The 144179-nt window shown below is 43.2% G+C and overlaps 5 protein-coding genes and 1 long non-coding RNA gene across 7 annotated transcripts in view; 1 reads left to right on the top strand and 5 right to left on the bottom strand.

The window, feature by feature from the left end:
* Window positions 1–23612: 23612 nt before the first annotated feature.
* On the bottom strand, window positions 23613–26620 carry LOC306940660. Its single transcript, XR_013792028.1, has 3 exons — window positions 26529–26620; window positions 23837–23919; window positions 23613–23719 (listed from the first exon to the last, which is right to left on the bottom strand). It is a non-coding gene; the product is annotated as an uncharacterized lncRNA (long non-coding RNA).
* Window positions 26621–33739: 7119 nt separating this feature from the next.
* On the bottom strand, window positions 33740–85041 carry LOC306940651 (monofunctional C1-tetrahydrofolate synthase, mitochondrial-like; the record flags this gene model as incomplete). The annotated part of the gene is made up of 9 exons (XM_079525757.1): window positions 33740–33820; window positions 46614–46673; window positions 50461–50485; window positions 66742–66918; window positions 68372–68454; window positions 69990–70086; window positions 70954–71000; window positions 82988–83038; window positions 85033–85041. 9 exons carry the CDS (start codon window positions 85039–85041, stop codon window positions 33740–33742), a joined length of 630 nt encoding a protein of 209 aa, XP_079381883.1.
* A 5130-nt stretch (window positions 85042–90171) lies between these two features.
* Window positions 90172–101545, bottom strand: kif25 (kinesin family member 25). The gene is made up of 15 exons (XM_079526237.1): window positions 101405–101545; window positions 101009–101074; window positions 100619–100741; window positions 100345–100486; window positions 98922–99025; window positions 98351–98439; window positions 96955–96994; window positions 96780–96847; window positions 96619–96693; window positions 95780–95905; window positions 94988–95164; window positions 94496–94650; window positions 93394–93642; window positions 92624–92779; window positions 90172–90765 (listed from the first exon to the last, which is right to left on the bottom strand). Exons 1-15 carry the CDS (start codon window positions 101471–101473, stop codon window positions 90614–90616), a joined length of 1791 nt encoding a protein of 596 aa, XP_079382363.1. The 5' UTR covers window positions 101474–101545; the 3' UTR covers window positions 90172–90613.
* On the top strand, window positions 101531–104171 carry ccdc167 (coiled-coil domain containing 167). Its single transcript, XM_079526238.1, has 4 exons — window positions 101531–102009; window positions 102897–102991; window positions 103145–103197; window positions 104033–104171. Exons 1-4 carry the CDS (start codon window positions 101959–101961, stop codon window positions 104152–104154), a joined length of 321 nt encoding a protein of 106 aa, XP_079382364.1. The 5' UTR covers window positions 101531–101958; the 3' UTR covers window positions 104155–104171.
* An 8009-nt stretch (window positions 104172–112180) lies between these two features.
* gpr6 (G protein-coupled receptor 6) lies at window positions 112181–113194 on the bottom strand (the record flags this gene model as incomplete). Its single annotated transcript, XM_079527043.1, has 1 exon — window positions 112181–113194. The coding sequence occupies one exon, from the start codon at window positions 113192–113194 to the stop codon at window positions 112181–112183; it is 1014 nt and encodes a 337-aa protein (XP_079383169.1).
* Window positions 113195–121099: 7905 nt separating this feature from the next.
* The window catches only part of fig4a (FIG4 phosphoinositide 5-phosphatase a), a 69447-nt gene continuing 46367 nt past the window's right edge, over window positions 121100–144179 (bottom strand). The window contains exons 21-24 of one of the 2 annotated variants that reach the window (XM_079526112.1): window positions 136146–136234; window positions 133098–133172; window positions 121969–122182; window positions 121100–121862 (exon numbers count right to left, since the gene is read on the bottom strand). In XM_079526112.1, coding sequence (XP_079382238.1) covers window positions 122002–122182; window positions 133098–133172; window positions 136146–136234 — 345 coding nt within the window. In that variant the 3' untranslated portion in view covers window positions 121100–121862; window positions 121969–122001. Of the gene's footprint in view, window positions 122183–133097; window positions 133173–136145; window positions 136235–144179 lie in introns of both variants that reach the window. The other variant, XM_079526111.1, reaches the window with a different exon arrangement.

Genomic DNA, 144179 nt, shown 5'->3' with positions numbered 1-144179 from the left:
ACTTAATTTATAGTCAATTTACTATTGGACTGGTTCGCAATGAACTCTTCTCATCACTCTTATAACCAAGCTCCTGTAATATTATGCAATATGCACTCCACTCACCAGAGTTTAATGTTATTTCCAGGCCCCACAGAGCTTCCATGTTAACATTCAAGTCCATGTAACTTGAATGACGCACAGCAAGAAGACTGCCTAATGCACTTAAGAGTTAATATAATATGGGTCTGCTTTGAAGAAACCCCTGTTCAGTGAGTTGAGGCTCATTCAACATGTTCAATGAGTTGAGGATGTGTACTGAGCCCTCTGATGTACTCCCGAATGAAACAGCTTTCAGTATTGCACACATTGTGCTACTCAGTTGTGATCAATGTAAATCTATAACAGCAGTATTCCAATGAGGGAGTGAAGAACTAACCTGTCATCCTACACCTCAGATTAGATTCCTGAACAGACTGCAAGATTCACTCTCCATCACGCATGCACAGAAGTATGGCTCAGTCTTGTGTCATTATGGTAACACCTCTGAGTCCCCCTATATCACATATTACCCTGGTGACATCTTCCCCATGTCCATGGCACCTTTGACACAGTCTCAATAAAGAAAAATAATGCAAGGGGAGAGTGATTGCTTATACAAAGCTGGAATCATGCTGTTTCAGTGTCTATGCAACTCAATCTCCAATTCTTTATGGGCTGGGCCCATTGCCTTTCACCACCATACCACATTATTAGTCAAAGAGAAAAATAACATATGACTTCAACATGCGACTCCAATAACAATGCAAAATCTGCCCATTTTGTGATGTAATTTACATGCATCTGGCCAACATCTGGCCAACAGACACTGTGACAGCAAACCTCATAGATAATGTATGGATTGAGTGAGGGGCGTGTACTTAAGGCAGGTCCCACAGCGCACAACATGTAAGAACTGCCTGCCTGTAAGAACTGCTGATGACATCTAAAATGATGATGAGGTGGAAGAGGGGGGGCAGCAGGGGAGATAGGGAGCAAGGGCATTCTCATTACAGTGAAAGCTGCTGTGGTCTCTGCTCAACAGCATCATCAGAGGAAGAGGAAATCACTTAAGGGTTTGTAAAAGGAACAAAGGAAGGCACACACACACACACACACGCACGCACGCACACACACGGTTAGAACGAAAGTGGGGGAAGCCTGCATGTTTGTGAGGCAGATTGGACACTAGACTAAACAGGGTACCACTTTGATAAAACTTTGAACGTTCCAATCATAAAATGTAACAAAATCAGAAGTGCAAATTCGACAGGCTTTTTTATTGGCTCTGTCAAGTCTATGGTTGTATTATTTGATATCGGCAGTGTATAAAACGTTGAGAAAATAGAGAGATTCAGGAGAGTGCAAAATATTCCACCAGACCATCTCTGACATGATATTGATGACTTCATATTGATATTGACGTCAGTGTGGAACTCCATATTTGCGCAAGATATATCAGTGGTTCCGAGGGAAGCTGGGTCTGAGATTATGAATTCATATTATGTAAAGAATATTCATCCTATTCAGCCCAGCGTTTGCAAGATTAGCTGGAGGCACACCTATTTTTTTCCCTCTTTTATCCCTTAGGTAGTGACCACAAAAGGTTTATTTTTACTCTTTCAGTTTCAGTTAATATGTATCTCTAATTATCCTCCTCTATATTTGTGTCTCACCAATAAAGTCTTTAAAGGCTGATTCTGGATCAGCATAATGGAGTTCATCCATAGGACAGGATAGGCTATGGGATAGGATAGGAGATGCCAGTTTAGTTTTGAACTTGACCATAGATATTCAAAATAGCGAGCTACTTTTTTCAGATATCTACCTATCTAACAGTTTACCTGAGGGATAGCTTGCATGTAGCTCGACAAACAAGCTACATATAAATAACTGGCTAGTCCATATCTAAACTTTGTGGGACATTTGTGCTGGACTTCAAGCAGATACTGGGTTAGAATACTTTTAAGAGGAAACGGATAGTGAACACTGGTATGTTTGAGACTGAGACAGAGGGAAGTTGAAGAATGTGGGCCTATATACCTGGCCCTGGGGCTCATGTCTGGTATGGATATCAGTGTCCTGCAACATAAATGGCTCATGTACAGCAGGGGCTGTCTGTCTGACATCTCGTAGATCTGTCAAATGTCTCATGCATGAAACATTAATTAATTGGCTGTAATTTGTTTTTAATACAGAGTACATCAAATGAGGTAGGCCTATACTGTATGTTAGGTGATGAGTTATTGGATTGAATCCCTTCATACGGTATAGAGGGTATGCGCGTGACATCATCATCAAACCAGGAAGTTATGCAGGAACGCCTACTGAGTGGCAAAAACTACTTTCTGGCCTTGACAGCCCATACATCCACACAGAAAAGTCATATATGATTGCATTAAACAACATTTTTTTAACACAAGATGTTAAACTCACTTTGCCTGTTGCTTTGCCACTCGATTTGCCACTCGATGTGCCATTCACTTTAAGCGTGCACATACTCTCTATTGTAATGTCCCCTTTTACAACTAGACATTTTCTATTGATAGAGAAGGTAAACAAAGTTCATAAGTTATTCTTACTAGTACTACAGTACAATGTTCAACCTGCAAAGATATATAGCTAGAAGGGGACCTGTCCTTGGTACTGAAATTAGTCATGCCATTATGAGTGTTAACAGATAGGGATTTAAAGGAGCTGAAGCTATTGCAGGTCAGAGGCACTGCATAAACAACTACAAGGTAGGGGATTTTCCAGTGCATTGCATAGCAATGACAAAGTCTCCCAAATACCATATCAACAAATCTGTCATCAAAACAAAAGGTTCACTGTTCGCTGTCTCACACACACACACACACACACACACACACACACACACACACACACACACACACACACACACACACACACACACACACACACACACACACACACACACACACACACACACACACACACACACACAAATACATAACTATGCAATTAGTGCCTCACTGTATGAATGAGTGCATTCCTGTGGCACTGACAGTAAGCAGCACAAACTGTAGTTAAAGAGAGAGTGCCGGCCTGGTTAACACAGAATAACAGACCTAGCAGGTGTGGAATGGCAGCTATGACATGGTACACAACACAGTACACACATGTGCACACTTGTACGCCAGTTCCATGTAGCAACCATTAATGACAGATGTTGACAACTTGGGCTGCTGCCAGGGGGCCAACCCCTGGGCCTGCTTCCTCAACAGCGATCCCTCCGCAGAGAGAGAGAGAGAGAGAGAACAGAAAAACAGATACAGAGAAAGTTAGGGTTGAGCATTTGGATGTGTGCATCTGCTGTGGGGCTCACGATTTATATATAATATAATGTAGAGTGAATATAATTACTAATCCTTTTTGTAAACGGTATATAAAGGATAAATCGTGCATTCATATTATAGTGCCTTTCTTCAAAGTTCTTTACATTGTGCATTAGATCCCCAAACATTCACACACCGTGTGAAGCACGAACCTGTTAGGGATTCAGTGTCTTGCTCAAGGACACTTTGACACGCAGGAGCCGGGTTTCGAATCGACTTCAACTTTTAAGATTTACAAAAAGGCCGTCCCGATGGGACCCCTCTTCACAAAAAGAGGGGTTTGACGTGTGAGAGGCTTTAAATCGTTTAAGATTATATGTTCTGTAAGAAATTTGTGGCATTGAACATATACCTTTTTATTTTAATTAAATACTTTGTTCAGTTTGTTGAGACCAGATGACACTGACCAATCACAATGATTGAGTTGCTCCAAGTCTATGAATGGATTAACATCCCTATTAATTCTTTTGAGCATAACAAAATCTGGGCATGACTTGTTTCAGCATGCAAAACATTGGCTTCGATGTCCCAACATGCTTCTACCCTGACACGGTAAGCCCCCCTCCAGGGAGATGAATGCTTTGCTGTGGATAGACTTGTTATTTTGGTGTCTCCTTGGAGACCGCTGAGACAACAGGAAGTGGAGCATGTGTGTCTAAACAACAGATGGACTGAGCCTCCAGTCACCTGCAGGGTGTGAAGAACACTGATGAACACCAAATTGTGGAGTAAGCAGTACATAAGGTTTAATACATTTAAGGAACTGAGTTTTAAACATAACAATGTAATATCGTGAGCACGTTTTCTGAACAAATATTCCCCAAGTTACCATTGTCATTATAATGCAGTTTTGATCACATGGATGGATAGGGATTACATTATTCTCATCATCATCTAATCTGAATTTAGGAAAACACATTTAGAAGTGGCCAAGCTTTTATTGTGATAGAAAAGTCTGCATTGAGTTTGGCCTCCTTCAGTAGGACCCTTTGCATCTCCATTTCCTCCTCAGATATCTGGATATGACAGCCCAGAGACAACACTTTCACCTTTTCTTTGGCCTTTTTTCTCCTCCAGTAGTTTCACAAGGTAAAGCACCAGCGAGCTGGCCAGATGTATAGAGAATCGGGATGACTGGAAGTGACGATGGAGGGCTCGTCCGAGGACGATCTAGAGAAAGAGTATAGTTTCACAATAAATGTCTCATATTGCCGCATGGTAGTATTCCGATTTTGCCCTCATAGCAGTTTACATGTCTGGACTCAAATCAGACAAACCTTATTTGAGCAATGTAAACGGATGCAGTGTGTGTAGCTGTAAAAAAAAACATACAGGCCTGGGCCATGGCTCAATGGTCCAGGCACCTTGGCTGGTAATCCAGTCTGGCAGTGTGCCGCGGGTTCGACTCCCGATCCCGACGGCCTTTACTGCATGTCTTCCCCCCATCTCTCTCCCCATTTCCTGTCAGCCTACTGTCTGTCCCTCCATAAAAAATATAAAATAAAGGCGAAAGCCAAAAAAACAACATAAAAAAAACATAAATATAGTAGATGCAGTCACTGCGACACATAATGGGCCTTTTTTGCAGATGGTGATGTCATGAAATCCCATGGTCATAATCAAAAGGGCCTTCAAAATGACAAATGTAAGATTATTTCACCATGCTGTAATTAAGAACAGCAGAGAAGGCTAATAAACACAAGAAGTGTTTTTCTTTGGGCAGTGCAGCAGTTTAAACATTCAACAGGGTGCAGAGGCTTAGTAACAGGATACCAGAGGTTACATAAGCCCCAGTAATGGACATTTGTGCGTACAACAACAGTGTGGCTCATAAATACATGAGCTGTATCACTTTTCATTTCAAATGTTGTTAAGACCTGTAGAAAAATGTAGAAAAAATGTTTAACAACAGACGCACAACAAACACAAGCATACTGAGAAATCATGAATGTTATTTTTTCTAGTTTTCTCAGAGTTAATGTTCCGCTAATCAGACTTTCATCACATTATTAGCTCCAAGATAAGATAGCCTGATGACAGTTTTGTACAGAAACTAAACTTTAATAGCAAGTGAAGGCCTCCGGCCAGTCACTTGGTGGCGGGCTGGGGGTCTCCGGGGCTTTTGTCTCCACGGGGTGCGAGCGAAGGCTGGATGCAGGCCGGGCCTGTGACAAATAATGCCATATATCTGCTGTATATTGTGAATCCATGTCTCCTGCTCTTTTCCTGCCTTGCCTTGCACTTAACTTGAAAAATGCTGTATTTTATGTCAAGCTGTTTTTCTGTTTACCTTTGTGTTTGTGTGTTTTTGTTTGTTTTGTTTTCTTGGATTCATATTTTTGTTTGATTTCTGTTCATTCATTCATTATGATTTTTATTTTATTTTAATAAAGTGAAGAGGACAGTGTGCGGGAGAGTCCTTTCTTCTACATTAGACAGTCGATTGTATTATCCGAAGCATCTGTAGTTGTAGAAAAGTAAAAATAGAAGAAATCTGATTTAATTTAGCTCTCAGGACTCTAGAGAGTAGGCCTACATGGGCGCACATAATATAATCACATTTTATGGGACATTCAGATCGATAGATATAGCAAATGATGACTGTGTGCTGTGGGCCAATAGCCTATATGCAGATAAATAAATCATGGATAATGTACCGGATGCAACTACTCATTGAGCTTCCAAAGAGAGCAGATTATAATAGACTGCCGAAGTCCTGACGTCACTCGCTCATACCCTGGTTTGTGGAAGTAATTTCTCTATTGAGAATAACATTGGGTCATCTTAAAATCGTGTCATATACGCATTATGGGCCAAAAATAAACAGACTTTCTCTGTGATATTGTCTGGAGGTGGCTCTGTATTGTTTACGATATAGTCAGTCGCTCATATTTGATACAGTCTGTTTCTAGCGAAAATGACCTAAAGTGGCCACTTAAAATGCCCCTGTTGAGCAGCCTAAAAGGGCCATTAACACTGAGCACTGTGTATAACTGCAGCCAGCCAGCGGTATTGTTGAGCAGCCTGCACCGCTCAGTTCACACAGGTGTGATTGTTCTTATTGCTTGGCCCCGTCTTATCGCTGCTTGCAGCTATATTTTTGAGGGGCACTAGCCCCTCCTATATTCAGCTATAGTGTAGATTTTCGTCTTACACAAACATTAAATTCCCATTGACAATGAATGGAGAATTTACGCCATATGTGGACGAGCAAATCAGAATCTACGTCATATGTGGACGAGCAAATCAGAATCTACGTCATATGTGGACGAGCAAATCGGCTATTTTTGTTCTACATAAAGATTACATTCCCATTGACAATGAATGGATGATGTACGATGATAGATCGCCCCTCACTTCACACAGGTGTGATTTTTTTGTTGTTGCTTGAATCTGTCTTGTTAGTACAATTATGAGTGCACCTCTCCCTTGCTTCTCATGCAATGATATATTTTCTGAATATTATTTAAAATAAAGAATATCAGTATATCAATCATCAGTTGATTCCTCACACAGTATTGACTTGATATAACAATAAAGATATATTTTACACAGCAATTGTGGGAAAATAAATGATTCTGAATCTTCAAACTGGTTTCTTGACACTCAAACCGAAATTGTCGAAAATCTCCGGCAGCTTTTTGAGCGACTCAACGAGCACGGGCTGATCGTGAATCCGGCTAAATGCCACTTCGGCCTGCCGGCTATAGATTTCCTCGGCCACCACGTTTCCCCCCAGGGGGCTGTGCCGTTGCCCACCAAGGTGGAGGCCATTGCTGTTTTTCCCCGCCCCCTCACGGTCAAGCCCTTGCAGGAGTACCTGGGCATGGTGAACTTCTATAACCGGTTCATACCACACGCGGCCCACCTCATGCATCCTTTGTACGAGGCGTTGAAGGGGAAGAAGGACAATGAGGATGTGGGCTGGTCCCCGGAGCGGGTCCAGGCGTTTGAGGACACTAAGGCGGCCCTCGCCAAAGCTGCCATGCTAGCACACCCGTCCCCTGCTGCTCCTATAGCCCTGACCACCGACGCTTCCGATTACGCAGTAGGAGCGGTTTGTGAGCAGTGGGTGGCCGGTGCCTGGCAGCCCCTCGCTTTTTTCAGCAAGAAGCTCCGGGACGCAGAGAGGAAGTACAGCACGTTTGATAGGGAGCTGCTGGCCCTTTTCCTCGCTGTACGGCATTTCAGATTCCTGCTGGAGGGAAGAGAGTTCACCGCGTTTGTGGACCATAAGCCCCTGACCTTTGCCATGGCCAAGACTACGGAGCCGTGGTCAGGGCGGCAGCAGCGCCAACTCTCTGCCATCTCAGAGTTCACAACGGACATTCAGCATGTGGCCGGTAAGGACAACCTGGTGGCGGACTGCCTCTCTCGGGGGCACATCAGTCCTGTGCACCTTGGCATCGATTATGTGGCACTGGCCGCTGACCAGCTCACAGACGTGGAGCTCCAGGCGTTCAGAACGGCCGTGACAGGACTGCGGCTGGAGGATGTGGCGTTTCATGACAGTGGCGCTACGCTCCTCTGTGACGTCTCCACAGGCCAGCCCCGCCCCATGGTCCCAACTGGCTGGCGCCGCCGCATTTTCAACGCCATTCACTCCCTTTCACACCCAGGGGTGAGGGCGTCGGTTAAGCTGGTGGGGGCCAAGTTCGTCTGGCCGGGCCTCAGGAAGGAAGTAAAGGGGTGGGCAGCGTCCTGTGTGGCATGCCAGCGATCCAAGGTACACCGTCACACTAAGGCCCCCCTGGAGCCGTTTCTTATTCCAGAGAGGCGGTTTGACCACGTCAACGTGGACCTGGTGGGCCCACTTGCCCCGTCCCAAGGTTTCACATACCTTCTCACTATGGTGGACAGGACCACCAGGTGGCCGGAGGCGGTTCCCCTGAAGGCTAGCACGTCTGCGGAGGTTGCCCGTGCGTTCATCTCCGGCTGGGTGACACGTTTCGGCATGCCATTGGATTTGACTTCGGACAGGGGGGCCCAGTTCACTTCGGAGCTGTGGAGCGCCGTGGCCGAGAGCCTGGGAGTGAAACTCCATCGCACCACGGCGTACAATCCTAAGGCCAACGGGATGTGTGAGCGGTTTCACCGTTCCATGAAGGCGTCTCTCCGGGCCACGCTCACAGACAGCAACTGGATTGACCAGCTGCCATGGGTCATGTTGGGCCTGCGTTCGGCCCCCAAAGAAGACCTGCAGTCCTCGTCAGCCGAGCTGGTTTTTGGGCAGCCGCTGAGGGTCCCTGGGGAATTCCTCGCTGAGCCTTCTGCCCCTTGGTCCGCTGCAGCTCATCGTTCTGCCGGTCGGGACGCTGCAAGAACTTTTGCCCCGTTTCCCGCACATCACTGCCTTCCCCGCTCCTACATCCCGAAGGACCTGATGGCGGCCCGCTATGTGTTCATCCGTCACGATGCCCACCGTTCTCCACTGCAGGCTCCCTACGATGGGCCCTTCCGAGTCCTCGAAGCGGGGGCCAAGTACTTTGTGGTAGACATGGGGGGTAATAAAGAGCAGATTTCAGTGGATCGTCTTAAACCTGCTCATGTGGTCCGAGACGAGCCGGTGGAGCTGGCGCAGCCCCCACGCCGGGGTCGTCCACCCAAGTCTGCCTCTGTCCCGTCCCCCCCATCCGTGGCTACCCCTGTTGTTCCACCGACGAAGCCTCGTCGTCGACGTGGACGACCTCCTGCCCCTGCCCCTACCCCTGCCCCTTCCACATTCCCTGGGACTGTGAAATACAGCCGGTATGGCCGCATGGTCAGACCTCCTGAAAGACACTAGAGACACTGTGTTGGGGGGTTGTATAATGATGTTTTGCACTGCAGGTCAATTCTGAAGGTTCGGGGGGGGCCTGTGTGGTGAACACTAAATGGGGTCTCTCACCTCAGATTGAGCACTGGCTGGGTGGTAACGGGAGGATGTAGGAAGTGATAAAGGGAAGTGATGTACCTGTGTATTGTTGTTGTTTGTTTGTTGGAAGTAAAGTTCAGACTCACATTCTCCGTCTGCTCGTCTCATTCCTCAACTTCCACACTATAGACATTCTATAGATAACATTTTTGGCCAAATACAACGAGACTGAGCGTTGGAGGTGCGTCAGCTTGGTCAGGAGGTAACAGGGGGTACAGGGCCAAAAATGTTTGGGGGCCGCTGCTATAGAATTTATAGCAGCAGTCCCCAAACCTTTTTGGCCATGTACCTGTACCGTGTAGGCAAAGCAAAGCAAAGTTACTATATTTACCCAGGGTAACTGGACTAAGCATCAGATACTTGTTTACAGCCAGGCCCTGCTCATAGAACATTTTATGGTAGTGGTTCAATGCCTTGCTCAAGGGCACTTCAGCGGTGGTAATTTTAACGTGCCGGGGATACGAACTGGCGACCTTCCGGTATCAAGACCGCTCCGCAAACCGTTCGGCCACCGCTGCCGCAGGCGTGTACCCAATGATCTATATGATATCATTATCTACAAATTAGAAGTGAAAAAAAAAACCTTTAAATGAATTGTAAATTAAAACAAACCCCCCAAATTAAAACCCCACAGAGGGAAATGTTTTGATTGTACAAACTACGGTTACACAGTTACAGCTCAAAATGTGAAGTGGGCTGTTATAGCACCAGTTATAGCACCATAATGAGGCAAATGTCTTCCTTTGCATCCTGGGAGTGTTTCATGGCGATTGGTGTGCTGGTGCCGACTGGGGAGAAAACGTTATCTTGGTGGATATGGAGCTGGTGGAGATAAACATTCTAAAGTGACTCACTGGATAACATCAATTTATAAAAGACTAAAGCAAATTAAATAAAAAAATAGTTAGAGGCACACTTTCACTGCTAACCCAGTAAAAGCAAGTGTAAAAGACTGGGCTCTAACAATATAAAACATGTACGGCCGCATTCAATTAACATTTGAATGTAATTACTAATTTCAGGCCAGGGAAAGTACAGGTAATAAGGACTTTTCACTAAAGAGGCAAGTTTAGACCGAATTCCTACTATTGTACTACTGATCTTCACAGTTGTAGCACTGCCACATACGTTTTAAGGAATTACTTTATTATGTAATTTAAAAGAGTATGATTTAAAGTAGCCCTGAAGCCATCCTTAATGTGTAAGCTGTCCTATTTTGTATGTGATGTAACGGTTCCGTTTTTGTTTATGTTTGGGGGGGTTAAACGTTTACGTTAATGGATTGATTGATTGATGGATTGATGGATGGATTGATTGATTGATTGATTGATGGATGGGTCTGGTTATCTGACGTGGATAAAGGAGCCAGCTGGATCCAGACAAATCACCAGGGAGTACACAGAAGTCCTGGTCACGTTTTATCAATTATATCTCGTTTAAAGCTATAGGCAAATAAATTCTTCTTACGGATTTCATCAAAAGCCGATGAGACTGTTTATTTATTTTTTGGTACCAGCGAGGATTACCATTTGGAGTGACAAAACAACAAAAAAAAGTGTGATTTTCTTGTTGTATGACTTTTCTTGTTGTAGTAGATTAAGATTTTGCTTGGATTGTTGTTCGATTGACTTTTTCCTTTTTGTTTTGTGAGCATTTGGTAGATTTGGTACGGACAAAATATTTTGATTGTACAACCTACATGTAAGGTTCAAGAGTTATTGGCCAAAACGTAAAGTGGGCTAGTAGCATATAAGCTACAACCAGGCCAGACTTCCTTTGCATACTGGCAGCATAGCCTACTGTACAAAGGATTTGGCACTCACCGGTCCACCGGTTTGCCAGATAAGCTCCAGACAGCCAAACAGGAGCTAAACCAATTAAAGCAATTGGGGTGTTTGTTTGAGAGACTAATGCCGTTCATTAGCAATGAATTGAAGCAGTAGGCCTATTCTCTCTGTCTCCATGGTTTCTGTGTGTGTGTGTGTGTGTGTGTGTGTGTGTGTACGCGCGCGTGCGTGCGTGCATGTCTGTGCGTGCATGTCTATGAGTGTGTGTGGGAGACAGAGAGGCACTAATGTACTGGCAATCGCACATTAACCTGAGAATCTTCAGTCATGTGCCAAATATGTACGTATTTAGTATGGTCATGTATACTTTGCTGCTAAAGCTGGACACGGACACACACACACACACACACACACACACACACACACACGGACACACACACACACACACACACACACACACACACACACACACACACACACACACACACACACACACACACACACACACACACACACACACACACACACACACACACACACAGTATCTCAGAGACACACTCAGCAGAAGACTGCTGTCAATACTTGACTGACTTGTACCCAGCAAATGTTGATGTACTGTATAAGACAAAATCAAATTAAATGTATGTAATCTTTTACCCAACACCATTCATAATCAGCACACTAACTATGGGGTTATTACATTTGTTCCACTAGCTGCTAAATGCTTCTGCTTATTTCACTTAACATGTGATCAAATTAGCTTTATTAAAAGCTAAACGTCAATCAATCACAGGATGTCTCTTTAAGCAAGGTATTACAATTATGCTTGTTTTACAAGCTTAAATAATCAATATTACCTTCAGGTTTTAACTCTTTGTCCATCTTTCACTCAAGCCACTACAAGTCACAGCAAATCACAAGGCAGGATTTGAGATAATGATGTGGAATTATAATCAGATAATAAGTCATATGCAGGTAATATACGGTGGAGCCACATATTAAGACCTTCACCACAACACAGCTGCTCACAGGCATGGGCAAACAGCAGGCCCTGAAATGGAAGCTACCAGACTTGGTATCAAACCAAAGACAATTACACAGAATAAGATCAGCCCCCAGTATGTTAAATGACTATAATCTAGTCTCATTTAACTCTGTGGCAGACAGTTACCATTATAGAATTCACAATGATCAATGTGTTGACAGGCTCCACTTTAGCAGTGATGACTTACTGTATTCAAAGGCTCCTCTGTTCTAAAACCTCTTCCAAAACAAAAGGCATCATCGCAGTCAGATTTTAACCTGGCGGGGGCCACGGTTGAAAGGTTGCCTTTGCAGTGAGGCAATATTGCTTGCCACAACTGACAGACAAGATATAATGAAAATGAACTGATTCATTCAAGGAATAAATGTGCAATGGTGGCAAATCCCTGAAAAGATCACTATGTAGTGGTTCCATCTAAGTACAATATTTTGTTTGTTGTTTACATGTATTATGTTGCGGTTTTATACATTTATATAATATAATGGGGGCGGCGGTGGCTCAGGGGTAGAGTGGCTGGATGGTAACCGCAAGGTTGCCAGTTCGATCCCGGGCTCCCCCAGAGTTAGCATCGAAGTGTCCTTGAGAAAGACACTAAACCCCTAATTGCTCCTGATGTGCTGGTTGGTGCCTTGCATGGTTTCCGCTGCCATCAGTGTATGAATGTGTGTGTGAATGGGTGAATGTAATGCACAATCTATGTAAAGCGCCTTGGATAAAGGCGCTATATAAATGCACCATTTACCATTTTATAATAATATTCCTAGAGGGCCAAACTAATCTAGCAGGAAAATGATGTCATCCACATTTGTGTACTGAAAGCATTTGCGCACGCACGCACGCACACGCACGCACGCACGCACGCACGCACGCACTCGCGTGTACGCACTCGCGTGTACGCATGTGCATGCAGCATGTGAGAACCCCATTAAGTTGTTGATAACCATTTTACGGGGTGAGGCATGAGGGAATATCCTGTAGAGTAAATAAAAATCAACTGACTACAAAAATGTGATTCTGAGGAGGAGCAGGGGAATTATCTGCTAATGAGATTTGGGAGATGAAAAGGGGAGAGCATGTGAAAGAAGAATCACGTGAATGGTCAATATGAGACCTTAGATAGGCACGCCCCAGGTGGACTACTTTCCTTGGGCCCAGTTGACACTGCGAAGCCAATGGGAAAACATTCACCTCTGCTTTAACCTTAACCTTAGTGACTTAACCACACATTTATTTGAAAATAGTAAGATCTAAAATCTGACAAATGTTCTATTTACAATGGTGCCTTTAAGTATATGCCCAATGCCAATGTTAAAGCGGTACAAAAACTAAACTATTGCAGCAACAATGACACTATGAATAAGGGTCCTTTTGTATTAAAACAAATTATACTAAACCTCTGACTAAACCAGCTGCTATAGATTAAGGGAATGCAATGTGTTGTGGGACTGATGAAAGAACTGACTCATAAAGCGTTTTTCCTCTCTCTCACAGCCTAGCCAGATTGTCTCATCCGAGTTGAAAACTGAATAATCAAGTTCACTAAAGAGAGAGATTCTTTGCATTCCTCCCTCCCTCTGACCCAAGGCCAGTTTTATAGACCTGTTAGTGGAAATGAGCATTCGAGAGACAGAAGGAAGTGACCACCCAATTTCCTGTCTGAGGAACAGGTCAGCTAATAAAAGAAGGGACTAAATTAGGGAGCGTAGCTTACGAGGAAAAGCTAACAAACTAGATGCTGACTTCACTGGGTAATGTGGTTGCTGGTTGGCGTGATGCTAATGGTGATCGTGCTAAATAAGAGAGAGCACTGTCGGCAGGTATAGTGTATTAGGCTATTAGCCATGGATGACTCGGGCAATGGGTCAAATGGTGTATCACATTATCCTTGGCCTTGCAGGGAATCTCTAATGCAGTGGTTTTGTGCCCATATTGCACACCAATGGGCAAGACAAAATCTCAAAGCAATCCTGTATTCATAGTGAAAATAGTCTACAAGCTCACAACATGTCGTATCATGTGAACTTGTAGATCTGCTATTTATTTAAATTTGTAATATTTTAATGTTTGATTGAATATCGTGAGCACAGTGTATTTACTAATTACTATGAAAACCTGCAAAACCTGTCACTCCGTCAGTCACGCCTCCATATGGCCGTCAGTCCATGACACCTCGTGACACGCTCGTGACACGCCACGCCACCATATATGGCCATCAGTCTCTCACGCCTCCATATACATTATGGCCGTCTCCATATATGAAGATCGCGACTCTGACCTCATCAAACCCTGGATAGCCATACATGAGGACTGGATCATCACCTAGATCTACATATACGGAGCCGGCCAGCAACTCTACATTTGACATCAAACCCTTAGATCTCTATATGGAGCTGACCTGTCATATGCCATATGTTGATCCATCCCCACCCGTCCTTCCTCTTCGATGTCTCCCTTTTGACTGATACCTGTCCATTCAAACTCTAGACGGGCCCAAAGTTATTAGCGAAGCCGCGCCGACAGGTCTGAAAATTAAAGCCCGGATCTACCTGGGCCGTCATCAAACCTTGTGCACTCAAGACACTGCCCCCGCTGCCACCCTTAGATCTCCATATATGGAGCTGACCTGTTCTGACATTCCATATGTTGATCTGACCTCATCAAACCCTGTACACTCAAGACACGCTCCATATATGGCCAGACCTCATCAAACCCTGTACACTCAAGACACTGCCCCCGCTGCCACCCTTAGATCTCCATATATGGAGCTGACCCTATTTTGACATTTCATATGTTGATCTGACCTCATCAAACCCTGTACACTCAAGACACGCTCCACAAATGGCAAGTACAGAATTCATTCCATATGTTGATCTGACCCCCATGCCAAAGCGCCAGCGCTCGCCCAGCAGTCTGCCGTCACCCAGGTGGATGCATGCCTTCAGGGAGTCTTACTGGTATAGTTATAGAACAAACCATCAACAAAACTAAGGAGCTGATCATGGACTACAGGAGGCAGAGACCAGTAAACCCTGTGGACGACCCAGTGCACTGGAGGTGAGCTTAATCCCTCCCCCTAGAGGGAATATACAAGAAGGGTTGTGTAGTCAAAGTTGAGTGAATGCACCAGGACACTCACTACCACAGTCCTGCACGATCAGTCAAAGTATTTTAAAAACCATACCACCAGATAACAGTTTCCTCCTGGCTAGTGGCTACCATCAGACTGTTGAACAAGCACGGAGCCTCGCTTTTTGCCAGGCTGTTCTGATGACACAGGATTTACTTTTTGTATGTATATAAGACTGCAGGTGTGCTCCGCTACACTGGCACTGGCACGGTCATTTATCGTCGGAACTGTTTAACTGTCTATATCTGCTATTTACTGTTACTATATCTGCTGCTATTGTAACTGCCTCATTCAATTACCATTTAATTTAATCATGCCACCTTATGTCATATATTCTTTCTCTATTCATATTAGGAATATTTGACATATCTGACTTGTTATCCTTGTTTTCTTTCCATCTTGTTTTTCCTGTGCTGAAAACGGCTAATGAAAATCTGTGATGTGACAATAAACTTGAAATTGTAGTAAGTATACACTGCCATCATATTAATGTGTGGTTATCACATAATCCCAAAACACACATGGACTTGTGTCACAGCACACCAGTGTGGCTTGGCATCACCATTTTGGGAATGGGATGCAAAAACATCAATGCTATCCATCTTCTCTCAGGAATAGCACTAGCAGTACTGTTCTCTGAATGTTTCTCATGAATACTCATAGGGTGAGAAACCTCACCCCCCCCCCCCCCCCCCCCACACACCCCCCATGACATCAGCAAAATGGCCACCTTGTGAATTATGGTCAATATGCTAGACAGTTTAAATTAAACACTGCCTGGGGCCAAGGGGCCTAAACCTAAACCTGGCTTATACAACCAAGTACATGAGTGTCACTGGTAAAATGTCAGTGCAGACAAGCTGAGAATAAATAGATGTGTTGTAGTCCAACGTTCCGCCCCTTTTCAGCCTAAGAACAGTAAGAACACACAACACTCCATGGCTAAAGTCTCTGCTCTGCCAAGAAATTCCCGCCATTATTGCAAAACACAATGCACCATTGTCTGGGAAAACTCTGCAACAGCCTGAAAGAGACAACGCAACCCATTCTGATCATCAATGATCCTCGATCTGTACTGTATGATGAGAGTGTCTGGATCAACAAAGAAAATCTCTCCGGGGGGGATCCACATAGATTACCATTTGGCTAATCTTAATCAATCCAAAAAAGCTGTCACTATGCTAATTTTACAACGCAAATCAGCAGGGTTCATCCACCAGGGAGCATGAAGGTGCGCACACACACGTGGCAATCCAGCCAGTGGCTTTCCAAGGTATCTTGTAAGAGAAAGTGTGCGCCAGACAGAGGGACGGGCCGACTCAAATAGTGGAGCTACAAACTAGAAATACTCTCAGATGCGAATGTTAGACCCATGGCACACGTAGGCTACTATGTATAGGCATGAGGCTCAACTTCAACCTTGTGCTGTTCCCTTGCCTTGAATGAACGCTGACCGACCGTTGAACCATTAGTATGATCAATATTGGATTATAGTTGTGACAAACGCTTGTGATTACAACACATCTGCTCTGGTGAGCACAGGTGCAATCAATCTAACTTTGTTTTATTGAGATAGGGTTACAGCTGGTCAATACATTCTTCACTCCAGATTGATGGATGATATTCTATCACCGTAGTATAGCAGGTGTTTAACTCACTGGCAGTTAGTGTGACTTGTGGAATAGAATTCTATTCTAATTAATAAATAAAGTAAGATTAGCCTACTGGGTTAGTTTACTTATCTTACTGCTCCCCCACAGGGATCAATACAAGTCTGTCTGCCTGTCTGTCTATTTAGTTTGAGCATCAGTGTTCTGCCCTGTCTGATTATTAGCCTATCAAGAATATAATTCGAACACCCTCCAACAATATGATCGGTGGTTGTTGTTTTAGGTTGTTATGTTGATGAGATTTAATTGGAAAATATCTACAGTTATTTAAATATTTCAACAAAATATTCAAGATATGTCAAGAAATTATATAAGTTACAGTGTCTAAGTGTATTGTTATAAGGGGGTCAGTTTCTTCAGTGAAAATGGTTAGGCATTATGACAGACAGAATGTTCTCATCCCCCAACAAATCTAAGTTTGGGTCAAGGGATAATGGTGAAGAATCTGTGAATAACCACACACATAGGGTGGAGTTGGGAAATTGACAACTGTCTGACTGACAGGTCTAGGACCGGCATGGATCAGGACTGAACTCTAACCTACGTGAGAGCGGGTATGCTTCCATTCTACAACTTTCACCGTGACACTAACCTTGACACAAACGGATATCAAGGATACAGACACATTGGGAGTGGCCGGCCACAGCATCAAAAACGGAACTTCCACCAGAGTCACACATCAAGGTTACCTTTCTTCAGCTATAACTGGAGTACCTCAGTTAATGTACAACTTGTGGTCTTGTGGAATAGCTTGCCAGGAGGAGAGTTTCTATAAATCTGATCTATTCAGGGATTTATGGTTGGATAGAGGCAGCCTTTACGGGATGTGAATTCTACAGAGACCTATTGTTCTGAATGTGAACCCTCCCTCACATATCTGTAGAATGTCATAGGCCCCTTCCTGATTCCCTACACTCCCCACTTCAATCTGCTACTACTCCTCCTTTCATACACGCATTTCCCACTGCCTCAGGATGTGTGCTGGTACAATCTATCGTGACCTCACCGTAATGTGATAGTCGAGTTTTAACAAATAGCATGTTGACATTGTCAAAGAAATTGTCTAAACAATATGTTTGGACTTTAACCAAGTGATAAAAATGACTACAATCATCTAGATTCAAATTGTGATTGATTGATTGATTGATTGATTGACAGTTTGCAGAATGGGTACATTTCACATGAAAGCACAATTCAATACAAAGACTCTTACTGTGGACGACACACTGATATTACACTTGTTTACAACAGGTTTCAATTCATCAGAACATTTAGAGACGTACAAATATACACTACTTCTATATAAAAAAAACAGGAAATCATGTAAGGAGGTAAAAAGGGAAAAGAAACATATACGGTAAGGGGGAAAGGGGGTGGGGGGGGTTCAGATTTTACGAGTTCCAGTTTCGAATTGCAGCCATCCGTAGGTGCCCTTTGAGAGCGGTTTTGAAGGAGTCAAGGGGATGTCTTAATGACTGTTGGTAGGGCGTTCCACATTGTGGTGGCATAGGAGCAAAATCAATTTGTCGCTTATTTGTGCCGAATCTGGGTTGCACATGGTTTGTTGAACTCCCTCTGGTGTTGTGGGTGTGAACTTCGTTGACATTAAGGAAGTATTTAGACAGGTACATGGGTATCTTGGTGGTGTAGCGAATCTTGTGGACCAGGGTTGATGACTGTACTCTGTCATCAACCCTGAGCCATTCCAGCCAGTCAAAATGCGCAGGGGTTTGCTGGGTTCGGGGAGTGAGGCCAAGTAGTAGCCTGACCAGTTTGTTTTGGGAAGTCTGGAGCCTTGTTTTAAGGGCCTTTTAGGTGCTGTGGTACCAAGAGGTGTAATACCTCTAAATTCGATACGTAATGTATCAACACGTATGGAACACAGCATCAGGTTCAACTGAGATTCATCAGATCAAGCCGATAATTGTTCCGTCCACATGATTAATACACAACAGTCCAATATGTTTAAAAATCCTATCTACAGACAATACGGGCAGACAAAGAACTGAGCACCACCAAGAAATTCCCTTGGGTCAGGAGTCACAGTTCAGGGGTCGTCAATGTGCCAGTGGTTTTGTAGATCAAAGTCAGAGGTGGGAGATTGGAGAGACGCCACATTGAGCCACCCGCCACCCCTGCCCAGCATGCCCACATTGCCCAGGGTGTGACACCTCGGCTTTAGCCTATCAAAGTACACTCCTCGGGGCATGCTGGTGAAACGGCAGGGGCCCAGCACACTCAGGAAGTAGCTTCCTTCCTGCCCAGCCCACTTTTACCCAAGCGGCTCCATGTAGTCCACTAAAGCTCTGCCTAACCCAATGGCAGGGTTATTTGGATCCCCATTAGTGGCTGCTGCCAACAGTAGCTCGAACTCAGAATATCGGTTTTATTGTTGAATTATTATTGCTGAGTTGCAAAGACAAGACACAATACAACGATAACAACTACTATAAGAAATCATATTTTACACCAAAAAGAAGATTTATTTTCTTACTTTAGGTTTGAATTAAACTAATAAGTGTTACTTGTTTCAAAGGCAGCAGTCAGAAAACACAGCAGGTCGCAAGTATAGTAGTACATTATATTTGTATTGTATCGTCTTATAGATCTTGTTAAGTGCAGTATTACGGATGAATTGAGTATAATGGACCAAAATGGAAACAAACCCCTGGGGCATTTTGTGTTATGCCTTTAGCATAACATTTGACTGTACTACCTGTACTGTTAATAAGCATGTTAATAAAGTAATCAATCAATCAATCAATCAGCCATCAATCAATCGAAGCCTTCATTCATATCTATAGCCTACTCTGCAGCCAATCCTTACTTACTCAAGGTCATTCGTCAGTAAATTTACCCTGCAGACAGAGAGACCCCCCACCCACACACACACACACAGTTAACAGAAATTCCAGGCATTTCTGGCGCCGGGGATACGATTAGAGGGACAGCATCTCTGGAGCCACAGCTGGACAGGGTCAAAACAGAGCAGAGCACAGCACAGGAGAGGTTGTTTAAATGAACACCACACTCAACCCATGTGTCTATGCACATACTGTATGTACAGTACTAGAATTTCGCGGGCCTTTGGCCCGCTCATCCCAGAGTTGCGTTGCCCCGCGTTGCGATACAGAAGTCCACAGATACAGAAGTCCACAGTGACACACGTTTTATGCAGCTGTTTTGTGTTGCAGCGCGTGCGTGCGCGCGCGCGTGTAGTGTTGTTGTTCTTATCCATATATGCGCCTGGGTTCGTCCCGTTTGTTCCAGGCCAGGTGTCGACGCAGTCGTTTGCGCAATTTTCGTGTTTGCATTATTTTAACTGTGTAGGCATACCATATTCTGAATTACCAAAAAGAGGACACATGCACGCGTGCATGTGGATGTGCACATGCGCGTGCATGTGCATGTGTCGTGCGTGGGCGGTTCTGTTAAATTCAGATGTCAAAATAATCGATAGCCTAACAATAAATTGATCAAATATGCTCTATATTAGTTATGTATTTATTTAAAGCAGTGGCTCTCAAAGGTGTGATCCAGGGACCCTCATGGTTCCTTGAGGGGGTTCCAAATGGACCCATTATAGGTCTGTAAGTCTGAGAGTGTACAAATGGAACCAAGTGGACCCTACAGGTCTGTAACTCTGAGAGTGTACAAATGGAACCAAATGGACTGTTTTATAACTTTTAACTGTGATACTGTACAAATGGAATCAAATGGGACTCTTATGGGTCCATTTGGTTTTACTCTCAGAGTTATGGGGGTCCTTGAAATTAAAAAGGTTGAGAACCTGTATGCAATGGCTTATGTCTTGTAAAAAGAGAGACCAGCCTATTCTCCAAACCATCATATCTTATGCTTTGCTAGGTTGTACAAAATAATATTGGGTCAATATAATTTGCAGGACTCACCGCGCGCACAGCTGCCTTGTCTGTGTTGACATGACATGGGCTTGCAGGACAGAACTTTTATTTGTGACAGACACATAGTTCCTTTGCAGACAATACAATCTGCTTGTCATTGGTCAGTCACAAAGCTAAGAAAACAATGTGAGAAAAAAATGTAAGGACTGGAAAGCTGTGTCTTTCTCTATCTCTCTCCCTTTCTCTCTGTCTCCCTCCCTCGCTGGGGTGAAGACGTGTGTGCTCTCTCTCTCTCTCGCTCTCTTCTCTCTCCTCCCTCTCTGGGGTGTGTGGGGGGGGGGGGATTAGTTGCGCTGCCTTCGACAGTGCTATACTTCTCCAGCAGCGGTGCAGAACCGAGAGAGTGACACATTCTTTTGGATGTAAACTGCGCAACTTTTAGCTTTAAAGATCGGATTGTGTAGTCGCACCGGTGCTACAAAGTGAATGTTACAACTCGCACGGTGATATTTTAAGGCGCAAATGCGAGTACCTAGTCGCACTGTCGAGCCCTGTGTAGTGTAGTGCCATTTTCGCTGCATCGCGAGGCGATCCGAAATCCCCCCCCGCGCACGCACGCACGCACGCACACACACACACTGTACGTAGCTGTTTGTTGTTGCAGCGCGCGCGGCGCGTGTGCGTGTAGTGTTGGTGTTGTTGTTCGTATCCATATATGCGCCTCGGTTTGTCCCGCTTGTACCACGCCAGGTGTCGACGCGGTCGTGTTTGCATTATTGTAACTGTCCAAGTTAGAATCAGTGTGTGCGGTGTGTAGTTCTTCTTCTTCTACGTTGTTTTGGTATGTGTGTGTGTGGGTCACGTGGTGGGCTTTGAGCAAATGGGAGAGGGAATGTAGTGTTGCCAGGTCCGCGTATTGTAAGCGAGTGGTAGTGTGTGTAAGTAGCGTGTTGAATGGCATTTTTCCTGTGCTTGTTTTCATAGACGTGGCAACAAATTAGGCGGGGGTGTCGGTGCTTGTGGCGTGTTTGTGTTTATTATTGATATTGATATTGTTTGTGAGTGTGGACGGGAGCCGGCTTTAGTGGCAGTGCAATGACAATTTTTACGCGGGTGGTGTTGAGTGTTGAGTGTGGGCGTGCGGCGCGACATGAGGAGATAGCCGTGGATCGACGCGGAGGGTAAGTCTGTGACGTCTTAGTGTGTTGTTGCAGTGTGTGTTGCTCCTGCTTCGGCTGCGGCACCCAGCGTGTCAGTGACATAGTAGCTGGTGACTTTGGGTATTGGGTTGCGTACATGTTTTCAATTGTATAATAGATGCACACACAAGTAAAAATAAGAAAAAGGCCGCACACTCGTAGCCACGATGCTGTATATTAATTGACAAGAATCCAACGTTTCGACCTAGGAGGTCTTCTTCAGGGAATGACACACACACACACACACACACACACACACACACACACACACACACACACACACACACACACACACACACACACACACACACACACACACACACACACACACACACACACACACACACACCACACACACACACACACACACGTTTTGAATTCATAGATAACGATATGCAATGTTGTCAGAAGGCACTGAAACATGAAGCCGGTATGACACACTTTATTAGGGTGTCATATGGGCATAGCGGTCAGATCTGTGGCGGTATCTCTGTATCTGTCAGTCCATTTTTTGTGCCCATATATGGAGCTCACTTATTTGTTATATGATGCCATGACGATGACACATTGAGGTTAGGCAGCACACTCCTCATTTTGGCAGCATTTGAAAGTCATGGTGCCATGAGTGTGTCGACAGAAGTCCGCCTGCCCACCCGTTCGCCGGCCCGTCCTCCCTTAATGGATAGATAACAGCACAGAAGACGTAATGCTTGTACTACTCATGTACTTGTGTAATGTTGTTAGAAGGTACTCAAACATGAATGGCATGGCACCCTTGATTTGGGTGTCACGCTAGGCATGACACTAGGCATGTATCGATATTGATATAAGATGTATCAAGCTTTTTTCACAATTTTTATTTAACTACATTGCAAAAGTAGCATTTTTTTTCACGTAAAATTACTTCTATGCAACAACTGTAAACATGCTTTCTTGTTTACAACCTAGCTCGAGTTAACATGTAAGAAAAAGCTTTCTTTGATGGCATCTTAGGATAGATGTAGACCTATTTGACAGTGCAGAAACATAATTGCCTTCGTTGATGTATTAATGAGCATCAACGACCATGACCTGGGCACAGTCACAGACACACACAGCTCCCCTCTGCAGTGCTCGTCTAGTCTACTCCACTGCTGAAAGTGACTCATCTCTCTCCAAAAGCACTTGAATATGATGGAATATGATTAAAGCTCACATTTCATATCACACACACCATAATTCACTAGCCCCCCTAACCCCCCCCCCTCATTTTTTTAATCTTCATTTTATTTTTTTGAGTGGTGTAAACCACTCCTACAACTGGCTTTGTTAGTTTACGTGTCTGTCCGTCTGTTCGTACCAAAAAATGAGCATGGTTGATGCTGATTGGTTGATGCTGATTTCATTACGTCAGACATTACGTCAGACCACAGCTGATCAGTCTATATAAGACCTTACACCACTCAGTTCACACGGGTGTGATTTATTATTAAATTGATTCATATCGTCTCATCGATTTAAATCAATATACAATATATCGTTAAATGCCTACATGACACCCTAATCACACTGCTTAGGAACTGTTGTTAACCACTCACCATAGTCCATGCCCACTAGTGAGTAGATGAAGCCGGTCCCGATGTTAGCACGAACATCCCTGATGGGCAGGGTGAATCCGGTAGGCACCCCCTTCTTGTCCGGCATGTGGGCAGCCACGGACAGGTGTGTCTTGGCCATGCAGATAGGCAGTTGGCCATAGCCCTGTGTGTTGTAGCACAACAGAAAACTTGTTTGTGAAGGAAAGAGAAAGAGAGAGAATGAATGTGAAAAACAAATGCTAATCAGCATGACTCATCCGTGCAGTGGCAGTGATCTCACCTATTGGTTGTAATCATCTATCTTGGCCTCTGTGGACAGCTCAATGTCATCAGCATCGTCCTGATCTTCTCCAATATGGGTATCTGGGAAAGGCATAGTCTATCAGATACAGCTTTATTCTTTATTAATTTGAATCCCCATTAGCTGCCACCAAAGTGCCAGCTACTCTTCCTGGGGTCCATTGTGAAAATTGTTTATGGGGATTATTGCACACCTAAAAAGGGACTGTTGATGTGATATACATTTTTTGTTGATGGTTATCATATTCTACAGAAACAAAGTACATATTGACATTGACAAAGTCCTGTTCCTCTCTGTGCCCTACAGGGGACTTAAAGTATATCTTATCTTACTTTAGCCCCCAAGTAGTATATTATCTTTATTGGTGTTCCTACGATCCCCCGTGATACATTTCATGGCAATCTGGCATAATCAGTCTCATATCATATTTTCTATAGTCATTTTTCTTGTCATAAATACAGTGAACAAGGACAATGTCACAGCCAACAAGGGTAATGTCTAAAACCATTAATAAAATGCTGCAGTTTCCACATTTGTAGATTTTATCCCAGTAGTGACTTAACTGGGGTAAACCTTTCAACACAATTTCAGGGGCATTTCCGAGAGACAGAAAACTACCCAGTACCCAGATTTAGGGCTGCTGGCTGCACATGGAATTAGCCCTACAACAGATAGTTACGGATAGGAACCTAGCCGCAAGCAACTTAGATGCTATCTGACATCTGCAGTTGCAATACCAACCCTTCACCACAGCCCATTCATTGAAACCGAAAAGTATCTGATTGTATTAAACAACTTTACACTCACCAACATTGCAGCGATGGGGACTCCGACATCGCATTAGTCCGACTATGTGGCTTCGCGTGCGGTTAGGGTTAGTGGTGGAAAGTAACTATAAGTACATTTACTTAAGTACTGTACTTAAGTACAATTTTGAGGTATTTGTACTTTACTTGAGTATACTCTTAGTTAGTAATGCGCGAGTCGGACAAACGGAATAATGAGCCGTCCATATGTTGCTGCAATGTTGGTTAGTTTATCAGATAGTACTTTTCGGTTTCAATTAATGGGCTGTCAAGGGTTGGTATTGCAACTCTATGCCAGATATTATTGTAGCATTTAAGTTGCTTGCTGCTAATAGAAACCATGATAGCATCCCTTTATTACAGATTGTTAACACACATTTTTCAAAACAATAGTGGCTTTATCAAAACCGCACACACAATGACAAAACTGAAAATCTCACACACAAAATGCTAAACCCTGACACTCCTTTTGCAAGATGACTCTTTGCCATCAAATCTCTTAACTGTTCCCAAAATGGAACTTGTGTTTTCATTTGTTACACACAGCCATGTTTTCGAATGACACACACATACACATACCTTTCATTGAGTACACACAACTAAGCATTTGCTGCACACTACCAAGCATACTGAAGTGCAAAATTGAAAAGACAATCATATAAATAGAACACACCATATGAATGACAATGACTCTGGAGAATGATCCATTTTCCCATTTAGGCCTACTTTTTTCAAACATGAAACAGCACACAAATATGCAGTCAAAAAAAAGTAATATTTATTTTCTTTTTTATAGATGACTGTAACCCTGCTTTCACAAAACAAGATTTAGACATCATGCCTCCGGTTCCTATCTGGCCAGAGGGCCTCATCCACAGTAGCCTGGTTAATAAACCAGACCGAATCAGCCGTTGGCAAAAAAAAGTTGCCTACCAGCGGATTACGGTCTGGCGAGGCTCATTAGCACGCCTCTTTCCTACAACCGAGAACAGGTCGGACCAATCGGGACACGGTATGCAATATGGGCGGGCTTTGGTACAGTGACGTTCAATGCTTGAGACCTTTGACTGACAGTAGCTCTGACCAATTGCGTCAAAGAGAAAATGTGCCCCGGGAAATGAAATCCAAGTGGAGCCAGCCCAGACTGATATACCGCGACAGTGTTGTGTGATATTAGTCTGGTTTATTAGCCAGGCTACATCCACAGCACAGGCGATGTTCTCCCTGTCCAAGAAGCGTTGGTAGAAACGCCTTGAGTGGCGCATGAAGCCCTAACAGGCCTCAACACTCACGTCGCCACAAGCCTCCTCCATGGCCTGGAGCAATGTGACCCGCTCTGTGGGTTCCGTTCATATACCTTCCACCTCCAAGCTGAAAAGAACTCCTCAATAGGATTCAGGAAAGGAGAATAAGGTGGAAGGTATAGAAAGGAAAAATGTGGGTGGTCCATCGCATGGATGCACTTGGGACGTATCCTCAGCGATGTATCCCAAGGTCATCAGGGTTTCGGGTCTCGCAACATCATACCCCTCACTCAGGTGACCCAGCCGGGGCGATCAAGTCCCGACTTACGTCCCAGTAGCTACCCTCGAGGCGAGCTACCCTCCTTGTAGGAGATTTACACCTCTTCAAAATGGCCAAATGGAATCATGTCATTACATTAAAAGGTTTCTCTCACTTAAATCTGACAAGACAAATGTGTTAAGGGACTGTGAATCATAAACAAACAGATGTAAAACACATACCAGCTTTTAATTCATTAGTATATCTGACTTAGGCTGGTGGAAAACAAAATCTAGTCAAATGGCTTCAACTTCAACTTAAGCATCAGTCAAGCAAAAGATTTAATAGAGTTTACTACTCACTGAGACATTCACTTTTAAGGACTCTCCTCCAGGCTAAAAACAGCGTGCAGGATCAGTTAATCAAAGTCACAACATCCCAAACTCACTAACTCAAACCAGCTGATGTTTTTTTCCCCCCCACACCCTCAGAATTGGGTCCTCCTGAATATTTAGGTATCCCCAGAGTTGCCAGCCCCAATACTCCCTATGCCATTTAACAGAAGACTCGACAGAAACCACTGCTATGATGTTAGTCAGCTATGATGTCAGAATTGTGACATTAGACATGTCCATATTTGGAGCATATGCAGACACTGAACTTTGAAGATATTTTTTCCAGTGTAATTTACCCGCACCCATCTGAGATTAGGTTTGTTTTCCTGACCTGAAGCCCTGCGGGAGCACTTCACTATAATAAAAGGCACATTGGCACAAGTATTACAACGTGTAAAAAAATCAATAACACCTATTAACACACCAGAGTTTGTCAAAATAAAGGTGCTGAAGTGCCAAGCAGATGGGCAGATTTTACTCTGAAAAGCCCTGCCTTCCATTACCCCCCAATGTATGAATGAATGAACCATTGTAAAGCGCTTTGAGCACTTGGAAAAGCGCTATAAAAATGCAATTCATTCATTACATTACATCACAACCGGGAGGTATAACCTTCCATTACTAGCTCGCGCTGTCAAGTCTCATCACTCTTTAGAAGCGTTTACATTCCAAACGAGATGCTTGGGTAAGTCAGAAATGAGGACAGAACATTGCCGTTCTGATCAAAACCATGGACAGCGATGTAGATTCAGCGATAATAGACAGTTTTGTCAGCCCGTAAACAAGGAAGTGAATGATGTACGCATGTGCAAAACATGTCCAGGAGCTGTGTGAAAACTAAAAGCTGTCAAAAAATGGATTACAGCGATCTCGTTTTATATCATTAAAAAGGACCTAAAGACGCCTATACACGTCCTTAGCACCCCACCTTTTGTCCTTAGCACAAAAGGTGTTAAAAGGCTTTGATGGTTGCCTTGGTTACTCATTATGTTTGAGTACATGCCAGGTTGTTATGGTTACCAGTGTTGAAAGTCTCAGAGGAAGTCTCCCATCATGGGTTCCATATTTGGACATGGCTGACATGTAACTCTATATTTGGGTATGGATGACTCATCATATGACGGGCGTAAACCAGCCAAATAGTATAACGTGTTGCATTCTCAGTCAAACACTCAAACATTTCTTTCTATAACTATGGATATACTGTGTCCTAAATGGGAATAATTCCAAGTTAACATGGATAAAGTTATGTCTGAAAGGGGAGTTTCATAAAAGCTTTTCACTAAAGAACGATTGCGTTTTTGAAAAAGCATTTCAGAAACCATAATCCAAATGCATTTGTTTCCCTCACATGTTGGCTGACTGGTTTAAGACACTCAAAACATCGCCTTGGTGGTGGTAATCCAATAGAATTACAGTACTCGTAGTATAATGATCCAGTGTGCGGATACAGACTCTACTTTTCTATTTTTGTTCAAGCATCCAATGTAGTTTAAACTTAAAGGATTGGGAGATATAAGCAACTATCTCAAATAACTCTACATTTACAATTTGTTTTGTTTGTCTGCTAATGTTAAATTTGAATGATTTACTAATGGAAATAGTGGAGCTACCAAAACAGTTAAATAGCATCTGCTTTTATTTTCTAAATCTTCTAAATTCAGCACAGCTCACGCATGCATGAAGGCAGCGTGCAAGAACGTTTAGAATTTTGCCCAATCAGACCCCTGACACAGATTGAGTTTGACACCCCTGGACTGGCCCCTTCCTACAATTCTTAACCCCACATGAGCAGGAGCGTGGTCTGTGATTCCCCAGAAGATCCATTCTGGTCATTCCAAAGTCCAGAATGAACACAAATGACGACCGCCCCTAGACTTTGGAATGACCTACCAGGGGAGATCAGGCTAGCAAGTTCAGTGTTCTCTTAGGCCAGAGTTTCTCTAGATTAACAGTCTGCAGCCACTGACAGCATTTATTTGGACAGGGCGTTTAATACGTAAAATGGTGTCAGACATGTTTGGATGTATGGATCGTCAAGGCCAAAAAGTAATCTTTTGCCACTCAGTAGCGTTCCCGCATAACTTCCGGGTATGATGATGATGATGATGATGTCACGCGGATACCCTCTAGGGATAAATTCAATCATTCATAATTGCTTCATCCAAATCCAAATTAAACAATGTGAGGAGCAGTGGACGTTGGTCAAATGCTTTTGAATAACCTTATTAGGAAAGAACTAAGCAGAATTTAGATGAAATCGGCTAAAACTAGTGTTTAGTGTTTCATTAGTGTTTAGTGTTTCATTAGTGTTTAGTGTTTCATTAGTGTTTAGTGTTTCATTAGTGTTTAGTGTTGCATTAGTGTTTCATTAGTGTTTAGTGTTTCATTAGTGTTTAGTGTTTCATTAGTGTTTCATTAGTGTTTAGTGTTTAGTGTTTCATTAGTGTTTCATTAGTGTTTAGTGTTTCATTAGTGTTTAGTGTTTCATTAGTGTTGCATTAGTGTTTCATTAGTGTTTCATTTGTGTTTAGTGTTTCATTAGTGTTTCATTAGTGTTTAGTGTTTCATTAGTGTTTCATTAGTGTTTAGTGTTTCATTAGTGTTTCATTAGTGTTTCATTAGTTTTTAGTGTTTCATTAGTGTTTAGTGTTTTATTAGTGTTTCATTAGTGTTTAGTGTTTCATTAGTGTTTAGTGTTTCATTAGTGTTTAGTGTTTCATTAGTGTTTCATTAGTGTTTAGTGTTTCATTAGTGTTTAGTGTTTCATTAGTGTTTCATTTAAGCAATATTACACGAGAGGGTGTGGGTTAACGTGATTATTGCCACGACAGGGATGCGGTGAGGAACGAGACGAAGTCGAGTTCCGCAAGCATCACTGAAGTGGCAATAATCACGTTAACCCACACCCTCGAGTGTAATATTGCAATTATACAACAGTTGCCCTTAAAACTAAGAAAATCGCTGAAAGAATATATTTCTTTAATGACAGATGTAGTCACTACGACCACAAATGTCCCAAGAAACTAGCTAGCCTAGCCACCGAGTTTGCTAGCGCTCTGGGAGAACAGAGCAGCTGAATTCTTTGTTTTGATTAGGTGGTGAATGGTGCTGGTTTAACCCACGGCTAGAACCAATCAGATTGCTTCCTCGAAACGACCTGTGGTATAATAGTGTTTCATTAGTGTTTCATTAGTGTTTCATTAGTGTTTCATTCGTGTTCAGTGTTTCATTAGTGTTTAGTGTTTCATTAGTGTTTAGTGTTTCATTAGTGTTTCATTAGTGTTTAGTGTTTCATTATGTTTAGTGTTTCATTAGTGTTTCATTAGTGTTACAAATACAGGGTATAAACAATAACCCACTCCGTCCAACTCTGTTCTGTTGGCAGAGGTAAACTACAGTATTCTACATGAGCCAAAGATGTCAGGAACTTTGAAGATATTTTTTCCAGTTTAATCTACCCACACCCATCTGAGATTAGGTTTGTTTTCCTGACCTGAATGCACCCAAACTGCAGGCCCACGGGCCACGGGTCACAAGACAACACAGAGATCACTACTGTGGTTCTACAACCGCTCACTGTAGGCAATTCTATTACCAGTAATGTGCAAAAACGCAACAATGCACTGGTCTTTTCTACTCGAGTCAAGGAGTTGTATGTAGGTGTAACATAGAGCTTATGTTTCTAAACACCCTTAATTTAACCACCTTATATACTTAGTTAACCAGAGTCCGCCAGGGGTCTATAGAAGACCCCCACCCCTTTCTCCCACTACACCAAATCTGCTATAGAAGTGCTTTTTCCGACTTTTGCCAAATGTTTGCCCCCGAATTGAAGGCTACGGTTCATGACATGTGGTTAACTTTGTTCCATTTCCCTCAACTAACCAGAGCCATCCCAGCATGCTGCTCATTTAAATCAAATTCTCCCATTATACTGTAATGGTCTAACAAATATTCTGTCTGGGAAGATTAGATACAACATATCACCATCATTGTGGAAGTCCCCTTATGGAGGTCATCAGGTAATGTAGGTAGAATAGCTGAGTCATAGTAACGGATGCTGGCCACTGATTCTCTTCATCAAGGGAGATGAGACCCTCTAGTCCACTGTTTCCCAAACACTGGGTCGGGACCCATTTGTGGGCCGCGGACACATTTTTATATTTTTTGTTTCCTATATTTTGTTTTTAATTATTATTATTTCAAAAAAAGAAAAACGGTTTTTCATTAACTTAAAAAATAAATAAATTAATGTTTTCAGTAATTTCATAAAGAAATCAAAAAACAATCTAAGAAACAATCTACATCTACAGCTTGTAGGAACCATTCAAGTGTATAATTCATGTGACTATCTTTTTAAAGGTCTAAACACGCCTCAAAAGGTTCTATGTTAGATCTTAAATCACTATGTAATATCCAATCAACCGTTTTGGAAGAGCACAGATAACGTTGATCTCCCGCTATGAACTTGCCACTTGAGGTGACACAAGCTTAATGGCTTGGCCTCTTGACCACAACATTCTGACAGCACTCTGTATATTGCAGTGTGTGTTAATATCTGTCAACAGGTCCCGTACAATTAGCATCACAGGCCAGTGCTATTTGAAACTAATCATAAACCAAGAGGTTTACTATAGACAAACAAGCAAGCAGCTTAATCTGGCTATGACATACAGCAGCTAGCTTTGACAAACAGGCATGTTGTGCACATAATCTTCAAGCTTCAGATAAGCAGGGCAGTGATATACCATTATAATATGTATATTACTAACCGTTTCCGATGAGCAGCTTTGCATGGCTGCCTCTGCCATGAATTTGTGAACAAAATTAAATTACATATGGTTATATATGGTTATTGATTGATTGATTGATTGATTGATTGATTGATTGATGTAAACAGCACAGAGTACAGTCAAACACTTACTTAACACTTAGTCTAAAAGGATATCACCGAAAAATTGTTTCCATTCAGGTCAAGGGTATTAAATTCATAATCATGACAAGAAAAATAACAACAAAATTCAAATTTGGGGAAAAAAGGAACAGGTTCATAAAGAGGTGGGGGTGGTTACTTGACTAAGGGAGGAGCGATCATTTCTTCTCCCTTTGGCAGGCTGAAAGCTGGATTTTCAGGCCTGTTTTAAAGGATGCCAGTGATTTGCATTTTTTGAGGGAAGGAGTCAGGGAATTCCACACTAGAAGGATCTACCCATGTTTGTTTTTAAAGTTGGTGGTACCAGGTCGTTGTTCTTGCTCCCTCTAGTATTGTGGCTGTGGGTGTCGCTCACTATTTTGAGCTAGTTAGTCAGGTATGCGGGTACTTTTGAGGGCATAGAGGGCAAAGCTGCATTTACAATTTTAAATGTCAATCCCAATTGCTTCACTCTGTCTTCTACCCGGATCCAAACTACGGTAGACTATCAAAATGGGTTGCAAAAAGATGGGTCATGGGCCCCAGGTCGAGAAGTAGTCAAATTAGTTTGTTTTGGGAAGTTTGGAGCTTAGTTTTAATAGTGACATTGAGATGTTGGAGAACCAAGAGGTGTAAGCATAGACAGTCAACGGAGGGCTGAATTAGGGCTCCAACTAGAGTCCTGGGAGCACTTTTGTTAACAAAAGATCACCAATTTGTTGGTGATCAAAAAACCTGTCACCTGTCAAGCTGACAGGTGAAAGCCATGCTTTCACCTGTCAGCTTGTTGTCAAGAATACGGCCCAAATATGTAATCTATTTTTTGCTGGAGATTACTATGTCATTAACTTTCACCTTTATACAATAACAGTATAAATTCGTATAATATACCTGTATAGTATATTAATAATAATATAATATACTAATAGAACAACTGTATTGAGCATCTTTTTGTCAAATGACACATACATGCGATGAGGCCATAGCACAACCCATAGTGACTGGGTGGTCTGCCCACCCATTAGCCAATTTTAGTCCCATTACATATTTAACCACATCCTACTCCATATATCTTGATCACTGGGGCCAGAAATAGCCACATGCCTCACCATAATGCATTATGAAATGACTGTGCTCTCACCTCTAGAGGAACTGGAAGTTAGTGTGTATGCTGCTGGTCTCCTTCACAGCTTGCGCCAGCTTCACTGAATCGCGTCCACCCATGCAGGCCAGCGCCCAGTGGTGGCATGGCACAGTATTAGAAGCCCAAGACTTTTGGCTATCTGACACACAAGGTCAATCTCTGCCTGGGTGTCTGTCCTGTGGAGTCAACACGGCAACTGTTATATTCGGAGGTGGCAGGTTGATAAGCCAGTTGACATGAAGCTGCTATTTGGATTAGCGCAGTGTTTCTCAAACTATGGGTTGGGACCAATTTTTGGGGACATGAGTAAAAAACATTTGTATTTCCTACAACAATTCTTTTCATTATTATATTACAAAGGAGTTTTGAAATATAAAATGTATATAATTATATATAAAATGTCTTTATAATATTTTTAACCCTTTTCCCCCGATTTTAGTTATGCCAATAAATTCCTCCCCACACACATTTCTGGGTTGTCACTGCTGTAGTACCCTACTACATCAGTGTCAACACCCTACTGGCTCACCTGCTTGAGTGAGGTTTACGATTGAAAGAAATCGATTCTCATTCAAAAAATCGATTCTCATTAAAAAAAATGTTCCCAATCAGTTTTATCTCAATTATTTCTGTCATATTGTTCTGGACTTTAACAACCAAGTCTAGCCCTGTAAAAATTATATAATACCAGAGAGGGTCATGTAAAAAGTCTTGGCTTTGATGGTATCTTACATTAGGTGTAATTCTAACACAATTCTAACACATTCTAACACAACATCATTGCCTTGATACAAGTAATACGGTGTGTCAACGAGGGTCAAGTGACTGGAGTCACTTGAATATGACTGAACTGAAGACATGATGTTTACTGAGATTATGGTAAGCTTACATTTCATATCACAAACACCAAATAGTGAAAACACGTGTAACTGTAAAACAGTTGAAAATCGATTTTTGGTAATTATGAATCTATTTTGAATCGTTTATAATGAGAATCAAATTAAAACAAAATTGACACTCCGGCCCCAGCCTGTAGGAATGCGTGCAATGACAAATATTCCATTCCCCGCCTGGCTTCCCTCCCCAATCTCTCTGCAAGTTATTACTAATTTTGGCATCTTACTTGAACACGTTGAGGAACACCAAACAGATGCGCTTCTTCAGTTTGCTATGGGATCCACCGGCCACGAGGTTCAGGTTCTGGATGAGAGAAACACACAGTAGAAACATGCAAGTCACCACAGATGGAAGTTCAATAGTGCACGACTACTACTGTATTTAATATGAAACTCAGACGGTATGAATCATCTCATCACCATGCAGCTTCCCAAGAAGGATATTACCCATAATAATGTTGCATGTTGGACTCAGTATGTGTTTGTGTGAGTGTGCAGCTAGACAGAGAGAGAATCAGAAGTAGTCCAAGAAGGTTGCAATTGGGTTAAAGTCAGGTGTTTTTTTTTAGAGCATCTAAGTGCCTGTGTTCCCATCTTCTATGATAGATGCAACCCAGAGCAAATAAAGAAATAATCATTTGAAAGATGCAGAGTCTGACATTAATAATACCACCAAAGTCTGGGGAGTTTGCATGTTTTCCCTATGTCCTCTAGGGTAGGTGCCTCCTCCTGGCCAGCCGTGGCACCTGATGGAGGGGAAGAGAACTGGTTGGAATAACGTGTTCCTTCCACACACTACGTCCAATCGAGGAAACTCCCCCCCGTCAGGTATAAAGAAGCGGCTTGGACTCCTCATGCATAGAAGGGAGCATGAGGTCAGTCTGTTGCTCACCCCAGGTTGGCAGAGGGAGTGTATAGCACCCAGGATTAGATTAGATAAGATAATTGACACTTGGTGAAAAAAATGGGTTGCAAAAATTGTGTTATAAAACATTTAAAGGAAAAATAAATAAATAAATAACACCACCACCACACTGACCACAGACAATCTCCATCATGGCTCAACCGTACTGTATCTACTCAAGCCCCTGATTATGAAGTCTAGGAAGTAAAAAATATCATGCCTTTGAAATACAGCAGCTAGTTTGTATAGGTACACTGGTAGCTATCCTACTATAAATGCGCCACGTCTCTGCGTGCGTGTGTGTGTGCATGTACGGTTGTAATGCACGTAACTCGAGAACCGTTTGACCCACCAACTTCACATTCGACACACACGTTCCACACCCCCACAGGGAGTGCAGTGCCAGGTATCGAGTCGGTCGGACCCACGGTTCTCCAGAACCATCACAAAAGGCTCTGGTCAGGCTCTGCCAGTGGGCCTAATGAGGCCAACTCCTTTCACCGGGGCCAGGCTCTGCCAGTGGGCCTAATGAGGCCAACTCCTTTCACCTGTGCAATTTCCAGCCTCTGCCTCAGCCAATTGAGGCTCAACCAATCAGGCTCTGCCAGTGGGCCCAATTGATTGCCAAGTACACTTTTCAGTTTGCAGTCTTCACACACAGATCTCCATGTGGGACACCGGCTGACAGTTAAAACGTGTGCTATGGCAACGTATATCATATCATTAGGTTCCCAAGTTGCATCGTTCCCAAGTAGGCCGGTGGCCGACTGCGACGGGCACATACAGGTCTAGTCCTACTATAAATGCGCCACGTCTCTGCGTGCGTGTGTGTGTGTGTGCGTGAACGGTTGTAATGCACGTAACTCGAGAACCGTTTGACCCACCGACTTCACATTCGACACACACGTTCCACACCCCCACAGGGAGTGCAGTGCCAGGTATCGAGTCGGTCGGACCCACGGTTCTCCAGAACCACCACAAAAGGCTCTGGTCAGGCTCTGCCAGTGGGCCTAATGAGGCCAACTCCTTTCACCTGTGCAATTTCCAGGCTCTGCCTCACCCAATTGGGGCTCAACCAATCAGGCTCTGCCAGTGGGCCCAATTGATTGCCAAGTACACTTTTCAGTTTGCAGTCTTCACACAGATCTCCATGTGGGACACCGGCTGACAGTTAAAACGGGTGCTATGGCAACGTATATCATAGCCTATTCCCAAGTAGGCCGGAACGTCTATGTCCATATTTTAAGGATATAATATAATATACTAATAGAATAACTGTATTGTACTAGAATACATACTTTTTGTCAAATAACACAGACATGTGATGAGGCCTAACACATTAAAAACGTAAAAGTAAACCCATATTGTTTTGTGTGTGTGTGTGTGTGTGTGTGTGTGTGTGTGTGTGTGTGTGTGTGTGTGTATGTGTGTGTGTGTGTGTGTGTGTGTGTGTGTGTGTGTGTGTACTACAAATCACAGAGGCATTAAAGCCACGGAGGGTCCATCTGTGTCTGTATTTGCTGGCTCTGTTCCTGCCAGCCTCTCTGGTTCTTGTTACAGACCTTACAATTAACTTAGCCTGATTCATTATTTGCTCAGCTGAACCTGCCTGAGAGACCAGTGATTCAAGCCAGATATGAACGTGCGCCCAGACGCATGCAACACACACACACACACACACACACACACACACACACACACACACACACACACACACACACACACACACACACACACACACACACACACACACACACACACACACACACACACACACACACACACACACACACACACACACACACACACACACACTGGAGTCCCACCTCCGGTCGTTTAGGGCCTACACAACCGGAAACCACATGCAAGGATTCTGTTTGGCCTGTTAATCAAATAATTGCTCTTAACCACGTTAGTGGGCGTTGTATTTATGTACATGAATATATATATATATATATGAGGCTATCAGAGGAAAATGTGAACACAGCTGGGAGCCTGAGGCAGTGCAGACTGCAAAGTACCGACAGAAACTGTCTTAACACAACGCCTACCCAGATGCATTAAATGTGTGGAATGCAAGCAGAAATCAAAGCTTACTGGTCGATGTCCCTGGTTAAAACTGACAGTAATATCGCTACACTATTTATTATCTGCTACTACTATACTATTGTTATAAGCTATTGTTATCTGTAAATATGCCATCATGCAATCATGACATAACATTATATTATATTATTTCATTATTTTTTATTGCAGTCTTCACACACAGATCTCCATGTGGGACACCGGCTGACAGTTAAAACGTGTGCTATGGCAACGTATATCATATCATTAGGTTCCCAAGTTGCATCGTTCCCAAGTAGGCCGGTGGCCGACTGCGACGGGCACATACAGGTCTAGTCCTACTATAAATGCGCCACGTCTCTGCGTGCGTGTGTGTGTGTGTGCGTGAACGGTTGTAATGCACGTAACATTCGACACACACGTTCCACACCCCCACAGGGAGTGCAGTGCCAGGTATCGAGTCGGTCGGACCCACGGTTCTCCAGAACCACCACAAAAGGCTCTGGTCAGGCTGTTAATCAAATAATTGCTCTTAACCACGTTAGTGGGCGTTGTATTTATGTACATGAATATATATATATATATATGAGGCTATCAGAGGAAAATGTGAACACAGCTGGGAGCCTGAGGCAGTGCAGACTGCAAAGTACCGACAGAAACTGTCTTAACACAACGCCTACCCAGATGCATTAAATGTGTGGAATGCAAGCAGAAATCAAAGCTTACTGGTCGAGGTCCCTGGTTAAAACTGACAGTAATATCGCTACACTATTTATTATCTGCTACTACTATACTATTGTTATAAGCTATTGTTATCTGTACATATGCCATCATGCAATCATGACATAACATTATATTATATTATTTCATTATTTTTTATTTACATTTCTTTGCACTCAATGTATTGAACATAGTATTTTCAAAATCTGTTCTATTATTGGAAATTATGCTATAAGGCTGTGATGTTTTTCAAGGTTCACAATGGTTATTGCATATGTTTTGTTTTTGTTTTGTCCAGGTATGTAGGTATGCAATTTGTTTTGTCTCCTCTGTATATATGTAACGATTGTGACATGTATGTATTTTTGGAACCCTCTCGAAAACAAGATGGTACAGTACATCTCAAACTAAGGGTTTATCCTAATAAAGAAACGTGTCTATGGAGAGCTCTTTTAGTGACTCAAAAGCTATCCAGACCTGAGCTGTTGTTCACATCTATAAAATGTATGGCACCAACAGCTTAGTGCCAAAAGAGGTTCTTTAATTCTGCTTCCCATCCTCAAGCACCCATTGGAACCAAAAGGGTGCTGTATTGCCACCTATGGGTTCAGCCATGTATGGCTGTAATTACCATAGTCCACACCATACAAGACACTCCAACAAACATGACTTTATATTTGTGGGTGCATGTGACATGAAATAATTTTATGGCCGGTGACTTGCATGAGCAAATTAGTATAGCTGCATTATGACTTGTAAGTCATCTTTCAGTCTACTCTAAATCAATTAAGTCTAGCTCATTATCATAATGAGCCAGACCCCTACTAGATCTCCCATGCCATAACTCCACTGACCATGAGAGCAGTAGGGGGGGGGGGGGGGGCATATCAAATATGAGTGACTGACTGTCGTAAACGATACAGAGACACCTCCCCGACAATATCGCAGAGACGATATGTTTATTTTTGGACCACAATTCTTATATGAGAGGATTTTAAGATGACCCAATGTTTTTCTCCATAGAGAAATTACTTCCGCAAACCAGGGGATGAGCGAGTGAAGTCAGGACTTTGGTTCTCTATTGGCTCCAGATTTGCCTTGAAATATGCGACAAATCCACGAAAAAAACCGCAGAAAATCCGTCAGACATTGATCGTGTCTGCATGAGTCATTAGTGATAATTAATACCACTTTCACCAAGAGGAATTACAAACCAATTCTTCTAGGTATTAGAATTCCAGGAGATATGGGCCACTCAAGATATAGATCATAAACATTTACTTGAGAGAGGAATGCACACAACTCTTTGCTTACAGATTGGACTGCACCACTGGCGAGAACTATCAAATATTCGTCTTGTCCTTGGATGCCCTCTTTCAGCTAGGGCCGAAAATGTTTCGAACCCCATATTATACCATATTGTACAATGGACGAGTGTACAACATATAGTGAAAATAGCTGATCTACAAGCTTGAGCTGGTAGAGCTGCTATCACTATCATTATTTTTCAGACAGAAAGAGTACAATATGTAGCCTATATGTGTGGTTGGTTGTGAGAGCAAGCAGTTGCTATAGCATACACCATACAGTACAATACACACACTCACACAGCCAAGTGGGCATTAACTTACACTATAGGTCCACCACCATGCATCTTCAGTGCTGAAGGCCGGCACTTGAATAACTTCTCCATTCCGATGTCTGCCCCAAGCCGGCTTCAATTACTGTGGCAGATGAACAGCAAGGGGTTCTTACTCAACATAGGGAAATGGTCAAATATACAGTTTGATCGACTGACTGTCGATCAATGGTATTTTCCACAGCTGAAGGTAATAACATTAACCATTTAGACCTGTTACTCTTTTACCTTTCAATCTGAGACAGCATCTCTTCACATTAGTTTTTTTTTTTGGTATATATATATTTTATCCACTTTTTTTTTTTGTAACCCATTTTTCACCCCTGTGTCAATTATCTAATGTGATCCTGGGCTCTACACACCCTCCAGCAACTTGGGGGGGCAGCGGACTGACCTCATGCTTCCTTCTATGCATGAGGATTCCAAGCTGCTTCTTTTCACCTGACAGGGGGGAGTTTCCCTGGTTGGACGTAGCGCGTAGAAGGAACACGTTATTCCAACCAGTTCCTTTCCCCTCCATCAGGCTCCCCGGCTGGCCAGGGGGAGGCAGTTTAGAGACCAGGATTACTGCATGTTTTTTGTGAGGGTACCTACCCTGGGGGTATAGGTACATTCTTGGTATGTACAGTACATTAGTTGTTGCAAGTACATTTATTCAGGTCTAAATATGTTAATTGTGGGCCTGTGAAGTAAAGTTAACTTCATGAAAAAAAGAGGTCCAAGACACTCTGCTCCAGTCAAGTGAAAAAAGCCTTTATTATAACGGCATGGCAAAGATCATTAAAATACAGACCAACGCGTCTCGGCTATACAAGCCTTCGTCAGGGTCCCATAAAGTTAACTTCATGCTGGCAGAAATCATAGCTATACACATAGATACCTCATTGACTGCTGCTGTTCATTGGAGCCATGCATCAATGTGCCGCCAGGTTGTTAGAGTTAGCTGCGCTTCCTAATGCATATCCACAATTAGGAAGATCATACCAATACCTTTTACTGTTTAAAGCAAAACAGGGATGCTAGGGTTAATGTAGTTAAGAAAACGTGTTTTATTAGTTTAAATTCTCAAGCATTTCACGCAACTCACAGAAGGACTTAGCATACCATACCTATCCAAACATTCCTGTAATGTGTGGGAACCCTGGACAGAGAGATGGAAATGAGAGGCTGAGCCAACTAAGTATAATAGTCTGTCAACTAATCTTGTAAGTAGTTGATGTACAATGTATATGCCTTACTACTATCAACTCTTATTTTACGTACTGCATCATCAAGACCTCGTTTGAACTTGATGGTCATCAAAAGCAGTATTACATTTGCCCACATTCGCACAAACGCACGCACGCACGCACGCACGCACGCACGCACGCACGCACGCACGCACGCACGCACGCACGCACGCACGCATAATATCATGCATGTGTACAGATCTCATCAAGTCAGACATCTGCAGAAAGTCAAAATGCTTACATCATTAACACTGTGCCTCCCTATTTCTCCTCTGGACCAAAGTAAACTTTCAACAGAGCCAAGGGGTGCCTGATATGGTCAGCATTATATCTGGAGTGGACCTATTGGCTAGGCTCCAAGCATACTCTAATCGAGAGCTCTGTATAGGACCCTCTAAGAACTATGAACTGCTCTGCTGTGTCCCACTAGGAGCACCAGAAGAGCCTGCTCCAGGCACTGAGCCCAACCTGCACAATCGCTCCCCAGCATGCTCAAGTGTTTCTGGGATTCCTGATCCTGACTGACCTTCCGTAGCAGCCCAGAGGAAGTTACCGTTTCCACTAGGCAAAGGTGGCATTCTTGTCATAGGAGTCTGTGTGTGTGTGTGCGTGCGTGTGTGTGTGTGTGCGTGCGTGCGTGCGTGCGTGCGTCACAGTAAGTCATCTTTCAGTGTACTCTAAATCAATTAAGTCTAGCTCATTATCATAATGAGCCAGACCCCTACTAGATCTCCCATGCCATAACTCCACTGACTATGAGAGCAGTAGGGGGGGGGGGGCATATCAAATATGAGTGACTGACACCGATACAGAGACACCTCCCCGACAATATCGCAGAGACGATATGTTTATTTTTGGACCACAATTCTTATATGAGACGATTTTAAGATGACCCAATGTTTTTCTCCATAGATAAATTACTTCCGCAAACCAGGGGATGAGCGAGTGAAGTCAGGAATTTGGTTCTATATGGGCTCCAGATTTGCCTTGAAATATGCGACAAATCCACGAAAAAAACGTCAGACATTGATCATGTCTGCATGAGTCATTAGTGATAATTAATGCCACTTTCACCAAGAGGAATTACAAACCAATACTTCTAGGTATTAGAATTCCAGGATATGGGCCACTCAAGATATAGATCATAAACATTTACTTGAGAGAGGAATGCACACAACTCTTTGCTTACAGATTGGACTGCACCATTGGCGAGAACTATCAAATAGTCGTCTTGTCCTTGGATGCCCTCTTTCAACTAGGGCCGAAAATGTTTCGAACCCCATATTATACCATATTGTACAATGGACGCGTGTACAACATATAGTGAAAATAGCTGATCTACAAGCTTGAGCTGGTAGAGCTGCTATCACTATCATTATTTTTCAGACAGAAAGAGTACAATATGTAGCCTATATGTGTGGTTGGTTGTGAGAGCAAGCAGTTGCTATAGCATACACCATACACACACTCAAACAGCCAAGTGGGCATTAACTTACACTATAGGTCCACCACCATGCATCTTCAGTGCTGAAGGCCGGCACTTGAATAACTTCTCCATTCCGATGTCTGCCCCAAGCCGGCTTCAATTACTGTGGCAGACGAACAGCAAGGGGTTCTTACTCAACATAGGGACACCTTCTTGTGTCATATTGCTTAACTGTCAAACTTGGTTATAGGAGGATTGCTCTTCTCGCTCTTCTCGCTCTTCTTTCTCTATTTCTATTTCTCTATTTCTCAGATTATCAGAAAAAGGGAATGGTCCTCTGAAGGGGAATTTTCTCTGTATTGTATTGTTACTGAGTAGTCAAATAAATAACTAAAAAAGTCAGGTCTCGACAAGGCTGGGTTGCCAGGGCTCGCAAACTTTGTAAGCCTGTTGTAGACAATCGGAATGTAATCTAAAAAATATGGCTGATAAAATTGGATGAATATGTTGATATCTTTAAACCACTCAGTTTGTATATAGGCAATATTGAGTTTGACCACAAGAGACTAGCCTCCTCTGTTTGGTAAAGTGGAGTAACTCATTACTGGCTATAGTGAATGTGGATGAGATGTCTAAGTACTAACTATGCTGTAACTGTTTTGTGGGAAAAGGAGTGAATTTCCCTGAAGAAACACATTGCTGTGTTAGCAAAATCGCATCACTGTCATGCAGAAACTAGCAACCGTTACTTTTCAGGAAATTAAAAATCACACTTGTGATGAGCTGAGATAGAATGAGAGCTAGAATAAGGGGGAGGATAATGGCGAGAAGGATGGCCAATTACAGGACATAAGGAATTTCCTGGAAGAAAATATATAGTTAGAAAAGTGTAACTATACTTCTGGTATATGACTGATACGGTTGACGTTCTGCAGAGAAGAACTGTGGTTATGGGGGCCTTAGCTACACTATCTCAGCATGTTGACTTTTGTTGACATGAGTAACAAATCAATCCTATGGTATGCACCCAAGAATTTAGACAGACATGGGGTTTGCCACAGAAAGCAGACTGGAGTATGATGGGGCAATATGGACAATTACAAATATCACAATATTTTTAAGCAAATGGAAATGTTCTTGTAAATTAAAAAAGCAAATAGCATATAGGCCTATTTGTTTTTGTACATTTTTAAAACTATGAAATTGGGTTTAAGTGATTACAACCAGGAAAACCAACATTAATGGAATATCATGGAATTATAAGAACCAGAATCCCAGACGATATCTAGTCTCATATAGCAATATCAATATACAGTATTGCCAGCAAATAGAAACTAGGGCGTACATACAACTGTACTGCCAAGTGACACCAAGAGTGGCGTGAATCCAGAGGATGTTGTAAGGAAACAAGCGTGTGAGGTTCTAGGTCTGCATGGTGACCTCAAACTGTCCAGAGCCAAAGGGACAGGAGGTATGAGGAGGCATGCGCCGTTGTGAATAGTTTGGTTGGTTTTTGGAGGGAACACAGAGCTCTGTCATGCGGGGTTACTAGCAGTCAGACTACTAGAAGTAAATGGTAAATGGTGCATTTATATAGCGCCTTTAGACAAGGCGCTTTACAGTATCGATAAATGGTAAATGGTGCATTTATATAGCGCCTTTATCCAAGGCGCTTTACATAGATTGTGCATTACATTCACCCATTCACACACACATTCATACACCGATTGCGGCGGAAGCCATGCAAGGTACCAACCAGCACATCGGGAGCAATTTGGGGTTCAGTGTCTTGCCCAAGGACACTTCGACATGTAGACAGGAGGAGCCGGGATTCGAACCGCCGACCCATGGATCATTGGACGACCTGCTCTACCTCCTGAGCCACAGTCGATGTCATTACGGGAGGCAAGATATCATTGGGATTTTGGATATAGTAATAAGATGAAAAAATCAACGCTGGCTGATATTCATTTTGTTCACTCCTCTGGTGTGATTAAGACTTTAGTGTCCATTCCTCTATGCAGTCAAATGTGTTTCTGAGCTGTGAGGCGAAGGTTGTGTGCTGTGGGAAATGGTAGCCTACAGTAAACCTGTACTGTACAGTCCAAGGGCACTCTGAGCCTCCTCCAGCCCAGCCTGTTGAGGATAGAGGAATCCCTTACATCTGGCATGTGGAATGCATTTCTAATGCATGGTTGGGACGAGCCCCACAGTCCACACCTCCTCCAAAAGAACAGTGGTGGAGTACCAAAAGTAGAAAGTACTCCCATTTCACCAGTTTTTCAAATGTATATGTGATATCTTTTGATATATTTTGATCTACAGATCGGCTATTTTCAAATGGCAGAAATGTATATACAGTGGGGCTGAAGTAGTTACTGTATGCTTTGTAATAATACTCAAAATCGAGTAACTAGTAACTAAGTTTTCAAATAAATGTAGTGGAGTAAAAGTACAATATTTGGATCCGAGATGTAGTGTGAGTATTGGAAATTGCAAATACTCCAGTAAAGTAAAAGTACCTCAAAATGTTACTTAAGTACAGTTACTTTACACCACTGCTGGCATGTGGAATGCATTTCTAATGCATGGTTAGTCCCACCCCTCCTCCAAAAGCAGCATTGTCCAACAAACTGAGATTCTAAAGTGTTCATATTTTTATGGCGCAAATGTGGTGCTGTGAATATAAACGTTGGATGCTCATGGATGCAGAGTTCATCAGGAGTGCCTATGGACCCAGGAGATCAGCACCAAGGGAGACCGCAGGACAAGCTGCTGCTGAACAATATATTAACAGAAGGAACTATGGAATTGTTATCTTGATCGTCAAAAGCACCTACTATTTTAGCACAGGCTCCATCAATCAGGCAGAGAACGCATAGGATTATACACTACTAAAGGGGACGAGATACTTCATCCTAGGCCGTACGACAGAGCATAAATTTGAGCATTAAACGCACGGTTCTGAATTACCCTTACTGACAATGATTATAAAGACTCAAAGACTGATGTTTTATTTCAATTAGCAGTGATCCAGTATGACCAGTGATCCAGTAAAATAAACAAAAAGGTGTGTGACGTGCGTGCGCGCGAGTGTGTGAAAGAGAGAGAGTACTGGTGGGCGGTGGGGGGGGGGGGGGGGAGTTACTGTAAGGCACCCCAGCTGCATAGCGGAGTTGGGGGGCGAGTTCCTGACATAGCTGAGAGTCGGGTAACAAACATAGACAGGTGAAGGAGGGACCAGAACAGATGGAAGGAGAGATGAGAGGGGGAATTTCAAAGGTGGGAGGGAGGATGTGCACACACACCCACCCACACACACACACACACACACACACACACACACACACACACACCCCCGTCCAGTGTTGTGAAACTAAACACTATTTCTCAGTGCATGTTGCCAACATGTTTCCCCAGCTCTACAATAGAAATTGTTGTGTTTATGTGGTGTCTCTCCACAAATAAGTTAACTGTTCCTTTTAACACGTCATTTTCTTAGAATGCTTGTATCCAAAGGCACGCACGCACGCACGCACGCACGCACGCACGCACGCACGCACGCACGCACGCACGCACGCACGCACGCACGCACGCACGCACGCACGCACGCACGCACGCACGCACGCACGCACGCACGCACGCACGCACGCACGCACGCACGCACGCACGCACGCACGCACGCACGCACGCACGCACGCACGCACGCACGCACGCACGCACGCACGCACGCACGCACGCACGCACGCACGCACGCACACACACACACACACACACACACACACACACACACACACACACACACACACACACACACACACACACACACACACACACACACACACACACACACACACACACACACACACACACACACACACACACACACATTCAATTAGGTCAGACTTCGGTGCAAAATTGGAGATTTATATGGACTACAAACACACCTGAAAAGGCCATAATAAAGAACGTCCACACTTTCAAGAAAACCTCCAAACACATACATACCAAAAATTCTTCTGCAGTCAAAGTGAATGAAGAGAGAGCAGACGGCAGAAGGATAGATAGACAGATAAAGATGGATGGAGGACAATCGTATGCATTGACATTGATGGGATTAGCTTGTTTTACTCTAAAGCATTCCAGAGGCTCTTAAGATTATCAATCTGTTTCCTTCCTCTCACTGTCACTTTTTAGCGCAATCTTTCCTCCTGTTCCTAGAAGGTTCCGCATGACCACAAGAGGCTAATCTGCAGGTTTGACATCCCCAGGACCTGGGCAGAGGACAGCCAGGACCAGTGCTAAGGTGAATGTAGGCCAAAGGTTCTGGGAGTAGGGAAGTGGGCCAAAGTTCATTGCTGGAGTAAGTTGTAAGGCATGGTCTAAACTATGACTGTTAAGGAAACTTGGGCAATAAACTCTACAGGTCTAGTAGTGTGTGTGCGTGCATGCATGCGTGCGTGCGTGTGTGCGTGCACGTCCAACTGGGACTCCCAAACTCTACAGTTGCCAGCTACATCCTTTCCAAAGCATCTTGTGTGCATGTGCTGAGCAAAATCCTGAGTGTCAATACTTTATCTCAGAGTTTAAAATTGGGACTAATATGCTGTGTGTAGGATTTTACTGTGTGTTCTGGCCTGTGCTCAGTGAAGAAGTGGTGCAATTATTTTGAAGTAGAAGTTCAAGTACAAGTACAAGTACAAGTACAAGTAAAAGGCCTAAACTATCATTTTTTCTTGAAACGCAGTATTGGTATGGAAATATACTTAAAAGTACCAACGGAAAACTATTAAAGCTCACAATGCATATATTTCTTTTTGCCAATCTACAAGCTAAAAGTATAAAATATGCCTTAAGTGGATTTTTGTAACGACAATCTAAATCTACAAAGTAACTAGTAACTAAGGGTTTCAAATAAGTATAGTGGAATCAAAAAGTGGAGCATGAATATAAAGTCTTGAAAAAGGGACATATCCAGAAGTAAAGTAAAAGTACCTCAACATTAGACTGAAGTACAGAACTGAATGTACTTCCACCACTACCCCCTACAAGCATGAACAGTGGGCCTCTTTACCGACAAAGCCGTCCTGTCCGGTCCAGCTTCAAAGCCAGCACCGAAGAGTTGCCATGGGCGATGTTGGCGAAGGGCCCGGCATGGACAAACACCGGCGTACCCTGCAACAATTAGAAGGGCACACAAACATACACGAGGGTTTTGAAACCAACACTTCATCCCACAGCTACCCACTCAACCAAGGATAAACATGGCCTAAGCAGCCTCTTTCATACAAACTCACATTCTGCACTTTCAACATCTTCAGCCAAAATAAATATTCCGCAAGTGGATGCACTTTTGGCTGGCGATGTATTTGTCTAAACAGTTGGTACAAGTTAAGGGGTACTTGAGTGGCATGCCAGTTTGACTGGTCGCCAAGCATCCATGCCCCTGCTGATTTGGATTACCATCCGAATGGCTGGACACACTACAAGATTTCTTCAAGTTCCAGTTCTCTTCTTCTTGTTATACACTAGAATTTCGCGGGCCTTCGGCCCGCTCATCCTAACGCGATGCGTCGCAAATGGGAAGAAGGCAATGGCAACCCATGATGTTTTCATTTATGCATTTGCTTGGAAAGCGCAAAGTTGCCAAGCTGGCTGAGTGGCCCTGTTTGGTTTTGTGTATGTGCGTATGAAAGCGAGCATGGCAAGGCGCAGGAACAGTATACTGTACTGTACTGTACTGTAAGTGTTTGTACTGTACTGTAGTCATGTGTACTGTACTGTACTGTTCTCTGTACTGTTGTATTAGTGTTTTTTTATTATTATTATTATTACATGGATTAATATTCTGATGTACTGTACTGTACTGTTCTCTGTACTGTTGATATTATAGTTAGTAGTGTTGTGTTATTATTTATTATTATTATTATTATTATTATTACATGGATTAATATTCTGATGTGAGCTTTCTTTCTGTACTGTACTGTACTCATGTGTACTGTAGTGTTCGCTGTATTGTTGATATTATTGTTGTTATTAGTGTAGTGTTGTTATTTATTATTATTATTATGATTGAAAGAGAGCATGGCAAGGCGCAGGAACAGTATACTGTACTGTACTGTACTCATGTGTACTGTACTGTTCTCTGTACTGTTATTAGTGTTGTGTGCTTATTTATTGTTATTATTATTATTACATGGATTAATATTCTGATGTACTGTACTGTTGTCTGTACTGTTGATATTATAGTTATTAGTGTTGTGTTATTATGTTTTATTATTATGATTATTATTACATGGATTAATATTCTGATGTGAGCTTTCTTTCTGTACTGTACTCATGTGTACTGTACTGTGCTGTACTGTTGTTATGATTAGTGTAGTGTTCTAATTGTGTATTATTATTATTATTATTAGCGTTTTGTGGCGTGTGTGTGTGTGTGTGTGTGTGCCATTTCAGCTGCATCGCGAGGCGATCCAAAATCCCCCCCCCCCGCGCACGCACGCACGCACACACCACACACACACACGTGTCTGCAGTGACACTGCGTTGTACACAGCTGTTCTATTTCAGCCTTACTGACTGCCAGAGTCAGTGCTTAACACTGGACGCCAATCATCCAGTGTTAAGCAGTCATCCAGGATTCATAGAACCATAGTTACATACGTGACTTACGTGTTGTGTTGCAGCGCGTTGTTGCTGCGTGTAGTGTTGTTGTTGTTATCCATATATATGCGCGTCGGTTCGTCCCGATTGTACCACGCCAGGTGTCGACGCGGTCGTGTTTGCATGAGTGTAACTGTGTATGTAATCGCGGCGCTCTCCATCCAAGTTAGAATCAGTGTAGAGCCTGTGTTGTTGTTCTTCGTCTTCTTCTACTTTTGGTTTCCGGCAGGCTGTACACTGTGTGTGTGTGTGTGTGTGTGTGTGTGTGCGCGCGCACGCACGTGTGTGCGTGTGTGTGTGTGCGTGTGTGTGTGCGTGTGTGTGTGTGTACCGTGTAACTTCCGGTATTGTTTCCGGAAGTGTGAAAGGTAACACGAAACACACGTGGGTCACGTGGTGGGGTTTTGAGCCATTGGGAAGGGCTGATGTAGTGTTGCCAGGTCCACGTATTGTAAGCGAGTGGTAGTGTGTGAAAGTATAGGCTGTAGGCTGTAGGAAGTCAGGGTTTGCGGCCTTGTTTACATAGACGTGGCAACAATGTTTGACAATGTTGGCGGCGCAGCCAATGAAAAGAGTGGAATCACGGGATGCAGTGTTGCCAGGTCCGCGAATTGTAAGCGAGTTGTAAGTAGCGTGTTGAATGGCATTTTTTCTGGGCTTGTTTTCATAGACGTGGCAACAAATTAGGCGGGGGTGTCGGTGCTTGTGGCGTGTTTGTGTTTATTATTTATATTGATATTGTTTGCGAGTGTGGACGGGAGCCGGCTTTAGTGGCAGTGCAATGACAATTTTTACGCGCGTGATGTGGAGTGTGGCCGTGCTGCGCGACATGAGGAGATAGCCATGGATCGACGCGGAGGGTAAGTCTGTGACGTGTTAGTGTGTTTAGTGGGTTGTTGCAGTGTGTGTTGCAGTGTGTCAGTGACGTAGTAGCTGGTGCCTTTTGTTCCTGTCCTGGGAACAGCGTTTTGGGCACACCTTTTCAATTGTATAATAGATGGGCACAGATTGACATTTTTTTTCTTCTCTTTTTTTCCCTGACATTTACAACACTAGAGTGGTGCCCGTTGGGCACTGGCCTACTTGGAACGATGCAAGTTGGAAATGCATGCCCCACCAAGTTATTATGTCTGCGTCCCTTTTATGCCCATTATATGGAGTTCTGTTATGTCAGAACAGGCCAGCTCCATATATGGAGATATAGGGGTGATCGGATCCAGAGTTCGGGCAGAGGCTTTTGTGCTGGTTCTGGACAATGCGTGTGGAATGCGTGTGACGAATTTGAAGTCGGTCGGGCGAACGGTTTTCGAGTTACGTGGATTACAGACGTACACACGTACGTGCGTATACGTACACACAGAGACTTGCATATATAGATAGATTGAAGTCATACTATGTAACTTTTTCAAGAGAGAGAGAGAGAGCTTGGTTGAATGCTTGATTCTGATTGGTCAATCACTGAATTCAGCTGTGTTATTTCTTGATAATGACCGATCATAATAACAGACTGCTATATAATCAAAGGCTCAGAGCACCTGGCTGTGCTACTTTGCTTTTATGCTGTATCCAACATACAGCCATGTAAACAAACACACAATGTAATTTAAAACTAACTGTTGCTCTCAAGAATGTTTTTGAAAACGTTTGAAGCGAGAAATAAATAACATAAATAACATAATAGCTATATTACCGTATACTGTATGCATGACATACATCATACATGATATATATTGGGAGTGAATTGAACTGAGAACACATTACTCTTTAAAACCAGGGGATAAAATGCATTTTCGGTTGTGTCACCATGTTTTTCTTTTGCTTCTACAGGGGGTAAATGGTAATAAATAAATGAAACATTTAAGGAATGTGGGTAAAAAGTTTGGATAAGGCCTATCTGGAGGAACTGGCTTTCTCAGAGTACTCAGAAAGATTTGACAGTGTTAGTACTGGACGTCAACCTTGTTCAAAGACAGTGGAAATGTGTGTCTAGCTGCCCAAGCAAGCCAAGACGTTTAGACAGATACGACCAGGAGAAAGGGCAGCTCTCAGGATGAGTGTTTAATTAAGAGGAACATTACGTTAGGATGAACCGATGATAATTGTATAAAACCTAGGATTGCTGAATTTACCCATTGGTAAACTGTGCATGTAAATAAATTGAGCCTGGGAGGAAGTAGGGAAGGAATGGGAAGTCCTTGCATTATTTTCTTAAGCAATTGTGTAAAACAAGGATGAGGTGTACAAACATAGCCTCCTATGACTAGTAAATCAGCTCTTTAACGAGGCAGTGACAAACGTTGCCCATTGTCTTTCTCTTTTCCCTGTTGAAACCACAGAACAGGGACAGTTATGAGAGAAAAGGGGGAATGGGAATAAGGGAGAGCTAAAGGTTGAGAGAAAGAGAGAAAGAGAATAGCAACATGAGGAAACCATATGAAAAACATCCTTTGGATATCCAATAAATACCGTTGCCTTTTTGTCTGTCCCGATGAAATGTGAGCTTGCGTCAAATAATAGGTGAATTTCCATGTGCCGTTTGACCTCTGAACTTTTCATTAATCACTCTTTCCAAAGCGCTACATGAATCGACTCAGGCTGATGGAAAGGCACATAAAAATGTAATAATACCATTTGGAGGAAATCAAAAGAGGAAAAGAGCATTAGGATGAACTGAGGGTGGCAAAGGTTTATAATAAAAAAAAAGGTGAGAATAATGTCATCCCTTCACTTACTACTTCACTCTCACTGAGCCTGTCATCTCTAAACAAAATCTGCTAAAAACACAACATTTTATCTCACATGTTGATTGATTAAACTTTTCATTCACAGTATGTAGAATGGGTACATTTCAAACGAAAGCACAAGTCAATACAAAAACTGCTATGAGGATAAAACCATAAAAAGCACTAGACTTGTTTACATCAGGGTCCTCCATTTTCAATTCATCAGAAAACTTCTATGAAAAAAAGGAAATCAAATCAAATCAAAGTAAAAAAAAAGGTGGGGGGACGAGGGACGACGTGTACAGTATTGAAAAATAGGGGAGGTGTGGGGGGGGGCTGGACTTTAACTTTTTTACAGGGGCCAGTTTCAAATTGCAGCTGCCCGTAAGTGCTCTTTGGGAGCGGTTTTGAAGGAGTCTAGGGATTCACATTTCTTAATGGCCGTTGGTAGGGTGTTCCACATTTTAATGGCATAGTAGCTAAATTAATTTAACCCCTCTGGTGTTATGAGTGTGGACTTCGTTGACATTAAGGAAGTATTTAGACAGGTACATGGGTCTCTTTAGTGGTGTAGCGGATCTTGTGGACCAGGCCCATTGCAAGTTGCTGTACTCTGTCGTCAACCTAAGCCATTCCAGCCTATCAAAATGGGCAGGGGTGAGGTGGGTTCTGGGAGTGAGGCCAAGTAGTAGCCTGATCAGTTTGTTTTGGGATGTCTGGAGCCTTGTTTTAAGGGCATTTGAGGTACTGTACATGGTACCATGAGGTGCATGCATAGTCAAATAAACCTTGTATGAGGGCTCCTGTGTGTGGTCTTCAAGGTATTGTTGTTGACCATGAGGAGATCCTGTACAGGAATCTTGTTCTTTGGTTCACTTTTTTTATTACATTTGTGGCCATTTTATCACAGGAAAGATTTGACTCCAGGATGGAATCTATGGTAGGTTAATCCCAATGTCCCAGTGGTAGTACATACATCAATCAAGCAATGTATCAGACATTGTATAGTGCTTGGAATTAACAGTTGTGATTTTCTATGTAATTTGAATCAACAGATTTTAAACCAACATTTTGAGTGAATCTGTGAACTGTTTATTTATTATTAACAAATCACACCCGTGTGAAGTGACTAAGTGAGGGGCGCTCTTATCATTATACATCATCATACATCATCTCATGAACAACTGAATTTATGTGATTGGTTAGCCGATTTGCTCGTCTATGACGTACATTTTCTCTTCATTGTCAATGGCATTTAATGTTTGTGTTGCCACACATTTACGTCATATTTGGCGTACATTTCTCCTTTCATTGTCAATGGCAAATATGCCAGGCAACTGCAGATTAACCGAACCCCAGTCTCCATGGTGGTGGGCAGGAACTGTACCCTGCACCACTCAGATAGCCCAACACTTGACAAAATATGAAGTTTAACAATGCTACTGTATGCGCAAGTCAGTAGATTTGAATAACGTCAATATGTTATATAGGCCTAGAGTTTTGGGGAGTTTGATGTACACTTGGTTCCTAACCGCAATTCCAACTGCCCTTCCTGGCCTGCAGAACTGCGGAATGTATGACATCTACTGTGTGTGTGTGTGTGTGTGTGTGTGTGTGTGTGTGTGTGTGTGTGTGTGTGTGTGTGTGTGTGTGTGTGTGTGTGTGTGTGTGTGCACAGTCACACACGCATATGTAGACACTCACACGCACGCACACACACAAGGGGGTGTAGCGCATCACTCAACAGTTATTGACACATTCGTGGAAACAACACTGGTCTGTCATTGACTCATTGTTACTGCCAAGTTGAAGACATCACTCATACAGTGAGTACATTCATGTCAGCGTGCTTCCCTCGGGCTATGATAAAACACACTGGTTTCCAAACAGTTTCAGTCTTTGTCTGATCACAAATACAGTACATTAGAGCAGTGGATTTCAACCAGTGGTCCTTGAGGGGGTTCCAAGTGGTCCCCACTCCCCAGCTAAATGATAGTTAGTACCCAAATGGACCCTTATCAGCGTAAAATGAAACCAAATGGACCTGTACGGTCCATTTGGTTTCATTTTACGCTCTCAAGAGTTAAAGTATTGTTAATTTAACAATAAACACCCAAATTACTAAATTTACAAGATACCTAATGGTACCAACATTAATATTAACACAGCATGGAATTGTGGACAAAATCTTATCTGACGATGAGGGGTGAAAATGGGTTACAAAATCGTGGGATAAAAATTATAGAAAAAAAACAAAAAAACAGAAAACTTTTGAAAGATTTTAGAAGCCATTAGTATCGGCCTCAGGTCTAATTTTGGGTTAAGGCCGCATCATTTCCAAAAAGTTGAAATGTGGTGTTAGATTTCGGTCCCTGTTTTGGGTAGAACTGAAAACAAGTTTCTATACTACAAGCCACATAATCCGTTGTCAATCCTATTTCTATTTAGTTGATATTTATTTAGTTGATATGGACATCACAATCACATTGCTCATTGCAAAAGTACAATTTGTAGATATGCAGTTGCTTACAGTGTTAGCACAAGGATGTCCACAGGAGGAGGCACACTTGTCCACAGGAGACCTTTCTAAAAAATACGGTAATATAACACTTTAGTTTACAAGACCCAATCGAGTACAGAAATGGAATATACTAATAATATTTTACAACAAAATTACAATACCCACATAATCACTCAGGTAACCAGTCCGACACTATACATGTGGGCACAGTTGATTTGATTTCAACCATAGAACACATAAATCTTAAAAAAAAGAAAGAAAGAGCACCTTGATGTTGACCATTGGGCACTCATTCACTTTCCCGCAAAACGCGCATCGTGGCGTTTTGACCTTTCTAGCGATGAAAAAAGCGCATCGTGGCGTTTTGACCTTTCTAGCGATGAAAAAAGCGCATCGTGGCGTTTTGACCTTTCTAGCGATTTTTGACCTTTCTAGCGTTTTGACCTTTGACCTTTTGACCTTTCTAGCGATTTTTGACCTTTCTAGCGTTTTGACCTTTCTAGCGATGAAAAAAGCGCATCGTGGCGTTTTGACCTTTCTAGCGATTTTTGACCTTTCTAGCGTTTTGACCTTTGACCTTTCTAGCGATTTTTGACCTTTCTAGCGTTTTGACCTTTCTAGCGATGAAAAAAGCGCATCGTGGCGTTTTGACCTTTCTAGCGATGAAAAAAGCGCATCGTGGCGTTTTGACCTTTCTAGCGATTTTTGACCTTTCTAGCGATTTTTGACCTTTCTAGTGTTTTGACCTTTGACCTTTCTAGCGATTTGACCTTTCTAGCGTTTTGACCTTTCTAGCGATGAAAAAAGCGCATCGTGGCGTTTTGACCTTTCTAGCAAATTTTTGACCTTTCTAGCGTTTTGACCTTTGACCTTTTGACCTTTCTAGCGATTTTTTACCTTTCTAGCGTTTTGACCTTTCTAGCGATGAAAAAAGCGCATCGTGGCGTTTTGACCTTTCTAGCGATGAAAAAAGCGCATCGTGGCGTTTTGACCTTTCTAGCGATGAAAAAAGCGCATCGTGGTGTTTTGACCTTTCTAGCGATTTTTGACCTTTCTAGCGATTTTTGACCTTTCTAGCGTTTTGACCTTTGACCTTTTGACCTTTCTAGCGATTTTTGACCTTTCTAGCGTTTTGACCTTTCTAGTGATGAAAAAAGCGCATCGTGGCGTTTTGACCTTTCTAGCGATTTTTGACCTTTCTAGCGATGAAAAAAGCGCATTGTGGCGTTTTGACCTTTCTAGCGATTTTTGACCTTTCTAGCGTTTTGACCTTTGACCTTTTGACCTTTCTAGCGATTTTTGACCTTTCTGACCTTTCTAGCGATGAAAAAAGCGCATCGTGGCGTTTTGACCTTTCTAGCGATGAAAAAAGCGCATCGTGGCGTTTTGACCTTTCTAGCGATGAAAAAAGCGCATCGTGGCGTTTTGACCTTTCTAGCGATTTTTGACCTTTCTAGCGATTTTTGACCTTTCTGACCTTTCTAGCGATGAAAAAAGCGCATCGTGGCGTTATGACCTTTCTAGAGATGAAAAAAGCGCATCGTGGCGTTTTGACCTTTCTAGCGATGAAAAAAGCGCATCGTGGCGTTTTGACCTTTCTAGCGATTTTTGACCTTTCTAGCGTTTTGACCTTTGACCTTTTGACCTTTCTAGCGATTTTTTACCTTTCTAGCGTTTTGACCTTTCTAGCGATGAAAAAAGCGCATCGTGGCGTTTTGACCTTTCTAGCGATTTTTGACCTTTCTAGCGTTTTGACCTTTGACCTTTTGACCTGTCTAGCGATTTTTGACCTTTCTAGCGTTTTGACCTTTGACCTTTTGACCTTTTGATCTTTTGACCTTTCTAGCGAATTTTGACCTTTCTAGCGTTTTGACCTTTCTAGCGATGAAAAAAGCGCATCGTGGCGTTTTGACCTTTCTAGCGATTTTTGACCTTTCTAGCGTTTTGACCTTTTGACCTTTCTAGCGATTTTTGACCTTTCTAGCGTTTTGACCTTTCTAGCGATGAAAAAAGCGCATCGTGGCGTTTTGACCTTTCTAGCGATTTTTGACCTTTCTAGCGTTTTGACCTTTGACCTTTTGACCTTCTTAGCGATTTTTGACCTTTCTAGTATTTTGACCTTTCTAGCGATGAAAAAAGCGCATCGTGGCGTTATGACCTTTCTAGCGATGAAAAAAGCGCATCGTGGCGTTTTGACCTTTCTAGCGATGAAAAAAGCGCATCGTGGCGGTTTGACCTTTCTAGCGATTTTTGACCTTTCTAGCGTTTTGACCTTTGACCTTTTGACCTTTCTAGCGATTTTTGACCTTTGTAGCGTTTTGACCTTTCTAGCGATGAAAAAAGCGCATCGTGGCGTTTTGACCTTTCTAGCGATGAAAAAAGCGCATCGTGGCGTTTTTACCTTTCTAGCGTTGAAAAAAGCGCATCGTGGCGTTTTGACCTTTCTAGCGATTTTTGACCTTTCTAGTGTTTTGACCTTTGACCTTTCTAGCGATTTGACCTTTCTAGCGTTTTGACCTTTCTAGCGATGAAAAAAGCGCATCGTGGCGTTTTGACCTTTCTAGCGATTTTTGACCTTTCTAGCGTTTTGACCTTTGACCTTTTGACCTTTCTAGCGGTTTGACCTTTGACCTTTTGACCTTTCTAGCGATTTTTGACCTTTCTAGCGTTTTGACCTTTCTAGCGATGAAAAAAGCGCATCGTGGCGTTTTGACCTTTCTAGCGATTTTTGACCTTTCTAGCGTTTTGACCTTTTGACCTTTCTAGCGATTTTTGACCTTTCTAGCGTTTTGACCTTTCTAGCGATGAAAAAAGCGCATCGTGGCGTTTTGACCTTTCTAGCGATTTTTGACCTTTCTAGCGTTTTGACCTTTGACCTTTTGACCTTTCTAGCGATTTTTTGACCTTTCTAGCATTTTGACCTTTCTAGCGATGAAAAAAGCGCATCGTGGCGTTTTGACCTTTCTATCGATTTTTGACCTTTCTAGCGTTTTCACCTTTGACCTTTTGACCTTTTGACCTTTCTAGCGATTTTTGACCTTTCTAGTGTTTTGACCTTTCTAGCGATGAAAAAAGCGCATCGTCGCGTTTTGGTATTTCTAGCGATGAAAAACGCGCAACATCGCGTTTTGGCATTTCCAGGCATGAAAAACGCGCATCATGGCGTTTTGGCATTTCCAGGCATAAAAAACACGCATCATGGCGTTTTGGCATTTCCAGGCATGAAAAACGCGCATCATGGCATTTTGGCATTTCCAGGCATGAAAAACGCGCATCATCGCGTTTTGGCATTTCCAGGCATGAAAAACACGCATCATCGCGTTTTGGCATTTCCAGGCATGAAAAACGCGTATCATCGCGTTTTGGCATTTCCAGGCATCCATGTGGTCATTGTGCCCAGTGTGGTAATACTCACAAGATCTCCTTTTTTAATCATCCTCATACTGGCAAGAAGTTCAAGATCAACAGTATTATTACTTGTGTGTCAACCCATGTGGTGTATATGATCAAATGTCCCTGTGGTTTAGCGTACATAGGCAAAACTACTAGACAGTTAAAACAGAGAATGAGTGAACATAAGAGTTCGATCAGAAGAAATGACCGTGAATACCCTGTTGCAGTGCATTTCAATGATCTTAAACATGACATCTCCACTTTTCGCTTTGTTGGTATAGAACAAGTCAAACTTCCAAGAAGAGGTGGTAACCACGATACCCTGTTAAAACAAAGTGAGGCCTACTGGATCCACACTCTACAAACCTTACACCCTAAAGGGCTTAATGATGAAGTCCTATTAAATGTTATGCTATAAAAGCTGTTGATCTGAACTTCTTGACCAGTCGGTATTATAGGCACTTCAGTTGCTATGTTTTTAATTATTTTATTCTTTTCCACTCTTACAGAGTAGGATCTTATATGTGACATTCAATTGCTTATCTAACTATGTCTTCCTTGTATGTTATCTGGCATGACATTTATGTATAAATTCTCTTTCCCTGTATTATTGTTTTCTGCTATTGACAATGATATATGAGGAATGTGCACAGTAACACTGCTCCTTAAGTCACATGACAAGGTTTTTCACAGCTGTTAACTGTTGAGATAATTACATGCATTTTGATTGGTTGTTTAGACTGTCTGAAATGTATTTAGTGACAATGTCAGCCCATTCTTGAATTAAGCCTGAGGAAGGTTGCAAGACCGAAACGTTGCTTTGCTTTAATAAAAATCTCTGAAACCAGTAAGTGGCAGTGTGCGGGTGTCCCTCCTTCAACTTTGTATATGCCTCGTCATCATCGCACCTGCTCCAAACCTACCGGGTGTGCGGAAGTCATCTCTCTATATGCATTTCCAGGCATGAAAAACGTGCATCATCGCGTTTTGGCATTTCCAGGCATGAAAAACGCGCATCATCGCGTTTTGGCATTTCCAGGCATGAAAAACGCGCATCATCGCGTTTTGGCCTTTCCAGGCATGAAAAACGTGCATCATCGCGTTTTGGCATTTCCAGGCATGAAAAACGCGCATCATCGCGTTTTGGCATTATTTGGCCCCAAAAATGTATACTTTGACATCAATTTTATTATTATAGCTCTAACAGAAGCAAAGATATGGGCTATGCTGTATTGCTGTAAATGGTGGCGGCCATTTTGAAAAACGTGTATATTTCAGAAATGAAAGGTGATGCAGCTTGTCTCTTTGGATAAATCCTTTCCTATGACCCTAAGGTACTTCCATGCCAAAGAGGAAACTAAATGAAAGTTTTAGTGGGTGAGGGGGGTAAAGTTACCCTGTTAAAACGTATTCTTTCTAATGAAATTTGCATATTTTACCCCTGTTGTCATGGTAAAGAGAAAACTATTGGGTTTTGTATTCTTGAAATCTATTTAATTGGATTCCTTGACCCTAAAAATGTATACTTTGACACCAATATTATTATTATAGCTCTAACCAAAGCAAAGATATGGTGTCTGGTGTAATAGTGGTTCATTGTCGGCGGCCATTTTGAAAAACGTGTATATTTCAGTAATGAAGGGTGATGCAGCTCGTCTCTTTGGATAAATCTTTTCCTATGACCCTAAGGTACTTCCATGCTAAAGGGAAAACTAAATGAAGGTTTTAGCAGGTGAGGGGGTGTAAAGTTACCTTGTTAAAATGCATTTTTTTGAATGAAATTAGCATATTTTACCCCTGTTGTCATGGTAACGAGAAAATGATTGGGTTTTTTGCCTTGAAATCTATATATTTGGATTACTTGGCCCCAAAAATGTATACTTTGACATCAATTTTATTATTATATAGCTTTAACAGAAGCAAAGATATGGACTATGCTTTATTGCTGTAAATGGTGGCGGCCATTTTGAAAAACGTGTATATTTCAGAAATGAAAGGTGATGCAGCTTGTCTCTTTGGATAAATATTTTCCTATGACCCTAAGGTACTTCCATGCCAAAAAGGTTCTCTGCATCATGACTTGAAGTTAACGGTGAAAATGTCTGCCTTAAATCTTCCACTACAAACCAACAAGCTGCATCTCCAACAATGCAGCTACGGCCATGCAGCCCCATAGGCAGGATGCACCGTACTGTACGTGATCCCTTCTGTGGAACTCCATGTTGTCAGGACGTTTCAAAAACACACAGAGTCAATGCAGCCTGCTCCACAGACACGTACACATGGAGCGAGATCAAGTGCTATCCATTTTCCTCCTATACTGTATCTGCTGCAGACCCTGGCTGTCCCATCTGAAACACCACACACACACACACACACACACACACACACACACACACACACACACACACACACACACACACACACACACACACACACACACACACACACACACACACACACACACACACACACACACACAGTAATACACACACAAGCAACAAGGGCACAGGGGGTCTAGCTTGATGGAAAATTCTCATGGATCGCCGAGGCCTGGTCTGTCCCGATACGAGTCCTCCATGCAGCCAGAATCACAGGAAACCCACACAGGAAGGGTTTCACGAAACACAACCACAATGCTTCCTCCCCAAACCTAGAAAAGTAACCAAATCCCTGCTGCCTGCACCCGCTCCACACCCCTCCAAACAAACACACAGACTACTCTAGGGTATTGGTTTCAGTCCTGCGCTCAATGGGCATGTAATCAGGTCCATTCGAAAAATGCCTGAAATGCCCTTTTACTTACAACAAAAACAGCTGTCCTTAAATGTGCATGACTGTATAATTGCTGACATCACGCACACACACAGTGGCACATGTACTGTATGTCCGCCTACCTTTATTTGTCTGGGTTTCTCTCTCAGTATGGTAGAAGTGTGGACTGTGGACTTTAGCGTTAAAGATAAACAGACACCTTGGCTTGGACTGCGCAGAGAACCTCACTCCCTGCACTGACTAAACTCTCAAGGACAGAATGACCAGATAATACACAGTAATGACGCATTGTTACTGATACACAACAGTTTTGTTCACAGAAATGGCCAAAGAGCACATATTTCCTCTGCTCACAGTTAAAGCCCCTGAGTAGGTTCTCGCTCCAGCAGGGAGACGCAGACCAGGACCAGATGTGCAGCCCTTTATCAGTTTAATCAATCCGTCAAATGTAAGTTCTACCCGTCCCCCTCCACCTTAGGGTTAGGCGTTTTCTACTTGCACAGGGCCAATCAGAGGGTCACATATGTGCATATGTGTGTGCGTATGTATGTATGTATGTATGTGTGTGTGTGTGTGTGTGTGTGTGTGCGTGTGCGTGCGTGCGTCTATCGTTTCTAAAATGTTTCTTGGACAAAATGAAAAACAGATGTTCAGAATGGCGGGTATGGGCCATTACTCTAAAAAACTAAAGCCATTGCTTAAGTTGATTCAATGTTTGGAGCAAAGAGTGGATGGCCCCTGGCTGACAGGTTCACCCATTCCCAGTATACTGCTTCAATTCTATTAAGATAAAGAGCCATGGGAGAAAAAGGTCCATCTCATTTTAAAATGCTCTCTGTGTATTCTGCTAGTGGTCAAACTACATGTTCATCAGAACATACTGTATCAAAAGATCTTCATCAGAACAAATACAAAATAAATGCTATAAGTATATTTCTATTCCTTTTTAGATGGATTGGCAAAATTGTCTTGGAAAGCTTTATGGCTAATTTATTCAATATGGCTAATCTCTTCAAGTGTCGCTCAACAAACTTTAAGCTAAAAATACATAAACCTTTCCTAAAAGATTTTTTTTGCAACAATGTATAAATGAGCCCTTAGCCACTGCGCAAAACTTACCAGCAGCAACTAAATTGAATTTGCCAGCAGCAACAAACACAAAGTCCCTCCACTCAGCTCACTGAGCTCAGTTTGCGTCATTGGATTTTGTAAAGAGCTAAATGCTTATGATGGAATTAGATTAGTAGTACAGTACACATCAGAATAATGTCACATAAGTGCTTATCCACCAATGTTAAGTATGCGGCACAAAACCTGGAATTGAGTTTTGATTCTGATGTGCTGCTGATGATGCTGAAGTAAGTTCAAACGTGTTACTGTGAGCTGAGTAAAATACTGTAGTCAGACTCAGAACTAGGTTTCTGAGTCTGCAAACTAGGTCATTTGCAGACCTTGAAAAGGTAATTCATGCTTTTTTTCATGTGGGCTTGATGGCATCTTTTATCAACACTGTCAGAGCTCCACTCACACCCTGAGAGAGAGAGAGAGAGAGAGAGAGAGAGAGAGAGAGAGAGAGAGAGAGAGAGAGTGTGAGATACAAGATCTGTGCTAATAATCAACTGTAACTTGTAGGACTACAAGTCCTTTGAGGCAAAAGGGCAGGGGGCCACGCCCCAAAAGCCCCCCCTCTGCACGTGCCTGACAACTACTGAATTGACCTTCAATCTGAACCCATTTGCGCCCCCTCCCTATTGTTTTAACTGTCCCTCCCTCAAATGTGTCAGTTGTTGCGCAGGCAGGCACACACGCACGCACCCCTCCCCCATCTGGGAAACCCTGAGGGGTGGTGATGTTTTCCCATGCTGGCTAATCAGTAAAGCTAATGTAACAGTATAGGGGGATCCTCCTCTACGATTCTGAAACAACACAAACCATGGCCATGTGTGGGAAACCAGAGCCAGCTGGGTCTGTGGTTGGGCCCGAAGAGCACCTGGGTAGCCATTACTGTGGAGGTTAAAAAGAAGCCTCATTACAGGATCATGCTCGCGGAATCTGCTGAGAGGCATGGTGAAACACAGATTAATAGTGATGCGCGGGCCAGGTTAGTTTTTTTACATATCCAGCAAGTCCAGTCCATTCAATTGCTTTCGAGAAAGAGAGAGAGGGGAGGGGGGGCTGGGCCATTTCCCAACAATTTACAGGCTACTGACAGGAGATGGAGGCGAGACCTCAAAGCAATAAAATAAACAAATACATATGTAAGCTAAATTTCATATACTGGGCGGGTGAGAGACAGAGAGAGAGAGAAAGAAAGGCAGCGCACCACGCGCATTGCGTTTACAATCAGTTGAACTTGAGGATACAGGTTCGGTTTTAGGATAGACAATTGATATAGGGAGTATGCGCATGCTTAAAGTGAATGGCACATCGAGTGGCAAATCGAGTGGCAAAGCAACAGGCAAAGTGAGTTTAACATTGTTTAATGTTGTTTAATGCAATCAGATAAGACTTTTCTGTGTGGATGTATGGGCTGTCAAGGCCAGAAAGTAGTTTTTGCCACTCGGTAGGCGTTCCTGCATAACTTCCTGGTTTGATGATGATGTCACACGCATACCCTCTATTGACCCGCCGCGCCCGGCCCACGGTAATTGCGGCAAAAAACCCCTGTGGGTCAACCCGCGGGTTGACCCACATGTTTTATAGTTTTTTTAATATTTAACTTTAATTTCATATACTTACTTACTCATAATAGAAGTTTTTTTTTATATCAAAAGGCTAGACATAATAAGCATAGGCTTCAGTCTATACTGTACCTTTTTTTTCCAGATTATGAAATGTCTCCCCCCCTCCCTCCCCCCCCCCAAAAAAGGTGTAAAAGCCCCTAAAGACTTTGCTCCTTACACTCACATGACCTAAGTGGTATGAACCAACTGAATGCTCGTAAAACCCCAAGATTGCCCATTCAAATTAAGATACCTTTTTTTGTGATGAAATTTAGTTTAATTAATTTCCAAAACTAAATCTGAGTGGAACTGTGCAAAAGGAAAGGCCATGTAGTGAGGAGCACAGTCACTCCGGTGCCTTATAGAGGGTATGCGCGTGACATCATCGTACCTGGAAGTTATGCGCCCACTGAGTGGTAAAAAAACTACTTTTTGGCCTTGACAGCCCATTCATCCAAACAGAAAAGTCCTGTCTGATTGCATTATAAGGTGGGCATAATAAGCTTCGGCTTCAGCCCAAACCATTTCAGTCAAACAGTAACTTTGTAACTTTCATTTTGAATGTTCAACTGTATTGTTTAAAAATTACTGAGATAAATAAACTAACTAACTAACTAACATTAAACAATGTTAAACTCACCAACAGTGCAGCTGTACGAAAAGCTTGAATTATCCTCGTTCTATCTGCAAAGTTTTTGTTTCATAAAAATCCACCATAGAAACGTTATAGCTACTTTCTGTCAAGAAATGCCCTGCATTTGATTATTTTTCTAAGTGTCAGAGTTTGGAAGTGCTTGTTTTCAATAACACAACATTTTGCTGCCTCCTGCATTATGTGACATTTAGAAATAGGTGGTACGCAGGATGGTTGAGTGATTTCCAACGAGCGCTTCCAAACTCCAACACTCCATGCTGCTCAATGTTTTGCCACTCAGTCTAGATGAGGGGGGCGTGTCCTGATGGGAAAATCATGCATGTGCATACTCTCTATTCTGTACATCCTAACCCACCGATTTAACAACCAAGTTACCAAGTGGTCTGTATACACTTTCTTATTGTCTATGAAAGCCTAAAGAAATCGCTGTACTTATACTGTAAAAGGGGTATATAAGGTGTATAAGGATAGCATATACATAAATGAATAAAGTATTCTTTGGCATTATACAGGGGCTTTTCTTTCTCTTTTTTTGTTGTACTTTCTGGGAACGCCATCTTCCACTTCTTTCATGGAAGACTAATAAAATGTACCATCACAAGCATTAGGTAAGGGTGCTGTAAGAATGCAAAGCTCCAATCCTGCATATCTCCGTAACATACATTAAATACACATTCGCACACATTATCATCACAAGTGGGGATCTATATGGAATTACCTTTCCATGCATGCATAGTACAAGCATGCAAAATAAATTAGTTTGACAAATGCTTTGTAAAAAAAAAGTTATTAGTATGACACATGTCGGACTCATTCATATCCCTTTTCTGTAAACTATGATAGGACAGATGACGAGAGAGAGAAAACTTTGAGGAAGATTGAGTATGTGTGTGTGTGTGTGTGTGTGTGTGTGTGTGTGTGTGTGTGTGTGTGTGTGTGTGTGTGTGTGTGTGTGTGTGTGTGTGTGTGTGCACATGCAGTCGCACATTCGTATGAATGTGTGCAAGTCTTTTTTATTAGAGACTTGTTGCTTTTGGCACAAGCCAACATAAGCCAGTTGGGTACACACAGAAACACTGGTACACAGATACAGAATACAGAATACACAGCCACTAAACCCAAAACAGTTGGACGGATGCAAGCAGGCCAAGACCAACTCCAACTCCCCTCCAAGACAGTGAATCTTAAACATTCTGACATACACACATATACAGTACACAGTACAGTATATATACATATACAGTACACACCCATATGGAAAAAAGGAAGAAATGGTGCTCTCTGTTCAAAATGACGTGCCTCATGGACATGGCCTAGTTGTGTAAGAATGAGAAACAATAGAGGGAAGAGTCTGCTTCTCCCTCTTTTTTTGTTGTGAGTGCTGGCGTGGTTTTACTATGCTTGCGGGAACCTTTGTCCCCACAGAGATATTAAAGTATGTGTGTGTGTGTGTGTGTGTGTGTGTGTGTGTGTGTGTGTGTGTGTGTGTGTGTGTGTGTGTGTGTGTGTGTGTGCGTGCGTGCGTGCGTGCGTGGGGGGGGGGGTTGGGGGCTGGGGGGGTGGTACACTGAGGAGTATGGGAAGCCATTTCTAATGACACATACTACATGACAGCCAATAGGAATCATGACATATTTATTCCCACTCCCAGTGATCAGTCCCTGAGGGACTATGGTGTATCTGGCTCTAGGAGGAGGAGGTGCAAAGGATAACTGCAACAGAGTGGAAGAATGGACAAAAGGATGGAGCTAAATGTAAGCATATGGTTGGCTAGCTCAACGGCTGGGCTGCTTTAGGTGTGTGTGTGTGTGTGTGTGTGTGTGTGTGTGTGTGTGGTAGGGGTGGTGGTGTAGTTTTCCTCCTTCTTTAAACATTTGCTTTCACTTAGGCCCACTCGTTTCCCAGTGAGGTGAAGTGTTTATTTGCAGGATTTCATTTAGCTGTCATTACTACTGACATGGGCGAAATACCACCAGGCTTAATTGTGTGTGTGTGTGTGTGTGTGTGTGTGTGTGTGTGTGTGTGTGTGTGTGTGTGTGTGTGTGTGTGTGTGTGTGTGTGTGTGTGTGTGTATAGAGAGAGAGCGAGAGAGAGCAAACATGTGCTTTCTATGTATGCATAAAACAATAATCATTTTAAGGCCCCCTCATCACTGTGCGCGCCCAAGAGGTTTGCACCAATATTGATAACATTTCACATGGCTAAAGGTTTTGTTTCAAGTCAAATAGGTTGTAAATTCCTCAGTTTCGACCATTACAGCTGGCTGGGAATAATTAGGTGGTGGAGATATGTACTGATTTTCCACCATGAAAAGTACTACATAGTTATGCCCACAATGTGAAATATTTGCAGTGGCCAATTGAATGCGATAAATTCTGAATGGTGGATGCTTTGAATCAAGCATATTTAGTTTTAGAGGATACAGTATGTGGAGGAATTATGTTTGGAAAGACCCAGTTGTTTCTGACTTGGAGCCAACATACCTCTCTCATCTGTTCTTTCTCAGTGCTCGCCTGCCCCACTGTGATCAACAACTGAAGAGAGGAAGATAAACCAACCCAATCAGTTTTAGATTTTCCTGCCTGACATTTTGTGATTTTTAAACTAGAAGCTAGTTTGCTTGAATGAGGCCCAAAAAGAAACCGTAAGCTTCTAGTACCTCTGGACACAATGGAGGATTGGACAGCTTTACGGCATGGAGTATGACAGACTGTAAAAGATCCATTTAGACACGTATTGTAAAAACAGATCAAACTGCACATGTATGGGCTTGTAAATGACCGCACGCATGCAAACACTTAGAGCATAGAGCCAATAAACTGACAAGCGTGATCTTTGTCTCTTATTGTGAGTAGGTGTTGACGTACTCAAAGTCCTTATGCTAGAGGGGATTTACTACTGTACCTCTCCTCACTTGTCGGTTGCGCCTCTCCATTTTAAGAAGTGAGGGATTGGTTAAACTGTGGTTATTCTGCGGTTAGTGATCTGCGGAGACCTCCGAAAACCACAGGAGTCAAACACTGTCTCAATGTTGGTTCAACGTAACGGATGGAAAGATGAGGGTGAAAAAAAAACCTAGGTTGTTTCATGCTTAAAGGAAAACAGACATTCTGAGAATCTACACACTCACAGCTCACATAACAGACACCCACCACCACACATGAATGGACATTCGAACACACACATGCACAAAGTTAGGTGCATGTGTGTTTTAGGTGGTAAAATGTGTTTTTAATCTCTGAGGTTCCTCTCTTAAATGTGCCCTGCAGAGACATTGGGGTAAATACCTCATCAGTCATAGCCACACGCTGGCTGGTCCGTCTCACCGACAGCCTAAAAACAACATAGCTTCCACTGCGGTTAGCCCTCCCCTCCACCCCCAAAGACCCTTGCGCCACACCTACATTCATCAACCCCAGGGCTACAACTCTTTTACGTCAGACATCATTGACTATGAGTGGAGGGGTTAACATGGAGTAGAAGCACGATTCCCCATTGAGAACTCTCAGAATGTGTTAATGGTAGCTATCATTTTTTAAGTAATCAAATCCATTTAATTTCATTCATAAAAAAAAAAAGATATGAATCTGCTTTTCTTTTGGCACAGATCAAAACCATCAGGAACTCTTACAAAGAACTTTAGAACCATGTTCCGAACTGACTTTGTGGACTCGCAGGATGTTTTGGTAAGGTGTCAACGTTTTATTTCACAGTAACAAAGCAATGAAACTAGAAATGAAATGGAATTGTTATTATTTCAGCCAGCCCCAATGTTGTTGATGGCAACCAGGAATGAGAGAGAGAGAGAGAGAGAGAGAGAGAGAGAGAGAGAATTCCAGTGATTCCACTCCTACCTCCTCTCTGCCAGGTGACCTTGGAGGGGTCAAGGTTGTGGCGGACGAAGGAGCTGACCTCCTGGGGCGTGAGAGAGCTGGGATCTGTTTTATTGATGCCCATGCAGCCACTGAAAACAGAGAGAGAGGGAGAGAGGGACAGATAATGTACAATACATGTTCTGAAACATGGGTGGTTTGGGTTGTTCTATAGGTTTGTCTCGTGTTGATCCTACAGGAGAATAGGAGATTGTAGAATGTATATGTATACATCATAAAAACACTATACAGCTTGAATCTCTTTTGCCCTTGAGTGAATCGTAAAGCCTGAGATGTAGGGCCCAATTTTTATCAGTGTATCACCCCTTATCCCTCGACTTCTTTGCCTTTTTTACTATTTTGAAAAACATTTTAAAATTGTTTAACTAGCCGATCTACATCGACACGTTGTGAGCTTGTAGATCAGGTATTTGAACTATTCAAAAATGTTTATCAAAAAAGTAAAAGAAAATTAAAAGGAAAAGAAGTTTAGGGATAAGGTGTTATAAAGGCACTGATGAAAATAGCACCCATAAGCTCTTAAAGGAGCTTTCAGTGATTTGAGTGATTTGGAAAACCACCCAGTCCGCCCCGGTAACAAAATGTGCACATGCACGCTCTACAGTGGGGGGAAGTGCAACAGGCCAACAGCATGTGCATCAAGGCCCGCCCCCACTCGATCATGATTGGAGGAAGGCCCCTCTCATCCTGATTGGATGAAGGCTTTGCCACCCGCCACCAAAACTGAAACTAGGGTTTTTTGACCCCAGGGGCTCACTGGGGACAGGGAGGAACTCCTTATATGGTCAGCACACTATAGTAGGGAGGATTATCCAGAAAAATAAGTGATATTTAGATTAGGTCAAATCACTGAATATACCTTTAACTGTCGTGCACCAAAATAGCAGATTTACAAACACAACGCATTGTATTGTGTGGGGCACAACTAAGAATATCACAGGCTTAATGTTTTTTTGTGGTATTTTCCTTGCTGCGGCAGACAACCACTGATGACTGAACATAGAGCAAACACTGAGGAGGATGCAGGAAGAAAAGGCAGCTGACCAGCCATGCTTGATAAACTCCCTGCTAAGTTCAATTTCCGTGAGAGCTCTGTTTAGACACAAATTACTCTTCCTTATCTTTCACTCCATCCAGACCAATAAATATTTTATAGTATACGCCTCTGAACTCCTCAACTCAGCAACGAGACTGAATGTTAGTGTGTGTGGGTGCTGCTTTATTATGAAAGACCTCAGCCTTACCTCCGAACTCTAATACCATTTGCTGGATTTTATTTGTTATGACTTAACATCAGGCATTTTGGTATCAACACTCAATACATTGGCTTGCTGACCATCACATAAACAGATATGAAGTCTGACGAATAAACATGCAAGTGTTCGTAGTTAGGGAGAGGGATATGAGACGCGTTTACTGATGTCCCCTAGTGGACGATTTGAACGAAGAAAGAAGCAACCAAACCTATATGCCTGCGTGAGATAATGGTTGTTGACATTTATTGGGACACGGAGGATGACTTACATGTAGCCTGGCGATCTGTAGGGGAGACTGGGAGAGAATCGCCTGACACCATTCACAGAGGGAACCAGCCTGTTGTATAAGGCCTAGTAGGGGAACAAAAAAAGAACAATTCAGATTTCATAATAGTCTTACATTGTCTATTGCAGCGGTCCCCTTTTTTGGCTGTGCACCCCCTGTTACCTCCTGACCTAACTGACGTACCCCCCCCCCCCCCCCCCCCCCCCCCCAGCGCTCAGTCTCGTATTTGGATGAAAATTATAATTGTTGTCTCCACCAGGCCGAAGGCATGGGGAGAGAGTATGTTTTGCACTCCGTCCGTGTGTGTGTGCGTGTGTCCGTCCGTCCGTCCGTCCGTCCTTCCGTCCGTCCGTTACCAGCTAATCTCCGGCACCGTTAACCCGGTCGATGCCAAACTTTGCACACACACTCCCTGGATGCCAACGATGAACCTCTGCCCCATATTTTCCAGAACGGCCTGTTATAGCGCCACCATGAGGCAGCTTTTCACATTTTTTACCTAAAACTGCACCGATCTGCGTGAAACGTTGCATGCACACTCCCTAGAGGCCAAGGACAAACCTTTGACCTGCATTTTCCGCATCTGCCTTTTATAGCGCCACCAGGAGGCCGACTTTTGTAAAACACATTTTTTGATATTACTCCTCCAGATTCTGTCCAAAAATCTCACAAATCGTTACACAGTATCTCTATGGTCATGTGCTCAAGTCGGATCTGTCCGATATTTCATATTCCATCCTAATTGGCTATTTCATTGGCTTTCACAGTTTGCAAGATTGCCCCGTTTGGAACAAAAGCCTCAAATCATGAACGCAGCATGCAATTTACGTGAAACATTTACATTTTCTTACTAGGCTGAGGAACATATCCCACCCTTTTCACATTGGCCTGTTATAGCGCCACCAACAGGTTGATTTTTGCAAAACACATTTTTGGAACAAAATGCCTCAAATCATCCAATTGCCATCAAAGGCGTATGAAGAAATGGCACCCTTTTCACATTGGCCTATTATAGCGCCACCAGGAGGCCACAACCTGACCTGCCCTGGTGGAGACCTGTGCCCCGAGGGGCACTTTTTCTAGTTTTAATATGATTATGACAAATAATCACAGACATTGCACCGAGAGACATGCAGCTGCTGTATACTCCCACAGCTGCACTATACTCTCCTTACAACAGTGTTTTACCAGATTTTGCCGTTTGTGTACAACACAAACCTTGTGTACAACACCATAAAACCGCCATTACCCTTTTCAGTTCACGCACCCCCTAGAGGGCGTTCGCGCACCACAAGGGGTGCACACAACAGTTTGGGAACCCCTGGTCTAATATAAGACTGAAATTGTGACCTTACATTATACTCATTGTGACATTAAAAATCACTCTTGTAAAGTGAGCGCAGGGGGGGGGGGGGGGGGGGATTAGTAATGAAGGACCTTATTGATTTAATTCCTTCACTAACCCTTGAACATGCAATGACCTCACAATGAGACAAAGTGAGCATTTTCTTCACATTTTAAAGCAGGCCCAGATATTTTCATGTATTCAGTGTAGTGTCAAAATGAGTGAACAAAGTGCTGACACCGCTGTGATTGTCACCTTGTCTGATTGGGTTGCCTTGTGGTTGTGGAGCATTCTGGCATCAATGGCAGCTGCTGTCAAGTTATTGGCTGCTGCGATGGCGTGAATGGTTGAACTGGAGGGGGGTGGGCCGTGTGTGTACACACACAGAGAGAGAGCAAGGGGATAAGACACGGAAGAATAATCAAAGCGTGGAATAACTACAGTACTTAAATTAAATTAGTAAATTGTAATTGAGTGTAATTAAAGTTCTGTGGTTTTGTGTGGACAGACTAAAACCGCAAAGCTTGCTCTTGCATAGCCCCGGTCCCTACAACCTAAGGCAGAGTGTATAGCCGGAAGTGTCGGACCGGAACATCCGTCAGATTTATTTCCCCCAGATACCATATTTTTCGACCAATCACAACACTTCCGCCAATGCACTCTACAGCGCAGGTCTTGCCCAGCGTGGGTCTTGCATATCAACTCTGGCCTCAAATAATAAAATACATCTAGTATGGATTTGTCTTTGTCTTGTAGGACTGTGACAATATTATGACATACTCCATTTATTTACCAAGAGAAAAAGAAAAACAGTCCCCCTTTTTAGTTTAAAAGGCCATGAAAACACCACAGGAGTGCATTTGGGAGGTGGAGTAAGGAAAAGAGTGAAATGAAGAGCAGGTGTTTTGGCTTGAGACAGGGTGGCTAGCCTTATCACAACCACTTTGAAACTGCTCTCCATCCCTCCTCCCCTCACTTCATGGACACTGGCTTTAGTCATGATTGTTATGCTACAAGTGTGTGTGTGTGTGTGTGTGTGTGTGTGTGTGTGTGTGTGCGCCCGCGTGCATGCGTGTGTGCGTGCATGTGTGTGTGTGTTGGCATAATGAGTATTGATGTGTGCGTGCACGTCTGCATGCATCTCTGCATGTTTCCAAAGCCTTTGAAGCCAGTGCATGTCCAGCTGAGAGATCGGTGAGGGTCTGTCTCAGTGTCTTACCTCCTCCATAGGGATGACCTGGGCATATCCCCCTCCTGCGGCTCCCCCTAGGTACAGAGACAAGAGGCAGCGCCGTCAGACAGAGACAATGGGACGGGGGGGACGGGGTACACAGAGCAATGCTGAGCTGTGGACTTTGAGTGAACCACTCCACCCTGTTACAAACCGTAGTGAGCTGTGAAATTCTAGCCTCAAACTGACAAACCCAGGTCTGGGCCAGGTTATTTGATACATTCCAGATTGCTGACTCTGTCCCTTGTCCTTGGCCCTTTTCCATCCTCCACCCAAACGTTTAATAGGAAAACAAAACAAAATGTAGAGTTTTGCAGAAAACACTACAGATTCAAGTACACAGTGGTTCCTGACATAGTTCAGTCAGATAACAATTTATTATAGAATGAGAATACAAGTGTGCATATATTAAATATTTTAACTTGACATTTTTCTCCCTGCTCGGCACAATTATACAATCATCATTAACCATTAAAAGCAGGGAGATAGATATACAGTACAATAACAACCCCCCATGGGGAACAGGAATAGCAAAGCTCACTGGTGGTGCTGGGGTGGCGGTGCGAGGAAACATGCATAATAACACCAGAAATGCATATGCAGAGGAAGGAATGCAGGAAGAATCCAGTCTTAGGCGAGCTTAAATACCCCGACCAATTGGTCAGCTGATTGCCACGACAGTGAATGAGTGAATGACATGTGGGTCTTGCATAACACTGAATGAGCCCCTCGAGTATATCTGACTGAACTCTGCAAGCTACGTATCATTTAACTTTGTTTTCAAATATGAAGCTTCGTATGATCCCGTCTTCATCAGGGCAAAGTAGTTTGCTAAATGATTTGTGCCACCAAGGTACCCTGTAACTGGTTGAGCAGGCCTTGTGCCAATTACATCATTGCATAGGTGAACAAAACTTTTACAAACTCCAAACAAAACGTTTTTTTTTGTTTTTTTTTCCTCGCATGCATTACATCTGCCGAAAAAGGAAGTGTCTTTACTGTAACAATTGCATTTAATGTATTTATGCAAACTAAGCCAGGGGCTCGATAATCATTATGCATCTTGGACACCTCCTTATGTCAAATGGACTTGACAATATTTGCCTTGGGCACTTGATTATGCCTATCAAGAGCCATTATCTTTAAATAAATAAATCAGGGATAGCGCCCAGCTAGAGGGATGCTTCGAGGTAGCAGAAAGAATATCCTAAATATATAAGGGAAATAAACAGGGAGAAATGGGGGGACAAACAAGGGACACCAAAAGGAGAAGAATGCTTTGATTGGCAAGAGACACTTTTAGTAAGAATCTTTTCTCCCTTTACGCCCTCTTTCTCCCTCCCACCTTTCTTTCTGGTAGTCATGTCCCCTTGGTAGCAGGGCTCAAAGGCATGCCTGCTGCTGGCTATAATTGAAGGGGGCCTCTCACCTCCACTGGGAATCAAGTTGGTTCCTTAGAGAACGCTGTCTGCGTTAGGGTGTACTTGTGCGTGCGTGCGTGCGTGCGTGCGTGTGTGTGATTGAGTGCCTGTCTGTGTGTGTGTAAGAAAGTGAGTGGAAGACAGAAGGAAAGAGGAAGGTACGTTAGTGTTACATACAGTACATGAAAGTGCGTGCAAAGTAATTCAAAACCAAGTTTAGGCTACACATGGCGTATAGATAGAAAACAGAAAAGGTAAAGTGAGACTGTTTCCAATACTGTCCTGCCTCTCTGTATCGTTGGCAGGCAGACGCAGTGGAGTAATAGCTGTTGCAACGGCACGCATGCTTGCTCACTCACGCACTCGCACGAGACAGTCGCGACACGCGTGCATGCGAAAGGAGTCAGTTGTGCTTTGCCTGCTCCATCAACAATTCACACATCTTTCAAAGAGGGGCCCCCCACCCTTGCTGTCACCCCCACCACCACACTCTCGCTGCTTTTATAAGATGGAGAGAACATTCTACACAAAACAGAATCAATACTATAATCTCAAATGCTTTGTCTTTTGAAGCTCACTGGCCCCACGCCATTGTATTTGTAACTACTGGTCCAGGAACATTACTTTTGAAATGACAAAGAGTTAAGAATTGACTATTGCAATCACTCATAGATGATATAATTAAGACAATTTCACAAAATCATTACAAAACACCAGTACCACAGAACAATAATGTGAAATTAAATGCTACGATCAGGGCTATGTTGTATTCTATTTTTGAGTGGTGCAACCACTCCAAGGAACAGCAATGTCCGTGTTAACCTATGTGACTTGTGTTAAAGGAGAATTCCATGCTAGAAGGCTTTCTTACCTTTCTTTGTAGTCTTTACGTCCCCACCAAAGAGGTCCAGGTGTTTTTTTGTGCAAAAACTCCTTATTGGCTATTTCCCCTACCATAAGCCCATTTTTTTTGAGCGATGGAAATAAGCGAATTAGCACAACACCCCATAGCCCCATTCAATTAATTTAGGGCTTATGGTAGGGGAAATAGCCAATAAGGAGCTTTTGCACAAAATAACACCTGGACCTCTTTGGTGGGGACGTAACAACTACAAAGAAAGGTAAGAAAGCCTTTTAGTATGGAATTCTCCTTTAACCTATGTGACTATGTGACTATGAGTACCAGTAGGGGCAAAAGTGGCACTGTTGTGCCAGAAACAGACAGAGAGAGATAGTGCTGCACTGTTGCCTGCTAATGAGAGAGAGAGAGAGGGGGGGGGGGGGGGGGGGGTGATGGTCCTATATTCGGCAGAGAAATACAGTAGGATACACTGTTAATCAAAGGTCGCATGCACGCATCCGCCTCGTTGATGGCAGACTGCTGGGCGAGCGCTGGCGCTTTAGCATGGGGGGTCAGATCAATCCCATATTTTTTTTATTGTTGTATTGTATTGTATTACTCGACGACACTGAAAATGAGTTTGATTACTCAGTGTAATTTTGAGAATAAACAAAACTTGAATGAATATAAGGAGCATGTCTTGAGTGTACAGGGTTTGATGAGGTCAGATCAACATATGGAATGTCAGAACAGGTCAGCTCCATACAGTATATGGAAATCTAAGGGTGGTAGCGGGGACATTCTCTTGAGTGTACAGGGTTTGATGAGGGCCCAGGTAGGGCCGGGCCTGGAATGTCAGGTTCTGACATATATCCATATATGGAGATGAATTGCTGCTCTGAGGGCAGCTTTTGAATGCTGCTCTCAGGGCAGCTTAAATGCTATACAACCATGTCAATTTGCTGTAACATTTGATAGCTACAGTAGCTAACATTAGCTAAATGAAATTAACACCTTGCTAAGTTTGCTAAGTTTAGTTAGCTAGCAAACCTTAGCTTAATGAAAGTAGCCCTTGCTAAATTTAGTTCTAGCAGGGGTTAACATATTGATGTTTAAAAGTTTATGAGACCTTATGAGAGCAGTACCTGCAGGAATTGGTGCAAATTCAGCAGGAGCAGAGAGCAGGTTTGAAAGCTGGAGCGGAGTGATGCAATATATGGTTGCCACTCCAAAATTCCATTGAACCCGCCTCCCACTCTTAGCCCCGCCCCCTCTCACTATTAACCCTGCATCCCGCTTGCTGATTGAACGGGCGTGAGGGCCAATGAAATTCAATGCTGCCCTCAGAACGCATTCCAAGGCATATAAGTCACATCTGCGAAAAAAACATGGCCCATCACCATCACACATTATAATAGGACAATATCAGTCACCGGAACATGGTTAAAATTGAGTTTTTAAATGGGTTTACCGCCGGTATATAGGAAGGGCGTGTCTGATCAAATGAATATCTGAACTAAATATTGTATCAAGCTACTAAAAGACTGTGTAGGGTGCACACAAAACACACAGAGTAGACATTAAAAAAAAATCACACCCATGTGAAGTGGGGGCGCTCTTATCATCATACATCACATTCTGTGCTCAACCAATCAAATCATCACAAATATCATTCCGGCCAATCAATTTTGTCATCTTCACTTTTCTTTTTTCCTAAATGTTTTATCCCACAATTTTGTAACCCATTTTTTCACCCAGTGTCAATTATCTCCTGGGCGCTACACTTCCTCTGCCAACCTGGGGGGGGGCAGCGGACTGACCTCATGCTTCTTTCTATGCATGAGGAGTCCAAGCTGCTTCTTTTCACCTGACAGGGGAGAGTTTCCCCGGCCGGACGTAGCGCGTGGAAGGAACACACCAGTTAATTTCCCCTCTATCAGGCGCCCCGGCTGGCCAAGGGGAGGTAGTTTAGAGACCAGGATTACGGCATGTTTTTGTGAGGGTACCTACCCTAGGGGACACGGGGAGAACATGCAAACTCCACACAGAAAGGCCCTTTCGCCAACCCCGCCTCGGGTATGGGCACTGATGACGCGGAGGAGGGAACACGCCCCCAGCGCCCACAGCGTCCCCAGCGGGAATCGAACCCAGGACCTTCTAGCTGTGAGGCGACAGCACTACCGACTGTGCCACCGTCCGTGACCCCATCTTCACTTTTCTGTCCTCACTTTTACCTTCAATGTTTGCGTTTACACAAATCCGGAATGCTGGGTAGGCTTATACTGTAGGAGGGGCTAGTGTCCCTCAAAAAGTGCCCCTCAGCCTCGGGGCACAGGTCTCCACCATGATTGGGGCAATTTTTCTAAAATTACAAGAGGCATTTCTTCCTCAGCCTAGTGGGAATATGTGTGCACAGTTGCACCGCAATCTGAAGCTGCGTTCATGATTTGTGGCATTTTGTACAAAATGGGCCACTCCTGAAAACTCTGGAAGCCATTCTTAGCCAATCAGGATGGAATATGATAAATCAAACAGACCCGTCTTGTGTACCAATTAGTGTGACATTTTGATCAAATCTAAAGGAGTAATACAAAACAAATCACAGTTGTGACATTCCGGCCAATCACTTTTGGCGTCCTCACTTTATATCCTCGCATTCCGTGCTCACTGCTCAGTCAATCAAATCATCGCTATGGGGTACACACAAACACACAAAGCTGGGCATAGGAGGGGCTAGCGCCCCTCAAAAAAGCGAACTACCCCTTTAAATGACTCTTTCTGGTACTCTTACTCGTTAGTCAAAATATTGTTAGTAACAGTTGTGTTGCATTCAGTTATGTGAGTCATGTGCTTCTTGCTGATTATATGGCATACAGTGAGTACTGAGTCTGACATGTGAGAACAAGCTGCTACATGTCAAAATTCCTTTTTGTTTCTTTGTATACAAATCTCTCAGTGTAAAAAGCACATTGCTCACAGTGGGGCTACCCACAAACATAAAGGACCTGGTGAACCACGGTCCTCGTGGCCTTGGTCCTACAAGATGCCTCCAGCTCCTCAGGTAGCAGGCCCAGCTCCTCAGCCAGCTGGTGCACTGACTAGCTAGGGACCACCTGGGCTCTGGAAGTATCTATGTCACTTCAGGAACGAAGACAAAACAACATGACCGTTCAAATGGGATGTAGTAATATGGATGTACTGTACGTATACATTGTAATATGTCACGAAAGAAGAAGAAGAAATGGCGGCATACATCATGTTTAGTAATACTAAACATGTTCCATGACACTGACGCTGTATGATGATTATCATTTTTATGTATGCCTTTTTCTTTTTTACAGGAACAGGGCTAGTGTCCCAATGGCATGTAGGAAAGGGGGTTATTGAAGCATACAGAACTCATCACTGCCACCCAGGTGGAAGAGCGCATCACTGCTTGCCTGGCTGACATCTCACAGTGGATGTCCTCCAACCACCTCAAGCTGAACCCAGACAAGACTGAGCTTCTCTTCTTCCCAGCTAAGTCCTGCCCGATGCGGGAGCTAACTATTTCCGTAGACAACGCCCTGGTAACGTCTGTCCCAACAGCCAGGAACCTTGGTGTTGTCCTGGACAGTCAGCTCTCGTTCAAAACTCACATCACAGCTGTCACTCGATCCTGTAGGTTCACACTCTATAACATACGACGAATTAGACCGTTCCTCACCCAGGAATCATCCCAGCTCCTAATCCAGACAACAGTCCTGTCAAAACTTGACTATTGCAACTCTCTCCTTACTGGCCTACCGGCATGTGCACTGAAGCCTCTCCAACTGATCCAAAATGCCGCAGCTCGCTTGGTCTTCAACCAGCCAAAATTCTCACATGTCTCCCCCCTGCTCCGCTCCCTGCACTGGCTCCCGGTCGCTGCCCGCACAGAATACAAAACTCTGATGTTGGCATTTAAAGCAACCAAAGGTATGGCTCCCCCATATCTTGCCAGCATGATTGAACCCTACAAACCCTCCCGCGCACTCAGATCAGCCAACGCAGGGAAGCTGGAAGTACCCTCACTAAAAACGCCGGGACAACGCTCCACACGTCCCAAACTCTTCTCCCTTCTGGCCCCAAAACTGTGGAATGCACTTCCCGTTGCAATCAGAACTGCAGCATCACTCCCGATCTTCCGCCGTAGTCTGAAAACCCACCTTTTCAGACTCCATCATGGCCCATAGCACTTACCCTACCCCCTTAGACAGCACTTCTTAGACTTATATAGCATTTGAAACAGACTTATAGCATGTCATGTAGACAGCACAATAAGTGCATTGTATGTAGTCATAGCACTTCATAGTATATATGTACAGCATAGTATAGCACATATGTGTAGTTTATATGTATAGTGTCATTATATAGATATGTTCTAGTTATAGTTTATATGTATAGTGTCATTATATAGATATGTTCTAGTCACGGTCTTAGCTTACGCATGTTTCGCGATAAATGCATTTTGTTACATATGTGATGTATTCCCATGCTTTTTGTTCTTGCCTATTGTAAGTCGCTCTGGATTAAGAGCGTCTGCTAAATGCCTAAATTGTAAATTGTAAATTGTATGATAGTCTATTGGCCTTCCTTGACCAACAGCCAAAAACAAACACTGGTACTTATTTTGAAGGCAATTTATGGGACTTTACCATTATATGTGACCCTTGGCCGATCAAAGTCACATAGGACCATTACCATTAGCTGAAACACTTCTTGAGAAACACAACAATAATGATTTAAAATGTTAAGGTGCTGTCTCGGGTAACATTTAGTTTCCCCATCTATACTGTACTCTAATTACCAGTATGACATAGCAATGTTTTATAATTACCAGTATGACATGGAAATGTATTATGGATATGCAAGAATATTGTGAGGTATGTGTGCAAATAGTTCTAATTGACACCTGTGTTCTTACACTGGCAGGTGTTTTCTTGTTTGTTTGTTCGTTTGTGTAGGGCTACACAGGGAATTTGGACATCAGCTAGAAGTGGTATCGTCATCCAGTTCAATGACTCCATGTGGTGATTTGAAGATTGGGCATTCATCGATGATGCGTTCAACAGTCTGTGGTTTTCAGCATTCACAGAGATCAGTGGCAGACACACCAATCATAAATTATGCAGATAGAGTTCGGTCTTAGCTAGCCTACTCCAGAGTGAAGTCTGTTGAGGTTGACCCAGCCAGGCATTCTGTGGTAAGTCTCACCCAGGAGGATTGGTTGAAGGGGAGTTGATGAACTTCCTCAATGTGGATGTTGAATTGTACCATTGATTATTCCAGCAGCCAATGACCCATCCAGGGTGTGGAGGGCTCGTGGTAAGGAGTCCCCTAGCCTCGGTGGAGAAGTGTCTGCGTTTGAGTCTTGTTGGCTCATCTGCACTCTTGCAGGCCAGCTTCAAGGTCAGGATTGTTTTCTTGTGGTAAATGGTAAATGGTGCATTTATATAGCGCCTTTATCCAAGGCGCTTTACATAGATTGTGCATTACATTCACCCATTCATACACCGATTGCGGCGGAAGCCATGCAAGGACCAACCAGCACATCGGGAGCAATTTGGGGTTCAGTGTCTTGCCCAAGGACACTTCGACATGTAGACAGGAGGAGCCGGGATTCGAACCGCCGACCCATGGATCATTGGACGACCTGCTCTACCTCCTGAGCCACAGTCGCCACAGTTGTGCATCTGATTATCTGATTATCATGCTACATTATTATATGTCTCTTTGTCATGTCCTACCATTTAGGCATGATGATCTAAACCGAAACATTGCATTAAATTATAGTGCAAAAAAAGTGACTTATTTAAGTTCAACAAGTAGTCAGCCAAGTTGACAAGAAGGTAAGAAAACAGGTACCAGGCCAAGAGACACACCTGCATTCTGTATGCTGCAGAGAGGTGGGCTGTGCCAGAGTTGGAGAACATCTCAACAGCAGGTTCATCTAGGACAGGATACGGACTGTTAATGTGACACATTCAACCCATCCATTCATTAAAACAGGGGTTCTCAACGTTTTTGGCTCAGGAAATGCTTTGGCCATGTCTAGCACATGGCTTTTGAAGATTACATCATATGGCCGCCAAGTCCTATGGGACTTTTAATGTTTGTTTAGAATTAGAGCACTTATGATGTAAATCGTTAGCCAGCCAAGTCTATTTGTTTGTTTAGGGCACTAAATGACTGCGTAAGACACCATATGTGGCCGATATAAATACACTGGGTGCCCCTCACTTCACTTTTTTGAGGGGCGCTAGCCCCTCCTATGCCCAGCTTTGTGTCTGCGGAATGTAATGCATGATGTATGATGATAACAGCACCCCCTCATTTCACACGATTGTGATTTTTTATTCTAACTGTATTTGTATTGAAGGCTATGAATCTTTCATGTCATGTTTATGAATTGAATACATAGGACCTGAATGGAAACAAGACCGCAAGGATCTGTTTTGGTGCCATCCTTTTAGACCAAGCGTTTGATTGTACTCTGTGCCGTTTACATTTCTGTCTAATACAATCAATCAACCCTTGTGCTCTTGATCCAAGGGCTGTCCTTTCTCATTTCAGTCTTTAGTGTTAGATCCTGTGTAGTTTGTTCAGTCCATCTAAAGAAAGAGAAGGACTGCCACCATGTGGTCAGTATATAAAACTGCATGCAATATGCAACACAAACACCTGTTTCCACAGATGAGACTGGTACCATTCCTTCCTCTTCTCTGTATCAGTCATTGTATTGCCAGCCCTTGGGGTCCTTCACTGCCAATGAGCAACACGATCTTCCCCCTCCAGAGATCTGTGAAAATAAATTAATTTACTTATTTCGTGGCTTGAACACAGGATATGACTGGGCTGGGCTGGCTGCTGCAGGCTGGGATAATACTTTAATGTTTTGAACAATGCATTTTACCCCCACGATCATAATATTTCAGCTGAAGGAGATCAACATAATTTGCATGCCACAATTGCCACATAGTATAGTCTGCAGGGGTTTATGGAGTACTCTGAATCTCTTATAGTCTCTTATAATGATATAAAAGTTTGGAACTCAAGACTGGTGTGCAGACTTCCTATCTTCTCATCTCCACGGGCACTTTGACCTCTGAAAACCGACCGTTGACCCCCAAACTCAGCGTGTCTCTCCAGCAGCTCAATGACTGACAGCACTGGCATAAGGTGGCACAAAGACATGTGGTGCGTTCACACGGGCAAATGTAAAAGATGCAGTCTACCATTCATTGTCAATGGAAGCCAGCGACATGACGTTGCAAAGTAGCTGCATGTAGCTGCTCCAACTCAACTCATGGTGCGTTCACACGGGCAGACACAAAGACGCGTTGTGAGTTGAATTTGAGCAGCTACGTGTATCATCGTGTCTTTGAGACCCACTGGTGTAACAGAGTGTTTCCAGTGAGCCAACATGCACAAAATCAGTAGCCTGAGTTCCAGCCGGATTCACTGTGTTCCGTGGATTAGTACCGAAGTGACAAAAACAAATCCACGGAACGCAGCAAATCAGGCTGGAAGCCAGGCTACAATATCAGCAGCACCCGGACTCCGTTTGACCAGAATGGAACAGAGCCTTCATTAATATCATTGACACTCGGTGACACCTGTGAAGGAAGTAGGGAAGAGGCCCCAAGTTCTTTCCAAAATGGCGTGTGTGCATAGAGCCCATTCCCATTCAACTCTATGGCAAAATAAATTACTATGACGTCATGTGGACCACTACATCATCATCATCATGATAAAAGCCAAGAAAAAAAGGCACCGCGCACTTCACACAAGTGTGATTTTTGAGGCGCGATAGCCCCTCCCATGTCCAGTTTGTGGTGTGTGTAACCCGAATTTTGTCCTAACACAAACATTAAATGCCATTGACAATGAATGGACAATTTTGGGTGTTTGTGTAAACACAAACATTGCGTAACACAAACATTGATGACGAAGGTGAGGACGCAAATTGTGATTGGCCGGAATGAGAAGATGATGTATGATGATGTACGATGATAAGAGCGCCCCTCACTTCACACGGGTGTGATTTTTTTTTAAACATAGAAAAAACGTATTAAACTCTGATATTTGCACATACAGTAGTTTATGTGTATTGCATATATGCTAACATGTATTGTAGTGATATGGGTGATAGGGTGTTTGGTGACACACTGACACAATCTGGCCTAGATGTACCGTAGATGTGTTGAGGAACTTTTAACACAATCAGTCCACTTTGTTCAACTCATACTGATTATGCAGGGTCCTTCACCAATTTCTTCACTCACATGTCTTTGGAGAGGACATTTGCTAAATGTACTCACTGTTTTAATTAATTATGTGCAGGGCGATACTGATTTGGGCCAAATTTGACACAGCATGCAAGTAAATGCATTTACCTCTGCCAGGCGGGCAGCAGAAGTGCACACCACAGAACTGTTTGTTGGATGTCTGCTTTGGGGAAAAAGGAGCCATCCTGTGTAGGTCCAAAGTTCAAACTAAAGGGGATCATTCTTAAACATAATGAATGGCTTCTTCTTGATGGGCATTCACATAAGTCATTCTGTCAAGTAAGAGACTGAAAGTGCTTCTGATGAAACACTCCTTCGGGTCCATCTTTAAACAAGTCACCAATCCACACTCTCTGCTCTCAGCTTTGAGTGCATTGAGCACGCGTTGGTGCGTTTTATACCATGCACCCTTGAGTCCTCATTCAACACCTCTTTTCTCTCACTCACTCACTCACTCACACACACACACACACACACACACACACACACACACACACACACACACACACACACACACACACACACACACACACACACACACACACACACACACACACACACACACACACACACACACACACACACACACACACACACACACACACACACACACACACACACACACACACACACACACACACACACAAAAGGTCTGGCGAGGCCACGGTTGTCATAAATCAACCTCACAGAGTCATCTGAGGAATGCCATACCTACATAAGCCCATGAGCTAGGAGATCCCTACTACACTTACAAACATGGGATCAGGGGTTCCCCCTCGAGCTGGGTAAAGGTTTTCCCTTCCCTCTGCTACAGGGTTACATAATGTTTACGCACAGCACAGTAGAGGTTGGAACTAGTGGTTAGAAATACGAAAAGAATACATAAAAACAGATCAATTCTTCACTGGGGGAATATCGTAAAATAATGGCTGATTCATAGAAATGACCATTTGGTGAAGATAGAGACCGATAAGCCTGCAATTCTTCTATCCTGAGCATGTGAAAAAATGACAGTGTGGAGGTGAGGGGACTGTGGATTAATTTTAAAGGGATATTTCACTTTTTTTATGGTCTACTCAGGCTCACCTTTGTGAACACCCCGGACAGTTTTTAAGTTGCTTGATCAGTTACAAACCCAATGTAACTTCAACCTCCATTTTAACCATGGCTCATACTGCCCTCCTAATACGTGAGCCGTGAGGTGCCCATGTTATTTTTATTAATACTTTTTATAATTTCGCTCCCTAAAGCGCAGGCTGCTATTTTTCCAATTTCTTAAAAAATAGGTTGAAGTTATAATGGGTTTGTATAGGAAGGGCGTGGGGCAGATAAAGTGAATATCAAATAGTGAATCAAGAAACTTAAAAACTGTCCAGGGTGTTCACATAAACCTGAGTAGACTATAAAATTACCAAAAGTTTCTTTAAGCTTAATAGAGGAAAATAGTTTACCTTTCCTGCCATTTTCTTGTTGATCTTCAGCCAGCCATCATCTTCACCTGCCTTTAGGGAAAAACATTTAATCACACGCACGCACACAGGCCCAGGGCGAAAGAGGTGACAGTGTGCGAGGCAGGGGGGCCAATACAGTGTTATAGACTTGAGTCAATCAGTACAAATCAAGCAAGATATGATTATGAACATTCATTCCCTGGCGAGATCTTAGAAAAAATGACAGATTCTCATTTATTCAATCAGTACAAAGCTATACTCTCAGTATTGAGCAAGATATTATTCCCTGATGAGCATAGAAAAAAAATATCATATATACCTCAAAATAGTAGTATTTGGACATTATCATTTCAAATGTTATATTGATCTTGCCCTGTTCTCCCCTGCAAAAGTAGCATGTAATTGCTGAGGTTTCATCTATTACCCCAAATCTAATAGCGAAGTAAACTGCTGTAAACACGTTCTTTGATCTGATCATTTCATTAAAAGCAGCCCGTCAGTAACCAGTAAGGTTAACCATAATTGTTTTGCCCTGAGAACACAGTAACACACAGGGGACAGGAACTATGGTGGCCAACTCACCGTATGTTATGTATGGACATCCATTGTAGATTAGATCATTACATGTCTTACACAAATAAGCGTAAATCTTTTATGTACATGAGATTTTCCAACAGCATCTGCATAACATTAAATACCTTGTATCGGTATATTAACATCTCACCTAGGCAAAGGAATGGACATTCCATTGATAAGAGGGGGGGGAGCCTCCCCCTGGCCAGCCGGGGGGCCTGATGGAGGGGAAAGGAACTGGTTGGAATAACGTGTTCCTTCCACGCGCTACGTCCAACGAGGGAAACTCCCTGGTTGTGTCCCAGGTGTAAAAGGATCAACACTCAGGCATGAAGGAAGCATGAGTTCAAGTCCGTTGCTCTCCCCATGTCCCCCATACATGGGGACTAGGTTGGCGGAGGGTGTGTAGAACCCAGGATCACATTAGATAATTGACACAGGGGTGAAACATGGGTTACAAAATCGTGGGATAAAAAAATATTAAAAAAAATAAAGAGGGGGGAGGGGAGGGGTAACAACAACAAGTCAAGAAAAAAACAACAGTACAAATCAAGAACAATGACTGTCGATGTTTACAGCTGCCAAGAATCAATAGAACATTTGATTTTAATTTGAGGCAGTCAACACAGAGGACCAGTGTTGGCACCTGTTCTGGTTGTGGATGACGCCTTTCTCTATTTCCTTCTGTTCTTGTCAAGGCGGAGGGCCAGCCAGGAGCCCAGCGTGCCACCATAGAGGGAATCCACAACACAACATGTCGGCATTTACACAGCATTTAGAGCAGCAGGACACCATAAGCACCATAAGCTTTAGGCCTAGTTCTCAACGTCCAGGCAGCCAGGCAGGGTCCCCCACAGATCGTGGGACAACAAAAACGATTTCTCAGAAAATAGCAACAAAAACGATTTCTCAGAAAATAGCAACAAAAACGATTTCTCAGAAAATAGCAACAAAAACGATTTCTCAGAAAATAGCAACAAAAACGACCAGGTCAGTTCTGCAGAGTTGCACCAGAAAAGACGTGGTGATGTGGTGCACAAAACTAAGACTTTTAAAATAATGCATTAAGTAACTTAATTTTAAACTTGAACTGCAGTTCCAGTTATGGGTCTCTGTCAATCGCAGCTGTCTCGCTTATATTAGACTCTCTACTATACGCATCGCTCTGATTGTTACAAAATGTCATAATATTACGGATAATTTATCAGTATCTAACTTTCATTTTTAAATAGTTCTTACTTGCATGCTGGTGACGCTGGTAGCCTACTGGTTTGCTGTACCAGTGTTGGTGTTCTTGATGGTGTTCTTGGTCCGGGTGGATGCCGGTGCAGTGTTTGAACTAGTAACTAATTAGCTAGTCTCTCGAGACTGTTGAAGAGGGTGCAGTTTTCCCTTTGTATTGCAGATGGGTTCCCAGATTGGCAATTAGCAAACATGGCATGCTATTGCTAACATACTACTTCAGTGCCTACTTGCACCATGCTAGCTGAGCCACCAGTTAAGAGCAGTTCAGATCATAGAGACAGACAGACTATAAAAGATTCAGAGACAAATGCAGACGGTAACCATGAGGACTGGGGTGGGCACTGTTTTGGCAGGACAACTGGGAACTAATGGAGGGCATTATGTGGGTGCCTGCCTGGATCACAGATAGTTTACCGTTTTGCATGTTCACTCAAAATGTTCCTGCTACAAACACTGATATTTGTAGCATTTTCACACCCCTTATGGTGTAAGTGAATTTGCTCTTGGCTCTGCATTGTTTAGAGAGGCTCCTCAATGGGCGACCCAAATTTGGGCTATTTTCTTAACTTTATTTTTAAAACCCAGAAAAATATTCCAGACAAATTTAATAATAGGAGGATTGGTCCTTTGTGCAAACTTTGGAAGCTAGTCAATAATGGGTTGTAACGAGAGTCCTCAACAGATTTGAAAATGAAGGCCCTGCCCGAAGAATTACCATAATTTTAGGCCTGAAAACCTGAAAAAAGGGGGCACGGTGGCACAGTTTGTAGTGCTGTCTCACAGCTAGAAGGTCCTGGGAGTTTGATTTCCTCTGGGTGACGCTGTGGTGCGTGTTCTCTCCTCCGCGTCATCAGTGCCCATACCTCGAGGAGGGGTTAGCAAAAGGGCCTTTCTGACTGTGTGGAGTTTGCATATTCTCCTCGTGTCCCCTAGGGTAGGTACCCTCACAAAAAACATGCAGTAATCCTGGTCTCTAAACTACCTCCCCCTGGTCAGCCGGGGCGCCTGATGGCTCCCGCTTCGAATGGGATCAGTGTATTGAAACGGGGAAAATCAGGTGCAATCAGGCCTTTCAATAGACTGAGTAGACGTCTACCCGTCTACTCAGGTGCTCAGTAGGTTGATTCCTTCCTATTGTGTAGGTTGATCTGTGCAGTTTAATGCATCGCATGCAGCTACTGGAGCTCAGTAGGTGATCATTCCTTTCAATGCAGCCGTGGTGTCTACCGCGTCGAACATCGAACATGCACTGCTCCCGTGCTTGCGGTTATGTTTAGGTTAGGATTAGAGATAGGGATAGTAATTTCGGAACAAGGAACCTTCTGACTAACGACACGGCACCGCTCCAGTAGCTGCATGCGATGCATTAAACTGCACAGATCAACCTACACAATAGGAAGGAATCAACCTACTGAGCACCTGAGTAGACGGGTAGACGTCTACTCAGTCTATTGAAAGGCCTGATTGCACCTGATTTTCTCCGTTTCAATACACTGATCCCATTAACGTGTTCCTTCCACGCGCTACGTCTGGCCGGGGAAACTCTCCCCTGTCAGGTGACAATGACTGTCGATGTTTACAGCTGCCAAGAATCAATAGAACATTTGATTTTAATTTGAGGCAGTCAACACAGAGGACCAGTGTTGGCACCTGTTCTGGTTGTGGATGACGCCTTTCTCTATTTCCTTCTGTTCTTGTCAAGGCGGAGGGCCAGCCAGGAGCCCAGCGTGCCACCATAGAGGGAATCCACAACACAACATGTCGGCATTTACACAGCATTTAGAGCAGCAGGACACCATAAGCACCATAAGCTTTAGGCCTAGTTCTCAACGTCCAGGCAGCCAGGCAGGGTCCCCCACAGATCGTGGGACAACAAAAACGATTTCTCAGAAAATAGCAACAAAAACGATTTCTCAGAAAATAGCAACAAAAACGATTTCTCAGAAAATAGCAACAAAAACGATTTCTCAGAAAATAGCAACAAAAACGACCAGGTCAGTTCTGCAGAGTTGCACCAGAAAAGACGTGGTGATGTGGTGCACAAAACTAAGACTTTTAAAATAATGCATTAAGTAACTTAATTTTAAACTTGAACTGCAGTTCCAGTTATGGGTCTCTGTCAATCGCAGCTGTCTCGCTTATATTAGACTCTCTACTATACGCATCGCTCTGATTGTTACAAAATGTCATAATATTACGGATAATTTATCAGTATCTAACTTTCATTTTTAAATAGTTCTTACTTGCATGCTGGTGACGCTGGTAGCCTACTGGTTTGCTGTACCAGTGTTGGTGTTCTTGATGGTGTTCTTGGTCCGGGTGGATGCCGGTGCAGTGTTTGAACTAGTAACTAATTAGCTAGTCTCTCGAGACTGTTGAAGAGGGTGCAGTTTTCCCTTTGTATTGCAGATGGGTTCCCAGATTGGCAATTAGCAAACATGGCATGCTATTGCTAACATACTACTTCAGTGCCTACTTGCACCATGCTAGCTGAGCCACCAGTTAAGAGCAGTTCAGATCATAGAGACAGACAGACTATAAAAGATTCAGAGACAAATGCAGACGGTAACCATGAGGACTGGGGTGGGCACTGTTTTGGCAGGACAACTGGGAACTAATGGAGGGCATTATGTGGGTGCCTGCCTGGATCACAGATAGTTTACCGTTTTGCATGTTCACTCAAAATGTTCCTGCTACAAACACTGATATTTGTAGCATTTTCACACCCCTTATGGTGTAAGTGAATTTGCTCTTGGCTCTGCATTGTTTAGAGAGGCTCCTCAATGGGCGACCCAAATTTGGGCTATTTTCTTAACTTTATTTTTAAAACCCAGAAAAATATTCCAGACAAATTTAATAATAGGAGGATTGGTCCTTTGTGCAAACTTTGGAAGCTAGTCAATAATGGGTTGTAACGAGAGTCCTCAACAGATTTGAAAATGAAGGCCCTGCCCGAAGAATTACCATAATTTTAGGCCTGAAAACCTGAAAAAAGGGGGCACGGTGGCACAGTTTGTAGTGCTGTCTCACAGCTAGAAGGTCCTGGGAGTTTGATTTCCTCTGGGTGACGCTGTGGTGCGTGTTCTCTCCTCCGCGTCATCAGTGCCCATACCTCGAGGAGGGGTTAGCAAAAGGGCCTTTCTGACTGTGTGGAGTTTGCATATTCTCCTCGTGTCCCCTAGGGTAGGTACCCTCACAAAAAACATGCAGTAATCCTGGTCTCTAAACTACCTCCCCCTGGTCAGCCGGGGCGCCTGATGGCTCCCGCTTCGAATGGGATCAGTGTATTGAAACGGGGAAAATCAGGTGCAATCAGGCCTTTCAATAGACTGAGTAGACGTCTACCCGTCTACTCAGGTGCTCAGTAGGTTGATTCCTTCCTATTGTGTAGGTTGATCTGTGCAGTTTAATGCATCGCATGCAGCTACTGGAGCTCAGTAGGTGATCATTCCTTTCAATGCAGCCGTGGTGTCTACCGCGTCGAACATCGAACATGCACTGCTCCCGTGCTTGCGGTTATGTTTAGGTTAGGATTAGAGATAGGGATAGTAATTTCGGAACAAGGAACCTTCTGACTAACGACACGGCACCGCTCCAGTAGCTGCATGCGATGCATTAAACTGCACAGATCAACCTACACAATAGGAAGGAATCAACCTACTGAGCACCTGAGTAGACGGGTAGACGTCTACTCAGTCTATTGAAAGGCCTGATTGCACCTGATTTTCTCCGTTTCAATACACTGATCCCATTAACGTGTTCCTTCCACGCGCTACGTCTGGCCGGGGAAACTCTCCCCTGTCAGGTAAAAAGAAGGTGTCTTAGGGCAAGACACTGAATCCTACATTGCCTCCAATGAGTCGGTCGGTGCTAGCTTGCCACCACTGGTGTGGGAAGTGAGGACGCTGGCATCGACTGTTCGCCGCTTCACCTCCGAATGTATGAATGGACCATTGTATTAAAGCGCTTTGAGTAAGCACTCTATGCATAGAAAAGCTCTTCTTGCATTTCCCGTCAGTGTGTCAGGCACCAGTGTGTGTGTCGGGCACCATAATGGTGCCCAGATCTCGCGACATCATGTGAGTGTGACATCATCAGGGATGGAGATGTGGAGACCCTGATGTCATAGTAAATGCGACCTGCTGTCACAGTTAAGCCCATATATGGAGATCCCTGATGTCATCAATATTGGCCAGCAACTCTAGATCCGACCTCAAACCCATAGATCTCCATATATGGATATGTGTCAGAAGTTGTTCTGACATTCCATATGTTGATCCTTCCGATGTCTCCCTTTTGACTTATACCTGTCCATTCAAACTCTAGATGGGCCTGCCCCAAAGTTATTAGTACAGCCGCGCCCGGCAGCTGGCGAAAACTAGAGGCCCAAAAAAAAGGCCCGGCCCTACCTGGGCCCTCATCAAACGTCCCCACTACCACCCTTAAATCTCCATATACTGTATGGAGCTGACCCGTTCTGACATTCCATGTTGATCTGACCTCATCAAAACCTGTACACTCAAGACATGTATATATGGCCAGTACAGAATTAATTCCATGTGTACTGACCCCCCCCATGTCAAAGCGCCAGCGCTCGCCCAGCAGTCTGCCGTCAACGGGGCGGATGCGTGCACACGACCTCACCCGCTTCTCGCCCTCAGGCGTCTTACTGGTTATTATTATTAAGCAAGATCTCTGTTGTCATCTACACTTCTTCTTCTAGCCAATCTGCAGTCAGGCGATGTCAATCAGGCGATTGGACGCTGCCTTTAAATATCACTGCCTCTGTCACTTGTCATTCTCTTTTCAGCTTGAAACAAGCAACCCAGCTCCATCCCCTACTCCACCTTGTTCATCTAGTGTTGAGAAGGAAGGAGGTTCATCTGCACTGCCGCCACCAGCGTTTAGACTCCAATGGGGGGGGGGGGGGGGAAAGATAATCTTATACATTAAATATAAATGGAGTCCAATCACCAAAATGTTATCTTTTATGCAATAAAACTATTCATTTGTAACAACTTGATCTCTCCTTTTATTACGTTCATAATGTCCACAGAGACACGCATCCAACGAGCTTAGAGTTAGAACTGCCCAGATTGGACCTTCTGTTCCAGAGAGAATGGCCAAAATGGCCACTTTCAACGATTCTAGATGTTTGAGTTTTGTCAATTTTCATGAGCTAGGAAGCTCGGACAGCAACAAACAAGACATAGAAGAGCTGCAAGATTAGGCATAGCATATGGGCAACAAGTACTGATAAAATCTCAAATGTAATTTATATGGAATCAAAAAGCCTTCACATACTGTAGGCTATAAATACCACAATACAACTTGTGGTGAGATCGATACAAGAATTCAACAGAAATAATAGTAAGGTCATGCAATTTAGTAATTTATTTATATTGTAAATAAATGTTGGATTAAAATGTATTTATTGTAAATTTTACAATAAATGAATACATTTGTATTCATTGTATTCATTCATTCTGCATAGCAACGTGCCGTTTAATTTCCAAATCAATTTCCATTCAAAACCATTCAGCACTATATGTTATATAATTATATTATATATTTTGCTCAAGTTAATTATATAAGAATAACTCTAAATTCCATAAAGATATTACATTTAGAAAAATGTACACATTTATCATGGAATTATGTGTTAACTATGTAAAAAAAAAGAGAAAGAGAGAGAAACAGGCGTGGTTATTGGTTAACCATTATGCCCTTTTTAACTTAACACTTGAAGTGTCCTACTCCTGTATATCTGTCTTTGGGTCTCCCTCTGCGCATATATCTCCACCTCAATCACTTCACTTTGAGGGCGTTGTTCTTCCTTTGAGGTATGTTCTTCTGGACCTGGCGAGCCCGTGTGCCAAAGCCCAGAGACTGCACAGACTCAGTAATGAAATGCTGGGTTGGAGATACGCACAGCATCACCAGCAGCTTGGCATCCCCACCTGGTGGAAAAGATGAAGAAGGACTCAGGCTGCGTACACACCTAAAGAACAAATGTTCGGTCCGTGTGCGATGCCTGATTGCTATTTGATTGCTGCTCCAATTCATTTTCAATGGGAGTCACGTCGTTTGATCGGACAAACCTGTCCGATGTGGGGGCGGAGGGCACAACAAACACATCGGACACCTTGTAGTCAAAACAGCCAACGAACAGGGTGGGACTTCAGATCGGACAGAAGGGTGGTTTTTAACCGCCAACTAATAGGAGAGAACTTCCGTTCTTGACAGCACTGGGTGGGGTTTAGGCTGTAGTCTTCTGAGTTACGTGACACAGACTATTATATCGCTTGTTTGTATGTCTTCTTTTGGCTACGGCCGTGCGTAACTTGGAGAGTCCAAGCATGCGCCACCGCCACCACGCAAAGTTATGACGCGCGCACATGTGGGGGGAGAGACCCGATATATTTTATAGCTCTATGGGAGAGACGCAGACAAAGAAATATTTAAAATCATCCTGTCTCGCTCTAGCGCACGGCCACACGCATAAAGAGCCAATGGAGCAAATGTTAAATAAGCTACACAGGTGGTCCTAAATGATTAATTGATTACATCACTATAGCAAAAGACGTGATATAGGTCAACTGCAGCGGAGCTGTTCTGACTTGAAGCTTAACTGACCAGCACGGCTTCAAGTTTAAACCATAAGATGACATGGAAATGCCCGTCGATTTGATGCGCAGAAATAACATAGGCCTATATCGAATCAGGTTAAGGTGCACACATGGAAGAAAAGTCCTTTTTATCGGGATTCGGGGATACTTTGTTGTAGGCTATACGTCTCCGGTGAATTGTATGCACCAGCAGCAAGCACATTATTGTTCAAACACCTGCTCCTCTGTTCATCTGTTGTCTTATTTGGCTAATAAAATAATTTTTAAGAATTAATGCAATTGAAGTTGTTGCTGCAATCATGATTCATGTTGCTGTTCTCTTCTCTCTGTGTGACTGAAGGTTGCGCCCAAAAATTGTAGACAGTGATTTCCCGCACCCCCTCATGTTATTTTTCCCTCCGTCGTAAAATTACCTTTTCTTTTTTTCACTATTTGGTTCGCTTAACATGTCCACGTGTCATTTGTTTACATATTTGGTACGCTTTACAAAGTCCAGTGTGAACACCAAATGGACCAAAATCAAAAAATGCAAATATTTGGTCCTTGGTCCTTGATCCGGACCTTCTAAGTGAACTTTGAGTGTGAAAAACGGCCTCGACAAACTACCGCTAGCTGCTGCTGCAGTCAAGAAAACTACACTGAACATATGTGCATCTATTTCCGCGTATCGTAGCACCGCCCACATCGCGCAAAGCATTGTGGGACATGGAGGCATCAAATCATAAAAATGTAATCAGTGGTCGGTCGGACAGATCAATGTGTCCGACAGGTGTGTACGAAGCCTCAGCAGTATGTTGACAGACTATATGACTGCAATTAATTGTATGGGTTTATTCTCTGTGTACTCTCGTGTGTGCGAGCAGCCGTGCACACGCGTGTATGCATGCGTGTACTTGTATTACTATACTTGTGAGGGCCAAATGTCCCCACACGTATAGCAGAATTTGTGAAATGGACATTGTGAGGAGCATTTTTCTTGTCCTCACAAGAAAAATGGTTGTTTTATGGTTAGACATTTAAACTATGTTCAGGGGTTGGGTTTGGAGTTTTCCTTATTTTATACTTAGTTGTGCGCCGATGTCACACACTCAAAAGAAAACTGATCTACAAACTATTGTTGATGCAAGTATAGTAATTCAAACGTGTGTGTGTGTGTGTGTGTGTGTGTGTGTGTGTGTGTCTGTCTCACCGATGGCGTCCTGCAGTAGGTGTGTGAGCTTGCTGTTCCTGTAAGGAACGTGTGGTCTCTGCTCTGCCAGGGCTCCCAACACATCAGACAGAGCAGACAGACTGCGGTTTATACACGAGGACTCCCACAGAGCAGCCCCAGTAACTCCCGACATACCTGGTTCACACACAGTACATACATTACTTACATTACTTGTATGCTGCAATCACACAGTATGCATTAATAGACTGCTTAAAGTAATCACACACTGTGCACATTAATAATAGACTACAAAGTACTGTAACAAGAGGCAAGACAAGATAATCTGTATGTTATTAATAGGGTTGTCACGATCCGATCACGTGATCGGAAATCGGGGCCGATCACGTAATTTCCAAATGATCGGAATCGGATCGGGAGCAAAAAAAACAAAACGTGATCGGGACATCCCTAGTATCAATATTATATCCATATCATGATATTGTACTATTGTGATATGGCATAAGTGTTATAAAAATCACACTTGTATGATGATAAGAGCGCCCCTCACTTCACACATCACATTTGGTGCCCAGCCAATCAAATCATCGCTATGTGGTACACACAAACACAAAGCTGGGCATAGGAGGAGCTAGCGCCCCTCAAATATATAAACAGCGGATGGGGGAAGAAAAATCGGTATATACTCAAAATCAATTGATCGGAATCGGATCGGGAGCAAAAAACGTGATCATCCCTAGTTATTAATACATCTTAAACATGCTGTGCCAGTTACCGCCAGGGCATCTTACCCACACACTCGCTGCCTGCCAGGTCCACTAGCTGTAGCTTGGTCTTGAATGGAGCCTGCGAGATGCTGGGCCTGGGCGAGGGGCAGGGGGACGGGCTTGGGGAGAGGCCGGGTGAGGAGGCGGCGGAGCTGGGGGAGAGGTCGCCAGATTGTTGGCGGGCGGCGGGGTTGGCACGGCGACAGCGGGGGCTCCAGATCGATCCCTGAGGGGAGCGCTGCATGTTCTTCTTGGCACTCTGTAGCCTGCGAGCTGAACGGAGTGGTGGTGACATGATGTGTGAGAGGGATTGTGGGGTGTCGTATTGTATCGTACTAGTACAGCTCCACTCTGTAGCCTGCGAGCTGAACGGAGTGGTGGCAGTAACAATAGCGTTTTCTCTCAGTCAGTTGATTCTTCATATCCATATGAGTGAAACGGCCGGGATGACATGTTTATTTTGCAAACACAGTAATTATATGAGGCGATCTAAAATCCCCCTATGGGGATTACAATGCAAATAAAACGTACATGATCCCGTGGATTTGCACCCTCTACCGATTTTGACGTCAGACTTCGGTACTCTATTGCTCAGTGGGATGATTATCCATGAGCAGAGATTAAAATAGGGTGCATTTTGCATCCCAAAACGCAGTTTATAGTTAAGGGACGCAATAAAACAACAACCCCTGCATCCATGGGATGCACTACTGTACTGTTTTTTTATTCTAGTTTATTTTTGCTAGCTTTAGTTATAATGTGGTTATATTCATGTAGAAAACGGAAGCGGAAATGGTTATTATAACCATATAAAATGAAATTAGAGTTAAATGCTGCAATTTGTAAAAATGGCAAAATATGACTCCTAACGTTGTTGAAGTGGGACTCATAAAATGTCCCTGGGACTCATCTAAAAGACCATCCCTGCATCCCGGGACTCATTACATTGAAAACCTGTTTACATCACTGCATGAGTGTGATTATGAACATTTGTTACGTAGCATCTTTGTGTAATCCAGCACATTTTAACATCATAGTTTGTCAACGTCACTTCTGGGGACAAATGTAACCCAGAGTGTACAAATGAAACCAAATTAACTGTATAATGAATACATGTGTGTCTCACCCAAGACCAGTGCGTTGGGGCTCTTGGAGGAGATGGTGAGAGTCACTATGAGGTGAGAGCGTGAGGAGTGGGCGTGGACCAGTGTGGGACAGCGAACTCTGAGCCTTAGAACACTGCCGATCACCTGCATCACCTCGGACGAGCTGACCACACACCTGAGAGGGGACAACATGCGTTTGTCTCCATTTACAGTACATACAATAATATGTGCACACATGTATTTGTATACCGGCAATTTCTTTGTATTAGTTGTCAAATGACAACGTTCATTTTATTTAACTACCACAAAAATCCTCTAAATTATTTAAAAATGGCCAAACATCACAATGCTCTAATACAATACTCTAATTTCAAGGGGCCAGGACCCTGCCGCCCCCCCCCCCCCCCCCCCACACATACATACATATTTTTCCAACATTTACATACTTTTTCAGACCTAGAAAAATATGAAATGAAATACATTCCATACTTTCGTAGGAACCCAGTACTCACGCGTGTGTGAGTGAGGTGACCTCGCTGGTGCCAGAGGACGTGGTGATGACGTCCCTGCGGTGGCCCATGCCACTGCCCTCCTCATCACGGGCCAGAAGGTCAAACACCTCGTTGTTGTATACCTCCACCACCGACACCGCTACTGTATGGCTGTCTGCTGGCTTCTCTGAGATCAGCCTGATGCACGAGCGCACACACACTTAGTTTCTTTATTTTAGTTCACATTTAAAATTACATTAAAGGGGCCCAACATTTTTCCAGTTGCTTCTAATCACATTATTTAATCTCCGTCATCAGCCCTTATCAACAGCATGCAATGCAGCCAGTATGGACATTTAATTTACTAACTGCAACCCTAACTCTAACCTCAGTCTTAATAATAAGATAGTTTCACAATGTTAATTGTTGTAATTTCATTTCCTAGTCGCTTGCTCGCGGTAGGCAGTATGTGGGAATGTCCTTGCGTGCATTGCATGGTCCAGATAAGAACATACTGGTGATTATCGGTTGATAACATTCAAAGGGGGTGATTAACATGCTCCAAACAAGGTTACAAAATGTAAACAACACACATGAACACATTTCACGGTCAACTCAACATTATGTCATACACTTCCATCTGCCACATTACATGAAGATGCAAAGCTACAGTACATGCAACGTTTGTAGCTGCTACAACAGCTACAAATAAGTTGAGCTGGCTTCAACATACAAAGCTACATAGCAACAGATATGCGGTGCCTTTGTATACTTTGTATCTGCCAGTGTGAGCACAGCATCACAGAGTCTCACCTGAAGAGCTCGGCTGCAGCCTTGGGGATGATGCCGTCCCGGGGGGCCTCTGTCCGCTGGGAGCCCAGCATGGTGTGGGTCTTACCACTGCCTGTCTGCCCGTACGCCATGATACACACATTATACCTGAAGAACACACACAAATTGTACCTGAAGAACACACACAAATACACACATTATACCTGAAGAACACACACAAATACACACATTGTACCTGAAGAACACACACAAATTGTACCTGAAGAACACACACACATTGTACCTGAAGAACACACACACATTGTACCTGAAGAACACACACACACACACACACACACACACACACACACACACACACACACACACACACACACACACACACACACACACACACACACACACACACACACACACACACACACACACACACACACACACACACACACACACAGCTCAGGGGTAGAGTGGCTGGATGGTAACCGCAAGGTTGCCAGTTCGAACCCGGGCTCCTCCAGAGTTAGTGTCGAGGTGTCCTTGAACAAGACTCTGAAGCCCTAATTGCTCCTGATGTGCTGGTTGGTGCCTTGCATGGTTTCTGCCGCCATCGGTGTATGAATTTGCGTGTGAATGTAATGCACAGATCAAAGCGCCTTGGATAAAGACGCTATATAAATGCACCATTTAAGTAAGGCACTATTTGATTCCATTTGTAAAAGTTAAATTAACATATCATCAATTGTACTAAATAAAACAATGCTTAAAATAAATGTTGGCTTACACAGCCAACACAATTTCCATTGATAAAGACAAGCGTGACAGTTTGTGGTTGGTGAATCAACAGTGATTCCACACTGACTCACCCATCCAGTAGAGACGTGAGGAGAGGTTTGACATCCTCGAACACAGCATTCTGGGAATCCTCAGGTCCATGCACCCTGTCAAACACAATCCACGTTGGGATTAATGACAATTAAAATTGTGTTAAAATGAAAATGAATTACACGTCAGCCTTTCTTTTTACCTCTCATACTCAAATATCTTGTTTAACACCGGGTTTCCCATCTTCATACAATTCACCAGCACAACATCCTACAATAAATAAATAATAAAAAGAAAGTGTGAGAAAATTTTGTGACGAAGAAATCACAGTAAAAACAAAAGTCCTAGAGTAGTTTAATTGTAAGAAAAGTGCTTACATCGCTGATAGCATGGACCACTTCCTCTGATGAGATAGGCCTGCAAAAGAAAATAATGTTAGTTACTGCGAGAGTGAGGTCTAGCCAACACCAACTCGGGATTCCTGGATCACTGCCCTCCACAATTTCCTATCTAACATCAGGTTCTTGAACTCTGTAGTGTTGTTAGCTAAGCTGTCATGCTGCAGTACGTCTACATACTGTAGGTGGTACGCTTCTTTCCCCTCCTGGCTTTTCCCTGGGTTTGCTCCCATAGAGTAAATGTATTGCTTCAACTTCTGTGTGCCTGACGCAGTGCCCTGCCAGCCTTATCCTTCTCTCTCTGACTTTGTCTGTGAGCCGTGGTAGGTCCCCATAGAGGTCCACATTTCTGATGCGGTCTGTCCATGTGACACCTAGTGCCATTCGTAGCATTCTTGTGTAGACTCCATCCAGTGATGGATTGATACCATAGTTGTTGATCTCCATAGTTGTTCTTCATCGATAATAAATTGTGGACAAAAGCCTGATGAAACTGTTCCATAGTGCCTACATACATTCCGTTATTTCTTTCTCCTGTATCTGTTGGTACGGTAACCTCGTTATCAAAGATAGAAATTCCCTTGGGAGAATTGTGAAAACTGCTTCTAAAATGACTGGCATCCAATTGGAGAGCCTTGATTTCTTCTATAATAGACAGCTGCTCAAAAAAGCCTTGTCCATCCGCTCAAATAGTACAGTGCCCACCCACTCAGTTCGGATGCTGCTGCCATCTGGCCTTCGCTTGTGTGTCCCTAGGACAACAAAAAACAGGTACAAATACTCCTTTGTCCCTGCCTCGATCCAAGCACTTTATGATGATGTCACTTTATGATGATGTCACTTTATGATGCTTCACTTTGTTGGCTACTCTTTTATTCTCTTTTGCACAGATGTGCCCATGCTATGTTGTCCTATGCTATGTTGTCACATGTCTGTTGCTGTGTTGTACTGTTTTTGAGTCCTACAACTGGCTTTGTTGAGTGGTGTAAACCACTCCTACAACTGGCTTTGTTGAGTGGTGTAAACCACTCCTACAACTGGCTTTGTTAGTCTGTGCAGAAAAAATGAGCATGGTTGCTATGTTCACCCTGTTCACCCGGGTGTGATTTCATTACGTCAGACATGATTTCATTACGTCAGACAGGCTATATAAGACCTTACACCACTCAGTTTACACGGGTGTGATTTTTACATTTCAAACCTCTACGATCTGCTGTAAACCAAATTGCCCCCCGGGGACATTAATAAAGAATTAAACTTCTTTAAAAAAAGAATCGACAAGCTCACATCTGAAAGCTTGTTCATGGCACCACACACAGCGAATTTAAATCAAGCCTAAAATTGTCAAAAGCATAGACATTGGAGTTAAATGTACCCTGCTGATGTTGATGTGGAGGCCTGCATGTGGTCAAAAGGTAGCACTGGACGCACCCTACAGTGGACTCTGATGTTACCCCTCAACTCCTGGAGAAAGACAAGGAGAAGGACTGACATGAGAGACGAGCAGAAACGGCTGAGATACGTGTCAGCTCATTGTTTTTATATCTATTTGGAGGAGAAGGTGCTTTTTGTACCCATGATTTACTTTCGGTGTTGGTAATATGACAGACTGAAGTGACCAATGTTGGCTGTGAATAAGTTCATGTGTTCCCTATATTCTGTACATTTAGGGCTTGTTTGGACTCAAGCACTGAGACACATGACGTTTCGAGTGTGTGGGATATCAGAAGCAACTGAAAATATTTGTGCCCTTGAAAATGTATTTTTATAAATGTGGACTCAAAATGAGTGAGTGAGAAGAACAGGTCGACTATCAACCCACCAGATATTGCCGAGCTGGGCACTTACAGTACAGGTGAAATTGATCAAGCTGAAGAAACATAATGCCCCCCTTTTTGTATCTACAGAAATCCCATGTTGAGGTGGTAAAGTTAATCAGTTCTCACCACCAGTTGGTTGTGAAGCTCTCTCCTCCTCTGCCTCTCTTCCTTGCACTTCTCCTTCTCCACCTCCAGAGATTGCTCTAGGGCTTCCACACGAGCCTGCAAACCTGGGAATTGACAGATAGGAACACCACTCAGTTCGAGAAATTTATTTTAATTCACTGTACTTGTCTTTCACACTCCAGTCCATACTGTATATCCAATCAAGGTGCTCGATCATCAGTGGTCTTGGTTCATAAGTGGCTTTGGGACATGTTTAAAACTCATTACTATGAGCATGCCAGTGCAGGCCATCAAGGTATATGTAAGGTGGGTCTGTTCATCTCCAGAAAACCTTGAATCGAAACCAAGACTTGAATCCCACAATAATCCAACTTGATTATCTTAACCGGCCACATGTGTCGGACTATTGTTAGGTTCGGACTAACGTCCCCCCCTCACCTCCCAAAACACATGCATCATTAGACACAGACATGCTGAACCATTCAACATGTTTAGGAATAAATACAGGATAACTAAAGCTGATGATCATCATACATAGAATAGCAACAGGATAAGGAGAGCTGAGACGACCATTATTATTAAGTACTACAATACAAATTAACTAGGGTACAAGGTAAACAAATGAACTGAGAATGAAAGGCGTTTCATATTGTTAATCCATTTACCAATTGTTATTCTGAAATGCACTCACTCCTCTTATCCTCTTACTCTGGAGCTGATTGATTTTTATTGATGCCAGTGCTAAATATGCAACCACTGAAATAATCAAAACACTACCATGATAGACAACTTAAACTTATTTGAACTTTTCTGAATTATTTTGACATAGACACACAGCTTACGGACCAGGGGGACTTTCTCATGCGCCCCTTACAGTAAACAAATGAGAAGATTAGAACCCGCCAAGCACAACACACTGGGACTGTAACGGAGGTGGAGTGAGAGAGAGAGGATTATCACCACAGCAACCCTAATGAGCTATATGGCCAGCCAGAGCGTGGTGTAAGCCACTTCAGAATGGAAAGTGAGAGAGTAATATAATAGAATACATAACAATAATGTGTCCAGAGGGGGAAACGTTAAGAGGCAAAAGGAAATAAATAGGCCTGGATTTCCAGGCCCGTCCCGTTTTCACTACACTAAATATCTTTACTGAAAACAGCTGATCTTAGCCCCAGAATAGGGTCTGCTAGGGTTCAAGCGGAAGAATAGAGAATACAGTATGAATAGAATGCTAGAAGAGGAAATACAAGACAATAAATGAAGGACCCACGTCACCCACCACTAGATCTGCCGTCAGTGTCAGCTTTCAAACTCAGTCAATACAAAAGAGACTTCTAAATTGACTAATTACTAAATCACTGATGCAAACTACAACTTCCTGGTTGAACTCATGTTTGAGTTCATCCAGTCGTGTGCTTACTCTGCATGCCGTGTCCATTTTGATTCTGTAAGGAGGAGTTAGCTTGATCCACCTTCTGCTGTAGTTGCTTGCTCTGCTCTTCCAGGTCAGTGGAAAAGCCCACATACACAGCAAAAACCTCACTCAGGTCCTGTTTCAAGGCCTGGAATACCACAGAAATACACACACATTTTGTATTACATCTCCAAAACGTTATCTTGTGTGTATTGTATCCATCGACCAGGTCAAGTTGTTGGCGGTCACACACACACACACACACACACACTTTTTGTACCTGGACTTCAGACAGGAGTTTTACCAGGGCTGACTGGGTGACTTTCTGTGTGTTACTCTGGAGCTGAGGGTGTTTCTGGGCCTTGGCCACCTCCTCTTGGCTCCTCCGCAGTCTCCCCAGACACTGGAGACAAGACACATTCAATATGCTATGCTCATAGCCCTGGTTAACTATTATCCCTAGGTGATGGTTATAGCCTAGGCAACTAAGGGCCCAAATAACACAGATACAATATGGTGACAAATTTGACCTATAGTTCCTATGAGGTGATAAATAGGTGAAATGTGGACACGTGACGTCTGCTGGACCCTGTGCCAGGCAGTCTGACAGGTGTATTAAACTCTTCACCAGGTCTATGACAGATTATTACAGAATAAAAAAACATCTTACCTCAGCATGTCTTAAATGAAGAATGGCATTCTCAGTCTCCAGTTCAAGTATGCGCTCCTCTTTACTCTAGATAGAACATAATGTAGCGAGTAGTGAGTCTAATATTGTATGCACTGTAAGGCAGTCACTCTTATAACAGTGTGTAGCCCGTCTCCGGACCCCCCGGGTTGAGCTCCTTTGGACCCTAGGGTCCAAAGGAGCTCAACCCGGGGGGTCCGGAGACGGGCTAAACAGTGTGCTGTGCAAGTCGACTAGGACACATGAGATGTGACTATAAACATAGGCCTACATGTTGGTCAGGGTACTAAAGGACCATAGAGGTAACGACACGCATGTGGCCTGCCACTTCAAACAATTATAGGCCTATTAACAGTACAAATCAAAACAGTCTCTTACCCGAAGTTTGTGCTCCAACAGGTGCATTTGATGGGCGAATATTTGGTCGCGGTTAATAAAGAGTGGCATTTGTAAAAGAGATGGAAACAATCCCAGACGACATCAATGGTAGGCCTGTGTCCTGTCCCTTTCCTTCCTACTGATCAACCTGTCTGTGTTTCCTATAATCCGATTAAGGAGAGTCAAGTAGTCAACAACTTGTAAAGCTTTCCTCATCAACTGGGCGCAGTGGGCGCACCGTGCTCTGTCCCAGAGGAAGCTGAACAGCTGGCAGCCTACACTTTGATTCTCAAAAAATAAATGTCCATGAAATAGGCCTATTCAAAATCTAGTGTATTTTGGAAATCCAGTAGGATCACCGTTGGCATGATTCTCTTGATGCTCTCAGTTTAGTTGCATTGTCAGTAATATTCCTTACCAATGGAGGGCAGCAAAACTTACTCCTGACACATTTTCTCCGCCGTAAAGTGACGTGTAAGTAGAAGAACGAAGGTTACTTCCGCATAGTATCCTTAACGCATTGTTTATTAGTTTGGTGTCAAAAATTGGTCAAAATGACCAAATCAAAGGACAAAAGGCGAGAGAAAATAAGTGTCGCCAGTGAAGTAAGTTAAGAGTGTTTCTTCGTGGGGTAATTTTTACTCTGCTGTGGTGACTCATGTTTCATGCATTCATTCACAATCAGTCACAGTTGAACAGAGGAGAGAACTCATTTATCAGCTTAAAATGTATATTATTCCTGTTCCACTTTTGGCTGCTCATTTATTTGTGTCATCAACACTTTCACTTGTTTATTGTCATGTATGTTATGATTGGATGAAATATTGGTAGGCCTATATCTATCCCGAAATAATTTCTGTTTACACTGGACAAATGGGGAGACCCATTATGTTCCAGAATACATTGATATTTCATACTTATTTTAACAAAATAAGTGTTAAAATCTCTTTACTTATATAAAACATAACCAAGTGATAAATAGCATTTTATATAGGCTACAGTGCTTTAATATTCAGAAACGGTGGTCTTCCCATCTGTCAGAGCTCTAGACAGTAAATATATTTTTTGGTCGGGATACAAATGTAATTGTCATGAATCGGGAGAGAGAAGTCATGATACAGCAGGAATGATAACTGACATTGGAGTGATGATGAGCAGAGAGAATTGAAACAGGAACACTGTAATAAGAAGCTGATAAAGTCGCTCGCTCCTGATAGGATGAAATTGGCAACCCACCTGAATTATTATGTTTTTCTTTTCTGTTTATTAAAGAGCTGGAAAGACAGGGATACCCCTGTTTCTGAATTAACATAGCACTGAATATAGAGCTTTAACCTTTCTACATTTCTTAATAGAATTTATATATATATATATATATATATATATATATATATTACACGCACACATCCTTTTTATTTACTCAAAAATAAAAAAATATATACATTTCACATATGATTTATAGGCTATATAATGGATTGGACATTTTGTCTAGATTGATCGTGTGGAAGAACGACGGTCGCGTTGTCAGGACAACATTGAGAGGACAGAGTTGAGAAATCGTCGCGAGCAGCTGTCTGATCGGGAAAGGTGAGAGATAATACCACCAAATGTTAGTAGTTTTGTGAATATTTACTATATAATATAACCTAGAGAATATGGGCCTACTTGATCTCGTGGCTTGTTCAGAACTGGCTGAAAACTCTGAAGGCATGTATTTGAGTGAACGTGTGTCCTCCGCAGACAAGACCTTGAAGATGAAATGGCAGTCATGCAGGAGAGGGTGCAGAAGCTAGGTGAGCTTGCATTAAACACTGATTTCTTAAGTCGATTGTATCTACTACAAGCTTGTAGATCTGCTATTTTTGGCGAATGTTCCCCCCCAGAATAGGCATGTTGGGTTCAAGATCAAGAGAAGTCTTTACATTAAAGGGGTAGATCACCCCAATTAAACACTTGACCTCAGATTGAACTGAATCGCTATCATCGATGTGTTTCCAATGCATTCACAGTCATACATTACGAGCAGATCATTCCATGTAAAGGGATATTTCACTTTCAAACATCATTTTTGTCTACTCTGGCTTTTGTGAGGACCCCAGACAGTTTTTAAGTTACTTGATTCAGTATTTGATATTGATTTTTTGATTTTTTTTTCTTACTCTTCATGTGACCACCGCGCTCTGACTGTAGGTGCGCTACCCGTTCAAAACATATCAAAATAACGGTAGTGGGTCGCACACACCAAGACTTCAGTTCAAAATGTTTATTTCATTTTCATTTTTGTCCTGTTGATATTGATTTTATCTGACACGCCCCCAGGTCCTATACAAACCGATCCTTCAAACTCCATTTTAACCATGATAGATTCATCGATAAACATCCGTCCATTCTGGTGACTGAACCAAGGACGATATTTAATGATAGTGTCATTGTAATGCGTGCAGGTCAGTGGTTTTTAAATTTATTTTATTGTTTTTAAAATTCAATTTAATTAACAAAATTATAAAAAATTACTTTCCAAAAAAGTAATTGGAAAGGTACGGCCCCCTCACGCATTAGAAGGACATTATCAGACAGTCACACAATTCATATATTAAATAAAATAGGTTTTCCTATATTTCTTTTTAGATAAGGAACTTGACATTTTGAGGGGAGAGAACCGGAGGAATATGATGATGTCCGTCGCTCTACTGGCTCTGTCTGCTGTTATGTACTATGTCTTCCTCTACAACGACGAAGACCTCTCATGATATCACCCACCACACAGTGTCTTAAAAGGAAGTATGTACTACAAGAACAGTGTCCTTTGCAAGAGAGACAGAACTGGAAGTATGGTGCCTATAGTGCACACAGGATGGTTCTAGTATCCGGTGAAACCAAAGACTTGTCGTATAGGCATCTTCATGGAAACCATCCAAGTTTACTGTGATGTGCTACCTTGAACCCTAGCAGAACCACAGCAGTGACCTCATAATAGTGTACTTACCTTAACCCAAAAAGTCAATTAAATGACTCGATTCAATTCATTCATTGAGATTGTTTCGTTTTTTGTCGCATTCCTAAGCCAATAATGTGATGACCAGCGAGACTCGAGTCTCCATTGAGTTGGTGATCAAATGATTGGCTCAGGAATGCAGCAAAAACGAAAAGATCTCCATGAATTCAAGGCTTCATGGTGTGTGTAATTGATAGATGTAATTTGTTTTGGGTGAACTATACTAAGTTCTATACTTTACTATACTCCTTTAAGACCTGAGGCCGATTCTACAAATGCCTTCAAAATCAGCAGTAAAATAACAGATGTACAAGCTCGCAGCGTGACACAAAGTGACACGCTGTGAGTTTGTGTATCTGCTATTTTTGAATAGCCAACGCTAAAAATATAAAATGACACAGATGCTTTCCCAGTTTTACTGGGGTAACTTGATTTATAAAATGTACAACTCTTTAGCTGCATGCGGATGTAAGGGGACATTACTACATAATTGACCATAGAAATGGTCACCAATGGTGCAAAAATGTTCCTTCTCTCTCTCTCTCAACCATCTCTCTTCTCCCAATCAATTGCCTCATCTTTTCCTGACTTGTGATCTCTTTTGTATCACTTGTGAAAGCACATGCATTTGCAAATCTCAATGCAAAACAGCGACTCATTCGAATGTCTTTTGTATGCACATTTGTGAATAGACAAATGCCATAGAACTACTGCTGCCTTGTCTTATCACAGTTTTTTTTCTATAGTGTCTGTTCTGTCAAGACAATAGACATTAGCCATGACCAGAAAGTGATTCTTACATGACTATGTATCTACATACTGTATGTATGACATTGCTCGTTAATTTGTCAATGTAGTCTGTTGTCTGCCAATTAGCTTTGCTTTTCGATTCACCATATGTCATCATCCTTTTATGTACTATGAATGTGATTTATTTACTTGCCAAAGCCTAACTACAGTACAAAACAAATCAAAATGTGTTATGCACACATTATTAATAATAATTTTGGTATTTAAAAGTCTTTGCTTTTTCTAAGCATTCAGTCTGTTCATGCTTTGCATGTGTTGTTACAGTACATGGGCAGGAAACAATAAAGAATGTATTATTTGGATGCTTAATTGTTCAGTGTACCACTTCATCTCTTGGGAATTTATCTGAGGCCCAAATTGTTACTGTACCCCTAAAGCCTGGTGGCGCGCGGTTACTGTAGCCCAGTTCCACTTTAATACTGTGCTAGAATTAGTTTGTCTATAGGGGGAGCTCTAAGAACAAGATCATAGTGAGGGATGTTATCTGTTAGTTAGCATATTAAAAAAACCATTGGAACCTCATCATCTCAATGTCTATTTGTTATAAATGAAACAAAGGTAAACGGTCAGAAAAAGACTTGCACTCTACAAAAACTTTTAAGGCTTTTGACAGAACTAAGACTAAGAAAATATTTTATTTTAACATGCTCATAAAGTGCTGTGCTCAACAAAAGGTGCAAAAAAAGCAGTAAACGTGTCGGTTTTTGAGACCACCGCACCTGCAGTCAAGCACAAAGACGGGCGCAACAGCTCAGCTCAACTTATGTTTGAGAATAACTCATGCATACAGCCATACACTTAGGATGCATTGGTCAGAAGTTCTTGTACATGTTTAACCACTTCAACCTCTCTACTTTGCAAACTAATACTTAGTTGACTGGGGTCTGTTATTTATTTTCCCTTTACACAAAATCTCTGCTGAAAATAGCCGAGCTACACGCTCACAACATGTTGCAAATGCTAGGATTCAAGTTTTAACAAGTTCTGAGACTTTTTTTTGTATTCGTGGGTAGCGTATGCAATGAAGATGAATAGCCAAATAAATTATCTTTGTATAGGCCTACCCTCCATCCCACACATTCTCTTTTCACATAACCGTTCACACCCACACTATTTAATGTTTTAAGAAACCTTGTCAACAAAGCCATTGTGCTGCACCTCAGTGGTGGGGGTGGAGAGAATAAAGAGCAGCTATTAATATCACTGATTATGCTCTGGTGTTCATAACTCACATGGACTACAACAGCAATAATTACATGATGAACACACAAGTAAAAATTAACACACACACACACACACACACACACACGTGTGAAGTCCACATGCCAGCAGGAGTTTGGCTTCGCATAGTACAATTTGCGAAAAATAATTTACAAGCTCACACGTGCATGTCATATATCCAGCGTGCATTAACTAACAAATGTGTTATCAGAACAACACTCATTTTAACCTAGACTTTCAGACAACTATAACTTCTATTGTGACTACACACACACACAAAATAAATGTGTGTGACAAGAAGGTCAAGTAGTTCAAGTTGCTGAGCTCCTGCCTCCTGGCACTGGCAGCAGGTTTGAGTGTTTGTGGACAAATGGATAGGCTACCAACACTACATCGTAGTTGTTTAACTGTGAATAAATGTTTGATTAATCTCAGAGACTTCGCTGTTATACATTTAACCATGTACAGAGCTGAAGCATCAAACATGTCTTGCAGTCCAATATTCAAATGGCACTCAGTGTGCCTTGTAAAGTCATTATGGTCGCATGCATCTGCCACCACACTTTGTGGTTCTGAGAACACAGGTGGGTATGATTACTAGATGTCCCATGAGCCGTTTGCGCACGCGCGCGCGCGCGCGCGCACACACACACACACACACACACACACACACACACACACACACACACACACACACAGTCAAAATGTTGCAGATGAACAATGATTTTATGGTCAGTGCAAGAGAGGTGCAACAGGCATGCACATGCATTGATGCAAGTTGAACAGACCCAGTCAAAGGGAGGGGGGGGGGGGGGGGGGGGGGCACTGAGCATGACTATTATTGCAAGGCAGATTTTACCGAGGGAGATGTAGGCTTGTCATTACGAGATAACCTGCGGCATATATGCCCCATGGGTGCATGTAGAACAGAAGCAGAGTGTAATGGAATAAGATTACTATTGGGTGTGTGTGTGTGTGTGTGTGTGTGTGTGTGTGTGTGTGTGTGTGTGTGTGTGTGTGTGTGTGTGTGTGTGTGTGTGTGTGTGTGTGTGCGTGCACGTGTGTGCACGCGTGTGTGCATGCGTGCGAGAGAGAGAGAGAGAGAGAGAGAGAAGGTGGACTACATGTTATCAGAGACATGCATTAAGTATTAGAGGGAGAGCACACATCAAGAGAGGGTGAAGTTTCCAGGGGCAGCAATGGATACCAAAGCAAAAGAATGATATTACCTATTTGGGGAAACATTGCACAATGAATAACACTGAAGCCCCCTTTCCATCGACCTAATTGCTAACTCAATAATAATAATGTGCAATGTGGAAAGTACTTGCTACAACTATAATTAACATTATTAATGAGGGAATCATTCCACAGTGCATGTACTTTGGTGATTGCCTCCAGTGCTGGTCAGGTCTCCCGTGCCCAACATTTCCATAATTCAAACAGCTCCCTGCCTTTTGCCCAGCATGTGTTCAAGGGGAGATGGCACCCCTGCCTGGTGAGCTCCATTCAGTCCTCTAGGGCCTATAGGCCACAACACAGTGCAGATCGTTTCTCTGGTGAAGAGATTATGAATTTATTATGGGAAGGGAATGTTGTGTGTATCTTGACTCGAGAGCTACATAATAATCCACAGTTGTGACTGCCGTCGCACCAAGTCTCATATCTCTGCTGTCTGGAGGAAACCTCATAACTCCAAAATGTTCATTTTTCAGGAAATTAAAAATATACATTTTGAAGGAAAATAATAAAACCTTATATTTTTTTAAACGATGAAATACAGCCTCATCAAAGTTGGAAGGAGAAAGGTGGTGGAGTTAGCAGCTGTTTTAGCAGACAGTTTGAGGGTCCAATGCAGTTAAGAGGTTTTGTCCAATGCGTTTCTTACTACTTTCCATTTAGTCCGGCAGCCAGGGTTATGGGGGGGGGATTTGGTATATAGTCTTTTTTTATTGGCCTAAAATATTGTCTATATACATACATTCATGAATCCACTTGCTGACCGGCTGTCACTATTGGGCAATTTTTTTAATAGGGGTTTCTTGTGACCCTATACCATTAACATCCTATGGCAGGGAAACATGTCAAACTTTCCTTTTGCTTTAAGTAGCATGTAACATGTCAAACTGGGGGGTTTTCATGATTCTGAATACATTCCAAGCATTGGTTTTGCACAAAATGCACTCCTTAGGCTAAAAACGGCCATAGACGTCATGACAAATCATGGTCAGCACATTTTGGGCACATTTGGGCTATGGCTGCTTTTAGCCCAAGGAGTGTTTTTTGTGCAAAACTAATTATGCTTGGAATGGATTCAGAATCATGAAAACCCCCTAGTTTCACATGCTACTTAAAGCAAATGGAAAGTTTGACATTTTTGCCTGCCATTGGATGTTAATGGTATAGGGTCACAAGAAACCCCTATAAAAAAATTGCCCAATAGTGACAGCCGGTCAGCAAGTGGATTCATGAATGTATGTATATATAGACAATATTTTAGGCCAATAAAAAAGACTATACCAAATTTCCCACTTTAAACAAAAAAAGCCTGTCAGCTGCCGGACTAATTGGTTCAATATTTTCGAAACGACACACAGACGTAAAGGGTATTGATAGCACTGATTTGAGAGCTATATGAGGTTTCCTCCGGATAGCAACGAATGTATTATACAGTATACACTGTAATACATGGTATAAGACTATTATGTTAAAAAGGAGAAGTGCGCTATCCATGGTTCTGATTTTGTGCTTGTAATGGTTTCAGCACCATGGACAGCATTACAGATATGCGTGCATATACTCTGGCTGCAGCATCTGTGGGTTATACATTCAATAGCTTCAGACATATATTCTTTCAGACATTCAGACTTCAGACATTCATTCATCATTCATATAGATTGAGGCAGAGCTGATCAACGGCCGAATGTCGGCACGGTGATGTGGACTGTTATTATCCTTTGCATTTCAAAAACACTTTAGACTTCTACGAATAATACATAAATGTCTTAAGGGCTAAGGCCCAGGTGGCTGCGTATACTTTGATGATACTTCTTAAAAGCACTCTCATGTGAGCCACTTCTGCACGTGTGCCATCGCGTGCTCACGCAGACTGATTAGTGATTATATGGCATCAAGTTCATTAGGGGAATTCAAAGTTTCCAAATGGCGGTGTGTTGCATCCTGATTACCTATACTCCGACATCTCTTTAAAAGCATGTGAGGTGGTAGAAGTACTGTAGGCCTACTTGAGGTATAGGCCTATTTATATGCCTATACTTTACTTGAGTATATTTCCAAAACTTTTACTTCTACTCCACAACATCTCAGAGACAAATATTGTACTTTTCCTCCACTACATTTATTTGAAAACTTGTAGATTTTGATTACAAACCATACATTAACTATACTTCAGCTCTCTACGCTCACAATGCCTCGCAATGCATGCATTGTGAGCTTGTAGATCTGCTATTTTCAAACGATTTTTATACATTTTAAAACTTGAAATGGTACATTCTGCACAATGAGTATAGGCCTACTTTTATTTTGGTACATTCATTGATACCAATACTTTTGTACTATACATTTTATATTCCAGACTTACTTGAAACAGAGCATTTCTACATTGCAGTATTGATACTTTTACTTAAGTAAATTATGTGAGTACTACTGAGAAAAGGTATATTATACCTTTTCCACCACTGTTTACAAGTAAGAACGCATTTTGTTATCAGAAAGACAAATGTGTTGAGTCGAGACATGCATGAATGGGATTCTGGCCGCTAAAGAGACTATAACAAGATGGACACTGCTGCTTGGCAATGTATTGTTGTAGCGCACCACAAGGGGTGCACGCACCACAGTTTGGGAACCCCCAATGTAGCCTATAAACATGTAAACAAGGAATAAACCCGCTTGTCGGATGCCAGTCCCCATGGCCCTGCACCAGGAATGGATGCCTGTTTAAACATGCCCGCAGATAAAACTCCCTGACGCGCACGCGGCGCACCCATCGTGCCAGACAGCCTCTAAAACTCTCTCACATGCTGGCTACTGTAGGCCAAAGCACGCACGCGCGCTGTGATTCAGACTAGCGCGCACTCGCCTGCTCTCACACACGCAATTTAAGGGCGTTATTCCTATAGTGTTTGAACACGTGTTGCAGCCGGTAGGCGGTCAGCGGTGCATATACAATAGTGCATATAGGTTAAAGAAAGTTAATCAGAAGGTTTCCAAGGCTACTGAGGTGCCTAAAGTGTAGATTTATATACTAATGCCATCGTAAATGAAAACTGGACAGCTCATTTCCTGCACTCATAAAAAGTCATAACATGTAGGCTATAGCCAGGGGTGGAAAGTAATAAAGTAGGCGGACATAATACTCTATACTCAAGTACTGTAGCCTACTTGAGTATAGGCTATACAATTTTGAGGCACTTTAATTGCCTATAGGCTACTTCAATTGGCTTATATTTCCATGTTTTAGTTAAATAGCCTGCTATAGCCATTATTTAGATTATTACAAAACATACAATTGAAAGTCAATTCAGGCCTTTTTATACTTAAAAACATCACACCCGTGTGAAGTGAGGGGCACTGTTATCATCTTCCAACATCGCTACCAAATATATATATATATATATTTATGGGAAAAACAAACATTAAGCCATATGGGGCTAGCCCCCTAAAAAATATAGGGCCCTATAAAGCTAACAACCTATATCACCGTCACCGTGTGTTGTGCGCTGTGTAGGCCTATAGATCTGCTATTTTCGAAAAAGTTTGAAAATATACTCAAATTAATTTACTCAAAATGTACAGTATTTTTATATAATGGTAGGCCTATAGCTATACCTTTTCTTGGGTAAAACAAATCCTATATGCCTACTTCTCGCATGAGTTTATTTACATAATGTCTCACACACGCACGCACACATGCGCTATGCAAACAAGACTTGGTGCAAATGCAAGACTTTTTCCGTTGCAAACTTGCAATACTTATTGTCTGGTCCGTCTCTTCAAACAGTTGCAGTAGGCTATACTGTGTACGCAAAAATCCCAAAAAGTGTACAGGGCTGTAGTGCGATCTTTTTCAAATAAACGTGCCATGAGTTAGACACATCGTGAGGCTTGATACTGTTTTCAATCATTTTATTCCTCCTGTAGAAAATGTACATCAGACATAGACAATACAATACAAAATAGAAAATGATCCACAGTATACTGACTGACAAATACAAACTTTTAACACGTAATAAGCCTATGCAATACTGCCTTGGCATTTCAAATACATTGAATAAAGTGCAAATTGACTTGTCTTCCAATACATTCGCAGTTTTTTCACTTTTTTTTTCTTTTCTTTTTTTTTTTTTTTTTACAAAGTTGTTGTTCACAGCATTTGAAAACGCATCTTAAAATTTGTTGAGACACGATAAAGTGCAGATATGCGTGAGATTCATATACATTTTTAGCGTCACACAACATCCCCAAGTGTTGGTAAAGCATTCGCTGTCAAGTGTCAACTGTCGTATAGCAGATTGTCGATGGACTCTTGCGCTGCATTCTCTCCACACACACACACACACACACACACACACACACACACACACACACACACACACACACACACACACACACACACACACACACACACACACACACACACACACACACACACACACACACACACACACACACACACACACACACACACACACACACACACACACACACACACACACACACACTCTCTCTTAAACTTCGCTAGGTGACCTGGAGCGGTAGGACCCCTTGGCCTGAAAACAGCCGCAGAAAAGCACGTAGAGTGAGCGCTGAATCTCGGCGTTGCGGTAGGCGTAGATGATGGGGTTGATCATGGAGTTGTAGGTGGCCGGCAGCAGGGTCGCGTACGTGTACACAGACGGGTAGTGCCTCTCGCCCACCAGGCAGTAGATGGCGAAGGGCAGCCAGCTGGCGCCGAACGTCCCCAGGATGATGGCCAGCGTGGACACCCCCTTCTTGGTGGCCACGTAGTGCGAGGTGCTGAAGAAGTGCTGCTGGAGCGCGATCTGGTGCGCGTGGCGACACACGATCTTGCAGATCTTAAAGTACATGGTGAGCATGAGCGCGAAGATGACGAAGAAGGCGACGGCCAGCACGGTCACGTTGCTGCGCGTCAGCGGGCGCACGATGCTGCACGCGGCCGGCTCGTCCAGGCAGTTCCAGCCGAGCACGGGCAGCAGGCCCAGGCACAGCGACACCCCCCACGTGCCCGTCAGCATCACGTGCACCCACTGCAGGGTCTTCTCGGAGAAGTACGTCAGGGCGTTGTAGAGGGAGAAGTAGCGGTCCACGGTGATGGCCAGCAGGCTGCTGATGGACGCCGTGAACGAGGCCACCAGGAAGCCCACGGTGACCAGGCTGATGGTCTCGGAGGAGATCATGTACTGGAACACGAAGTTGAGGATTAGTCCAATGCCGGCCAGCAGGTCCGCCGTGGCCAGGCTGCCGATCAGCACGAACATGGGAGTCCTCAGGCTCGGCGTGTAGAAGATGATGGCCACCACTATGGCGTTCTCGCAGGCGATGACCGTGCCCGACATGCAGAGCATGATGTCCCACGGGTTGACGGGGAACTCCAGCGGCGCGGTGGAGAACGCCAGGCTGCCGTTGCGCTCCGGGTAGTCGGTCTCCATCCAGGGGAGGAGAGCCGCCGCTCCGGCCACCGCGGCTGCAGAAGAGTCATTCACTACCAATGTCTCGTTCATCTTCGCAATGTCCTTCCTTTATAAAGATTAAAAATATATGAGTTTAGGCTAATAATTGCAGCCTATTCTATGCAGGAAAGCTACTCCACAAACAATGTGTCAAATAATCTAATACTATAGAATCACTGTCTGCACAGTCGCGAGCGCTGTCCATGGTTCTGAAACTTTCCAGTACTGTAGCGGTGTAGCCTAACTTCGACTTCCAACGGCTACATAATCTCCCAGTTCCGTAGCCAATATATAGTATAAATACACCATTCCCAGTGTGTGCTGTTATAATAATATTCACAATAAAAATAAATTAGCCTACTACATACCTCCGCCGTCAATCTCGCTACAAACGGAGATTGCAGTGAAATTGGAGCCGTCCCTCTCACACGAAACCTCTCAAGTTAACCCCACGATTCTGTTCTGTTCCCCCACGCATGGGCTGCACACCCAGGGTAGGGGACGACGACAAGCATCGGCTGACGAGGAGTCTGGGGAGGAGGAGGAGGGGTGACGATGGAGAGGACTGGAGTATGGTTAAGGCGCACGGGAGAAGAGTGGAGTGTTATAAATCCACACGCGACGTCAGAGAGAGAGAGAGAGAGAGAGAGAGAGAGAGAGAGAGAGAGAGAGAGAGAGAGAGAGAGAGAGAGAGAGAGAGAGAGAGAGAGAGATGCCTGTTGATCACATGCTGGGATGAAACATGTGTCAGACATGGAGGGCTTCTTTCACCCCTCAATGCAGCTTCACATCAGTGTTCATTTTGATTTAGTCTAATAGTCTTTCGATTAACACATCATTTAGTTTTAGTCCCATTTTAGTTATCTGAAATTGTTTAGTAGAAATTTGTTTAGTCTCTTTTATAGTCTTAGTCAAATAAATATTTGGTTTGATTGTGCAATACAGACACAGTTTTAAAAAAAGACAAGAAATAAGTATAGGCTACATGACCTTGATCCAGCATTAATTTTGACCCAAAAGTCTGATTTAGTCTTTTGAATAACACACCATTTAGTTTTAGTCTTTTGAAATTGTTTAGTCTAAATATAAAACCATATTTAGTATTTTAGTCTTAGTCAACAAAATAAACACTGCATCATATCAATAATAATGATTTTAAAGAAAATAAATTAGTCCTCCGGTTGTTAAGATTTATGTTTGCTTGATATACACTGAATGAAGATGGATGTCGCTAGACGGCTAGAACATGCATTTGTGTTGCTCCTGACCTGTACAGATCACCTTGACACTCCAAACTATAGATTCGGTCTAAAGCAATGGCCTTCTAGTTATGTGAAAGACTGAAAGAGAGAGGGCCATGAGTGTGTGCACCAGAGTGAGAGAAATAATGTTTTTTTTGTATGTCAAGGACAGCTTGAGTCTATAGCTATAGCTGCAGGCTGTTTTACAGAAAGCTTATACAAATATCAGTCCTGTGTGTGTGTGTGTGTGCACGTGCGCATATTCTCTCCTGGCCTGCATAAACTGAACTGGTTCAGTTTGGATTGATCTGTCGATTAGTACTCCTCTGCATGCCATTCACAAGCTATGGTATCTCAGAAGCATGCACAAAGTCAGCAGATGCTGACCATTCAATAAGCTGGTTAATGTTCCCCTGCATGGGTACAAACATTGTGTGTATACCTGCAGGGAACACACTAACTGTACTGGCAATTTACCGTAACAAGGATATTAAGGACCTTAGACTTGATGATCCTTATGGGTTTTAAACACAATATCAAGGAACACAATGGAAACTAGAAAAAGTGCCCTTCTGGGCACAGGTCTCCACCAGGAGGATAGGAGTGTGTGTGATGTTTGGCAAAATGTTTAGGAGTAATATATAAACGTGTGTGTGTGTATGTGTGTGTGTGTGAGAGAGAGACGCGGCTTGGCCTGTTGTAGCGCCACCATGAGGCTGTCAAGTGGCATTTCTTCCTCAGCCTAGTGGGAATATGCATGCACAGTTTCACCGCAATCGGACGCTGCGTTGAGTAGTTGTGGCGATTTGTACAAAGCGCGTACAAAGCGGGCTACTCCTGAAAAGTTTAGAAGCCAATCGTAGCCAATGAGGGTGGATTCTGAGAAATCAAACAAACCCGTCTTGATCACATGACTATGGAGAGCATGTGTACCGATTTGCGTGAAATTTGGATAAAATCTGAAGGAGTAATATTAGAAAATGTGTTTTACATATGTCGGCCTCCTGGTGGCGCTATAAAGAGGGGATGTGAAAAATTCCAGGCAAAGGTTTTTCCTTGGCCTCTAGGGAGTTGGCATACAAAGGTATCCACAGATCCGTGCAGTTAGAGGTAAAAACACTTTTCGGCCAGATAGCGCCACCATGAGGCTGAGTTGAAAATGTTCATGTGGCATTTCTTCCTCGGCCTAGTGGGAATGTGCGTGCACAATTTCACGGAAATCACACGATGTGTTCATGATTTGCAGCATTTTGTTTGAAACTGAGCACTCCTGCGAACTTTGGAAGCCAATCTTAGCCAATCAGGATGGAGTCTGAGAAATTTGAAAGACCTGTTTCGTTGAATGGCTCTAGAGAGACTGTGTACCAATTTGTGTGATGTTTGTAGGTGTACTGTCCAAAAACTTGTTTTGCACAAAGCGGCCTCCTGGTGGCGCTATAACAGGCCGTTCTGGAAATTTTGGGGCAGAGGTTCATCGTTGGCATCAAGGGAGTGTGTGTACAAAATTTGGCATCGGCCGGGTTAACGGTGCCAGAGATTAGCTGTTCACAGACGGACAGACGGACACACGGCTGGACGGACGGAGTGCAAAACATACTATCTCCCCATGCCTTCGGCCTGGTGGAGACAACAAACACATGTTTGAAAATGTGTGTATTGTATGCATGTGCTATATATGTGTGTATTATACAAATAGTCAAAGAAACCAAAACAATTAGGCTACCCCTTGCCATTCCACATTGTCGTTCATCCTTTGTCATATTGTGCTTATTTTCATTTGACACTATTTCACACTGTACTCCCTCTTCCCGATGCATCTCCTTTAGATATTAGTCACTGCAGAGGTGTGACAACGTACATTCATTCTGAAAACAGGAGCATACACCACTTCACCACTTTTCAAACTATCTTCATATAATTGGTCCTCACTAATAATCATGATAAAATGGCACCATTTGGTGGGCTGTGGGCAGTTCAGAAACCCGTCCACCAGTGACATCCTCAATGGGGAATCCAAGCTATTATCTATTGGCTTAATAGAAACTGCAGGCTTTCTAGTCCTGAAAAGTTGCAATGTGAAAACGGAAGCAATTGTTCTCACGATAATACAAATCTAAACATTTTTGTAAAAAAAAAAGATTATGCCTAACGATGATGTCACTGGTGGATGGGATTCTGAACTGCCCACAGCCCTCCTATGAGACACAGACTGAGTAGAAAAACATTGTGCCATTTTATCATGATTATTAGTGAGGACCTATTATATGAAGATACGTTGAAAAGTGGTGAAGTGGTCCTTTAAGCATTTTTGAACATTAGGCTCTTTTGCCAGTTTGGCTCTGTGCAGGAGAGGGTCTTCTAATCTCAACTTAAATTCAGCCTCATCAAATGAATAGTTATATTAATACTACGACTCCTTGCTGCCAACGTATGAGATCCTAACAGTATTTGTGCAATGTTTCAAGACTGTATGGATAGTTTCCTGCGATATGCATGCACCAAAGCCCGTACCAAATCTCATGTGAGTCTTAAAGGGATATTTCACCGCTGGAAGAAACTGCAGTCACTCAATGTTAATAGTATGTGTAGTAGACAACAGTAGCACAATTTGAAATTTGCACCCTATGGCCAGAAAAATAACTAGATATAGTTCCACTTGGGGCACAGGTCTCCACCGGGGCAGATCAGGTCGTGGCCTCCTGGTGGCGCTATAATAGGCCAATGTAAAAAAGGTGGGATATATTCCTCAGCCTATAGTATAGGAAAAGATTTCACGTAAATTGCACGCTGTGTTCATGATTTGAGGCTTTTTGTTCAAAGCGGATTGAACAACCAATTTGGATGAATTATAATATCGGACAGATCCGTCTTGAACACATGACTATAGAGATAGTGTGTAACGATCCTCCAGCAAGGGCGAAATCCAAATGAACCGATTTGGACAGAATCTGGAGGAGTAATATATCTTTTTTAGAAAGCGTTTTTCATAAGTCGGCCTCCTGGTGGTGCTATAACAGGCCATTCTGGAAAATTTGGGGCAGAGGTTCATTGTTGGCATCCAGGGAGTGTGTGTGCAAAATTTGGCAGCGACCGGGTTAACGGTGCCAGAGATTAGCTGGTAACAGACGGACGGACACACACACGGACACACGGATGGAGTGCAAAACATACTCTCTCCCCATGCCTTCGGCCTGGTGGAGACAATGAAGTCTGTGTGTTTGACTAGGGTTTGACTGGCTGAATTCCTACAATGACCATAATGCTTTAGTGCACGCCACCTCCTTGTGGAGAGGGGGGAGGCTGCATGGAGGTGTGACTTGAGTGAGACCACATTTTCATGACACATTTTGGTCATGAACATGGCATCATGACTAAAATATCTAAAAACACATTAAAATAAGATGTGGTTGCAAAAGGGGTGAAGTGACCCTTTAAGCGACGTGTTTAATGAGGCCAGCACCATCCAGCTGACCTGCATGGTTATAGGGCATGACACAATGATGCCAGAGAGAACTTCAGAGGCAGAGAATGTAATGTAATCAATAAAAATTAACAGGCATTACAGAATCCACTGTAGACAGATTGCATGCCCGCTGTGTTTGATTGAGTGAAACAAGAGGCAGAAATTCATGGCAGCATGGTCATATCACAATAAGTGTTGGTTTCCAGACAACAGTGGGTACTGAAAAGGTACTCAAGGAGAGGACAGAGTACATTGTTGTAGAGAACTAGAGATAGAGATGAACTTAAATCAGAACCTACTGTAAAGGGCCAGCATGCAGGCACACGCTGGAGACTATAGTACTACTACTCACTGCATGCTCAATCAGTTACAAGGTCCAGTTATGCTGGACATGCCTAACAGAAACAAACTTTTCAGTATTACCCGTATTGCTTCCAAGATTATCGGACTTCCCACACCAACACTTTCTGATATGAACAATAATGCCATCACACGGCTAGCACTCTCAATATCACGTGACACTGATCATCCCCTGTATCGCTTCTTCAACCTCATGCCATCAGGACAAAGATACAGAACCTTACCCTGGAAAAAGGTTCGTTTCAGTAGGAGTTTTGTCCCCTCAGCCATCGCGGCATTAAACAAACTGCCCCGCCGATAAGTTGGTTCTGTATACAGTGGGGAACTCATGTTTTTGTTTGTCTTGGTGTTATGTTTTTCTGTACTATGTGTTGTTTTTGTTGTTGGTGTTGAACAGACCTGTGAAGATGAATATCCTTCGGGACAATAAACATTATTATTATTATGCTATCTGACTGAATGAACAAAACCAAGCAGTACTGCATTCACACTTCACAGCCTGCTGTCCACTCTACCCACATACAGTACACAACAGTTGGCGCCACAGCTTTGACAGCTACCATTTGATCCAGGTCTAAATCAGCCCGAGATGTTTTTTCCAATTTGTATATTTTTGTTTTTGTGATGCACGCAAATTACACTGTACAAAAATAGCACAGTCTAATTGTATTAGTGTATTCATTCATACACTGGTGCTTCAGAGAGCAAAAATAAATGGCTGTAATGAGACCTCTACGTGCCCTACCTTTAGGAACAAAATGACAACAGGAGAGACAGGGCCACGGTCAAAAACAATCTTTCTCAGAAGCAATGTAGCAATCATGTGCATCACAACTCACCTTCCTTGGTGTACAAACATACTAATTGTGAGAGAAGAGCCCACACACATATACCGTACATATTTTATATACATTTGCACACATTGTTCCTTTATTTTTGGCAGGATTTATGCTCCATTCCGGTCAGTGTAGCGAGAGAGCTAAAGACACAGAGTGAGGCGAGACATGCAAGAAGACCGAACTCGGATTCGAACCTGGGTCCTCGTGCTCAGATATGGTCTGTCCAACTGGCTGAGCCAATAGGTACCCATGACACACCATTCAATCTTCAATCAGAATTCAGAATCATTAACAAGGCTATGTTGGCAAAAGAAGGCTGGAACTATGGAGGAGCAAAATGGACAACGGATTTAGGGGTTTGACAGACAGGTGGAGACAGAGAAAGCATGAGAGAGGGATAGGGGCGTATCGCAAGGACAATGACATTGCTGAGTCAAGTAGGTGAGTAGTCTGGGTAGAAGAGAGCTAGAAAATGGGGGCAATAATGGCTCTGTAACACCTGGGATCATTGTTTAACAATCACACAATCTTGACCTACTAAAATACAGTGGCTGTACACAGACTCACATGCCAACACCTGCCTGTCCCTTCCCTACAAAACCCTGGACAACACGCCAAGTGAAATGAACTCTGCTCCCTCCTGACTCCCACACTGTGGAGTGACTCCAGTCAGGACTGCAGACTCACTCCTTTCTTGTCTCACTACTTGTTGCCCATTTAGATGCATAGTACATACTGTAATGTAGGTCATACTATGCAGATTTATGTTGGGTACTTGTTCACATGCCATGTAAAATGGTAAATGGTGCATTTATATAGCGCCTTTATCCAAGGCGCTTTACATAGATTGTGCATTACATTCACCCATTCACACACACATTCATACACAGATTGCGGCGGAAGCCATGCAAGGTACCAGCCAGCACATCGGGAGCAATTTGGGGTTCAGTGTCTTGCCCAAGGACACTTCGACATGTAGCCAGGAGGAGCCGGGATTCGAACCGCCGACCCATGGATCATTGGACGACCTGCTCTACCTCTTGAGCCACAGTCGCCCATGTATGTTATGTACATAGACATAGCCCACTGTTTGCATGACAACAAATGCTAAGAATGTTATTTACAGCATGGTTTTAGAGAGCTGCTACGTTTGATATTTAACTGGTATCCTTTTTTTTTGTTGCAGTCTTGCCGTCTATTTATGTGACCAATGACCATAACATATATGTTGTCATTCGTTAACAAATATATGGCTTTTATCTTGCACTTTGTAATTTGCTCTAGTTAAGATCGTAAATATGAATTAAACATTTTCCATTTCCAAGCATCTTCTGTTAGTCATCCTCTTGACCTGCCTGGGGCTAATTTACGCTTTGTGTCATGACAACAAAAACAAAACAAATGTGCTTATTTCTTTCGCCAAAGCATAAATTAGGCTCTAGTAACAGCTAAAAGCGTCTCTCTCATGCTGTGAGCCATTATGTGAGCCAGCCTCACTTCTGAATATTTCTCCCTGCTCCTTTGCTCACACTCATTCCAATCTCTCTCCCCCACGCACAGTCTCACGAGGCAGGGATGGAGAAACGGCCCTGGTGCAGGGGTCAGAGCAGTCGGTGTGCACGCTCACAAGTGAAATAGGAATGCTTTCTGAATTCTGAATGTGAAATTATGACGAGAGTGCATGATGGGTAGTGGGTTTGTGAGTGAAGGCTATTGTAAGGCTACTGTAAGAAGCAAAGATAATCACTATGCATAGAGAAAGGGTCAAGAAAAGGAATCGGGGAAAGAATGAGTCACAATCAGGGATATTGTAGAATAGTTGGAAAACTGTAAAGCCTACAGAGCACTGGTTTTGGCGTCTTCCCATCTCAAGATGAAATTAACAATGTCGTTCCTGGTTGAAGGGGCAATTTTGCACCTGCAAAGGATGAACAGCCACATGGCAGGACTGAACAGAGCTTAGAAATAACAGCTGAAGAGCAAACAAAATGACAGATGTACAAATTAAATCGACGCATTTCTAGTTTGAAGGAAGCAGCCAAACAACATACTGTACATTATATTTAATGGCCTTTAATAAATATATATTTTGAATTTACAAATGAATAACAGTCGGCAAGGCATTGATATGAGAGAAAAATAAAAAGACAAAAGAGTGAGGAGAACATTGTGGTTTGGTAATACCCTAGTATGTGTTTACTATTTGAAAAACAAGGGATTTTGGTACCATTGTTTCTGCATGTGGGTCCATTGGTGTGTAATCTGCGTGTGCATCCCAAAAGAAAATAATCACTTACTCTACCTTTAAAAACGAAGGAGACACAAATGCGTTCCCGTCCAAAATGTGTTAAATCATACAGATTATGGTAGAACAGGATAACTTATGTATAATACAAATACTTATAATATATATGATGTATGCTTGTTGATGAAAACAAGGAAGAAATGTATACAGTTAAAAAAAGAAAATAATCTCCAAAAGAAATATTAAAATGTTTTGGGGGAAATTAAAAACAAAAAGCAACACAAATAGCCTTTTAAGGTATTGTATATGTCTGTGCAAACATAAAGAAGGCTGGACTGAACCAGATTCCAACAAATACTAAAAAGAAGTAGTGGCTCATTCTCCTCATTCAGTGCAGCATTATCATCATCATAGTCATGGTCTTCAGGAATCACTTTAGATTAAAAAAAAGAGAAAAGAAATAAATATAAAACATTTCATGAAGCCACCTGTTCGGACACTGTTGAATATCCATCCAGCGGTTAGCCTTGGGAGCGGACGTAAATCCTAGGGTCAACAACCTTCCCAAGTCCTGCCAAAGTAGAGGGAATGCTAGTCTGTTCAATGTGTCTGTTCTGTTCAGTTTGAGGGCAGTCGAGAGTGTGAAGGTCCAATCTGGCATGGTAGTGGACACTTACAGGGCTAGTAGGGGAAGTCCATCTGAGCTGGCCTCACATCACACACCTGTTCTTGATATACTCCCTGTACATCAGCATGTCCTCCCGGCAAAGTGCTCTCACCTGGCCCTGACCAATCATCACGTGACTCTCAAACACCTCGCGGCTGTCTCTGTCCACCTGCGGAGGAGAGACAGCGTAGATACTGTCTTCCTGGAAGCACGACACTGGCTCTCTGGCGGTGAGAAAAGGGGAGAAGCAAGCAGGGTTGTTAAAAACTCCACATACGTTAGTCAGATACGTACAAGATCACAAATATATTTTAGATACATACTGTATACCGTAGAAGGAAAAGAAGAAATTAAGATGGAATAAACAGATGTAGCAATGGCTCCTGCGAGAGACCAGGAGTGTCAAACAAATTTTGCATTGACTTAAGGTGGCCTTACACTAGCCGATTGTTTTCAATCTGAAATCTGATAGCACCACACACACTACAGGATAGTCGGAGCGGGGCAGAGCAAATATCAAACATTCTTGATCCCGATCGCGCTTTGAGCGGTCGGGCACCCCCCGAGCGTCAAAAATGCCCGATTATCGGCTAGTGTAAGGCCACCTTTAGTCAAGTGAGTTAGTGTCCCATATGACATCTGGGCTTGTAGTGGTGAGTGGCAATTTGTTTGGACTAATGGTTTCTGAGAATGGAATTAAATTATGTTTGTGGAAAACATTCTTGGTATGTACTTTAAACTTGACACTTTGGACAGTATGGTCCAAATAAAATGTGTGGGATCTGCTCCATCTGCACTAGCATACAGGGGTTTTAAGTAGGGCCGTCTTGGTAGGTGCTTACACCTCTACCAGCAAGGCAGCAGGGGAGACACATGGCTTGTAGAGGGATATACCCAACAACATGAAATATATAAATACATCATTTGTCAAATAAATTAACGTTTATTTTTCAATTTCTGTGAATATTTATTTTCAAATTAACATACCCATTTGTTTGAGTATTTTATTTCTATATTTTCTATTTGTGTATTTCTTATTTGTGTATTAACTTATGATGGCAGCCAAACCTAGTGACCTCCCTCTGGGAATGACCACTCAAAGGCTCTCGACACGGAACCTTTTCTTAAGGAGACAATTCAACAACATAACAGTGGAATATTCGTCTTGAGGACAAGAAAACACGATCATTTAATCCCCTGGCCTAAGCCATATTCAAGACAGCCTTACCAGGAAAAACAACTGAAGGGCGTGCTAATAGCAAAAACAACAAGATCTGGGACGAAATATGCAGAAGCATTCATATTTTCACAGAAGTGGGACCATCGACCATGCTTCTCTACTGATGTGGTGTATTATCCACTAAGGGCTTATTGAGTCAGCCAGTCCATCAGCTTTAGTTACACTAGTCAGCAGCAGCAGCTGAGACACTGGAGACTGATCGGAATAGCGGATCCTATAATGCTACATAAGAAGAGAGACCACCATAACCTGACCTACTTCTGATTTCCGTTTACAACAATATAATTGCTATTGACTCATAGAGAACAGAGTGGAAATGTACTACTACCGTCTGAAATGTGCCTTTTGCCCCCTTACCCTTAAAATACACACACACACACACACACACACACACACACACACACACACACACACACACACACACACACACACACACACACACACACACACACACACACACACACACACACACACACACACACACACACACACACACACACACACACACACACACACACACACACACACACACACACACACACGTGTGACAGGCTCCAAGAAATTAATTTAAAAAAAAACAGGACTGAATGAGGCGAGGTAAGCGTTATGTAGCGAAACCGTCTGGGTGGTATAACGCTGGCCCAGAATAAACCTCTTATGCAATACCAGCACACCTGCTTCACCCATGGCCCTGCCATGAGGAAGACACATGGCTGGCTGGCTGGAAAGCTTTGTTGTAACCCATTTTTTTTCACCCAGTGTGAATTGTCTGTAATCTTGAGTGCTACACTCCCTCTGCCACCTGGGAAGAGCAACGGACTGCCCTCATGCTTCCTTCAATGCATGAGGAGTCCAAGCCACTAGTCCATGCCACTTCTTTTCACCTGACAGGGGGGAGTTTCCCCGGTTGGACATAGCGGCAGCGCATGTAAGGAACACGTTATTCCAGCCAGTTCCTTTCCCCGCCATCAGGCTTGCCAGGAAGGGCCAGTATACAGTAGAGACCAGGATTACTGCATGTTGTTTCTGACTCTGGCAGATGGAAGAGAAGAGACGCTTGTTTCACAAATTAATCACGCATATCATGTGTAAGTCATGTCTTCGCTTAGCTTGCTTTCATGAATAGAAGACGATTTTCCAATTTTAAGGCGATAGGAAATACATTTGCAACAGGTGCTTCTCCATGGCGCCACACACAGTCTCACCAAGATCCCGCCCATAGCTTCCGCTGATTGGTTCGTCCCGGACACGGGCGGTTCAACGCTAATCCCTGAGCGATCCCAGATGGAGGCTGACACGGGGAGAACATGCAAACTCCACACAGAAAGGCCCTTTAGGGCCTGGGCCGTGGCTCAGCGGTCCAGGCACCGTGGCTGGTAATCCAGTCTGGCAGTGTGCCGCGGGTTCGACTCCCGATCCCGACGGCCCTTACTGCATGTCACCCCCCCCCATATCTCTTCCCATTAACTGTCCTTTAGCAAAGTCCACCTTTATAGGCACTGATGACGCAGGAGGAGAGAACACACCCCCAGCGCGCCCAGCGTGCATCAAACCCAGGACCATCTATCTGTGAGGCGACTGCGCCACCATGCCCCTGATGTCTGGAAAGGTTATTATAGTTTTGCATTTTTATTTTATTTTATTTTTTCGATTGGACTTTCGGTCATCAATTTTGCTTCGTTTTGAAAGTGGGTTTTCTAGTTTAGTTTATTTATTTAATTTGAAGGCTTTTTCTAGTTTACTTTTATTAGTTTTAGTGTTAGTTTGAGTTTTTTTTTTTTTGTAATATACAATTTAGGCATATAGCAGACGCTCTGAATCCAGAGCGACTTACAAAGAGCAAGAACAAAACATACATCAAATACATCAAAATAGTCTTCAAGAATCATACGTAAGCTAAGAACCTAACAGTGGAATATCTCTATATAATGAAACTATGCGTATACACCATAGAGTGCTATGTCTGCATGCTATCTAACATATAATCCACAAGGGCCCACACGCCTACGTCGCTTCACCGCCGATCCGACCCATTACTGTATGTCTGAGTCATAGTATCGAGGGCTTTGTCAGGGTACATGTGCAGTGTTGATTTTGACAGCAAATTTTGATTTTAATTTGAGTCATAGTCTCTTGAATAGTTTATTTAGTTAGTCACATTTTAGTCACCTGGAATGTTTTAGTTTAGTCTAGTTTTAGTTGACTATATATAAGATTTTAGTCTTAAAATCTAGTTGATTTAGTTGACTAAAATGTATTTTGGCGGGCCTTGATGCCGTCGTAATGACCAATTTGACACATGCGACGCGTTGTGAGCTTGTAGATCGGCTATTTTCAGGATGCAAGTGTAAAATGAGTAATAGTGGATCTCTTGTCCACTAGTCCCTTCCTAACATTTTAGTCTAGTTTTTGAGTGGTGCAACCCTTACGGAGCTGTGTGTGTGTGGGGGTGGCTGGCTGGCTGCCTGCCTGGCTGGGTATGAGCACGAAAACAGCATGGTTGTTTTTCACCACCTGTGCGCAACCTAACACACACACAAACACACATATTAACTGTATATATGATGATTTCGGGAGTGACAGTACAGTACAGTAGAGGGTACAGTAGAGGGACCGGCACACGGTAACTCTGTCATTTCTCAACCGTTTCGGACACGGGGCGGCACGCCGGAACCGGCCCGGCCCCCTGGGCGTGTTCCTGGGGCTCTGGAACTCCCCCCCCCCCCCCACCCCCAGGGACCCCCACATGGTAACTGTCATTTCTCTACCGTTTCGGACGCGGGGCGGCTCACCGGAACCGGGCCGGCACCCTGGGTGCGTTCCTGTGGGTCTGGACGGCAGGCGACAGTGTTTCTCTGCGGCATCAGTCCGACACTCTACCCCAAACCCTTACCCTAACCGCAAGCACGACGCAACACATGTTGGACCAACGCACAGCCACGGAAGCGAGCGGCAGTTGAGTGTCATAATCCCAGTTTCCCCGGCAGATGCCGCCCCTCCCCCCGGCAGCGCCGCAGCTGTTACCAGCAGTTTACCGGCAGTTGCGGCGTCTGGAGCACAGCTGCCGAATGTACCGACAGTGCAGCAGAACGGACCTGTCATAATCCATCCACCTACCCCCGGCAGCTGTCAGCCCTCCCCCGGCAGCGCCGCGTCTCATTGCCGTAGAATGCACTCACTGCTTCTGACAAGGGGAGTGAGCTAGGAGATATACTTGTCACGGGAGGAGTCATTGCTGAGGGATCTGTTGATTGATTGCGTTTCTTGAGGCTGATGTATGAGGCACTTATGAGTCAGCTGGCCAAGGAGAGGCTGATATCCAACCTAACAGAGGAGATGAGAGAATCTTGATATTCTAAGGAATACAAGTCTCTCCCAGGAAACCCTTGCTGCTGCTCATGCAGCACTGGTGGATGATGCAGATCTCAAGAATCTCATCAGCAACCTTTTCTCCCAATTAGGTGTCAGTGAGATGGCAGACTACTGGAGGGACTTCCTGTTCATGACAGCTAATGCAGAATGTGCATGCAGTCCATATCTACAACTGGGAAGAGTATGTCAGCTCTCTGCGTGCTATGCAGCCATGGATGGTAGCATACAACAACAATACGTATTGGAGGTGGCTGCCTGACTTCTGGGATGATGCTGACAGCTCTTCCTGCTGAACAGGTTGCCTTCCTTCCAGGGCCACTTTTTGGGTAGTGCGAATGGTGCCGCCGCACAGGGCCTTGCGCATGCGAGGCCTCGCACTAGGCAGTGTTTTTTTTTTTTTGGAGCCGCCCCCCAGGGGGGCCTCCGACGGCCGCGCGTCGTCGCCTCCTCCTCCCAACCGGCGTCACTTATTCAGCCTCCCGTTAAGCAACGCCCGGCCGTCCGGTCGTGGGGCCCCCTGTTGTCCCCCTTTGCGCTGCGCAGTGCCGTGCTAGCTTGCGCTGCAGAATTAGAGCAGATCTACAAGCTCACAATGCGTTGCAGCGCGACGCGTTGTGAGCTTGTAGATCGGCCGCGCCACCGCGCAACGCAGTCGAATTATACACACAATGGAACCGAAACAAAAACAAGTTGAACACATGTAGGCTAGTTGAGTGCACAACCGCTCCCGCTCACAAACAAAACGACTCGTCACTCGAGTGAAGTGAAAAGGTATGCTGTCATGTCATGTAGGACTGTGTGTGGACAAAAAAGGTTTTATTTCAAATAATTAGTCACGCATGGACCGTCGGAGAGAGAGAGAGAGAGGACGACCTCTCTCTCTCTCTCTTTCAGTCTCTCTGTCAGTCCAGTCAGTCATGATTTCACAATTTTCTAATTTTTAATTTTGATCGATCACAAACTGTCTGCAGGCTATCAAGCAAATGTGATACTTAATATTTATAACAAATAGGAAAGTGAAGGCAAAAGTAAGTATTAATTAATTAATTCAAAAAATGTGCGCGCGCACATTGTCCCCCCCCCGACACAGGGCCTCGCATTTCTCCCAGACGCCTCTGCTTCCTTCGTACTAATTTCACTCAGTCCATCACAGGTAACCATTATTCCAATATGGCCTAGGACATGTAGATTGAATGTACAATGAACAAGGGCAGCAAAATTAAGTCAGGCTGGCTCTCCACCCTCTAAAATGAAAAGCAGCTGCTGGTGCACTCCAGAAATGTTAACAATTTGGCCCGCATAAGAGCGGAACACAACACTCTTGCCACCCGAAAAGAAGCCATGAGGAAGCACGCGGAAAGTGGCCCGAATGGGCATGATCTGGAGGATGGCAACTCCATCAGCGGAAGATCGAGATCAAGACGGCAACCCATACAAGTGGTTGGACTATGTCCACAAGGTGTAATCCATCATCCTTGCCCGCCATTGTGATGCTCACCATATCATCTGTGTGAATGACCCATACGATGCAGCATACTCAACTAAAGATGATGAGCGAGACCTGCATGTAAGTGTAAGGCACATGTTACCAACACGTACATGAAATTGACTGCCAAGGCATTCAAAACACTACTGTGTAGTGTCAGTAACAATGAGTGGTTGAAAAAATGAATGTGAATGAATGTGAATGCAGCGATTGTCAACGCTATGCTGTTGGCCCACATTGCATCAACTTGTCAACACAACAACCGATGGAAGACTACAGCATTGAGCAGTCTGAAGCTGACACCATCCTCTTCACTGTTTATGCAGGCTGTGATGCCAACTCAGGCTTCTATGGCAAAAGAAAATCATCAGTGTATGACAAGGTGGTAAAGAGCTCTGTGGCACAGCAGCAGCTCTCACGGTGTGGAGATAGCCTTGACCTTGAGAATGAGGTAGAACAATAGTTCTTTGCATATACGGGACAGGTAATCTGTGGAGACAAGAAGCCTGTGCTGCCAAGTAGAAGAGAATGAAGAAAAAATAATGAATCTGTCTCCCTCCAGATGGAGATAGCCTACGCCAACACTGCCTCCACACCAACTACTTGGTGTATCTAGTGCTCCACCTCACACTGAAGCACCACCCCTCACCACTCAGACAGATTGGGAGTTGGTGGGTGGTCGCTGTCGTCCTGTCTGCCACCTGCGGCCTGCTCTCCCAACACACCTACCTGCACCAGTTGAAGAGGACGAGGAAGTTGAGAGTGAGGAGGTGGAGGATGAGGAGGATGCACAGAGGAGGAGGGTGGAGTCATCTGAATCTGATGATTCAGAAACCAGTGACAGAATGCTATCTGACACATGTGTTTTGTGTCTGTAAAAATTACAACCCCCAAATAGATTGCTTTCCTATTCAAAAGTAATGTTTTCAGGATGGGCGGCCATTTTGAATTCCAGGGCCAAAACGAGGTCTTATGATTAAATTATTAATTAATTAAATTGTGTCAGATTTGGAATCCTCATGCTTGACTTTTATGGAAAAGTGTCTTCATACATGATTCTAGGTCATCTAGATCAAAAGTTCATTTTTGGCTATGGCGCCGGACGCCATTTTGAATTTGGCCCTCTAGCAAAAAATGCTGGGATTTTTGCGAGGGACCTGGGGGCTAAATCTTTTATAAAGGGTCCATAGAGGTCAAATCAATCATCAAACTATCCTTGCCAGAGGATGGTCACAGAACCTTAGTATGTGACTCAACTAATAGACTCAGATCCCTGATCAGTATATGTAGCCCATATATTGGCATGCCCATATATGGGCATATCGGTTGGATCAGCGGTTCTGGACAAAGGGAGATCGATATTTTGTGAATTTGACTTAACATGGATGGATGGATGGATGGATGGTGGGAAAAATAAATATAGAAAAATAAACATAGAAAGATTGACTGAGATGAATTGGCACATTCAGTGCCAATTCAGAGCAAGCTGCCCCCGTGCCGCAATTAAACACATGCCACGTGCATGATGTGCTCACGTGAATGCGCTCACACAGATGTGTGCAAACTGTGTGAGACACACACACACACACACATTAAAGAAATCAGACACACGTTTTGTAACGGTATCTTTGCCCTTCGAATTGCGAGCAGTCAAATTCATCCAAGGTCAAAGTCAAATATCAAAATGATCAAATCACGTGCTCACTCGTACTGTGGTAAGCAGCGCACGCGTGAAATAGTGTCTCTTCTGAGCAACATCTTCGACCCACCCTGATGTCACTTGTACCATCTTGGTGATGAGTTGACACTGACAGTCAAGGACATATCGGTGTCATTGTCTTTATACATATTTATACCATGGTCACCTGTAGTCATGCATGACAGCAGCCCCCGAGGGAGAGCTAGAGCTTTGTGAGAGATGTTTTCCTGGAAGCTGCGGGAGACACTCATGCAGGAAACATGACCTCTCAACAGGAAAAGGTACTCCCATTTTATACTCTAGTAAAAGTAGCAATAGCGCAATGTAGAAATACTCTGTTACAAGCCTGTATTACTTTATTTTTTCTTCAAATCTAAATCTACAAAGTAATTAATAACTAAAGATGTCAAACAATTGTGGAGTAAAAAGTCCAAGCATTTGTATTGAAAAATGGACATACTCAAGTAAAGTAAAAGTAACTCAAAATTCTACCAAGTACAGTACTTGTAAATTACTTTCCACTACTGCCTCTCACAATGAACACCATTTAGACAAAAAACATGTTTGTGTACTTTTCCATGGAAGAAAAATGAATGTTGCACTGGTTCAAGGAACATTAATTCCTCTGTTTTTCCAACGTTATCTCAGTTATATCTCAAGTCTGAAACGGTCATAATAGTATAGGAAAACAAAAACACAGCTCATCTGCCAGCAAACCTGGGTGAGGTACTGGAGCTAGAAGGTAACCAAATGAACAATAAAAGGCAGTCTCCGCAAGGTGTGCAAAAATATGTTATTAAAATGTTATAGCAAGCTTTGGTCATAGACCTTCAGGCATAAAGCAACCAGTGAATGTGACGGTACTGTATATGAGGGTTCAGTGTCTCATCACTCTCACATTGTAGATGTACGGAAAGCTTGAATTATCCTCCTCTCTGCAAAGTGTTTGTTTGGAAGCACTCGTTTTCAGCAACGCAATGTCCTGCTACCTCCTGCATTATGTGCAATTTAGACCGTTGAGCGATTCCAAATATTCAGACGAAACATTAATGACCAGATGGATGGACTTCACCTGCTTTTCCCCTGGCCTCGAAACATCCCCTTCAGTTTCCCCATCCGGTGTCGTACCCCTCCCCCCCCCCCCCCCCCATCTCTCTACTTTGGCTCTACATCAGGCCCCAGAGTACAGGCAGTGCTTTCCTGTGCACCAGGAACTCCAGCCAGCACAACACGTGAACACGTCAGACAGTAGCTGGCAATAATAACATTTGTGTAACATGCTCCACTTAGCAGCCAAGTCTAAGAGCACAGCATGTACACGCGCAGTAAATAACTGCTACTGCTACGAATATGTACGCTCTCTCCAACACAGGAGTCACTCTCGCACATGTGCACACACACAAGCAAACAGAGCAAAGTACACCACCAGAGGTAGAAAAAAACAACCGCAAACCAGCACGCATTCAAAGGATAAATTATGCAAAAAGAAGATTCACGTATTGTAAATAGGGAGAAGAGTTTGCCTCATCTCCACATGCTTTCTCTCACACACACACACACACACACACACACACACACACACACACACACACACACACACACACACACACACACACACACACACACACACACACACACACACACACACACACACACACACACACACACACACACACACACACACACACACACACACACACACACACACCTAATCAAAAAAGTTTGCTCACGTCCGCTGATACACACAAATGCACCTACAGCACAAACGCTGCACTACGCTATGCAAATCAAATTCTCTCAAGGGCACACACAAATACAGAATTATACACACCCACACTCACACAAAACAACAAAATACATTGGACTCCTAACTGGGCAATTTTCAGTTACTGAACTCACCTATCGTCTCTGTTGGGTGGAAACCTCATACTGTATGTCCAAAACTGTTACTTTTCAGGATTACAATTCAAAATAGCACAACTAGATCTACAAGCTCCAAGTGCGTTGCATTTCGCCTGCAGAATATGGAGAAGAGGTTTCTGCCCAACAACAGCGATATCTAACAATTCCAGAAAAGACCTCATGTAACATCAAGTGTGGATGTAGTTTGCATGCACTGCAATGGCAGAACCATTGCTTCGGTGCTTCCCCTCTCTCTTTTCACCAGTCTCTCTCTCTCTCTCTCCCCCTATGACCCCCCTTTGACCTGGACCAGAGAGAAGCACTGGAGCCCTTTTGATTGAACTTTTGATTGAACAGTAACAATGCCAGAGAGAGGGAGAGACGGAGAGAGAGAAATAGAGAGGGAGGAGAGAGAAAGAGGGAGAAGAGAGCAAGAGATCGTGCTCGCCCACACAAGCGAGCACGAGAGAGAAATCACTGGATCTGTGAGTGTGTGTGAGAGAACAGAGAGAGAGTGAATGTTCAAGAAAGAGAGAAAGAGAGTGTAGCAGATGGTGTTGTATGTGTGATGGATAGATTGCCCCCGAGTCTGCACAGTTGCACATTGCCACTCCACGTGTCGCAGTGCATGCATTTCAGATCTCTGCTGAAAGACACACACACGCACACACGCGCACACGCACACGTTAAGCTATGTCATGATGTACTTGGAAGGCTGAGGCAGGCCTACGTGCCGAAACACGTTTCCCGAGGTAGACTGCTGCTGATAATCTCTATTAAAGAATCCAGAAACCTCTCAAGAGTGTGGATAATTCTTTCACTGTAACGAAATGGAACCATGAGTGTCCATTTGGTTACATTAGTCCAAACTCAGAGTTAACAACGGTTAAATTACTGTGTAGACTCCCTGTGGATCACTAATTAACCACAGTTGTCTGAAATACTTGCTATACGTGCTTGTTTCTATAATTTTTATCAGTGGTTCTGAAACTTTTTCATGTCAAGGATTCCCAAAATTATCTGGATTTGGCCACCAACCTCTTTAAAAACAAATTCAGGGACCCCCAGCAGCAAAGATTTGAGTTAAAATGTATGCTTTATAAATTATAAATAAATAATAAATAATAAATATAAAAATAAATAAGAATAGCAGATCTACAAGCTCATGAGATATGAGCACTACTGCTATTTTTGAATAGCCAACCAATCTGCTATAATAGATAGAATCTAAAATTACACAGATGCTTTCGCGGTTGGAATGGGTTAATGCCAGTCACCCTCCACGTCGCCGCAAACACCGATGCTACTTTATGCTTGTATGTTTTGAAAGGGTGGAATTACAAAAATAAATCAACATTGGCACAGCATCTTTGTGGGTTCCACGTGAGTGTGAGGGGGTGGGGTTGTAGGTGTGAGTATATAATATATTGTACTACTCACAGGCTAATGATACTGTCCAGGGGTGTGGGTTCACTTCTCTCCACCTTGTGCTGGAGAGAACCCAGGTGAGCAAATCTGTAGGGAATCAGACAGACAGACAGACAAAAAAAAGATGAAACAACTCACAACTCGTTCAGTGAGAGAAACAAATATTTCTGTTAAATTGGGAAAAGACGGCATGGTGTTTTTAATTTCTAAAAAAAATGTTTTATTTTTAAGTATAGGATATACTTAGGGCTGGACAATTAACTGAAATATATTGGAACTGAAATTTAGAACTAATCATTTTGCTCAAGTAGATGAATCAAACGTTGTGGCTATCCATGGTTTGAACAAACCCCTCTACACAGATCATATTACTATGGATTATGAGAATTTGCATACAATGAGAACACACATACTGTATCAGTTGTGATGGATTCATCATAGATATTCATTAGGAAAGGTTTATAGGAAGGAGCATGTGTATACAGTACATATAAGTACATAGAGTAAATATACATTACATTTATAGTAAGATCTTAATTGTTTAACTCGGAGTGTAAAAATTGTTAATATTTACACTCTTCGGTTAAACTACGAGTGTGGAGTTTACTGTGAATATGTGCGTACAGTATACAGTGTGTGTGTGTGTGTGTGTGTGTGCGTGTGCGTGTGCGTGTGCGTGTGCGTGTGTGTCTCAAAGTGAAGACTATAATCTCACAGTGAAAGCCAAACAAGGCTGTTTTACAAAAGACGAGATAAGAAGAAACGGTTACTAACCCCCCTCTGGATCTAGCCAGCCTTTTTTATATTCATACAATCATTAGTGGAGCTCTGAATACAACTAATCAGACAACTCTGTGCACAAAAATAAATGAAATGGATTTTATAAATAAAATCCACTGCGCCAAAGTCTACACCCTCAATAATGAGTGCATTTATATTCCTATTTCATGCCTCTAAATATCCGCTTTTGGCCCTGAATGCACCCTGTGAGAACTGCATTAGGATTTTTGTTTCTAGCCCAATGTATAACTGCGCTGCTAGGCTCCCCAGGGCTGCATAATACCACCAGGAACCATGTATGTTCAATTACACCAAGCAAGGGGTGGCATTAACCCAACAATATCTCACCTTCTTCTCTAACCTTTACTTTATGGCCCCATTTCCCTTGACACAAATCTATTGAGAATCAATTGAATTTCTAGTGGTCACAACCATGACCACTGAAAGGAACACCAGAGAACACATAGGTTGCATAGGTCTGGAGCTGCTCTTGAATCCCTGTACTATTCTTCATCTTCAGTAGTATGCACTATAGTGCATACATAGAAGTGTACCTCCCAGCCCTGGCAGAGTAGTTCTGGAGTAGTTCCAACGGATTGTGTGCCCCTGGGTTTTCCCTAGTGGGACTGATTGAGGGTAGCTACTGGGACGTAAGTCGGGACTTGATCACTCCCGGCTGGGTCGCCTGAGAGGGGTATGATGTTGAGAGACCCGAAACCCCGTTGACCTCAGGATACATCACTGAGGATACGTCCCAGGTGCATCCATGCAATGGTTTTTTTTTGTTATAGTGCATACTCAATATCATAGGCGATGTTATGTTATAGTGACTATAACATAACATCGGTGGTTCGCCTATGATATTGAGCTGAACTGTGAGAGAGAAACTTATGAAAGCTCCATCACACACATAACCTGGACAGTTCAAGCGGCGTTATTAAATTCAAAGTCAATGCAAAGACGAGACATCACGCGAACGGTCGCCTGGTATCCTCGCCCGATGTGGAAAAATCCAACTGAAGCGACCTTCGCTCCCCCCCTCTGACTCCACCCATCGTGTCATGATAGCCAATCAGCGCCGATGTCATACTATACAAGCCTTTTGCAAAGACATAGGAACTAATTTTGCTTCAGGAATTATGTTAAATATATTGAACCGAGCCGTCTTGGGTGTTTTCTAGCTCGGCTCTAGGTGTTTCGGGGTACAAATGGAACTGTCCATTTGGTTATACTCCCAAAAATGTAATGTGTACTTTTTATAGGCATATCCGTTATATATCAATAATATAATCCACCACTCAAGAGAGGGGGAAGAGAGCTACAGATCTCGCATTGAAGAGTGTGAGCAATTTGGAGTTTATTTTTTATTTTTACCACCGCTGACTTGCGCGACCAGAGTGAAGCGACTGGAAACAATATCCTCAGATCTGTACGCAGTACCTTGACCTCAAACATGAACATGCAGTTCACGTCCAGAGAACAGATAGCCCTGTACAGACAGAGTCACAGAGAGGCATTTAGCTCACAAATAGGTCTTTTGAGCAAAGGAAGAGAACAAAACAGCATAGACAGAAAGGAGAGGGAACTCAGGGTAAATGTACTGTAGAGAAAGGCAAGGTCGTTACAATGGGGGGGGTGGGGGAGTCCTAACGTCCCTTTTTACAGTAATCACAGTTCCTTGACATCCTGTCTTGGGAACAGAACGCAACAAACTCACTGCAGGCTTCTGCTTCAAGACCACTTCAGTAGTGATGGCCAGCCAGAGAACGGGCCAGAAATGAATAGTTTCCATGGAAATCAATCTGAGTTTGACTAGTAAATGTCAATTGTATTCAATCAGCACGCACGCACGCCAGTAAGGAGTGCTGGTCATTACAACCCCCCGCACACTTCAAATTATGGTGTGATTTTTTTTCATTAATTATTTTGCTACATGACGTGGTGGAAGTTTTTTAATTTAAGCATTAAAACATGAAAAATCCCAACTTGGCTGCCATATGACATCATCTTCAAAAGCCATGTATTGGAGTTCCTTTAAAAAGAAATCCCTTCAAAAAGCAGACCAAACTCAGCAACACAGAATAAAATGTGATGCAAAAAAAAGAAAAATCATCTAAATCAAGTACTTTAAATACACGGTAAAATCCTCAACTCAAGTATTAATTTCTCCATATTTAACTCTGAGAGCATACACATGGGTACATTTGATTGCATTTGTACATGCTCAGAGTTAAAGTAACATTGAAGAATGTACTGTGTACAACAGTATACATTCTTTACCTCTCGTATATGAGCTGATCCTCCTCAGTGGGAAACACGTCCAAGTCCAGTCCGTAAGACTCTCTCATTTGCTGCTGCTGCTGGAACTCCTGGAAGACATTGACCGTATAAAGGTTAGGCGATAGAGGTCAACGGCAGCAAGCGGGCTGAAGGCCCTTATTACTGTCTTATTACTGTTGCAGGCTAGAAACAAATTCAATTTAAAGAGAGGTTTTACAGTCATTTTAAAGAGACTTTCATTGACTACCCTCATAGTGATTATGTTATTTATAATTATTTATAGTATGATTAATTTAAAGGAAATGCCCGCTTTCCAAAAGTAGCAGATCTACAATCTCAAAACAGACACGGTAGGCCTACAGCTTTATTTAATTCATGCAGGTGTTCGTTCTTTATTTATTTAAGATACAAAGTTGGGCTTGCAAGTTGCGTGTGCGCGTCTGTGTGTGTGTGTGTGTGTGTGTGTATGAGAGAGGGGTGAGGCGGGCAGCAAAGCAAGCGGGGGAAACCTTTTTTTCCCAGTAACCATGGTTTCCAGGTCGTATTGCAGTTGTTCATGTCGCAAAAACGATGTTGAGGCGTGATTTCATAGGGCGTGCCAGATAGATTTCAGCCGTCACATTTATTAACGTCGGAACGAAATTAAGGAAGGATCAGCCTTTTTGCGATCACTTTATAAATGCCATGGCGACGTGAGTGTACTACAAAACCTACACTCTAATTTGGGGCAGAGTTTACACTCAATTGATAAATGAGGGCCATAAGATCTGCTGAATATTCCTGGTGTTAAGGACCTCAGGTTGGTGTGAACGCTTTTCTTTTTAAATCATTAAAGATGATTGTGATTTTCTTTTTTCCATCTAAAAGCCAAACAACTACCACCAACAAAAACCGACGGGGCGAATATGAAGAATGAACGTCTTTATTGCAGACTCATGGTCCAAAGAAAAACATTATTTATTACATACAACCATAAACAAAAAACTGTCCAAATGAAAAGGAGAAGTGGGTGCCGCAGTGAGAAATGTCATGAGCCTCAATGTTTGCCTGGGAAAATGGTGGGCTCCACCGCTCAGATAACTTAAAAAGATTTGAGAATGTAGAGAATGAGGTAAAAATCTGTTTAAAAAATACATGACTGTCTTTCATTTGAACAAATAAATGATTAATTCATCATTATGAAGTATTTTTTGTGGTCCTGCTGAAAGTATTGCCTGATTTATACTTTATACTACATGCAGCTAAGTATAAATTGGTGGTTATGACACGGATGGAGACAGCTTACAGCAATCCAAAGTAAATGGCGAGAAATGCCAACTTCTCAGAGAGAACATGAAAGCTGGCTGGTGGCAGGGGATTTGTACAGTATCAACTCTCCATCTGTCCCCAGAAAAAACATACAGGCACCCAGAGACTCTGTATAGAGCGTTGCAGTCCCGCCCCCTGTCATGACGCCATTCTTTGTTCGGACCAAAAAAAATTGTGTTTGTTGTCATGATTTGTCACGACAAGAGTTGGCTTTGTACGACACTTAAAAGGTCTTTAAATAAATACTTTTTGAAATGTCTATGAGGAAAATGAACGGAGAATCATTTCCTGGGCCCTGGTAGGGGGCGGGACTGCGACGCTCTATTACAGGGTTGGGCAACTTTGACGATGGAGAGGGCCACTATATTTCCACTCACTCCCTATAGGGCCATATATTGCTGTCGTAGCAAAATAGCCGATCTACAAGCTCAAAACGCGTCGCAGCGCGGCGCGTTTTGAGCTTGTAGATCGGCTATTTTTGCTATGTTCGAATTGAAATCTTGAATTTTTGCTATTTTTGAATTGGAATCCTGAAAATTAACATGTTTATGTCATTTCAAATACCTTTAATTATACTTGTGTTGAGCAATGAGCTATTTAGACTGAAGTAATTACAGCGGGTCATGTTTGCAATGTGTTGTGGAATTGTAACAGCTGAAACCAATATTATATCAGTATTCTGACATTAACCTGAGGGCCGCATTAAGTGAAGGTGGGGGCCGCATGTGGCACCCGGGCCGCCAGTTGCCCACCCCTGCTCTATTATGTAACAGAGCACAGCGTTTTCACCTCCCCAAAACGCTGTTCTCGTCTAAAGGGACCCCAGCAAACGATACTTTATTTTGCCGTTTCCTATGAACACCGTTCTCGTGTAAAGACCACCTTAGTGTCCCATTGGCCGTATAGGGCTAGTCTCCCTTTGGTTTAGAGGCCATGGAAATCTCGCCACTAAACCATGTGACTAGACTAGAAAGTCTAACCATTGATCAGCTCTGCAAGCTGATAACCTTTTCCACACAGATTTGTTGATTTGTCAAAAAACAGCACTATTTGATTGATTGAAATTAATCCACCACACACACACACACACACACACACACACACACACACACACACACACACACACACACACACACACACACACACACACACACACACACACACACACACACACACACACACACACACACACACACACACACACACACACACACACACACACACACACACACACACACACACACACACACACAATCTGTAATAATTCATGAGTGCACACGTCGCTCAATGTCACTCTCGTATGCAACAACACATACACAGAAACATAGGGGAATATGGAAGGGGTCTGTGTAATTACTAGGCGAACACAGTAATGATCTGATGTTTCAATATTTAATCAGATTTGGGTTCTACTGCTGCCGCAGCAATCCATTCTCCGGGAGAGCCTCAGAGGCTGCAGCACGAGACGTACACGTGCCCAAATGTATGTGTGCATGGCACGTGCACGACACGTGAGCCCACTGCCTGCCAACCAATATTCATGACCGGCGCCTCCCTGCTCAAGGCCCTAAGCAGAGAGAGACCAGACAGAGGGAAGCCTTAATTATAAATCAGTGAGGGAGATCAGGAACCGAGTGAGGCGGGAATCCGTGGGTGCCTGCCAGGTCTGTGAACAATGAACATCAATAAGATCAAGGGCCTCCTTTATCAAACTTTCATAAGTTTCATTGTCCTTGAGACCAAATCCCAGCATCATTCATGTTGTTAAAAAAAAAATACTTGTTAACATCAATGTCTGCAATTCTCCCATGACCTATTTTGCTCCGACCCTAAAAGTATCTATACGTACTGTAATGGCAGTCCTCGACAGGTACAGATCAACAGATGCAGCTTTTCTTAACCCATTTTGACCTGAGATCAGATTCTAAAAATGTCTTCTACATCCTGACAGTTTTCTGAAAAAGCTATGTTTCTATGTCAGTCGTTCTTTGATTTTTCAAAAATAGCAGACCTACAAACTCGTAGCGCGCCACTCGGTGGCGCGCTATGAGCTTGTAGATCTGCTATTTTTCAATAGCTAAAGCATAAAATGCTAACACCAAAAGGGGTTCCCGCCCAGCATGGGTTAATGGGGATACCTCAGACCGCGACATCAAGTGAAGGCTTGTTTAATTGCCCACAATCCACCGGTGGCCTGGATACCAACTTGCATGATGGCAATCGCAAAACGTGAGTCCTTCCACCTGACTTCTTCGCCTCGGGGTCACAGGCCATTAAGACACACAGGCCTTTTTTCTCCTTTATCAATCCGGGCTGCGTGGTTACCATGGCAACACACGGCTTGACAGTAACATTTTGGAACTCCGGCTCTGCTGGTCTTGATGGCTCTTTATGTTTTCAAGAGGGTGTCATTTCCCACTGCTGTTAGATGATAACCATGGCCTGCTATCGGGGTTTTATTACCAGGACTATTCTACTGCCATAGTTAATGATTTGGGCCACTGGGTGTTGTAAAATGTGTAAAATGTACAATGATTCCAAGTTAAAGGCAGAGTAGCACGATGGCATTTACTTTGTCACAATTTAATGGTTTAATAGTTGTGAAAATATATGCCTATGGAACGGTGCCCATATTCAGTGCTGTTTGAAGAAGGAGTTACCCATTGGCCACAATTCTAAAAATCCCCCCCACCACCAAAGGGCAGAGCAGAAAACAACACGTCACTCCTACGGCAGGAGGGACACAAATATCTGTGTAATGGAGCGGATGCCCTATGTATGCGTGTCCCTGTGTCTGTCCGAGCCCTATGTATGCGTGTCCCTGTGTCTGTCCGAGCCCTATGTATGCGTGTCCCTGTGTCTGTCCGAGCCCTATGTATGCGTGTCCCTGTGTCTGTCCGAGCCCTATGTATGCGTGTCTCTGTGTCTGTCCGAGCCCTATGTATGCGTGTCCCTGTGTCTGTCCGAGCCCTATGTATGCGTGTCCCTGTGTCTGTCCGAGCATGGAGCGGATACCCTATGTATGCGTGTCCCTGTGTCTGTCCGAGCATGGAGCGGATACCCTATGTATGCGTTTCCCTGTGTCTGTCCGAGCCCTATGTATGCGTGTCCCTGTGTCTGTCCGAGCATGGAGCGGATACCCTATGTATGCGTGTCCCTGTGTCTGTCCGAGCATGGAGCGGATACCCTATGTATGCGTGTCCCTGTGTCTGTCCGAGCCCTATGTATGCGTGTCCCTGTGTCTGTCCGAGCATGGAGCGGATACCCTATGTATGCGTGTCCCTGTGTCTGTCCGAGCATGGAGCGGATACCCTATGTATGCGTGTCCCTGTGTCTGTCCGAGCATGGAGCGGATACCCTATGTATGCGTGTCCCTGTGTCTGTCCGAGCATGGAGCGGATACCCTATGTATGCGTGTCCCTGTGTCTGTCCGAGCATGGAGCGGATACCCTATGTATGCGTGTCCGTGTCTGTCCGAGCCCTATGTATGCGTGTCCCTGTGTCTGTCCGAGCATGGAGCGGATACCCTATGTATGCGTGTCCCTGTGTCTGTTCGAGCCCTATGTATGCGTGTCCCTGTGTCTGTCCGAGCATGGAGCGGATACCCCTATGTATGCGTGTCCCTGTGTCTGTCCGAGCCCTATGTATGCGTGTCCCTGTGTCTGTCCGAGCATGGAGCGGATACCCTATGTATGCGTGTCCCTGTGTCTGTCCGAGCATGGAAAGCTGCAACACGGTAACTCTGTCAGTTCCATAGTTGCACCGCTCAGTTCACACAGGTGTGATTTTCCGTATCCATAGGGAAACAGAGGATTTTTATGTACTTGGGGGCCTATCTTGATCTGCGACCAGCTGTTCCAGAGGGCTACGGTGGATCAGCCTGCCCAAGATGAGGTGTCATCTGTGGGTATAACCAGTGAGGTGACTCTGGTGACATCCTAGCGCCATGCGATGCGTCGCAAATGGGAAGAAGGCAATAGTGGGAGGGCGATGCATTGTTTTTGGTTTTGTTTGACTTGGAAAAGCAAACATGGCAACCCATGATGTTTTCATTTATGCATTTGCTTGGAAAGCGCAAAGTTGCCAAGCTGGCTGAGTGGCCCCGTTTGGTTTTGTGTATTTGCGTATGAAAGCGAGCATGGCAAGGTGCAGCAACAGTATACTGTACTGTACTGTGCTGTACTCCTTTGTACTGTACTGTACTCCTTTGTATTGCACTGTAATGTTCTCTGTACTGTGCTGTACTGTACTCCTTTGTACTGTACTGTCTCGATTTTTGTGTTTTGTCCAGCAGCGGCGGGACAAATCAATGACACCTAATTTGATTAACTAGAGGTTCGCCTACTCATCCAGGTGCCCAAGCTGAAATGATAGTAGCAAGTCCCCTCAGGATCTAATTGTATTGATTGGTCTGTACTGTCGCTTTGTATTTTTTCACGTGCACCCATGGATGTGCACGCTCGCCCATGCTAGAGCGCGCCCCCTTCGATCCATGAGCCAAAACCCAAATGTCTACTTTGGCATAACAGGTTTACAAGTGTCTGCAGATGCATCCTCACACCTCGCATACAGATGTTGGCTTCATTAGCTGCTGCTGTCAGCATCCTATATCTGCATGCAACAGTATAATAAATATGCATGTGCGTAATAAATGCACACGCGTGTGCCGTAACTGCCATTATTAAAAAAGCAACCGTTCTGCCAATAAAAAAAACAATCACCAATACACGACTTATAATGCGTCTTCTACACAGCAGCTATAGCATAGAAACAAATAATTTGCATAATGCACCAATATGCCTACAGTATATAAACCTTGATCCAAGGAGCTGACATAGATGGATAATAGTTCTCTACTCAGAATGAAATAATTCCGAGCAGATTTCACCATAACCGTTTAGACAACATGGACGATAAATAAAAGTATTCTTGTTGCAGATGTACAAGCTCATAACGCATCACTGATTTAGAAGGCATTTTGTAGAATCACCCTCAGGTCTTAAAGGGTTAACTCCACATTCCTCGGTTCGTCTCCTGTAGTCCGACTGGAGCAGTGATAAACTAGAAAGATTGAGTGTGGTTGCCTATCTCTATTCTTTATAGGAATATTGTTCAATTAGGAGCGTTGAGTACTGTCCATACAGATGAGGGCAAAGCACGCCAAATACCTTGGGAAGAGTTCCGAATCGCTGGCCAATCGAGGGGAGAATTTTAAACGTTTTTAAACTATTTAAGAGCTGGAGTGCAACCACACCAATTCAATTAATACTAATGAGATTTTCCTTATGGGGGCCTAATTTCCCACTTCAGGTAACTGACAATGTAACCATTTAATGCATCATGCTCGCGTCTAATAAGCCACCTGGGTGTCCTCATGTCAGGCTGGCACCAGCTGTTATCAGCTGCCATCAGAGCATGAGATTTGATTCTAGCACAGTGGTTCTCAACCAGTGGTCCAGGGACCACTAGTTGTCCTTGATGGGGTTCCAGGTGGTCCCCAGCTAAATGATGTAGAGCCGGTAACCAAATGGACCCTTATAGATCTTTAACTCTTGAGTGTAAAATGAAACCAAATGGCATTTGGCTTCATTTTACACTCTGAAGAGTAAAATTATTGTTAATCATCTGCATTACTTAATTTACAAGAAGTCTACACAATTAAGAATGTAGAATAATTGTAGAGAATGTAGAATAAGTTATCTCTCCTAGCAACATCAATATAGCATGGAAATATTCTTTAGTTTTGAGTGTGCAAGGCTAAATCTCAGGTGGTCTGTGGCTCAAAAGCAGAATACATAATGGGCCTTGAAATGAAAAAGGGTTGAAAAGCATGGACTGAAATTCTCCTTCCCACTCCTCCTCCCAGCCTTACACCCCTCCTCATCCTCCTGCAGACCCCTTTCAATGGCACATTACTGAAACATACGTGTTGCCGTGGCAATACCGTGTGAGAACTTGAGTTTTAAAAGGATACATGCTAATTCTTCATGGCTGGATGTCCTTGCATCTCAAGTGGTCAATGAGCAATGAGTAATATACCTCACAAAAAGCCACAGTTACATGGACCCTAACATTCTAGTTTTAATCTGTTCAAAAGCCCAAACAGAATAATTCTCCATATATTAACAGTCAATTAGAATAAAAAGAACCAAACGGATTGAAATTATATTCGGTTTTAGGTTAAACAGGTTAAACAGGTTTTAGGTTAAACATTTTCACAAACCGATCAAAAGATCGGTTTTTGAAGCTAATTTTGTTTCATGTCATAATTTATTTCATTTCAAATGGTAATAATGGTCATAGACTCTAATATAGTGCTTTTGTGTATGCCGAATTGATTGGAGACAAGGCAGTATTCTGCACAGTTACCAAATCTGTACAAAACAATTACCCACATAATGGGTTTCTCTGATGGAGACTTCATCTGGAGCCATAAATCCCTCCACCTGTCCACCCAACGTCACAAAAGATTGGCACGTCATCCAAATTCCAAAGAATTCTATCTCACTAATCTTGGCTTCAGACCGTCACCTGCCAATTTCTGGTGCAGAATGCAATGAATTCATAAATCTTTTTTTTTTTTTATACATTTTTATCCCACGATATTGTAACCCATTTTTTTCACCCAGTGTCAATTGTCTACGCAGGGGTTCCCAAACTGTGTTGCGTGCACCCCTTGTGGTGCTGCATGTCTCTTGTCATGCAGCTGTCATTTTCGGCCAAATA

The sequence above is a fragment of the Electrona antarctica genome, assembly GCF_951216825.1.
Source record: "Electrona antarctica genome assembly, chromosome: 17".
NCBI lineage: Eukaryota > Metazoa > Chordata > Actinopteri > Myctophiformes > Myctophidae > Electrona > Electrona antarctica.
Note: the sequence above shows the minus strand (reverse complement) of the source record. Positions and strands in the feature narration are given on the sequence as shown.

What these genes read in the sequence shown, in the direction of transcription:
- ccdc167 (XM_079526238.1), top strand. Translation starts at nt 101,959, where the DNA reads ATGACCAAATCAAAGGACAAAAGGCGAGAGAAAATAAGTGTCGCCAGT. An exon ending in CAGCTGTCTGATCGGGAAAG is followed by an intron (nt 102,992 to 103,144) that starts GTGAGAGATAAT and finishes TGTCCTCCGCAG; the next exon opens with ACAAGACCTTGAAGATGAAA. An exon ending in GGAGAGGGTGCAGAAGCTAG is followed by an intron (nt 103,198 to 104,032) that starts GTGAGCTTGCAT and finishes ATTTCTTTTTAG; the next exon opens with ATAAGGAACTTGACATTTTG.
- kif25 (XM_079526237.1), bottom strand. Translation starts at nt 101,473, where the DNA reads ATGCCACTCTTTATTAACCGCGACCAAATATTCGCCCATCAAATGCAC. An exon ending in TTCATTTAAGACATGCTGAG is followed by an intron (nt 100,742 to 101,008) that starts GTAAGATGTTTT and finishes TCTTGTCTCCAG; the next exon opens with TGTCTGGGGAGACTGCGGAG. An exon ending in GGCAGGCAGCGAGTGTGTGG is followed by an intron (nt 92,780 to 93,393) that starts GTAAGATGCCCT and finishes TGTGTGAACCAG; the next exon opens with GTATGTCGGGAGTTACTGGG.